At 43.6% G+C, this 144,179-nt stretch overlaps 2 protein-coding genes across 5 annotated transcripts; one reads left to right on the top strand and one right to left on the bottom strand.

The window, feature by feature from the left end:
• Positions 1-37,162: 37,162 nt before the first annotated feature.
• On the top strand, positions 37,163-65,178 carry EMC10 (ER membrane protein complex subunit 10). 2 transcript variants are annotated; one of them, XM_073602162.1, is made up of 8 exons: positions 37,163-37,367; positions 40,531-40,597; positions 42,257-42,369; positions 43,052-43,150; positions 45,592-45,773; positions 45,866-45,959; positions 49,257-49,347; positions 64,744-65,178. In XM_073602162.1, the coding sequence occupies exons 1-7, from the start codon at positions 37,215-37,217 to the stop codon at positions 49,344-49,346; spliced, it is 798 nt and encodes a 265-aa protein (XP_073458263.1). In that variant the 5' UTR covers positions 37,163-37,214; the 3' UTR covers position 49,347; positions 64,744-65,178. The 2 variants fall into 2 exon arrangements, with proteins under 2 accessions (XP_073458263.1, XP_073458262.1); XM_073602161.1 differs by lacking the exon at positions 49,257-49,347 and having other exon boundaries at positions 37,164-37,367.
• A 9,930-nt stretch (positions 65,179-75,108) lies between these two features.
• On the bottom strand, positions 75,109-106,486 carry LOC141110673 (ETS-related transcription factor Elf-5-like). 3 transcript variants are annotated; one of them, XM_073602158.1, is made up of 7 exons: positions 106,339-106,486; positions 105,989-106,125; positions 101,936-102,109; positions 97,778-97,897; positions 84,771-84,851; positions 82,406-82,598; positions 75,109-77,168 (listed from the first exon to the last, which is right to left on the bottom strand). In XM_073602158.1, exons 2-7 carry the CDS (start codon positions 106,074-106,076, stop codon positions 77,081-77,083), a joined length of 744 nt encoding a protein of 247 aa, XP_073458259.1. In that variant the 5' UTR covers positions 106,077-106,125; positions 106,339-106,486; the 3' UTR covers positions 75,109-77,080. The 3 variants fall into 3 exon arrangements, with proteins under 3 accessions (XP_073458259.1, XP_073458260.1, XP_073458261.1); XM_073602159.1 differs by having other exon boundaries at positions 97,811-97,897; XM_073602160.1 differs by having other exon boundaries at positions 84,771-84,845; positions 97,811-97,897.
• Between the last annotated feature and the right edge of the window lie 37,693 nt (positions 106,487-144,179).

Genomic DNA, 144,179 nt, shown 5'->3' with positions numbered 1-144,179 from the left:
TATATATTTTTTGGGGATATTTATTATAGCAAAAAGTATAAAAATATAGCTTTTTTTTCAAAATTGTCGCTCTCTTTTTGTTTATAGCGCAAAAAATAAAAATGCAGAGGTGATCAAATACCACCAAAAGAAAGCTCTATTTGTGGGAAAAAAAGGACGTCAATTTTGTTTTGATGCAATGTCGCACGACCGCGCAATTGTCAGTTAAAGCGACGCAGTGCCGAATCGCAAAAAGTGCTCTCATCAGGAAGGGGGTAAAATCTTCCGGGGCTGAAGTGGTTAAACTCCCTGACTGCAAGGCATTATGGGAAAACAATATTAATTGTACAGAATGCACAGATGTAGCATTTCTTTGATAGTGTTGACAGTTCGGTATTTTAGTCATTACATTCAGATACTTTCTAATTATATTAACAAATAAGCCGTGCCTTTTGTCTTGGGGGAATCCCTAACCTCATTTAATAGATTTTATAACTTTGCAAACAATGTGTGAAAATCCTGTGGCAGGTATGTACAGTATATGTGCGAAATTTTTAGGAAAAAGCAGAAATCCTTCACTATTTAAAGCTGGTGGCACACGTTATAATCTGACTGTAGCATATCTTTACAATCCCCTTTAGGTTAAGATGTAGTATGAGCACCTACCTAAACAACCCCTTCAATTTATATCCGAACGGGTAGATCCTTCTCAGACGATCAAATTGTACAACCTCTGTACAATGGTTTTAGGTTTAACTATGTAAAAAAAGGAGAAACCTAAACAATCCATTGCACAAAATAGTTGTAGATATAGATTATGCCGTTTTGTCCTTCAACCTTGGGTTAAAGGAAAGAAAATAACTCAACTCCTCCATCAACACGGTCGGTGTTGATGGAGGAATCCCTCCTACTGCGCTATTGTATTCTGACAGCGGGATGTTTTCCCACCATCAGAATACAGTGATCACTGCTAGTGGCTATAGCCACCGGCAGTGATCACACAAAAAAAAACCAACAGGCAAGTTGTACTAAAGCTGATCGATAGATCAACTTCAGAACAACCAGCCTGCCTCTATGAATCAAATTTTCGATCCATCTTCTATCGTAATATCAGATTGTATAGAGTTTGGCCAGCTTAAAGGAGATTTTACAATGGTGTTCATGGCCAGATTTGTCTTTATATATTGGTTGCCCCAGCTTTGGCTTTCTTGCATTTTGTGCACATGTGGAAAATATATTCGAAACAAATAGTGGACCATATTCATATTATAGGTGTAGATGCATCTGGCACCCACTCCTATCTCCATCTAAAGCTGGCCGAACACATAACCAGGGATTTTTTTCTCAGACAATAGGTGCAGGAACTACCCCTTTCGGAGTCACCCTTTGTATCCACACCCTACCCACCTCATGCACAATTCCTTGGTTCCACCCCGCTACCTACCTCGCATTACCGCCCCTTTTAGAGAATACAGAACCAAGTAACAATTATGGTAATTTGTATGGAATTTGTTAACGATAACAAGAAAAGCAGTAAAATAGATCACATGCAGCCAGCAACAATAGATCCCCCAGCAACAATAGCACAACAAAAGATCCCCAGCAGCAATAACAGATCTCCCCATAACCAGCATCAATAGATGCTCCAGCAGCCAGCAAGAATAGACCTCCCAGCAACAATGGACCACCCGCAACAAAATGCCCCCACTCCCAGCAACAATAGACCCCCAGCAGCAACAACAGATCTCTCTGCAGCCAAAATCAATAGATCCCACCCTCAACAGTAGATCCCACCCCCAGCAACAATAGAGCCCCCACCAGCAACAATAGACCTCCCCAACAACAATAGAACCTCCACCAGCAACAATAGGCCTCCCCAACAACAATAGAACCCCCCCCCCCCCCGGCAAAAATAGACCCTCTTTAGCAACAACAGATCCCCTATCAGTGGCGGCCTGTCCATTAGGGGCGCCCAGTCACCGCCCCCTCTCTCCACTCCACCCCCCTATATGGTAATAGATAGATTCATGCATAGCATTAATCTATCCACGGCTGCCGCGGCCACCCCCTTTTCATGCATCTGTCCCCTTTCAGGCACAGGGTGCTTGAATTACAGCAGCCGGGTTGTTTTTTTAAGCACTTCAAAATCAAGTGGGCTTGGGACGCAGAGGATGTGCTCCGATCCCACTCAGGTGTGTTACAACAGAGAATAAATATTCGCTGTTGAAACACGGATCCTCATTCCGGCCAATCAGAAGTGGGTGTGAGACCCGTTTTCCGATTGGCTGAAAAGAAAAGACTCCTGAATGGCCGCAGAGGAGAAGGGAGGAAACAGAAGCCGCCGTGATGACCCGGAGAACGGGAGGCCGCCGAGGAGGGGAAAGCCGCCGGTGATGCGGAAAGTGCTACCGACCAACCGGGGGGGGGGGGGGAAGGGATAGTGTTTGCCATCCCCCCAAAAAAATGTTGCTCTGCCCCCCACTGTCCCCTTTCAACTAGCATCTATACACCCTGCACCCCTTGCCATTACATACCTTTACATTCAGCCCCGAAGGTGCCGGAACTGCGTTCCCCCGCATTCCCACTGAAAAAAAGCCCTGCACATAAGAAATTTAACAGATTCCTGACTGGTTGAAAGTGATTTTTACTCATCTGTTTTGGCTGTTGAGTCATTTTATGATGTATAGAGACTGGATGGAGAAAAGCTGCCTATGTTATCAATGAGATAGCAATCTGCTGATGAGAAAATGAAAAGAATAGATTTTTTCCACAAAGTAACTGTGTAATGTCTCATTGTCATGCACCCCACGTATGTATTGTCTCGGCTCACGATACATGGTACAACTCAGATTAGGAAGTCAACAAACCCTGTTCATGGTGAACGGTTTTAAAAGTTTATTTAGAATATAAAAAGTACAATGAAAGAGTAAAGATGAGAAAGTAGAGAGCAGGGCCGATCCTAGGGTCACAGACGCCTGGGTGCAGAAATTTTTCTGGCGCTACCACATGGGTGTGGTCATTTTACTAACTCTTTCCCTTTACAAATGTTTTTATGACAATGACTCAAACACAGAGATGCTCTCCTAAGGCGTCTTTGTTACCCTGGGATCCTCCCACAATCTCTTAATAATAAACAAAATACAGGAAGAGAAGCAGAGTACTCTAATGGACCTGGAGGGGGGGTCTCTCTAATGGACACAGAGAGGGCCTCTGTTAGAGATTCTGTTAGAAAGAGCCCCCAGACATACTGCAGACATACTACAGTATCTGGTCAGAGACTGCGGACATGATACAAGAGATGGTCAGAGAATGCAGACATGATACAAGAGTTCAATGCATCAATGCAGCCTACCAGTGCCAACCAAATGCAGCCTACCAGTGCCCACCAAATGCAGAATACCAGTGCCCCTGGCTCTCACAGAGCGGCTGCAATCTCCTGCTGTCATGGAGCTTGGATTTGAATCACCTGGGCGGCCGCTGTAACAAATTCCCACCTCCTAGGCCCCTATGATGCACGTCCCACTGATTCAATTTCACTGCATTGGATCAGTGTTCTGTCTATTAGAGGAGACTAATCTAGGAGGCGGGACTTTGTCACAGCGCCGCCGGTATTTCAGACGAAAGCTCTGTGCGGCGTGTGTGACATACACAAGGAGAGGAGCAGGGCCATCTTTAATATTGATTGGACCCTGGGCAAACATTTTCTTGGGCCCGCCTACCCCCATGCAATTTCGCTCTCCACTCCAACATTCACAAAAAAACAAAAACACTTTTACTTATCTAACAACATTTAATAATATAAACATAAAGAACTGGTCCAGACTCCCTAATTGGTCCAGGCTCACTGATTGGTTGCTAGAGGTTACTGCACATCATTAACCACTTATGGACCGCCCGCCGTTGTTATACATTGCTACTTTGAAGAGGAGTATCGTTGTTATGGCGGCAGCTAGCTGCCATAACCCCGGTATCCTCTTCTTCAGTGGGCGGATAAAAGTGGTCTCTGCAGCGGATTCGCCGCAAGATCAATTTTATTGGCAACGGGAGAGGGTCTTCCTCCCGCTGTGCTCTGGTGCCCTCCACCGCTTTCCGGAGCCGTCGGCAGTGGCAGAGGCGATCGGGTTCTTCTCCCTATTAGGTATGGAGACGAGTGAGGGAAAGATGGCCCCCACCCGTCTCCATACCGTCAAAACGTCACTTCCACCCATAGCTCTTAAAGGGACATTTTTTTTTTTCAAATGACATCTAATTTTTTTTTTTTTTTACATTTTAGTGTAAATATGAGCTCTGAGGTCTTTTTGGCCCCAGATCTCATATTTAAGAGGCCCTGCCATGCTTTTTTTCTATTACAAGGGATGTTTACATTACAGGTTACAGCACATCATTACAGCTCACTGATTGGTTGCTGAAGGTTACAGCACATCATCTCCTCACTGTCTACACACCATAGTCTGGGGAGGCGAGAGGACCCACCAATAGATAGATAGATGTCAGACATCGTATGTGATTAGCATTGGCACTGCAGTGGCGATCACATGCAATGTCTGTTCAGTGCAATTTCAGCCATACAATTGTATGGCTGAACTCGCATTGGATTTGCATAAAAAAAAGTGCAGGGACTTTTTTTTCCGCAATTGTTCTCACCCATGCGATCCGATTCCTGTCCAAATCCACAATTCGCACTGCGATCTGTGAACCGATCTGGGGGTGTCATTAACATTGTATTGACACCCGCAGCAGTTCACAGAGGGCAGTGTGAACTGCCTGCGGGAGAGATGCAATGCGGGAACCGGCCCTGGTTCCCGCATCTCTACAGTGTGAACCCAAGCTTAATTAATATGGGTTGGAATGAATGGCAACTTGAACATAAATAAGCACACAGCAGGTAAATTATGACATAATCTGCTATTTAACTTTGGCAAATATTAGGTTTTTTACCACTAACTAGAATATAAAGGTGAATTAGCAAAACAACAATAAACAATATTAATAAACAGTAAATGCAGTATAGATGAGGAAAATACTACAATAGGTTAGAGTGCATTCTAAGGCCCCTTTCACACTGGGGCGGTTTGCAGGTGTTATTGTGCTAAAAATACCGCCTGCAAACCGCCCCAAAACAGCCTCCGCTGTTTGTTCAGTGTGAAAGCCCGAGGGCTTTCACACTGAAGCGGTGCGCTGGCAGGAGAAGAAAAAATCTCCTGTCACCCGCATCTTTGGAGCGGTGAAGGAGCGGTGTATTAACCGCTCCTGCCCATTGAAATCAATGGGATAGCGCGGCTATACCGCGGCAATACCGCGGCTACAGCCACGCTATACAAGTGGATTTAACCCTTATTCGACCGCCAGCGGGGGGTTAAAACCGCACTGCTAGCGGTCGAATACCGCGGTAAAACAGCGCTAAAAATAGCGCTGTTTTACCGCCGACGCCCCCTACCGCCCCAGTGTGAAAGGGGCCTAAAGGAGAGGTAACGAATAGCTGCCACAAGGCCCTCTCACCAGACCCAATGACGCAGCAGCAGTGACTCCTCTGATCAGGTGTCTGCCCTCTCTGGCTTGCCCATGGCGACTCTAGTAAGCAGCACAGACAGGGGCGTAACTAGAAATAGCAGGGCCCCATAGCAAAATGTTGTATGGGGCCCCCCTGCAAACAGCACCCCCCCCCCCCCCCACAGCTGCCCTAGTGTCAATGCAGCGTGACCTGTGCCCAATACAGCGTGACCTGTGCCCAATACAGCCTGGTCTGCCTGTGCCCCATACAGCCCCACCTATGCAGAGGAAGAGGCAAGCCACCCGGATCAGCAGAGAGCGGGATTGCCCGCTGTAATAGCTTTCATTTGAATTTCCTGTCTTCCCGGGGCTCATCGTCACATAGCCCCACCTCTTGGCCCGACGCCTTTGATGACGTCACATGTCCCGCATTGGATCGGCGTTCTGTCTATCAAAGGCACCGGGCCAAAAGGTGGAGCTATGTGACGTGAGCCCCGGGAACACTGGAAGTTCTAATGAAAGCTCTTACATCGGGCAATTCAGCTCTCTGCTGATACGGACAGCTCGCCTCTTCCTTTCCTCTCTCTTCCCCTGGCTGGGAGACTGTGGCGGCGGTGCTCTTATCCTCACTGGGCCCCACTCAGCTGCGGGCCCCATAGCGCCCGCATGGGTTGCTATGGTGGTAGTTACGCCCCTGAGCACAGAAGGTCTGTACCCTGACAGCAGCTTGGTCCCGCCGCACTCACATCACGCTCTGTACTTGATAGTCCTACAGACACAGCAGTGGGCTTTCACTGGCACAAGCTCCCTTTCTTCCTCGGATGGCATACCTCAGCATGGTCCTCTCACACACTTGGCCAGTGTATCACTCAACTTGAGGAGAAAATATTGCCTGGGAAAACCTGGTTCTCTCCTACTCACTGCCGCAAAGCTGAGTGGGGGCTGTCGTCCATGTCCCATTGACTTCAATGCACTGTCCACCCTCTGAGACTACATGTACCCCTCCCAGTCCACAGCTATCCTCTGTATCCCTCCCCAATCCACAGCTCTCCTCTATGCCCCCCATCCACAGCTCTCCTCTGTACCCCCCATCCACAGCTCTCCTCTGTACCCCCCATCCACAGCTCTCCTCTGAACCCCCCATCCACAGCTCTCCTCTGAACCCCCCATCCACAGCTCTCCTCTGTACCCCCCATCCACAGCTCTCCTCTGTACCCCCCATCCACAGCTCTCCTCTGTACCCCCCATCCACAGCTCTCCTCTGTGCCCCCCATCCACAGCTCTCCTCTGTACCCCCCAGCCACAGCTCTCCTCTATGCCCCCCATCCACAGCTCTCCTCTGTACCCCCCCATCCACAGCTCTCCTCTGTACCCCCCCATCCACAGCTCTCCTCTATGCCTCCCATCCACAGCTCTCCTCTGTACCCCCCCATCCACAGCTCTTCTCTGTACCCCCCATCCACAGCTCTCCTCTGTGCCCCCCATCCACAGCTCTCCTCTGTACCCCCCAGCCACAGCTCTCCTCTATGCCCCCCATCCACAGCTCTCCTCTGTACCCCCCCATCCACAGCTCTCCTCTGTACCCCCCCATCCACAGCTCTCCTCTATGCCTCCCATCCACAGCTCTCCTCTGTACCCCCCCCATCCACAGCTCTTCTCTGTACCCCCCATCCACAGCTCTCCTCTATGCCCCCCATTCACAGCTCTCCTCTGTACCCCCCCCCCATCCACAGCTCACCTCTGTACCCCCCCCCATCCACAGCTCACCTCTGTACCCCCCATCCACAGCTCTCCTCTGTACCCCCCTCCACAGCTCTCCTCTGTACCCCCCATCCACAGCTCTCCTCTGTACCCCCCCTCCACAGCTCTCCTCCGTATCCCTCCCCCATCCACAGCTCTCCTCTGTACCCCCCCCCCACAGCTCTCCTCTGTATCCCCATCAATACACAGCTCTCCTCTGTACCCCCCTCCCCGCCATCCGCAGCTCTCCTCTGTACCCCCCCTCCACAGCTCTCCTCCGTATCCCTCCCCCCTCCACAGCTCTCCTCTGTACCCCCCCCCACAGCTCTCCTCTGTATCCCCATCAATACACAGCTCTCCTCTGTACCCCCTCCCCCCCATCCGCAGCTCTCCTCTGTACCCCCCATTCACAGCTCTCCTCTGTACCCCCCATTCACAGCTCTCCTCTGTACCCCCCATTCACAGCTCTCCTCTGTACCCCCCATTCACAGCTCTCCTCTGTACCCCCCATCCACAGCTCTCCTCTGTATCCCCATCAATACACAGCTTTCCTCTGTACCCCCCAATCCACAGCTCTCCTCTATGCCCCCCATCCACAGCTCTCCTCTGTATCCCCCCCAATCCACAGGTCTCCTCTGTAAAAGATTTGCTTTGTAAACAATACCCAATCAAATGCAAGGAAAATACAAACAAAAAAAAAATGCATTTTTGCTTGCACATGATTGGATGGTGGAAAAAGGCAGAGCTTCACTGCATTCACTAAACTAAAAGTGCACAGTCTATTTGTCTTTAATAAATCCTCCCCTAAATGTCTCTTTTACAGACTGCACAAGACTTTCCAAGGACACTGTTCTAATAACATCTTTCTACAAACAAAATACAGCAAGTCTTATTTTAAAAATAACCTAACATTAGAATATAAGCACCTAATATTATTATTTAGTCATTAGTAAAGCATATAATTGTTATTCTTTGTTAGGCTGCAGAGGAAAATATTGATGTTAGACATGTACGGTTCGTTTCGTTCCGAATTAATATTCGGACAGATTTTTTGTTATTTGGAGATTCGGATATATCCGAATACCCGAATTACAATATAAACTAATTTTACCGAATGGTCCGAATAACGTAACAAAATTCGTCTGAAATTCGGACTGAAATTCGAATCTAATTTTACATTGAACTCCAGTCAAATTGTCACTACACATATTGCTGAAATCAAAGACTGTGTGTGTTATTAGAGTACCATTTCGAAATAATGCTGTTTTTATTAAGCCAAAGGTGATTTAAAGTGGAGTTCCACCCGTTTTTTCATTTATTAAAGGGGTTGTAAAGGTATTTTTTTTTTTTTAAAAACAACAAACATGTTATACTTACCTCCACTGTGCAGCTCATTTTACACAGAGTGGCCCCGCACCTGGTCTTCTGGGGTCCCTCGGCGGCTGTCTCAGCTCCTCCCCGCAAGGACTAAACACCTTCATGCGAGCTCCCTCACATGGTGTTTAGTTCTTGCGGGCGCGCTCCCATGATACAGCCGGCGGCTATAGCCGCCAACTGTATCACTCAGCCCCGCCCCCCGGCTTGCCGCGTCATTGGATGTGATTGACAGCAGCGCGAGCCAATGACTGCGCTGCTTTCAATCCATCCACTCTAGCCAATCAACGGCCAGGCTGAGCGGCGAAGAGGATGTCGGGAGCGAGTGCGGGACTTTCAAGGGGTCAGGTAAGTAAAACGGGGGGGGGCTGGGGGGCCGGCATTGTCGGATGTTTTTTCACCTTAATGCATAGGATGCATTAAGGTGAAAAAACGTGAACCTTTACAACCCCTTTAAAAGTCAGCAGCTACAAAAAGCGTAGCTGCTGACTTTTAATAAACAGGCACTTACCTGTCCCACGGTCCAGCGATGCGGCCGCCCAGAGCCTCGCTCTTCTCCCCCTCCTCTCCTTGGCACCGTCATAGCAACTGTGGGCACCCGGCCGTGACGGCTTACGGCTTCACAGCCAGGCGCGCACTGCACATGTGCAAGTCTCACTGCACTCTGCTTTTGGCCAGCTAATCTTCTGGGACCTGTGCTTTTTCTTTTGTTTGTTCACTTTGCTGCAGTCGAATAGAAAACAATATAACATTTTCGCTACGTCCGATTTGAAAATTTATCGGTGTGATCATTTTGAATCGAAAAAAAACAACCAAATTTAACTAAATGAAATAACTAGATTAATGAATCAAAACAAATTTTTTCGTCATGCACATGTCTAATTGATGCTGACCACAGAAGCCCTATTGGCTACATACCTTTAACATGGACTAGATTTTATAAAGCAACTATAGAGTCGATACATTAAACAAATTACATCCATTTTGGGAAATAATAATAACTTGATAAGAAATTAAGATATTTTGGTCAATTACTCTCTTCTATATTAGTAAGTCATAGTATTTTCCAGGCTTTTTGTTCTTCCAAGGAAACTTTTAGGTTCCATCAAAGCAAAATGGGTTGATAAAATAATTAATTAGTAAAGCAAGTATTGATATACACTTATATTTGATTAGTAAGCACAGTATAGCTGCGTCATTGTTTGCATGGAATATTCAATAAATGGACTTCAATCACATCGGTGTGCAGCCAATTTCTTCCACTTATATTTACTATTTTTATCCAGTTTTGCTATTTTTATAGCCTTAGCTAGTTCTGGCTTATATTCTGTATTATACCATATTGCTGTTGCTGATTATATAATTTTATTAACTTCTGTCATGTTCTTTTTGAATTTTTTAAAATAGTATTTTAACTACTTCAGCCCCAGAAGATTTTACCCTCTTAATGACCAGAGCATTTTTTGCAATGCAACACTGCATCGCTTTAACCGACAATTGCGCGTGCGATGTTGTACCCAAACAAAATTGACGTCCTTTTTCTCCCACAAATAGAGCTTTCTTTTGGTGGTATTTGATCACCTCTGCAGTTTTTATTTTTTGCGCTATAAACAAGAAAAGAGCAACAATTTTGAAAAAAAAGCAATATTTTTTACTTTTTGCTATAATAAATATCCCCCAAAAATATATAAAAAAACAAATTTCTTTCTCAGTTTAGGCCGATATGTATTCTTCTACATATTTTTGGTTAAAAAAAAAGATCGCAATAAGTGTATATTGATTGGTTTGCCCAAAAGTTATAGCGTCTACAAAATAGGGGATAGATTTATGGCATTTGTATTCATTTTTTTTGATTAGCAATGGCGGTGATCTGTGATTTTTATCGGTACTGCGACACTGCGGCGGACAGATCGGACACTTTTGACACTATTTTGGGACCATTGACATTTATACAGCAATCAGAGCTAAAAATAGCCACGGATTACTGTGTAAATGTCACTGGCAGGGAAGGGGTTAAACACTAGGGGGCAATCAAGGGGTTAAACACTAGGGGGCAATCAAGGGGTTAACTGTGTCCCCTCAGCGTGTTCTAACTGTGGTGGGGGGGGGCTACCTAGGACATGACAGAGATCACTGTTCCCGATGACAGGGAGCAATAGCTCCCTGTCATGTCACTATGCAGAACAGGGAAATTCCTATGTAAACAAGGCATTTCCCTGGTCTGCATAGTGACATGACAGGGATCTGCCTCTCCTCGTCGCGATCACGGGCCACCGGTGGACATCGAGTCCGCGGGACCCACGGGCACGCTCCAATGGCGGGCGGCAGGCCCGCCACTGAAGTGTGCCCGTGGGTCCCGCGGGCTCGATGTCCACCGGTGGCCCGTGATCGCGACGAGGAGAGGCAGAACGGGATTACGAAGGGACGTACAGGTACGCCCTTTTGTGCACCCGTGCCATTCTGCCGATGTACATCAGCGTGTAGCGGTCAGGAAGCGATTAAAGTGGTAGTAAACCGCATTCCTATTAAAACCCGCCACACTAAGCAGGAGTGCACACCATGGTCAGTTCTCTAGCTGTGCTGGGAACTCAGCCTGCTCTCCCTCAATGATCATACTTGTCCTGACACGCCTCCCCTTCCACAGCTATTCACTGGGAAGCTCAATGTGCTGTTGCTTCTCCCCCCCCCAGCTCTTATGCAGCCGAGAACAGAGGCAATGTGATCACTTATAAAAAGTGAAAAAGGGTATTTATAATGTTTTTTTTTATAGTCATACAAAAATGTTTTGCCTTTCATTTCTATTTTAAACAGAATGAGTTGTTTTACAAGACGATCGTTTACAATCACTTTAACAAGTTAATCTGTAAAGCTTGTGTACATTAATCCTAAATAGGCAAAGGAGTGTGCAATAATCCATACTGAGCGATCAGAATTCATCTCTCAATAAAGCGAATGTAATTGGTTGCTATGGGTTATGGTAGTTTGCACATCATCGTCGCTCTTCGCAATGTCTGATTTAATAAAGCCGATTGTGTTTTCTCTCGCTTCTCTGCCATGACACAAAAGCTTTTTAAGGCAAAGCTGTTCTGTCATCCCATATATGTGCCATCACCCCATTCCACTAATGCAAAGCACATGCACTGTCACTCTGTATGGCTTTTACCTTGATTGGCCAGTGACACAGACCATGTATAAGTAATGTCGGAAATAATTTATTACCACTCCCTCCGCTTATTCATATTAATAAGAAGCATTAACATCAGCTGACTATTAAGTGACTCTGTTCTTCTCTTTATTACAGATCTGTGACAAGCCACGGCATTGTGTGAGCGAAGCGCTGTCCCTGTCCGGCCTTCCTGTCTCCCAACCCTTGTACCAGAGTGAATGTGAGAGCCCTGGTACAAAGGATGGCTGAAAGGATGGAATGGAGGATCCCGCATCTATCTCTACAACTGAAGCTGATCTTGTATAATTGTATGATGATAATGTGTGGATACTATAGAGAACACTGAGCTCCAAAACTGGAACACTCAAAGTGGTTGTAAACCAACAATAAAAAAAATTAAAAACCTGCAAGACAAAGGCATAATGAGCTAGTATGTATAGCATACTAGCTCATTATGAAATACTCACCTTAGATCGAAGCTCCCATATCGGTCCCCATACACGCTCCGGCCGGCAACATCGCTCTCGGAGGTACTTTTGGGTATCGCGGGCTCCGGCGCTGTGATTGGCAGGAGCTGCGATGACGTCATGCGGGTGGGAGCCGCCGGTAGCGGCACACTAGCTGAGGCAACGGCACGAACGTGCCATTGCTTCAGTGCACATGTGCTGATGACGTTGGCACATGCTGATACAGAGGATATCTCCTAAACCGTCAAGGTTTAGGAGATATCCGGGATAGCTACAGGTAAGCCTTATTATAGGCTTACCTGTAGTAGTCTGTAAGGGTTTACAATCACTTTAATGCATGGAGGTTTGCTTTCCTTCCACAGTCTAAGCCAGGAGTCTCCAATCTTTTCAATATATACGTTATATTACACATTTTTGCAGGCTGAAAACAATCTCCATTAGAGCCCCCCTTTACATCAGGATCTCCACCAGAGTCCCCACTACATCAGTGTCTTTATCAGTGTCCTCACTACAACAGGGTCCCTGTCATAGTCAAAAGTAAACCAAAGAATTATCCTGTCCAACAGTATGCATTAAAAACAGGAGTTTAGTCTGCATACATTTGCAAATACATGCATAAGCTGCAGAGCCCTGTCAAAGCACCCCATTATTATCTACAGTTCTAAGGCTGCATTCATACATATGCAGCTGTGGTTTCAGTGTTGCAGTCCGGTGCATTTCTGTTCACCGATTCAGGTGCAAATTTTTACCTGAAATCGCACGTGAACCTGACCCGAAACTGCACCGTGGCCACCCCGCAGATGTGTGAACTGGCTACATTAAAAGCTATTCACATGTTATGTGAATTGGATGCGGTTAAAAACGCATCCAATTCGCATATACGTGAACCAAGCCTTACTCTAAATTTTGAGAGCCTCCACAGTGGAAGAGCACATGCACTATAATGGATAGGTAAAGGGCAGGTGAGCCTGGAGAGAGCCCACCCCTTCTTAAAGGCACAGGGGCGCATTGGACACCTGGCATATTGCACAATGTCAACGAATGTGTCCAATGCTTCCCCTCACCAGTATTCCGACTAGGGTTGCCACCTCATCCCTTTAAACGCAAACACATATTAATTACACAGGTTCTGTGGCTGATTAAGTTGGTAATTAAAGTCACTTGGTGCCTTATCTGCATCTAATCATCCTCAGAACCTGTGTAATTTATATGTGTTTGGATTTAAAGGGATGAGGTGGCAACCCTAATTCCGACAATACAAACAAATGGCCATTGCCCTCACCTATAACTGGCCTTTGCAGCAAGGAGCACGTGGCAGGGCAACGCATGCAAAATAAAACCAAAGAAATTCCTAGATCAACTCACCGACCAGCCTGCAACCCACCAAATTATCCTGTCTAACAGTATGTGTTAAAAACAGTGGTTTAGTCCCAATCATAATCCCCTCTTACATTGGGATTCCCCCTTCCATCAGAGTCTCCCTTCCATCAAGGTCCCTATTACATCAGGGTCCCCATCAGAGTCTCCCTTCTATCAGGGTCCCTATTACATCAGGGTCCCCATCAGAGTCTCCCTTCCATCACGGTCCCCATCGAAATCCTCCCTTATATCAAAGTCCCCCTCTTACATCAGGTTTCCCCAATGGAGTCCCCCTTACATCAGGATCTATATCAAAGTCCCCCTTGCATCAGAGATCCATTTACAACAGGTTTCCCATCATATTCCCCCCTTACATCAAAGTCCCCTCTTACATCAGAGTCTCTCCTTAGATCAGGGTCCCCATCAAAGTCCCCCCCCCCCTTACATCACTGTCCCCATCAGAGTGCTCCATACATCAGGATCCCCACTGGATTTCCCTTTACATCAGGGTCCACATTGGTGTCCCCTTTATATCAGGGTTCCTATCAGAATCTCCCTTACATAAATGTTTTCTTACATGAGGGGTGTTGAAGCAGCGACCATAGGCAGCCTTCGCTGACCTGAATCGTTTACTGACATATAATCACACACATAGGTTGGACTTGTTGGACTTGTGTCTTTTTTCAACCTCACCTACTATGTAACTATGTAACTATGTTAATCTGTGCACACTGAGGATACGTCTAGCTGCAGGCCAGATAAAATTTTGTAGCGGGCTGTTTCGGGACAGGGATTGATGTTAATTATTTTGCATAATCTGTAAAGTACAGAGATTCATTTTGCACTGTATAAAATATAAATAATAAAAAATAAATATTAAAATCCAATGTGTGTAAGAGATATTTGTGTCTCTAATATCTAACGTGATAAGCAAGGGGGAAAGACACTTAAGTTCAACATCATGCTATGTGTTCTTATTCATGTTTTTAGCATTTATACTAATACTTTATGTAGTTTATTATATTGCATGCATGAAAAGGGGTACTGGCTCAAAGTAAATCCTGTATTGAAGAAAGATGAAGTTGTGCAGACAATGAAGCATGAGATGGAGATTGCATGGCACATTAATCGTGCATTTCTGTGCACTTATATTGTGTGTTTCTTGCACAACTTAGTAGTACAGAAGCATTTTTTCACCTATAGATACATAGAAAAGTGATGACAGAAAAAAAGACCACATGGTCCATCATGTGTGCTCTTTGTTTTTTTTTTGTTTTTTTTTTTATATATGGGGTTTTTTTTGGGAGGCGGGGCTGTTTTTCTTTTTGTTCTTTTTGTCTAGATCTGTATAAATCTATTTGTTCCAAGAATGTTTGAATCCACCTATTGTTGACAGACTCACCACTACTGCTGGAAGTCTATTCCAAGCATCAACTACCCTTTTGGTAAAATAAAACTTTCTAAAGCCTCGTACACACGATGTGATTGTTGGCCACGCATGCTTGGAATCAATGATCACCAAACACAAAATTAGCAGAAGGGGCCCAAAGGGTGGCACTCAAGAGCTGAAATTCCTCGTAGTACGTCACTACGTTTGCGTTTGTTGGCCGACAATTGTGTACCGTTTGCATGCAAGACAAGATCCTGGCAAACGCCCTTTTGACAAAAATCAGAAGCTCGGCCAACAATCGTACAGTGTGTACGAGGCTTAAGATTAGTTCTGAACTTTCCACCTGCTAGTTTGAGGTCATGTCTGTGTGTTCTTGACCTTGGCTTCATATTAAAAATACTGAACCTCGATCATCATGATAGAGTGCCTGAAAAACAGGCAAAAACTCAATTTTTTCAAGTCTATGGGGCATGATTTTTGTGCTTTAATCAAATATTGCCCAATATTCTGTGTTTTATTATCCCATACCTAGTAACCTCTCTCTGACTAATTGTAGAGGAACCTCCTCCATTCAACCATTTATCCCATATTTTTATAAATTTACCTAGGTTGCCTCTATTTTGGTATAACATATGTTCTTTTTGTACAACTTTGGTTACTGCATTAACTCACAGAGAGTAAGTTTGGGGGGGGGGGCTGGGTCTTGGATGTCTATCTTAGCACAATAAGTTTTCGTGCTATAAACAATAGGCGAATAATCGCTGTGCAAACCCGCAATGGAAAAAACTCTCTTTAGGTCAAAGATGTTATATGATACGGGTATAAAAGAATAATTGGAAAATTGAGGGAATGTTTTTATATAGTGAGTTACTATTTTTGATTTTGTCTCTTCTTTTGAGTATATATATATATATATATATATATATATATATATATATATATATATATATATATATATATATATATATTGTTTCTCACTCAAAGATGATTGAACATGGCTGCTCTGAGCTGCTTAGCATTCACAGTTGAGCAGTTGAATATACCACACACCTGCATTTGCTTTCAAAGTCTGTTGTAACTTTTAACTCTAGTCAATGTATTTTAAAAGATCTGTATAAGATTTGTAAAATGTTGTCTTTCATGAATACATATTGTATACATTACATTGCTGATCTCAATGTGATCGAACAAAATTATTAAGGTTTAGTAGAGCAAGCTCGCCACCTGCAGGATAAATGTGAAAAGAACACAGAAAGAAAAATCCTTTCTAACAACAATATTTACATTACACTATATAATAAGTGCTATAATATAACAATAGCAATGCTGTAGTAACATTTAAGTTTAACTAAAAGAATGTTTTTTGTTTTTTTTTTCAGTTTTGGATGGAGTGGAGAAGGGATTAAAACACCTGCCAACCATAGTGTTAAAATATATCTAAGGGAAAACTTAAAGTGGTTGTAAAGGCAGGTTTTTTTCTTTTATCTTAATGCATTATGCATTAAGATAAAAAACCTGAGTGCAGCAGCCCCCCTAATACTTACCTGAGCCCCATCTCTATCCAGCGATGTCCACGAGTGCCTTGGCCGTCCGGGACTCCCCCTTCTGATTGGCTGACACACAGCAGTGGCACCATTGGCTCCCAGTGCTGTCAATCAAAGTCAGTTAATCAGGAGAGAGAGGGGTGTGGCCAAACCCCGGCTCTGTGTCTAAATGGACACACAGAGCTGTGGCTCGACTCGGCTCGGGTGCCCCTGTAGCAAGTTGCTTGCTGTGGGTGCCCTCAGCAGGAGGGAGGGGCCAAGAGCACCAAAAAGGGACTTGAGAGGAGGAGGATCTGGGCGCTCTGTGCAAAACCACTGCACAGAGCAGGTAAGTATAACATGTTGTTTAGTTTGATTTAAAAATAACAAAGACTTTAGTATCACTTTTACTTATTTTTTCAAATGGAGTGGAGAGGGATTAGAACCCCTGTTAGGAATTTTTTTTGCCTGTGTCCGCGTTAGGGAGATTCGCCTTCTCTATTTGTCCTTTTTACCCGTATCATCAAAAGTGAAAGTAAAAGAAAATCCCAAATTTTGGGTTGACACCAGAACAGAAATAGAGACAAAATCTTGTAATGGGGACACTAGTTATAGTGACTACCAGGAATATCCTCACTTTGGAGAGATCTCCTCACTTCCTGGTGCGGTTATAGAACAGGAAGTGAAGGGAAATCTCCCCAGTGGGACACAAATGGCAAAATCAACCTAACAGGGATTATGACCCTCCCATCCTCTAAGGTTATATTCACACTTACCACTTGGCATTTAGCGTGACAGATGTGGCAAAATGTGCACTTAAAATGCAAGAAGCTTGAAGCTCAAAAAAGGTGCCTGAGCTACTTTGTTGCATTTGTTGTACATAGGGAAATCCATTGAAATGGGTGGGCTGCTTTATACATATAGTGCGACGTGTGAATACGGTCTAACCAAAAAGAGAGAAAGAAAGTTTTACTCTTAGTTTTAATTTAAAGGTTCTTTTACACTTGTGTTGTCTGAGTGACAAGGGGGGCAGCTGACATACTGCCACCTCCTGAATGCTTTTTTTTTTTTTTTTCTTTTTTTAGAGCCAGATTGTCTTTTTTCCATTGGGAACACTGCAACGCAGCCACAAGCCTAGTTACAGAACGGCCTTATTCACTTGAATCAACATCAAAGGACATGATGAAACAAACAAATATTTCTTCAAACCAGAGAAAGCTGGGAATATGCTATAAAATTTGTTTACCAGAGAGGTGCCCTTGTCATCGCCATTCAGCAAAACGCCCCTAGGCTGGACATCCACTGAATAGCAAGCAATTCCCACCCTAGACACATCTGGTCAGCAAGGTTTCCCCACCCCAGACATTGCTGGTCAGCAAGGCATATGCTACCCCTGATATTGCTGACCAGAGAGGCTCCCCTGCCCTTGTCACTGTTGGTCAGTAAGGCACACACACCCCTGACGTTGCTGGTCAATGAGTTGCTTCCAACCTGGTCATTGCTGAAGAGTGGGGCACCGCTACACCAGAAATCTGCTGGTGATGATGCTCTCCCTTCCTGGGCATCAGTGGTCAGTGAAGCAATCCCCAACCCCCATATCAGTGGTCAGTGAAGCAATCCCCAACCCCCATATCAGTGGTCAGTGAAGCAGTCCCCAACCCCCACATCAGTGGTCAGTGAAGCAGTCCCCAACCCCCACATCAGTGGTCAGTGAAGCAACCCACACCCCTTATATTGGTGGTCAGTGAGGTGTTCCTCACCCCTGACATTGGTGGTCAGTAAGGCACCCCTCACTTCTTACATTGCTGGTCTTAGAGGCATCTCTACATCATATACCCCTACACCTTACACCATTGATACCATATATTTTGTAACAAAGATATCTCATTTTAAGCTAATAGTAGTTATGGTGCCGTAAAAGTCCATTTTTCTTTTTTGGTAATATTTTGTTACATCATTGGTCAGCGAGGAGCACCGAACACTTACATCAGTGGTCTGTGAGGTGTCTTGCAACACTAATGCCGCGTACAGACAATCGGAATTTCCGACAACAGATGTTCGATGTGAACGTGTTGTCAGAAATTCCGACCGAGTGTATGCTCCATCGGACATTTGCTGTCGGAATTTCCGACAACTGTTTGAGAGCAGGTTCTCAAATTTTTTAGAAATTCCGAGCGTGTGTTCACAATTCCGACGCACAAAAGTCCACGCATAGTGGTAAAATATATAAATACAGCACTCACAAACAAAAACCAATAATAAGTGATAACAAAAAGCATAAAGTCCATACAAAACTATGAAGGTGCTTCACAAATAGTGTGTAAAAATGCAGGGAAAGCTTCACATCTGGTGTGCGGAAACTGCAGAGAAAATGTTGCAGAAAAAATGTCAGGTGTACCAAGACACCCCCACATGTGTCCCCACTCACCAAATCACAATGACACCCAGCTTTTCAGTCTGGGAGTCAGTAAAGGCTTGTAACGATATCCAAAGAATGCTGCAGGATGGCAGGTTCACTGATGAGATGATAAATGATCCTTCAACGTTAATACTCAGCCATACGAAAAACAGGTACCCAAAAGGGAAGAAAAAGGGAGGACCAATAGTGAAGTATGCTAAGATTGAAAATGTATTGCGCATAAAAGGTTATACTTACAAAAGTAAGTTAAAATTAGGCATTGAAACAATCAGAGAATGCAGCAAACACCATTAACAGCGTTCCCCACGAGACCGGAAATTACGTCAGAACCGGAACCCCACCACTTATATCAGTGGTATATAAGAGAGGCATTCCCATATCCCTTACATCTGTGGTTATCGAGGCAACACCCCAACACACACACTTTACACTGCTGGTCAGTAATGCTCTCATCTCCTGATGTCGCTAATTAGTGGAGTTCCCCGCATTCTATTTTGGTGGTCAGCTACTTGGTTAGTAGGTCAAATAAAGACGATGGTAATTCACTTGCTTACTGTGATGAGCTTCACTTTTAGGAAAGGGATGTTTTGGAGCAGTGAAGGGGTGACAACACAGGCAAAGAGTGAGGAATTTATGTGGGGTGTTAGGACTTCCCTTCTGCTGAAGCCATCACATCCTCAGCCTATTCTACAAGCTAGGTGATGGAGAACAGGCTGGGAAGGTGATGACTACAATTAGAGGAAGCTCTTACCCACTAATGTCAATATACAGTACCTAGAAGAATATTTGTGGATTTTGGATAGAGTACGGAATGCTTAGAACCTCTGTCAGGATATTTTTTTTGCTGTCTTTGGAGAGACATAACAGGAAGTGAGTGAACAATGGTCACCAGTACAAATAGAGAGCGGATCAGTCCAGGAGAACGTGCATAGTTAGCAATAAAGACTTCTCTACTCTCTATCCCAAACTAAAGAAAAACTTTTTGATTATGATGGATATCTTATCTCAACAGTTGTTAAAGGATAAGCTCACCTCTCTGAACATGTTACATGTTATACCCTGGGTGTAACATGTAACATGTGCAGCATCTGCCTGCTCTTCCCCCAACCCCCCCCCCCCCATGTGTCCCGTACCTGCCGTCACAATTTAAAAAGAAGGCCGCCATGTGGGGCTCTGCCCACACAGCCGTATCATTCATTCGCAGATCACTGTGATTCAATGAACAACAAGTATCGTCAGCCTTTGCGGCTGTTGGCTTGTAGTTCTCAATGAACTACCAGGGCTCTGACACTCTAGGTACAGTAGTTCATTGAGCTTCCAGTCATTGTATAACTGCCTGCTCGTATCGGAGGTACGGACAGACCGCTTCACAGACAGTCTGAAGGAGCATGACATTCTGCTGATCGTGGGTGCAACTCTTTACAAACAGGGATGAACCGAACACCCCCTGGTTCAGTTCGCACCAGAACATGCGAACAGACAAAAAAATTGTGCGAACATGCGAAGACCGCTAAAGCCTATGGGACACAAACCTGAGAAATTAGAAGTGCTCATTTTAAAGGCTTATATGCAAGTTATTGCCATAAAAAGTGTTTGGGGACCCGGGTACTGCCCCAGGGGACATGTATCAATGCAAATAAAAAGTTTTTAAAACTACCGTTCTTTCAGGAGCAGTGATTTTAATAATGCTTAAAGTGAAACAATAAAAATTAAATATTCCTTTAAATATCATGCCTGGGGGTGGGGGGGGGTCCCCTTAATCTGCCTGTAAAGTAGAGCATTTTCCCCATGTTTATAACAGTACCGCAGAAAAATTACATTTCTAAAGGAAAAAATGTCATTTAAAATTGCTTGCGGCTCAAATGTATTTCCTGGATACTGGCAATATACCGTACATAAAAAATCATTGAAAAAAATGGCGTGGGTTTCCCCCCAGTCTATTACCAGGCCCTTCGGGTCTGGTATGGATATTAAGGGGAATTTCATGCCAAAATGTAAAAAAATAAATGACGTGTGGGTCCCCCACAAAATTAATTCCAGAAACTTATACAAGCATGCAACCTGTCTGCAGGAAAAGGGATGTGATGAGAGAGCGCACCCCCCCTGAACCATACCAGGCCACATGCCCTCAATATGGGGAGGGTCATTTGGGGTCCCCCCCAAAGCACTTTGTCCCCATGTTGATGGGGACAAGGGCCTCATCCCCACAACCCTTGCCTGGTGGTTGTGGGGGTCTGTGGGCGGAGGGCTTATCGGAATCTGGAAGCTCCCTTTAACAAGGGGGGCCCCAGATCCCGCCCCCCCATGTGAATCAAAAAAGTGTCAAAAAAATAAAAATGACAGCAGACAGTTTTTGACAATTCCTTTATTTAAAAAAAAATGGAAATCCATCGTCAATCACGGGGCCGATGGGAGAAAAAAGGAAAAACTCCGGACTTAGTCCCCCTGAGCCATGATTTGGCCAATTATGGCTCTCTCAGCAGAGCGCACTGTGATTGGCCACAGCATGCAGGTCAGGTGCATGCTTTGGCCAATCATCAGACGCCAATGCACTGCGATTACGCAGTGCATTATGGGGCGTTCCGCGGCACTTGAATTTTCCACGAACGCCCCATATGTTCGGCCCGTTTTAGAAAAAACTAACACCTGATGTTCGAGTCAAACTTACGTTCGACTCGAACCTTGGGCTCATCCCTGTTTAAAAGCAACTAAAAAATATTAAATAATTAAATGCATATTTTTTTACCTGCAAAAAAATGTGCATTTATTGTGTAGCGCCACCCTCATGAGGGCTGCTGATAGAATCTGTACCCCACTGGTTGCCCCGACTCTGCAAGACTTCTGACACCCAGGGTTCAGTCATTTTTACAGACTGTCACCAATAACAAGAAACTTACACAATACCAGTGAAACAGTTCAAGTTTGTTTACTGTAGTAAAAGGGACACACGAAAGTGCATAACATAACACTGTAGATCATAAAGGTATTCTATCTGAACAACATAACACTATTTATGATTTGCTTTTTGGTAATTTAGAACCTTTCAGTAGTAAAGAGAAATACAAAATAGACAGTATGACCCAAATTCAGTTATGAACAGGTTGGGAGAAGGGTAGGAAACTGACACTCTACCTCCAATCAGTGCCCACCATTACCAGCAATCAGTGCCCACCAGTGGCAGCAATCAGTGCCCACCATTGCCAGCAATCAGTGCCCACCAGTGGCAGCAATCAGTGCCCACCAGTGGCAGCAATCAGTGCCCCCAATCAGTGCCCATTTGCGATGCCAGTCAGTGCTGGCTATCAGTGCCACCTATCAGTGCTGCCCATCAAAGCTAGCTGCTGCCATAACAATGATATTCCTCTTCAAAGAAGCGACGTAAAACTGCGGTGGGCGGTCCATAAGTAGTTAAGCAAATAAGGAGAGGATAAAAAGGGTTTGAATATTACTCCTTTAAATCCAGCAAATCTTCAGCTAGCTTTGAAGTATTAAGAATAGGGTGATTCTTGATGGTATGGTAGAACAAATTTAGTGGATCTGTGGTTTATCCTTGTTTTACTTCAAACTCTTCCTATGTGGCTGAATATTATTGTATCCAATAAGATTACAGATGGTATAAACATGAACAGGGCACAGTTGTCTGCATACAGTGTTCAGTGAAGAGAATGAACTGGCTTCAGTAGTACCACAAGTACCAGGAAGTTGGGCTGAGTAAGTGATGTCTATATGCAGTGTCTTAAAGAATGAAATGGGCAAATGCCCGTTCACCACCGGTGTCACAGAGATTGCTGGTAATGGTGCAGATGATAAGTATGACTCCTTCAGGAACTCCCTCTGGATCCTGGCTCTGAAAATGGTGTCTGACCTCTGTCACACCCCGCTGCGGTCTACCCGGATCTGAAGTGCAGGTGTCACTGGAAGACCTGGAACAGCCTCTGGTTCGCTGTAGATGGGAAGCGATGCTGTCCGCAGGGGTCCCTCTGGATGCTACTGTGAAGCTACCTTCTGTATAGGCCACGATTCAGCAGCAGCTCTCACTGACACAGAGCCCCTGCTAGCAGATCCAAGCTGGAGTCCCAAGACAGTGATCTAGGCCACATCCACCCTTTTTATATCCTTTCCCAGAATTCTGTTCTCCTCTCCTCAGCAATCTGGTAGTTGTAGTTCAGATCAGTCCTGCTGGAATTGAAACCCCAGTTCTTGAGCTATACATCCCACGATGTTTTGCTCTGCTCTAAGTTTTGTCTCAAAGGAAATGACTCATGGAGTCCAAGCCTACACTAGCTACAATTGTTTTTTTTGTAAAGGTGAACTTATATTTAACCCCTTCACTGCCAGGTCTGTACATTTACAGACCTGACAGCAGGGGGGTTTTACAGCCACCGGGATTGTGTGTATATCTAACAAGCAAACTCTTGCCTGTCACATGGAAGCATTCAGGTGACTGAGCTGCCACCTAATTGCTTCCACAACCCTCTGGTAACGGCACCCCTGCTATGTTTCCTGGGCTCCCCTTGCCTATCTGTGGGCCCGGTACTGACATAGAGGGTGCCGCCGGATAGTGAGGAGGGAGCAGAGTGGAAATATGTCTGCTCTTCTCCCCTTAATGCTGACCCGGAAAGCAACATGTTTGATGTCACTTCTGGGTCTGCCCAGGCCCGGATTTACTCCCTTTGCCACCCCAAGGCCGGGCCCTTCAATGTCGCCCCCCCCCCCCCCCCCCCACACCACCAGAAAGAGCCCCCAGACATAATACGGTTAAAGACTGCAGACATGATACAAGAGATGGTCAGAGACTGCAATCATAGTACAGGAGATGGTCAGAGACTGCAGACATGATACAGGAGATGGTCAGAGACTGCAGTTCCTATGGACATTAGTAGATAATGGCCGATCGGCCCTCTCACCTGACCCAGCGATACAGCAATGCTTCCCCTGATCAGGAGTCAGCTCACTCTGAATTGCCCGTGGCGACTCCGTTGGGTAGCACCCAGATCTGTATTCCTGCAATGACTCCATTCCTTTCTCCACCAGGGATGGCGCCAGGCTGTGTGGCTTTCCCTCTGGTGGCGCAGGGCAGCGGGGTTCTCTCTCTGATGGTGTTCCCTCAGCACTGCCCTCTCCCTCTGGAGCCCTGGGTGTACTTTCCTGGGTGTAGACCCCCCCAGGACAAACTACCCCCTTCCATTAGTACAGACCCCCCCAGGACAAACCCCCCACCTTTAGTACAGACCCCCCCAGGACAAACCCCCCCTCCCTTCATTAGTACAGACCCCCCAGGACAAACCCCCCTCCCTTAGTACAGACCCCCCAGGACAAACCCACCCCCCTCCCTTAGTACAGACCCCCCCAGGACAAACCCACCTCCCTTCATTACTACAGACCCCCCCAGGACAAACCCACCTCCCTTCATTAGTACAGACCCCCCAGGACAAACGCCCCTCTATTAGTACAACCCCCCCCCAGGACAACCCCCCTCCATTAGCACAAACCCCCCCAGGTCTACCCCCCTCCATTAGTACAAACCCCCCCAGGAAAACCCCCTCTCCATTAGTACAACCCCCCCCAGGTCAACCCCCTCCATTAGCACAGAACCCCCAAGGACAAACCGCCCCCCCTTCATTAGTACAGACCCCCCAGGACAAAACCGCCCCCCCTTCATTAGTACAGACCCCCCAGGACAAAACCCCCCCTTCATTAGTACAAACCCCCCAGGGCAAACCCCCCCCTTCATTAGTACAAACCCCCCAGGACAAAACCCCCCCTTCATTAGTACAAACCCCCCAGGACAAACCCCCCCCTTCATTAGTACAAACCCCCCAGGACAAACCCCCCCTTCACTAGTACAGACATCCCAGGACAACCCCCCCTCCATTAGTACAAACCCCCCCAGGTCTACCCCCCTCCATTAGTACAAACCCCCCCAGGACAAACCCCTTCAATTAGTACAAACCCCCCCAGGAAAACCCCCTCTCCATTAGTACAACCCCCCCCAGGTCAACCCCCACCCCCTCCATTAGCACAGACCCCCCAAGGACAAACCGCCCCCCCTTCATTAGTACAAACTCCCCAGGACAAACACCCCCTTCACTAGTACAGACATCCCAGGACAACCCCCCCTCCATTAGTACAGACCCCCACCAGGACAAACCCCCCCCTTCACTAGTACAGACATCCCAGGACAACCCCCCCTCCATTAGTACATACCCCCCAGGACAAACCCCCCTTCACTAGTACAGACATCCCAGGACAACCCCCCCCTCCATTAGTACAACCCCCCCAGGACAAACCCCCCCTTCACTAGTACAGACATCCAGGACAACCCCCCCCTCCATTAGTACAACCCCTCAGGACAAACCCCCCCTTCACTAGTACAGACATCCCAGGACAACCCCCCCTCCATTAGTACAACCCCCCCAGGACAAACCCCCCCTTCACTAGTACAGACATCCCAGGACAACCCCCCCTCCATTAGTACAACTCCCCCAGGACAAACCCCCCCTTCACTAGTACAGACATCCCAGGACAACCCCCCCTCCATTAGTACAACTCCCCCAGGACAAACCCCCCCTTCACTAGTACAGACATCCCAGGACAACCCCCCCCCTCCATTAGTACAACAATAGATAGAACAGATGGAGACAGGCACAGGCTTGGGCGGGACTCGGGAGTGAGAGACAGAGGAGAACACGCCCCCCCCCGCCGCACAGAGACCAGCCACTCCGATCTTCGGCGGCTGCTCTCCTTCTCTGACAGGAGGAGGGAGGGGGGACGGGCTTGAGCAGCGAAAAAGACAGCGGTGGCGGCGGTGACCTGCGGAGGGAGCCGCCTCAGTCTGGACACAGAGAGGAGGAGGAGGGAGAGGAGCACTCTAGCGCTTCAGCGCCCCCACCTCTCTGGCGCCCGGGTGCACTGCATGCTGATGTTAGTGTGGGGGGCGGCGCCGCCCCTGTACCACTGCCGCCCCGAGGCCTGGCCTCGGTGGCCTTGTGGGAAATCCGGCCCTGGGTCTGCCTCTCAGTGTTCCTGGCCAGCATACCCGGAGAAGTGGTGCATGCGAGCACACCTGGCCCATGTTGCCTTTGAGATATCGAACCATTCACCAAACTTTTTAGACACACCTCGTATTTCAGACTTTTTGGTCATCATCAGCACAGCGTGGCGCCGTTCCACCCACTGTCCTAAAACACGGAACCATCTCCTATTTTTGGGATATGCGATAGTTTGAGGCATGGCAGCAATAATATGAGCAAGAAACTTAAAAATGTGAAGGTGACGTCAAAAAGTTGTCCTAGGTCTAAGACCGCACTCTTATTGAGCCACTGCGCTGAACTAATGAGCAGGAACCAGTGTGATTCCTTATCATGTGATCACCATAGTTTTAAGGAAAAAAAAAAGGCAAAACCAGCTGCAGGAAGGAGAGGATTCATTCTACAGAAATACTTCTGGGGTGGAAGCCCTGAGGCTCACACCAAGTGAAGTATGTCTTCCAATGATAAACTTTGTGGGAAGAAAACTGATGCAGCATCCTGCAAAATAGGTTGCTAGGTTGATTAGGTAAATTTAGTTGTTTTGGCTCCTCTGTAAAAAGTGGAGCAGTGTGTTGACTGCTCTGGTCTGCTCTGAGTTTCACTGGCTGTAGGTTTGACTGCTTCCCCCTGCCTTCTGGAAAGTAGGATGAACGGATAGCTGAATAAAGCAAATCAGCAGCTGAATATTTATGTTGTTGCAGCCAATTCCTGGGGGGAGGGTGTCCAGAAGGTGACTGGGAGTGAGCATAAATAGTGTGAAGCCTGGAGTTGTCTTGGTCTGGTCAAGGAGAAGGAGTACCCAGCCTGGAGGGCTTCTGCCTTCCTAGGCAGGCCTAGCAATATTATTAGGATGAGCAGGAGCTCATCAAGGTCCCAGTTGTGATCTGGGGGCCTATTTGCTGAGAGACTTTGCGGGATTTTACCTAGGATTCAGTCTGAGAGTCCACTAAAGAAACACATGGATGCCTCACCAAGAGTCAGGCAGACATCTTAGGACTTGTGAGTACAGACTTAATTGCGGGATCTGGGTGATGGGTGCTGCTATTAACCCCTGGTGTACTAATACTAAGGCTTGGAACATTGCTTATGGTGTTCCAGTGCTGTCCATTCCCTGAGCTGTTGTGAAAGGGATCACTCTGAGAAGTAGCTGTAGGATAAATGGCATCCTCTTATTGCTATTCAAAGTTCTGGAGTATCCCACCACTCCCTGTTCCCTACCCAAGTAATCCAGCAATAAACTTTAAAGGGCAAGTTCACCTTTGGAAACATGTTACATGTTCCACCCATTTTTAAAGTGGAATATGTAACATGTTCCCAATGCTGCAGCCGCTGCCCTCTCTCTCTGTGAAAGAAGTTTCCTGTACTAGCTGTCACTTTTTAAAATCAGTGCGGCTGTGTGGGACTCCGCCCACACGACTGTGTCATTCATTCAGTAAACTGCGTGTGAATGAAATACAAGCCCGGCATCCTTTGCGGCTGTCGGCTTGTAGTTCTCAATGAACTAGCATGGTGCTATGGAGCGTTGTGGTAGTTCATTGATTCTTCCTGTCAGTGTATCTGCCTGCCCGTATGGGATGTATGGCACACAGATATACTGACAGATCTAAACGAGACCTGCATGGCACCATCGATCTTCTAATCAGTGGTGCAATGCTTTACAGGTTTCAAAATAAATAAATGCACAAAATTTCCACTCGTCTGCTCGCATTTGGCGAGTGGACCAGCTCCTATGTTAGACAGCACACTGGTCCAATGCCGGGAAATTGAAGTAGTGTGACGTCTATCATAGGAGCCGGTCTAGGGGGTTGGACTTTGACAGCAGAGATCCCCTCTCTGTGTGATATAGCTGGATCCCCTCTTCCTCTCCTCTTCCTTCCCCACAGTTTCCTGGCCAATCGCTGGGAGGAGAATTGGCTCCCATGAGGCTACATTGATGGGCACTGATGGGCACTGGTAGACTGCACTGATGGGAACTGGTAGGCTACATTGATGGAAACTGATGGGTACTGATAAGCTGCATTGATGGGCACTGAGAGGCTGCATTGATGGGCACTAATATGCTGCACTGATGAGACTGCACTGATGGGCACTAATATGCTGCACTGATAAGCTGCATTGATGGGCACTGATAAATTTGTTGTTGTTAATATTTATTTTTGTAACTTAATTGTAAACTTAGCAGTGTAATTTCATGAGATAATTTATGAGGGTAACATTTGGGGCAGGGCAGGGGTTGGGTGGGGCAACTGGTGGTGAGTAACACTTAAGGCCTAGCTAGTAGTTCAGGACTTGAAATTTTGAGCTCTGCATTCATTATTTTTTTAAAAAAGGTGAATTTTTTCTTTAAAGAAAAGGCAACCCTTAAACTGTTCTTTTAACCAGGTGAGTGGATGTTGCGGTGTGCCTGGCTGCTGCTGCATGCTTTTGAGAAAACACCCTGGGACAAATCAGCGGCTCCTGCAGGGGTAGCATTAAGCTCCTTAACGTTTAACATTGTAGCAATCACAGACTCCTGTCCTTTAGAACTTGGGCTTCAACACTCAGTCCAAGGGATCCTGATGATCCTGATGATCAAGCTGTGTCCATGAATAATCTGCCAGGACAGGATCAAATCTACCTCTTTTGTAGTAGTGAAACCTCTGGTTCCTCCCTGATGATTGATGTATGCTATTGCTGTGGCATTGTTAAGTTGAATTTGGATTGGATGACCCTCAAATAGAATGGTACAAATGCTGCAGAGACAGACCGTTTGCCAGAGGTTCCAGGATTTTGATCAGAAAATGAGATTCTGACAACAACCAAATCCCCTGTACCCGACAGGCTGTGGTCCATTGTGAGAATCCTCCAAAAAGACCTAAGAGCCAGATTTCCGAGTCAGCAAGCCAGGGACATCCTGGTGCTCAGTGACAAATGAATCGGTCTGTCTAGAGATGTGACCAACTTGTCCTACGGCAACAGAATGTTGTGTTGCAGCAGTCTGGAGTAAAACTGGGCAAGTTAAACTGTCTTGATTGAGGCTACCTTGTTGAAGCCGAGCTGACAGGAGGGTTTTCCCTTACACCTCTTCTCCTGTTTTTCCCAAAGGGCACGGAGTGTCACGGGTGATACCAGAGGGAACCGAAGGGCTACAATCCTCGGTAATGGCGACACCCGAGCTGGCAGTTGAGACGGACACTGGAATGTCCTAGGGTGGGAGATGGGGTGCTGGTACCACTTGTTCCGGCCTCGCAGCTGCTGTAGAAAGCTCAGAGTGAACGGTGGCACTGACACTTCCACTACGGTCCCTGTAGGATCACCAGATGAGATGGGTTCCGATGGGGAAGAATCCGCCCAGGCAGAGACAGGCCTACCAGAGTCAGCAGCAGCGGTGTTGGATGTGGTTCCCTCTACAGTGGCGTACCCGCGGGCCCAATCCGCCTTAATCACCTGTGATGGTAGTAGCGGTCTGGCAGACGCCAGTAGTAGTTCTCCACAGTGGTAGCACCAACTCTAAGGGCGCAGGAATACAGCAAAGCTGGCACATCGTCGGCAAACAATCCCCATGGCTGCGGAGCTTTGAGAGATGTACAATGCTATCTCCCCTCTAGGCACCATCTGAATACCCGTATCAGTAAACATCTCTCTGGAGGCAAAGAAACTGGCAACCTCCCGTGGATCATATTCTGCCGATATAGGGTGAGAGGTCTCAAACCTAGGAGCTCTCGGATATGCCATGTTTCCCTTGCAGCCACGAGGTTTGAGCATGTGGACCCAAGATGGTGACACAAGCAACCATGAGTTCTCCTCTGAAGAGCGAGGGCTCCCCCCCTCCTAACGGATTGGTGCAGATACTTTCTGGAAACTTCAGTGCCCGCCTCTTTTACCTTGCGGCACGCAAAAACTTTAATGGAAGCCATTTTAACCCTTGCAGCACTGGCGTAAAGTGTCAAAAGACCAGGCTGATACTCTCCCATGAGCAATGAGACATGCTGGTTCTTCCCCACATTGTTGGAATGACCAATAACACAGTCTATACAAAGTAAAGATGTTACTTGCCACTTTCCCACGGAGCCAGACGAAATCCTGATGTAGCTGTATCCGGTTGCTATGGGCGACTGCTATAGGAATACTGCCTTTGCCCCACGTTGGGCGCCAAATGTAGCATAGTCCCGGGCCCCTTTAGGCCTAATGGTGACCTCCAGAGTTAGGGAGAGCTGACATCCTTCAGTGTAGAATGGGTTACAAGGCATGGTGGGTGTAATGCAAGATGAACAGGTGGGCGCCAGACACTTTTTGAATGCAAAGAGATGTATTGTCTCTTAAACAGAACTGTGGGAGAGAGGGTTAGGGTCAGGATACTCTTAGGTAGAGGCAAAGATAATTGGCAGACTCTGAGACTTCTATAGGTAGACAGCTATACAGGTGAAGGCCTCCAGCCGGACACCACTTCTGTATAGGTAGGACCGCTGTCTCCTATTGCAACCATCTTGTAGAAGTTACTAACGGCAATTGTATTCAAATATTTACAACACAAAATGTTATCAGCTTATCCCACAATCACTCACTGTGGGTCTACACTCAGCGAGCTCCCAGTCTTTCACTAGACTTCGGATCCACTAGCCACTGGATCCTCTGAGCTCTTCCACTTTTAGCATTCAGTATCTTCCTCAAGCGTCACCCCGCTTTCCTACTGGGTCCCTGGCTTGGCATTCACAGATACTCCTCAAGCGTCATCTCTGCTGCCTCAACTGGGTCCCTGATTTAGCACTTACTGAAGTTTTCCCACTTCTTCACCGTCTCCGGCTGGCGACAAGTCTGTTCTGGTACTGGCCTCAGCTTACTCACAGCGGTCTCCGGGAACAAGGTGGATCTGCGACAGCTTCCCCTCTACCTCTGACCATGACTGGTTCCCCAGCCGGCGGAACCATTACTTCTGGTTGGACTACAAGCCTTCAGTCCCAACCCTACGCTGCTTTTCCTGCTTCTGAATAGGCCCTCAGACAGCCTAGCAGCCAGATGTCCCCGGCATAGGCCTTAGGTTTCTGGCCTAGCAGCCCAGGGCAAAACAACAGAGACAGCTGTCCAGATGGCACAGAACCCCGATCACCTGACTCCACCCAAATAAATAGGCTCTCCCAGCAGGCTAAGGAACCCAATATAATCCCTGCCCATTGGCTGGGACACCCCATTCATTCCTAATCTGTCCTTACTATGCTCTTGTCTAATCTAATGTCACCAGCTACAATGCCACCTAGTGACAGAAGAGAGAAGTGAAGCAATTCCAGAATTAGGAGGAAACCAATTGAGCTCCTAACAATTGGCCAAGGCAACTATCGCCTGGCAACTAAATTTGATAGCAGTCCTGACTAAAATTCAGGGTGCTACATGTATATAGTGCAGGAGTGTGTAATGTATGTTGGATGGGGGGGTTGGAAGGGTTGTGCTGGGGGGGGGGGATTTGTGCTGGGAGGGTGATCTGGGTGAGGAGGTTGTGCTAGAAGGGGGAATTTGGTTGAGTTGTGCTAGGAGGGGAGCGCGCAAAAAAGCGCATGCGCTCAGATGCACCTCCTGGTGCGAATGAGCCCTCAGACTGGTGTGCCCCAAGATTGTTTGTGATTCTAAAGGGTGACTTGGCTAAAAAACACTGGTTTAGATATACACTGAAATAGATATACACTAATATAGATACTGGTATAGGTACTAGGGATGGTGGTGTATTTTGGCGGTAATGTAAGATGGTTGCCCAACCTCCCAAGTGCTTTGAAGGGACAAAACTAATTTATCCTGCTCAGTTTGGGTGGGCTTTAGGGAACAGATGCTACATTTGGGCAGCACAGAGGTTTAGTGGTTAGCACTTCTGCCTTGCAGCGTTGGGATCCTTGGTTCAAATCCTGACCAGGACACTACCTGCATGGAATTTGTTCTTGTGCTTTTGTGGGTTTCCTCCGAGTGCTCTGGTTTCCTCCCACAATCCTAAGACATGCTGGTAGGTTATTTGGCTCAATTTAGTGTGCCCAAGATGGCTGCCTTACCTCTGAAGGGCTTTGAGTAGACATAACTGATTTACTCTGCTAAGTGGGGGTGGGCCTTAGAGAACAGGTGCTACATATGGGCAGCACAGAGACTTAAAGTGATTTTTCACTCTAGGAACAAAACACTGTAGCTGCTGACTTTAAAAACAATAAAGAACACGTACCTGTTCAAGGATCCAGCGCCATCCTCACCCAAGCCAGTTCTTCACTGATCTTTGGTCCCCGGTGCTGGGCAGTCGGCCGTGACTCTTTACAACTTTACTGCACATGCAAGAGCCGTGCTGCGCTCTGTGGATGGTCACAGCTTCCAGAAAGCTGCAGGGAGGGGGGAGGAGAACTTCCGGTGGAACCGTCGCGGTGATCCGACCAGAAGTGGGAGCAGGTACTTGTCAAAACCAGGTGCCCGCTTCCCTGCCAAAAAAAAACCCCAAAAACTGTATAAAAGGTAGAAGAGGAGGCGGAAAAGCGGAACTTTTGGATAAAGTTCCACTTTAAGTGGCTGTTATTTAAAAAAATAAATAAAAAATAACAAACATGTTATACTTGCCTGCTCTCTATAATAGTTTTGCATAGAGCAGCCCTAATGCTCCCCTTCTTGGGTTGCCTGCCGGCGCTCCTGGCTCCTCCCCCTTGCCGAGTGCACCGCATAGCAAGCCGATTGCTATGCGGTTCATTCAAGTACAGAGCACGGCTCGGCCCAGCCCCCTGCTGTCTGCTCACTGGCTGTGAGCAGACAGCAGAAAGGGATGGTCGGCACTCAGGATGACATCCAAAATAGTATTCCTTTATTAAATACATGTACAGGGCTGTAAAACAGCCTACGTGTTTCGGACGTTAGTCCTTAGTCATGGCTAAGGACTAACGTCCGAAACGCGTAAGCAGTCCATCTCCTGTATCATGTCTGCAATCTCTGACCATCTTCTGTATTATGTCTGCAGTCTCCATAATACAGGAGATGGTCAGAGACTGCAGACATGATACAGGAGATGGTCAGAGACTGCAGACATAATACAGGAGATGGTCAGAGATTGCAGACTTGATACAGGAGATGGTCAGAGACTGAGGACATGATACAAGAGATGGTCAGAGACTGCAGACATAATATAGGTACTGTGAATGGTGTGGTGATCGATTCCCCCCAATCTCTGTAGAGGGGGAGATGTTGCAGATCAGTGTACAGCACTAGGACCCAGGGGAGAATGTCCTCTCTCCCCCTCTAGAATACATCTATTCTGTGTGATACCTGTCCCCTCCCCCCTCCTCTGAGTACAGGCCAGACCCGGACTACTCTGTCCCCCCCCCAGATGCTCACTCACATCAGCAGCAATGTCCCGATGCACACAGGTCCCCTCATATTACCGGACAGTCAGCTCAGCAGTGTCCCAGTCCTCACAGCAAGTCCCCTCCCTCCCCTTCTAAGTCAGTAAGAAGGCAGGAAGTACATCACATGAGGGGGAGGTGGAGCAGCTATGAAGGAGGAAGTTATATCTTCCTCCTCTGAATGGAGTCCTGCAAGCACCTTATTGGTTGCTAAGATACTAGCAACCAATCGTTTTGACAGGCGGGACTAGGGAAACAACAGGGGGAAGCCAGTATACTTACTGCGCATGCGCTATGCATTGGAAGTGACGTTCCGTCACAACACCGCGGCGGCCATCTTGCTACACCCTGCACTGGTCCTCAGTAAACCTGCAGTCAGAAGGCGGCAGCAGACATCTTTTTACACCTACCCAAGTCTTGTATTTCACACTTATGTTTACCAGTAAACGGAGCTTACATCATGAAATGCAGTATTTGGAAATCCGTGACACTGTTTTGATGATGAATTTTAAAAGCAGCGGCAAGCCTGCTGATCTCACAGGTTTGCTAATCTGATAGAACACAGCTGCTTTTAAAATTCAACATCAAAACAGTTTGACAGATTACAAAATACTGTCACTATATAAACTCAGTTTACTGATAAAAATAAGTGTGAAAAGCAGAAGACTTGGGTTAGTGTAAAAAGATGTCCCCTGCCGCCACCAAGATGGCCGTCACGGTATAGTGAATGATGGAATGTCACTTCCGTTACCTAATCTGACGGGTCACAGATTCTGTTCCATCAGATTAGGTGACCTGTCAGATTTGGTAATGGATGTTACCAACAAAAATTGCATACTGCGCATGCGCAATGCGTTCCAGCATGGCCGCTATGCGTTCCAATAGGTTTCTTATTCTGACAAAACACGAAGGCGGCAGCAGACATCTTGTTACACCCACACAAGTCGATATGCCGCTTAGTAACCCCATAGCCCCCAACTGTCCCTGATTTGGAGCAATGTCCCTCATTCCTCCTCATTTGTCACTCATTTTGGTCTGATCTATATAGTTGTATATAAAATGCACTTTTTAGCTTTCAGAAAGTGTTTCCAGTCCTAAACTTTTCATCCAGTTTCGAAATTGCTGCATTTGTAAATTCCAAAAGCGAATATAAAGGAATAGTAGTGGTAAAAAAAAAGCAGTTGTGGGTTTAACTAATCATTTTTTGGTATAATTCTCCTCTAAGGGGGAGTGGTAGGGGGTGTGTCCTATGACTACATATTTTTGCTATTAGGTGTCCCTCATTCCCATCTCAAAAAGTTGGGAGGTATGTAACCCAACACCCCCTGGGGTTGCTGTGACATAGCAATCCCAGGAGGCACCTGGGGCCCAGCCTAGGCCAGAAACCCAGAAAGAAGTAAAATGGTAAAAATAAGGAAAATGTAAGCATTTTTGTAAGAGGGAGTAGAGTTGCCATCTTCTCTTCAAGCAAATCCGAACACTTTAGCGGCACACAGTAATTTTTTTTTTTTTAGTATACACTATAAGATTGTAACAGACCTGGGACACCTTTGGGCACTCCCAAAGAGAATAGTAATGGGGCGCACATGGTGCCCCTCACCCTCCTGTCAGGCTGGGTTCACACATGTCATAGTTGCCAAGATTGCAAAAAAAATATGTGGGACACTTTTTTGGCTGTAGGCGTTGCCGTACAATAATTAGGGGGCAGGGCATTCGTTTGTAGGCACGGCTTAGTAAAAAAATCAGAAGTGCGGCGCGCTGAGCAGGCCGTGGCGAAAAATGGGTGTGGCTTATGTGGACAAGTGGGCGTGGCTTACATGGGCGTGGCTCAAGAGGGTGTGGTTAGAGTCTGGGATGAATGAGGGATTGAGAGGGAAAGGGGAGAGGAGAATGACGGGACAGCAGCCCCAGATCCTACACAATAGAAATATGTGTATTCTAGAAAGTTTAACAATCAGCATATAAAGATACTCCAAACGCCTGGTGTTAGCTCTTCAATCATCCCAGCACCATGGTTGTTATGGTGTCAGGATGACTGAAGCGCATTATTTCTATTATTCATTCAACTCACCATAATGCTGAATCAGTGGGATCCCTGAGCGTGTCACTAGCCACGTCGCCTGCCACCAGCAGAGTCTGTCCTTGCATCAGGTGCCCCGGGCAGAGTCTGTCCTTGCATCAGGTGCCACCAGCAGAGTCTGTCCTTGCATCAGGTGCCCCCGGCAGAGTCTGTCCTTGCATCAGGTGCCCCCGGCAGAGTCTGTCTTTGAATCAGGTGCCCCCGGCAGAGTCTGTATAGACCCCCTCAGTGCAGACCCCCTCCATCAGTGCAGATCCCCTCCATCAGTGCAGACCCCCCCTCAGTGCAGACCCCCTCTATTAGTGCAGCCCCCCCCCCTCTATTAGTGCAGACCCCCCTCAATTAGTGCAGCACCCTCTATTAGTGCAGCCCCCCCTCAGTGCAGGAGCGGCCGGCCGGTGTTCTGCCGAGAAAGTTCCCCTCGGCAAGTAAGGACCCCCTGTACTGCGCAGGCGCAGCGCTTGCGCAGTACGGGGCTAGGGGAACTTTTCGGCTAGACACTGCGACAGTGGCGCCATGTCTTCTGCTTCAGTGGAGAGGGGAGGGGCCGTGCAGCTAAAGAAGCCACTTCATTGGCTGCACGGATCGAGCCCCCTTCCTCTCTCCACTGACTTACTCAACACTAGGGGGAAGATAGAGCGGCGGCGCTGGCTGCCATTTTGCTGGAGCCAGCTGCTCCAAAAAGAAAAAAAACAACATTCCCGATTTTCCTTAGGGAAAATCCCGATTCGGGACAGCCTCCAATCAGGACGAGGGTCCCTAAATCGGGATTGTCCCGGGAAAATCTGGACTGTTGGCAACTATGACATGTGCTGTGCGAGTTGAAGTTCAGGTTTCCCTACGAAGAGAAAACTCAGTTGTTCAGTGTTTCATGTCAGTTTTTGATCAGTATCAGCTCAGGATTGCTTTAGTTTTTTTTCCTTTTCACAAGGGAACACATCTGTGAATCAGATGCGTGCCCATAGAAGATAATGGGCCTGAATTTGCACCTGAGCTGGACCGCACTGCCTAGAAAACGCACACGTTTTTTGTGCAATGCGGATTGCGAATGCACCGCAGATATGTGAACCAGCCCCATTAAAATGAATGTATTTTGAAACGTCCTGCGAATTGGATGCGGTGTAAGCCGCATCTAATTGGCATAGGTGTGAACGGAGCCTCAGGCCTTGTTCTGGGCCATATTCCTGTCTGAATAATGTGTCCGGGTTTCAGGTGGACTGAAACCCGGACACATGATTCAAAACCTGGACTGTCCAGGTGAATCCCGGACAGGTGGCAACCCTAGGGAGGAGATTGAATAAGAAATTGTTATTTGTTTGAGTTTACTTCTGTTTAAAACTGCTGCAGGTATGTGCAGAGGCCCCTGGGTGTCTGTATTTATCACTATATATACCAAATGACATTAGCAGGTATGGAGTCTCTTTAAAGCATGTTCAGCTTTGATATTTCTGTATTGTTTTGCTTTCTTGCCTTTTAATAATATTATTTCTATCGAAAAAAAATCAGTTCCAGACAGGAGTAGTTGAAGGTCGATTATAGATGCAGCAACAGCAGCTAACCAGCCCAGCTATTTTCTTTCTGATTGGTCAGTCGCACCGAGGCTTGACTCGCAAGGTTCTCCCTTCCTTTACTATGCCATTCACATGGCATTCTGTACTTTGCTCCTTGACTTCCTAACCTATGCCAGCAATTAACACGAATTTTCAGTTTGCAAAGGTGTTAATTAAGTTGATGAAAGATTTCGACACAGGAATAGTAGCGAGGAAAAAAAAATAATGAAAATCTCGACCCTCCCACTGTTGGTTTGGTACAGTCCACCGGGCGACTGATGCGCATGCGCTGTGTAATTTCCGTCTTGGACCGTCATGGCGTCCTGTATGGTGGGATGCAGTAACCTTAATACATGGTCTTTATCTGGAAGGACAATGGCCCGGTTGTTGGGGCACGGTGTGCTTCTTTCTCTCGTTGTCTCCTTATTACTCCCGGCTGGTACTCGGGCTAATGTGTGCAGAGTAAAGGTAAGGGGCTGTCAATGACTGGATAGCTCTATACTGTCCCCGGGAGGTATATAGCGGTGTCTGGGCTCTATACTGTCCCCGGGAGGTATATAGCGGTGTCTGGGCTCTATACTGGACCCTGGAGGTATATAGCGGTGTCTGGGCTCTATACTGTCCCCGGGAGGTATATAGCGGTGTCTGGGCTCTATACTGGACCCGGTAGGTATATAGCGGTGTCTGGGCTCTATACTGGACCCGGTAGGTATATAGCGGTGTCTGGGCTCTATACTGGACCCGGTAGGTATATAACGGTGTCTGGGCTTTATACTGGACCCGGGAGGTATATAGCGGTGTCTGGGCTCTATACTGTCCCCGGGAGGTATATAGCGGTGTCTGGGCTCTATACTGTCCCCGGGAGGTATATAGCAGTGTCTGGGCTCTATACTGGACCCGGTAGGTATATAGCGGTGTCTGGGCTTTATACTGGACCCGGTAGGTATATAGCGGTGTCTGGGCTTTATACTGGACCCGGTAGGTATATAGCGGTGTCTGGGCTTTATACTGGACCCGGGAGGTATATAGCGGTGTCTGGGCTCTATACTGTCCCCGGGAGGTATATAGCGGTGTCTGGGCTCTATACTGGACCCGGGAGGTATATAGCGGTGTCTGGGCTTTATACTGGACCCGGGAGGTATATAGCGGTGTCTGGGCTTTATACTGGACCCGGGAGGTATATAGCGGTGTCTGGGCTCTATACTGGACCCGGGAGGTATATAGCGGTGTCTGGGCTCTATACTGGACCCGGGAGGTATATAGCGGTGTCTGGGCTCTATACTGGACCCGGGAGGTATATAGCGGTGTCTGGGCTCTATACTGGACCCGGGAGGTATATAGCGGTGTCTGGGCTCTATACTGGACCCGGGAGGCATATAGCGGTGTCTGGGCTCTATACTGGACCCGGGAGGTATATAGCGGTGTCTGGGCTCTATACTGGACCCGGGAGGTATATAGCGGTGTCTGGGCTCTATACTGGACCCGGGAGGTATATAGCGGTGTCTGGGCTCTATACTGGACCCGGGAGGTATATAGCGGTGTCTGGGCTCTATACTGGACCCGGGAGGTATATAGCGGTGTCTGGGCTCTATACTGGACCCGGGAGGTATATAGCGGTGTCTGGGCTCTATACTGGACCCGGGAGGTATATAGCGGTGTCTGGGCTCTATACTGGACCCGGGAGGTATATAGCGGTGTCTGGGCTCTATACTGGACCCGCGAGGTATATAGCGGTGTCTGGGCTCTATACTGGACCCGCGAGGTATATAGCGGTGTCTGGGCTCTATACTGGACCCGCGAGGTATATAGCGGTGTCTGGGCTCTATACTGGACCCGCGAGGTATATAGCGGTGTCTGGGCTCTATACTGGACCCGGGAGGTATATAGCGGTGTCTGGGCTCTATACTGGACCCGGGAGGTATATAGCGGTGTCTGGGCTCTATACTGGACCCGGGAGGTATATAGCGGTGTCTGGGCTCTATACTGGACCCGGGAGGTATATAAATTGTATTGCCTCCAGTTCAATTTACAGGAACTGACAGGGACACTGCATTTCTTGCAGGATCAACAGATAGTTTTCTGCTTTTGCTTTTATATGCAATAGAAAACGGATGCAGACAGTTAATAAAGTGGATCTTCAGTCCGCCTTTGCCGTGCGTTCTGGTCCTGGCAAAGCTTGTTAGTGCATTTTAGGGATTGACCGATTATCGGTGCGGCCGACATTCACTCTTTTATGGTATCGGTCACAAAACTGATCGATATTGCTTCAAGGGGTTTTACCGGGGTGATGCATGCAGCCGCATGCATCACCCCAGTACTGTTCTTTACAGCGGACGGTCAGCTTTCTTGTAATCAAAACCAATGCGGCTGCTCGGCTGTTATTCCAAGCAGTGGGGGGGGGATGTTCCCCCTCCTTCCGCCGCTCGCCCGGGCTCTTCCGTCCCTCCGGGAGGCCTGAGCAACCCGCCGGCACGTCCGCCAGCTGGCCAAAGACCCAAACAAAGCCGATGCTTCCTTCGGGTCTTGGATCTAGTAACCCGGAAGCGATGTCATGACATCCCTTCCCGGATTACTGGCATCTTAAAGGCGCCAGTTTAAAAAAAAATAAAGTATTCATAAACGCAGATCTTGATGTTTTGAATACTTTTAGATGCAGAGTACCTGTCACTGCCTATTACTGTCACAAGAGATGTTTACATTCCTTGTGACAGCAATAAAAAGGGAAAAGGACAGTGTAAAAATGTTTGGGTTTTTTTTTTTGTTTTTTTTTTTTAAATGTGCAGCTTAGCGGCACATAATATCGGCCTGAGAGGTGGCCCAAATATCGGTGTCGTATCGGCACCGAAAAAACGATATTGGTCGATCCCTAGTACATTTGCGTACGCACTGCAGAAATGCGCACGTGCAAGGACAGGGAAAGTTTCCAGTATCCCTGTTAGTGGTCTTTGTGCAGCAGAACCCACAAATGTGCAGGTGCCAGTTACCCCAAGGGCATCAGTGGATGTGCTGCAGAGCTGTATTGGGATCCAAGCCCAGAGGTACATTTGTACTTGCACCAGGGGCACATCTGTACCCTCACCAGGGGCAGTGACAAACTCTGGCCTAGCCGAGTGCTCAAAGTGATTATAAAGGAACTTCTTTTTTGTTAATAAACATGTAACACTTACGTGCTGTGTGCAGTGGTTTTGCACAGAGCAGCCCCGATCCTCCTCTTCTAGGGTCCCCCACCGGCACTCTGTGCCATCATCCACATACAGAAATAGAAGGAATAATGTAAATTAAAGAGAAGCTCCAGTCACCCCACCCCCACAAAAAAATTAAGTCAGCAGCTACAAGCATGGTATGCTGTTCCTTCAGAGCACCTGGGCCTGTGGCTTTACAAGTAAATATCTTTTATACGGCGCACGTTTAGGAGATATTTACTGTACCTATAGGTAAGCCTTATTATAGGCTTAGCTATAGGTAAAAATCGTCCATGGAAGTTTACGCTCACTTCAAAAGGTTATGATGACTTTGACCATTATTGAAACCTAAAGTCTACATTCCAAAAATCCTGAATGCTCCTTCAATATCGGGGGTGTCAGTAGTTATGTGTTTTGTTGGGACTGATATCCAGTTTCATTCTTTCCAGATTGGAGAAGGAAGAGAATCTGAAAATTGTGGAACAAACATCGAATTGGAACATTCATTTGAACTTGGTAAGCAGGTGATCACGACTGTCTGGAATACTCTCTCAGCACTGATATCTCCAGATTGGGACTGGACATACCGCTGGAGCCAAGTTGCCCCCTGTGTGGTTGTTGATGGATAACATGTTCCTTATAGAAGAACGCTATTAAACAATGGCTGCATTTACAGTGGATGCAGAACATCACTGCTATGTGATTTCCAAAAAATAGTAACCTTTCTATGACAGAAGATTTAGGGGTGTGTGATGATGGAGCACTGGACCCCAGGGGGATGCACTTTGTTGACCCTGATTAGGGCCCATGCCCAAGACTACAAGAGGGCTGTACAGCATCAAGAGCCTTCGTAAAAACTTTCCCCGACCCCCAACTGTCGTGTAAAACCACCTACAGACAGCAATCAGAAGATGCTGCTTTACACGGTTATGCACTGGGGGTTGTGTAATGGATTTATAAAGAGTAGCAAAAAGATTAAAATACATTAAATTATTTTTGTGGCGGAAAAGCTGATCCGTGCTTCCTTGATAAACAAAAATTTGGCATTTGGTCATGTAGTCTGTACAGGAGGGGAGAATTGGAGATTATATTTGCTGTTAACAACATGACCAAATGTTTAAAGGAGAAGTATGGAAATCCAAATAACAAACATCTATACTCGCCTCCATGTAGCAGTATTGGTCTGATGTTGCAGTTGGCTCTAAGCCCAAAAACTGAACAATCACATGACCACTATTTGCTCAGTTCTCAGTTTTCCTAGAGCAGAGAGCAGTGACTGTTAGTCACCACTGGCTCAGAGGCTGAGCCAGCTGTCAATCGGGCATCCGGGTGGATCCCGACAATATGGTCAGGATCCTTCCAGAGGCTTTAGCCAGCTGTGAGCTGATTCTGGGTCACAACAGTGCAAAAGTAAGTGCACTCCTGTGACCCAGAAGAGAAGCTTTAGCCATACTTGCTTTTTTTTTTTTTTTTTTTTTTTTTTTTTTTTTTTTTTTTTTTTTTTTATGGTTTCAGTGACTAAAGCAACACTGGAGGGAACTGGAGTTGATTTTATATCCATTAAGTATTTTAGCCCTTTTATAACACTTGCCAGCACAAATATTATTATATGCTGCATACTGTCTATTGTATTACACTTGAGTATAGGTATTTAAGAGTTTGTCAGTTAAGACTATTGAAAGCCACTGATGGGTATGAAGTGCCGACACCAACAGGTACCTGCAGCAACTTTCAGTACCCTCTGCTTGTTCGAAATGCTGGGCCATTCTGGTTGGGCAAAGCTTCAACACTTCATCATAGTGCTTAACTTGTCCATACCCACTCACCTTTCAATCATTCCTGCTGGCTAGTGAGGCAGCCCATCATAATGCTGGGTCAGTAGCAAATGTGAAAAGGCATGGCATAGTTGCAAGTTCTGACTCGGAAATGTCAGCGTTTTGCCCAATTAAAACAGCCTGCCATTTGGGCAAAGCAGAGGGTACTAAAACCTCGTACAGGGACCCCTGGGTGCTCACATTTGTCACTTCAAGAAAACAAAATAACCAGTATGGAATCTTTTTGAAGCATATTCAGCTTTGATATTACCATATTGTCTTTTTGTGTTTTAATTACTCTTCTTATATGTGAGAGATCTGAAGAATAAAATTAATAACCCGGGTCTTTGTTTTGACATAGATGACAGTATCCACTTCAAAAAGAGAGGGTCACTGATCTTGAGCCCTTCCATAGACCAGAGTGTTTCTATTTTACAGAAGCAGCTGACTGAGGATGAGAGGAACAGATTAAGGGTAGGTGTTTACAATACAATGGGATGTATGTTTCAAAGTGCCTTTTAAAAAATGTTTGCGATAGTAACCAGTGTATTTCATTTTCATAAACTGCAAGAACTGAATAAGACTTATACTGTGGAAGCTGCACCCAAAAAGAGCCAGCACTAGTCCCTAGTATTGCTTATACATTCCCTGCAGCTTATCCTTTCCCCATTACTAACTTAAAATACATTGTTCTGCACTGTGTGGAACTGGCCATCTTGGTAGAGGATCAGGGCTTTGCTTCCTCATATCAGTGCTGCTCCCTGATGAAGTATGAAGAACATGATCAAGAAGCAGCAGCAGGAGGATTGTAGAAAGCACAGAGCAACAGAATAAAGCCGAGCAGGGATATACTGGCATTGTAGGGCCCTCGGGTACAGTTTCCTCTCTAGCTAAGAAAACAACAAGCAGCACAGTAGTTACCTCATCAAATCTCCTGAGACTAGCAGGCAGGAGGCAGCAGTACCTTAGATCTCACACTGCAGATGTACAGCTATTAGACTACAAAACAGCAGTGTCTAGGCACAGTCATATTTTAGGATACGTGCCACTATTTAGCTTTTAGCACACCTCAGAATAGAATAGTTTATTAAAATCCAGCAGGTCAGGTTTTTTGTGCTCACACACATGTAAGTAAACATTATACATCTATTCCCAGGATATTGCAAACCTGAATGGACTCTATAGGATACGGATCCCTTATAAGCTGGGACTTTCTGAAGAATCCACAGAATATGTTACATCATTTGTCCGGGCAGTAAGTTCTTGTTTTTGTATCTATGTCGAGTTTCAAAGAAATCTGTACTGAAGGATTAGATTCACTGATTTCAACAGTTTGGGGCAAGAATGTGAAACAAGTATGCAGATCATGGGTTTGGACTTTCTCATGTGCAGGCTTGTTCCAGTTCAGTGACATGAAAACAGAGACAGTTAGACCGATAATAATCTCAGATGGAAGTCAATTAAAGCCTCTGTATTTGATTTATAGGTTTTCTTTCAGTAGGCTTGGACAACCTTTGGATCAGTGATTCTTAAATTTATCTGCTCACCACTCTGAGTGCAAACCTCCTGGTCAAATACTTTACTTCTTTTCCGATCCAGTGATTTTCACTCTGCCGCCATGCACAGGCTTTTTAGCAAAAAAAAAAATCAGCCCCAGGTTGTCGTCTTAGTGCACATGAGTGCTCCAGACCCATACATTGTTATGAAAAAGCCATACTCCACTGGAGGTTGCCCTAAGCACGGCTTACTTATAGAAATTAATAGGGCTGTGATGCCCGTGTTGGATTCTCTTCTTTGTGTATATGAACATTTTAGCTAAAAAGGCTGTGCCGTGCGGGGAAGTACAGTAGATATCAGTGGAATGAGGAAAAAAAAACATTATTGACCAAGTGGCTTGTGCTCAGGGACATGGGGAGAATTGGGTGACAATTTTTCTTGGGTTTTCAAAACCTAACAAAATGAGTACCCATTTCGCCCATGCAGGGGCTAAGAAAAGAAACCTCCCACAGTGGAAAACATAGCAAGGTGCCCAAAAAAGCCACAATAATTTAAAGTACAAACAGATGAATAGGAAGACCAAGTAGGATAATAAAGATTTATTGATGCCAGTGAGTAGGCTTCTTGTCCTTAGTGCAACCCAAATCGAAGGAAAAATAAAAAAACGGGGTTAGTGACTCCAAGAGTAAGAGAGAGAAAGTAAAGAGGGGGAGGGAAGGGGAAAAGAGGGGTGGGGGTAACATGGACTAGGGACCGCCCCATGCTTCAGTCATGGGTGACCAATGCTAGCCAGATGTAACGAGGGAAAAGAGTACTCAATCCAAGGTTCCCAAATTTTGAGGCATTTGGAATGGTAGTCCTTCAAAATGATAGACATCTGTTTTGTTAATCATTAGGGTCATCATATGGTCTTTCTCTCCCTGGAACGAAACCGTCTGTTTTTTTCCAGGCCTGGGCAATGGTTCTTTTTGCCAACAGAAATAAGTATGATGCCAATTTCTGTTGGTGGGCTTATAGGCCCAGAATATGAGCGTGTAGTAAGGCTAATTTAGCATCCTTTCAGATTGTCAAATAGAACAAAGTGCACAGCGCTGGGATCAAAAGCCTATTGGTTGTGGACATGCCCACCAGATATGTCGGATATCCCTGAGATGGCAACAACTCTTAAAACAACGGTCAGTGTAACTGGGGTTGGCATGGGTGATCCAGGCAGGTACCCAGTACCTCCACAGGAGAACTTTTATAAGTGGCTTCAAGAGCGGCGGTATTAAAGGAATGCTTTGCTACAGAAGACCAGGTCATGCTCCTGCCTGCCGGGTCAGTGGTAATCCTCAAGTCTCACTCCCACTGAGCCATGTCATGCACTTTATTTTCAAATTGGTTTCTTTTAGGTATCCACAAATAACAAAATCAAAGAATGTTTTAAGCACCCAGAATTGTGAAATTGAGATATAAAAGGCTTAAGCAAAATGTGAACCATGTGTTATTTTTTTCTTTGTTTTTTTTCTTTGTTTTTTTTCTTTTTCTGTTAAAGCGTAGTTCCACCCTAAAGTGGAACTTCCGCTCATCGGATTCCTCCCCCCTCCGGTGCCACAATTGGCACCTTTTCAGGGGGGAGGGGGGGTACAGATACCTGTATAATACAAAAATATAACACCGTTCCCACAACACAACGGGGACCAGTGTAGACACGCAGCGGGGAACCGGGCAGTGAAGCCGCAACGCTTCACTTCCTGATTCCCTGACCGAGGATGGCGGTGGGGGCATCCGAGAGACAAGCGATCGTTCGGCTTCAGCTGCCGACATCGCTGGACCCTGGGACAAGTAAGTGTCCATTTATTAAAAGTCAGCAGCTGCAGTATTTGTAGCTGCTGGCTTTTAATATTTTTTGTTTAAGGTGGAGCTCCTCTTTAACTTGAATTTACACTTTGAAGTGGCCCTGTGTTTTAGCCATGCCAGTCAAAACTGTTTACATTTTAATGCCATTCCCTGCAACAGCTTACACTCGCCAAAGAAAATACCCGTCTTGTACTTTTACACAGGCCTCTATACCCTTGTACTCTGTGGAGTGGTGAGAGGAGAAGGGAAGACAGGTATACGCTGCTGTAGAAACTTGCTTTTGGCCTGCATATGCAAAGCACAAGGTCACTTTACCAGCATGTCATGGTGTTTTTTTTTTTTTTTTTCATTTCATTGCAGTGCTCCATGGTTGAATCTCATCTCTCAGATCAAATCACTGTTCACACAGATATTTCTGGGAATATTGTAGGCGTTTCCATAGTCACCTTTCCAGGGTCCTGCAATGGTGCAGAAGTGGAGGATGTGGATCTGGAGCAGTTTAATACCACTGTCTATATCCATCAGCCTGTTCCAGCAGCAGTGTGAGTTCCCATCTCAAATTGGTCTGTTGTGTTTTATTTTTCTGTAACTTTATTTGCTCTGTTAGATAACTTTTATTTATTTATTTTTTCAGACCTGAAACTGCAGCTTTCATAGAGCGCATGGAGATGGAACAAGCCCAGAAAGCAAAAAATCCACAAGAACAGAAATCTTTTTTTGCTAAATATGTAAGTGTTTTTGTTCTTCATAAATATACATCATGTACAGTACTAGACCACGATGCCTGGAAAAGGGCAGGTATGATGCAAAAAGCCCTGAGATCCACAGCAACCAATTACAGTTTATCTGTTATTCTTTTGGCTATAGCAAACCAAAATCTAATTGACTGATTTGCACAATTTGCACTCTTTTTATACAAACTAAAATATGCTTGTTTGATTGGTCTGCATTTGATTTCATGGGATAAGCACATAAGGGCTCACAAAACTATGATCCGGAGAAAGTGAGTGCTTTGCTCATGTTGTATATGGTTTCACATTTGAGCTGTTAATTCCCCAGTGAGTGAGTAAAACAAAAAAAAAACTGATCAGTAATTGCATATCATCAGAAATTACAGTTCAAGTCTTTTTTTCAGACACAAAAATTGTATAAAGACTGTAGGGAATGAATAGTGGAGGTGTTGTCCTTGGCTGCCATTTGAAAGAATGTTTTCAGGCGACAAGTAAAACTATCGCTGAGCTGGTAATTTTTTCAGCTAACATTGCAGTTGCACTAAAGACTGAAATATCACTTTTTTTTTTTTTCTCAAATTACTCAGAACCCCCAAACTTTCTATGTTTTTTAGCAGAGAACCTAGGGAATAAAATGGGGGTCGTTGTAACTTTTTATGTCGTATGGTATTTGTGCAGCGATTTTTCAAACGCGTTTTTTTTGTTTTGTTTTTTTTTTTTTTTTTAAACGTTACATGAATTAAACAAAAAAAAAAAACGAAACTGTAAAGCTAGCCCAATTTTTCTGTATAATGTGAAAGAGATTATGTTACGCCTAGTAAATAGATACCTAACGTGTCACCATTTAAAATTGCGCACTCGTGGAATGGCGCCTAACTTCGGTACTTAAAAATCTCCATAGGCGATGCTTTAAAAAATTTTTATTGGTTACCTGTTTAGAGTTACAGAGGAGGTCTTGGGCTAGAATTGTTACTCCCACATAACGTTTGGCAATACCTCACATGTGTGGTTTGAACGCCATTTACATATGTGGGCGTGAAGTACGTATGTGTTTGCTTCTGCGAGCACACGGCGCTTTAAAAAACGTTTTCTTTTTATTATTTTATTAGAATTTTTTTTTTTTTTTTTTGGATCACTTTTATTCCTATTTCAAGGAATGTAAACATCCCTTGTAATAGGAATAGTGTGTGACAGGTCCTCTTTATTGAGAGATGGGGGTCTGTAAGACGACGTCATGTCATAACGTGGATTCCGGGGAGGGGGCGTTCCCCGCCGCCACCTGTGTAAGAACGATCAAGCGGCTGAACTGCCGCTTTGTTTGTTTTTATGGTGCAGGGAATCGCCAGCCAAAAAAGATGATCGCTGGATGATATCTGTAGCTGCAGGCTTAATTCAGATATCCCCACTCAAAGTCCAGGACGTCATATCACGTACCTTGGGCGGGGCATGTTTTTTTTATTTTTTTTTAAACATAACAAACATGTTATACTTCCTGTGTGCAGTTAGTTTTGCACAGAGCAGCCTGGATCCTCCTCTTCTCGGGTCCTTCTTTGCTGCTCCTGGCCTTTCCCTTCTGTCGAGGGCTCCCACAGCAAGGAGCTTGCTATGGAGGCACCTGAGCAGAGTCACAGCTCCAGGTGTCCATTCACACATGGAGCCCCAACCCGACCCCGCCCCTTCTCTCCCCTGACTGGTCAACTGACTTTGACAGCCACGGGAGCCAATGGCGCCGCTGCTGTGTTTAAGCCAATTGGGAGGAGAGTCATGGACATCGCTGGAGAGAGATAAGGTTTAGGTAAGTAATTAGGGGGTTGCTGGGGAGGCTGCTACACACAGAAGGTTTTTTGTCTTAATGCATAGAATGCATCAAGATATAAAAACCTTCTGCCTTTACAACTCCTTTTAAAAAGCTCCTGACATTTGAAATTGGTAGATCTGCTTTTTCATGCATGTAGCCCCTTTAAACTTTCTGACACATTTCTGCATATAAGAGATTAGAGGCCTATAGTGGGTGGGTGCATTTAGGAATACCTATCTTTCATTACAGCAAAATGCATTTCCAGATCAGCAGATTACCAACAAAAGGTAGTGTGGAGCACTACAGCAATGCTTGAATGTAAATATGAAGTATAGAGCATGTAGGCTGTACTAGTGCTGGACTCTTTATAAAGACTTCTAGTTGCCTGGCTGTCATTAACTTCACTTTGAAACACTGACCTGGAACATGCATGAAGATTATACGCATACTTGTTCCAGGTTTGTAGAGGTCAGCAGGCTGCCTAAATGCTCTCTCAGAACAGATTCCCATTCCTTTTAATTTTTTCCTGGAGTTTTACATTTAAAGCAGAGCAAAGGTCTGCAAATATCCACTAAGCCCCCCCCCCCCCCCCTTCAATATCTGACATCTCCCTCGGCTCCTTGGATTTTTACAGGTGCTGTGTCTCCATCCATCTTGATTGTCTGGCACTCCTGCACATGCACACAGGCGTTTTATTCCTGAACCAATGGGTGTTGAGAATGTACACTGATCTATAAACGTGCAGCTCAGTGTACATAACCTTTTCTGTAATAAAAAGCCTGCCTGCATGCAATTTGTGTCTTTTTACAGCTTAGTTCTGCTCTAAGATCGTTTTTCAACCTACGCTAGAAAAATGGCAGTTGGAGCTTGTTTACACCACAATCCTCGCATTCAGTATACAGTGCTCCATAAGCGTTGACATACGTTTTGTAATGTTTGCGGTTTTTGGTGCGTGTTTTCCATATTTGTTTTTTTTTTTGCAATCACATGTATTTGCAGTACATTTATTTGCGCTCCAGTGCGAAAAAAGGACCATACTTTAAACGCACATGAAGCACTGCAATTGTGTAAACTAGTCTTGTTGAAATACATGAATTGTTCTTGCATATGCGTTCTTACTGTGTTTTAAAAACCTGTTTGACAGCATATAGTATAAACAAGCCCTGAGAATCTTTTGGCAACTACGGATAAATCAGACACTCCTCTTCCCCTGTTTTTATACATCATTTCCAATGGTTATGCACATATGGTTGGCAGTCTCTTACTGGCACACATTTCTTGTGTAATAAGCCATTCAGTTCCACAGCACAAAGCTAAGTATTCCCTGAGCTATCTGTATTGTATTAAGCCCTTTGATGCAATACAACATTTATATCCTTGTGCCAGCCAATTGCTCTCTTTAGATGCTTTAGTGTACAAGATCTATGCTTTAGCCTCCATATGTCATGTGTCTCGGGTTATTAGTGATGTCTGTTTTTATCTCTTCATCCTCACAGTGGCATATAATTCTAGGAGGGGCAATGTTGCTAATGTTAACCAATTCAGTGAAACCTCCGGGAGCCGGCACAGCAGGCCTAAGGAATTGAAGTAATTTACTTGACATAAACTCTACTTCTTCTCTAACGCTACTCTCTCTACTTGCACTTTATTTTCTCTGAGCTCTGAGACTAAACAAATACAAATGATGACTAAACATTAACAAGGGCCAACATTAAGTAATTAAGCATATGTCTCCAGCTTCTGTGGGCAGGACAGTTTATGTGCTTTTCCTCAGATGTATGATGTCATAGCAGGGAGCCTTTTTTGCACTTGCTGCATCAACACTGGGACAAAAAGATAGGTCATGCTGGGAAATTGTAGGGATTTTGTAGCATCATGAGTTCAGCACTTTTTTTTTAGGTTGATTTCTTCCCAGGCTTTGGCCTATGATTGATAGGGCTGACAACCTTGAACAAAAACTGAAGCCGACTGTCATTGTTCTGGGTCCTTCAGCATAAGGCAGAATTTGATATTTAAGGTAACATGTGGTTGCTGCCTTGTTAAGGTTCATAGGCCATACATCGTCAAGGAAGAAGCGTATTTCTGCATCCGTGAGTCACGGACCGAGTACAGCTGTGGCCAGCAGCCTGTTCAAATCAGTGACAGGCTGACGGATGCCACGGGTGTACTTCTGTAACTGTTAATCCAATTTGTTTACACTCAAACAGCAATGCAATATTGGTCCTTAAGGCAGACTGTTTGCAACAAGGGCAGGCTATCTGCCCCTATAAGTATGTAATCACTTGCCTTCCTACGACTACGGCTTCTGTCATGTAAAGGTTACTGGTCACCGCTGTATGAAAGCACCTGTGACACTCTGGGTGCAGAAATACTTGCTTTCTTAGGCCCTTTTCACACGTGGCAGATCTGATGGACGGACTCCGCTAGCTCAGCGGGGTATTGCTCCGTTGACCCCCACTGAGCAGGCGGGTGACAGGACCATCTCTGCTCACTGTGCAGGGATGGACCTGTCAGAGCCCCGCTGTTCTCTATGGGGAGATCGAATGAAAATGGACAGCCTGTCTGTTTGTTTTCATCTGATCCGCTGGATTGATGGCGATCATATCGCCATCCATCTGTTTTGAGCAGATCTTGTCGGTTCGGATGGCAGCCGGGTGTCAGCGGACACTTCTCCAATGAATGATGTCCACCTGCCCATAGAAGTCAATGGGTGGCCTGCTCAGATCTGCCTGAAAAACGGACTGGCAGATCCGAGCGCACCCATCGTGTGAAAGGGGCCTTAATGGTGTGCAGCCCTCTGCGGCCATGGGCATGAGCCCTTAAAGTGATACTAGACACATACTTTATTTGTATTGTCCCTTCTATTTCTGTATGTGGATGATGGTACTGTAATTATTAAAAAAATAAAATAAAATAATTAAGTACCTTTATACAGCTGTCACAAGACCCAGCTCTTTCTAAGTCTGTCTGCAGAGTAACATAAAGCAGGAGGAGCTTCTAGTCCTCTGCTGCTGGCCACATGTTCAACATAAAAAGATAAAAAAAACAGCCCTACTTTACAGGGTAAAAATGAAAATTCAGTACCAAACTGTTTTAAATTGTCATACAAATATAGATTTGAAATTAAATCTTTATTTTTTTTGGAAGTAACATTGTTTGGGTGGATTTCTGCCAGTCACAGGCTGTCATGCCCCTTCTGGCCTGTGTCTTAGAATAAAAGGGAGGTTAAGCCTCCATCAATCTAAATGTAATATCCCACCCCCATTGTGTTAGGCAGGTTAGTGGACAAGTAGGAGGGAGGGGGTGGGCTGTCATTTAAAACTGTGTATAAGCCCACATGTGTAACTCTATAGTCGCATGGGCTGCTCAGATGTGAGGAAATGCTCAGCATAGAAATTTACTGACAACTGAGCATGTGCAGAGTTGCCACCACTGCTCTGCAAAATCCCTAGCTAAATTGGGGACATGAACAGAAGTAGAGAACAGCAGGATCAACCAAGTTTTTTGCAGAATATGGAAAATGAATCTCATAGTGACTGAGTTAATATGAACAGTATATAATACAGCATTTATATATATTTTTTATTTATTTTTTTTTATTTTTTTTTTTTTTTATGATGTGGATTTAGTAATACTTTAAGCAAACCACATGGGAGAAATACGGAGCCTACTTTTGCTGACCTCTATATCTTAGAGTACTGGTTGCCTTGCTGTCCTACTGATCAAATGGCTTTTATTCTTTCCAAGTCATTGACCTGGAACTAGCATGCAGATCAGCGTTCCTGTTGAAATTACTACAGGTTTGTTGCTGGTCAGTAACTCAGAAAGCTTTATGAGCCAGGCAACTAGCATGCACACACAATGACGTTTAACCACTTCAGCCCTGGAAGATTTGGCTGCTGAATGACCAGGCCATTTTTTGTGATTCGGCACTGCGTCGCTTTAACTGACAATTGCGTGGTCGTGCGGCGCTGCACCCAAAAAAAAAAATAGAGCTTTCTTTTGGTGGTATCTGATCATCTCTGCGCAAAACACAATATTCTGTACTTTTTGCTATAATAAATATCCCCTTTTGCTTTTAAAGAGAAATAAAAAATTTCTCAGTTTAGGCCTGTATTCTTCTACATATTTTTGGTAATAAAAATCGCAATAAACGTAAATTGATTGGTTTGCGCAAAAGTTATAGTGTCTACAAAATAGAGGGTAGATTTATAGCATTTTTATTATTCCTTTTTCTTTTTTTTACTAGTATTGGCGGCTATCTGTGATTTTTGTATCGGGACTGCGACATTATGGCGGACACATCAGACACTTTTGACACATTTTTGGGACCATTGGCATTTATACAGCGATCAGTGCTATAAAAATGCACTGATTACTTTAAAAATGTCACTGGCAGGGAAGGGGTTAACACTAGGGCGCGATCAAGGGGGTTAATTGTGTTTCTAACTGTGGGAGGAGGGGACTGACCTAGAGGGCTGAAAACGGACATCAAACAGTGAATGGAGATAAACCGGACTCCTGCTGTGAGCTGCTGCGATCTCTAGTGTGAACCCAGCCTTAAAGTACAACTGGAATCATGAAGTTCTGCCACAGAAAAAAAATAATTGGAGATAGAGGCTTATTATAAGCACATCCTTTTTATAGTTTGCCTCTTCATGCACTGTTCTATATTTCCATACCCCGGCAAAATTCCCTCTTTTCTGGGAGCTGATCACTACATGAACATCACTGATTTCCTGGCCATGCATAATCTGTTTGCAGATTATATTGCCTCCAATCTCAGAGAGCCTTAGGGAGCTTAGGAGTGCAAGAGTTATGGGACTGTTAATGAAAGTGAAGTGAATTGAATAGCATTGTGAACACCATATAGAAGCATCTTCCTTTCGAGAATGGGAGCTGCAGGGTGGATGAACAATACATAGGGAGCTCCAACTGTGCAGCACAAAGAGAGCACGGGCGCACAGATACCCTGACAGGTCTGCAGGAGACCTGCATGGCACCAGCGATCTGCTGATCACTGGCGCAAGGCTTTAGAAGCTCCAGAAACAAAAAATAATTAATGCACATTTTTTCTTACCTGCAAAAAAATGTGCATTTATTATTATTTTTTTTTTTTTTTTTGTTTAAAAGGTGAACTTATCCTTTTAAGTATCAAATACATAAGCATTTTGGAAAGGCCAGTACAGCTGTTTTACACTGTCACAGTTGGAAACGTGTTGAGATGACAGTGAAGAGGATGCAGCTAAGGTATGTACTGAAGTCATATGATTTAAAGCAGTGGTCATCAACCCTGTCCTCAGGGCCCACTAACAGGCCAGGTTTTATGTATTACCTTGGGGAAATGCAGACTAGAATACTGCAATCACTGAGCAGCAAATTATATCACCTGTGATGTATTTCAGTTATCTTGCATTTCGGCCTGTAAGCGTTTTTGACGCGTTTTTGTTTTTTTGTTTTTTTTTTTGACTGTATACAGTCTGAAAAAAATAAATAAATAAAACGCCTCACAAACACTGTAAAAACGCTGCAAAAATGCTGTACTTGCGTTTTTGATGCTGGTCCATTGAATTCTATTACATGCAAAACACTGCATTTTGCAAGAAAAAAGTCCCTGACCCTTTCCAAAAACACAGAGGTACAAAAATGCATTGATGTGAACATGTTCCATAGGAACCCATGTTAAAAAATTCCCGTGCATTTCTGCAAAATGCATCAAAAAACGCACTAGTGTGAATGGAGCCTTAGTGGGTCCTGAGGACAGGGTTGAGTATGCATATCAAACAAATGATATGATCGTGTGACCAGCACACTGGTCTTTCCAGTGAATGGCTGTGTGTAAAGGGCAGGGGGGGGGGTAGCAGAAGTCTGATCATTGAAGGAGGACAGGCCGAGTTCCCAGAACAGCTGGAAAACTGACCATGCTGTGCTTTCAATGCCTAGTGTGGTTAATTTTTAATAGGGAAGTAGATGGATTGGCAGGAACACGCACCAGGAAATTCACATAAAGGAAGCAATACAAAGAGAGCAGGCAACTTTTTCATACAAGTACATGGTATAGCAGGCACATGTCAGGAATATCAAATGTTGTGTTGACGTATTCTTCAAGAACATGGCTCCCCGTTAAGACACTGCAGTTCAAGCTGTTTGGGTTTTAGTTTCAGGTGTGCTGTAAATTTAGCTTGCCATTAGATGGCGATGTAAAGCTGCTAATCAGTAGTACACAAGCAGCACAGCCTGTCATGTTGATCTTTTGTGATTTATTTAATGTCGTAAATTCCAGCTCTTGTAGCACTGTGGAAAAATCAAAGTTCAGTTTCTTTAGTAACAGATTGAAAGAGGAACATAGGAAGAACAAGAAGGATCACCAGGAGCTTTACAGTAAAAAAAATAAAATAAAAATGATTCAGGCTAGATTTACACACATTAAAGCGCTGTACTTAAAGTTCATATAAAACGACATGTTTAGCGAAGACTTATCCAGTCCACAGAGTAGGATAGATGGTTTTTGCCTGCAAAAAGGAACAGAGGATGAGGTCAGCAGAGGCAACAGTGTTGTCACTCTGTTTTAAATAAGTGGAAAAATATTGGATATTCTGGTTGGATCAGTAGATAATGAAACGATCTTACAGGAGACTCAAAAAAAGACTGCTGTGTTAATGCTAGTGAGAGATGGCATCATACATGTCATTATTTATTTAAGCCTTTACTCAAACTTTTAATTTCGTTTTTTTTTTTTTTTTTTTGTTTTTTTTTAGGCCCCTTTTACACTTAAACTTTTTGTAGTTTGTAACTCAAACGCCCAACAAGCCAAATCCAATGCTTTACTATTGCTTTTTGAGCGTTCAGGCACCTGTAGCGCAAGGCCTGACACTCAGAAAGGTAAATAAGCTACTCTTGAAGCAGACTGGAGTGTTTTTGGACCCTTTTGGGGGAGATTTACTAAAACTGGTGCAGCTGTGCATAGAAACCAATCAGCTTCCAGGTTTTATGGTCAAAGCCTAATTGAACAAGCTGAAGTTGGAAGCTGTTTTAGTAAATCTCCCCCATTGACTTCAATGTGAGCATGCAAGAACACTATTTTTGCAGGCACTCCCAAAATTAATCTGTTGATCAAAATGCGTAATTATTTCCCAAAGTAGCTTCTGTATGGCATTTCATGCTTAAAAAAAACAAAACCCTCAATCGCCTACCGACATTACGCTTAAAAATTAATGGGGGCTAAAAGTCCACTAAGGGAAACGTCACTCTTGGGTAAGAGTAGAACTCTTGGCGGCTACAGTTAGTGCCGGTTCACACTATGCGGTGCGGGAGCCACATACGAATTTTGAACAGGAATCGCACCGCATTCCCGTTCAAATCACATGTGATTCTATAGCAGTGCAATATGAGCCATTATTCTGTATGGCTCAAATTGCACTGAATCTGCACCAAAATCGTGCAGGACCCTTTTTGTTTGGCTGCACCAGAATCGGATTGCTTGGGTGTTCACACCCATGCGATCCAATTCTGCAAATCGCATTGCATTTTGCAAAGCGATTTTGGGGCGGTGTTAACTTAACATACACACCCGCAGCGATTCGCGTGAACAGGGTGTGATTTGGATGAGGGGCAGCATCTACGCCTAATTTGCTGCGAATTTGCAGCGCACAAGTGTGAACCGGCACTCGCTGTGTGATCAATTTATAATGGGAGGAGGTTCTGGCATCTGTAGAAATATTTATTTTATAGCCAATTTTCAATTAACCCTTAGTTGGCCCAGCCCATGGCTTTATATTTTGACAAAGATCTGTCAAAGTTGTGTGATGGTAACTGATAGGTGTCTAATCTACACCCAATTCTGCTAAAGTCAGAGATGTCTTGGACAAAGACATTGCCTCATTTACAAAACCTCTCTAAGTTTATTACTAAACTGCACCTTTTCAGATGGCTAATAAAGGAGCTGTCACTAATTAATTATTTTGGAAGAATTCCAGAAACCTTGTGTATTTTACTCCACGGGAAACAATCCACTCTGCTTGTATCTGCTACAAATAAACATTTGTCAATTTATTTTATGTGCCAGTAGACAGAGGGACTGAGAATATACACATAAATAGATGAGATATGACACATTGATTGTATATGGTGAAGGATAAGTGCTTCATAAAACAAAGCGTATTTATCATTTTTTTGCTCCCTGATCTGACTTAACTCTCCCCCCTCTGTTTCTGTTCCTACCTGATGCCTAAAATGCGTTTTTGGTTTTTTTATGTTTATTAAAAGTCAGCAGCTACAAAAAGTATAGCTGCTGACTCTTAATAAATACGCACACTCACCTGTCCCAGGATCCAACGATGTCACCCGAAGCATCACTTCTTTCCGTCACTTCAATTGTGGGCACTGTGCCTCTTGAATGGTCATGTGGTCTTCTGGTACCTGTGACTGGTCCCAGAAGACTGCATGGAGGGAGTTGGGAGAGAACTCCTGCTCGCCTCGCCTTGGCAATCCAAGCACAAGTGAAAGCGGGTACCTGTCATAACCTGCCCATTCCTACTCGCCTGCATTACACACCAAACTGAGCATGTGCAGAGTGCCCCCATAGCTCAGTAGTATCAAGAGATGGATTGGGGACTGTGGAAGGGGGAGGATCAGAGAAGACAGGATCAAACAGCCTTTTTACACAATGCTCAACTGCACATACAGATTTTAATAAAATAGGTGCACTTTAAAACAAAGTGCATTTTCCTTTTTTGCCACTTCCCCTAAACTAACCCACCCTCCCTCTCCAGAGATGCACACTTAAAGTAAGTTTTTCACCCTGTTTGAAAAAAATTAATAAAAATCAGCAGCTGCAAATCCTGTAGTTGCTGACTTTTAATAAAAGGACACTTTCCTGTCCAGGGATCCAGCGCTGTCCTCGACCGGGCTAGATTTTTGTAAGTCTTCAGGTCCTTAGTGACGGTATGTTTACTGTGGGAAGCTGGCTGTGAAGCCTTGTAGGCTTCACAACTGGCTTCCGACTGCGCATGCGCAATCCGTGCTCCACTTTGTGAATGGTCCTGTAGCCTTCTGGGAGCTCCGACGTGTCCCAGAAGGTTGCAGGCTGGGGGAGGGATGAACTTCTGGTGGAATTGCCTAGGCCAATGATGGCAAACCTTGGCACCCCAGACATACATACATTTCCCATGATGCTCAACTACACTGCAGAGTGCATGAGCATTATGGGAAATGTAGTTCCAAAACATCTGGGGTGCCAAGGTTCGCCATCACTGGCCTAGGCGATCCGACCAGAAGTTGGGAGTGGGTACCTATCAAAACAAGCTACTCCCCTCCCCAAATTTAGAACAGGGATATGCAATTAGTGGACCTCCAGCTGTTGCAGAACTACAAGTCCCACGAGGCATAGCAAGACTGACAACCACAAGCATGACACCCAGAGGCATGATGGGACTTGTAGTTTTGCAACAGCTGGAGGTCCGGTAATTGCATATCCCTGCTCTGGGGGGGGGGGGGGCATAAAGCAGACGGTGAAGTTCCACGTTAAATTGATATAAAAGTCATGGTTTATTTACGTCTTGCGGTGCAAGTCTTCACTGCCCTGTCCCAGCCTGTAAATTAGTGGCCCATATACTTTTATAAGGATGTCCCCAAAGAGTTCTAGAGATGGTCCAATAGTAGTCTCTGGGTCTGTAATGCACAGGCGCGGCCAGGACGTTGAAGACTTTCAGCACTGGGTGTAAACTAACATTGGATCCATGGCCATTGGTTTGAGGATATTATGCATCAGAAGAGGGGAGGGTGGGTGTTTTAGGTTAGATCAGGTGAAGCGGGCAAAAAGGATAAGTGCACTTTATTTCAAACTGCAATTATCATTTAAAGCTAAAGTCACTAAAAAAAAAAACGGGTACAGTCATCGGGGTGGGATAGAGACAGAAACTAATAACCAAAAATATATATTTATTTTTTTCATTTTAGATACATTGAGGAAGGGTTTACAATGTATGACAGTTTTTATTTCTGGCTTTTGTGATGTTTCCGTTCACTTCTGTCTCTGACATTTGTACAAGGAATGGAGGGCATGGTCTTCATCCAGAAAGGAAAGCGCAGATGTTAATAAAACATTGCCAGAAATGTTAACCCTTTCCTCACTTAAAATTACATCCATATTTTGTGTTTGTGTCCCCCTGTCTGAAAAAGAGAAAATCAATAATTCTACTATCCTAGCATGGATGGAGGGATCTTCATTGACTGCATCTGATAGGATGTAGTCACTGTTTGGCCAGTAGTTTTCCACCTGGCACAGGTTTAGTATTATTAATAATATATATTATAATTTTTTTTTTTTTTTTAAACCTTTTGTCGATTTAGGTAATGTTAACAGGGCCAACCACAGCTTGAATTTCAGTTAATTCAGCAGGAATCAGTTGATGAAAGATGTATATACAGCATATAGGATCCTGACAAGAGTAAGATCCTACCATGTGACTTAACATGAATAAGTGAGCAAAGTGACAAATATGAAAAATTCCAATGGTAAAACGATCAGCATATATTACAAGTGCATGTGAAAAACAGGAAAAGATCTGAAAAAAAGTCCAAACGGGGATATTCTATCTGTAGGTAGATATAAAGCACCCATCCAAGAGAAACGTGAAGAAAAAAACGCCAGTAGATGATCCACCGTGAAGTGAGTATATATATTCTGCTTACCGGACGGCGATGACTGCTATTACGGCAGTCTCGCCCAGCGTAGGGATTAGGGTCTCCCAAAACCGAGGGTGCAATACAGGACCAGCAGCTTTACCAGTCAGTCTAAATGATGGGTTCCCTTATCTTTACAATGTTGGCCTTTTAGTCCCTTTGCAGTTTGATTGTGGTACCACAATCAAACTGCAAAGGGACTAAACAATGTGGTACCACAATCAAACTGCAAAGGGACTAAAAGGCCAACATTGTAAAGATAAGGGAACCCATCATTTAGACTGACTGTTAAAGCTGCTGGTCCTGTATTGCACCCTCGGTTTTGGGAGACCCTAATCCCTACGCTGGGCGAGACTGCCGTAATAGCAGTCATCGCCGTCCGGTAAGCAGAATATATATACTCACTTCACGGTGGATCATCTACTGGCGTTTTTTCTTCACGTTTCTATTGGATGGGTGCTTTATATCTACCTACGGATAGAATATCCCTTTTTGGACTTTTTTTCAGATCTTTTCCTTTTTTCCACATGCACTTGTAATATATGCTGATCGTTTTACCATTGGAATTTTTCATATTTGTCACTTTGCTCACTTATTCATGTTTAGTCACATGGTAGGATCTTACTCTTGTCAGGATCCTATATGCTGTATATACATTTAGCGCTGCACTTTTCTGTTTATTATATGCTTTGGAGTCAGATACTGGCCTTTTAGAGTGCTGGCAGCTTTTGATTTCCTTTTGTCATTTTTTGGTTTTTGAGCGCAGCTTTTACCCTTCTGGGTTTTTTTATATATAGTTGATGAAAGATGTCAGTGGCTGGCAGGGAACTTCTTCACCCCATGTCACTGGAGTGGAGGGGTGTATAGTTCTGCTTTAAGATGCTGGGCTGTAAATAACACATTCAGGGTTGCAATTGCTGCCCTCTAAAAGCAGAGCTCCACCCAAAAGGGGAAAGCTCCGCTTGTTTGCACCCTCCACTGCCACATTTGGCACTTATTTGGGGGGTGGGGGGGAGCTGGTACCTGGCTTTGACAGGTACCCACTCTAACTTCTGGCTTAGATTGCCACGGGGTTCCAAGAGCAAGTTCGGCCCCTCCTCCTTTCCCACGCAGCCTTCTGGGACACGCATGTCCCAGAAGACTGGAGGACCATTCACAAGGCGCAGTAGGAAACTTTCTGTGAAGCTGGAAGGCTTCGCTGACCGTTTCCCTTACAATGTTGGCGTCTGCACCAGAAGCCGATTTAAAGAATCAGCTCAGGTGCCGACATCACTGGATCCCTGGACAGGTAAGTGTCCTTATATTAAAAGTCAGCAGCTACAGTAATTGTTGCTGCTAACTTTTAATTTTTTTTTTTGGGGAGGTTGGAGCTCCTCTTTAAATACGTTTAGTTCTGCCCCCTAAACTGACCCTTTTGGCTTCAGTGCTTTATGATGCACTGACCAAGAAGTGATCAGAAAAAAGTCCTCATTTGTATACTTGCTACAGGTCAGCAACTCAAAATTTTCAAGCCAGAGGGTCAAGCATATCAACCAGGCAACTCGGGAGAGATCAGGAATGGCGACCTTTTTATTTAATACATTCATTTTTATTAAATATTTTAGGATCCAGCCAAATCAAAAAAATCCAAATGTTATCCAGCTTGTTTTGAGAGAGTTTTGGGTTAAGAGTTACAAAGTCATTACCAGAATCTCAGATCTCAGAGGTTTCTACCTTTCTACGGTTTAATGATCCGGTTTCTTGCTTTATAAGACCAGAGAGACTCAATCTCAATGCTTCGACATGCCTGTTTCTTTAGCTCCAAGTTGAGTCTGCATAGGTGTGGGCATGTACTTGGCTTCAGACCATAATGTGCCTAGTTTTCTCTTTCTTGCTTCTCTTTCACATTTTGGTGATGGGCTCTTTCCACCTTTTTTCATCCTTTTCTTTGCACTGTGGTAGTTGAGTAGAAAATAACCAGTGATGGTCTTGTTGATTCACATTCAGAGAGGGCACAGATTTGGCCTTCAGAGTATCTGAAGTTTTACCCTAGTGGAAAGACCATGTTAATAGTGTCATTAAAAAAAAAAAAAAAAGGTTTTCTGTGTTAAGGATGTTTCATGTAAACCTGTCTTCCAAATTCTGTTGTGTTTTTTTGTTTCTTTTTTTTTTGTTTTTTTTCTTGAAAACATTGCAAGTTGGTGCATTCTTTTTCTCCTCTTTGGTGGTAAGCTGTCTCTGTATTACCAAACTACAATATTAAAACAGACTTGAGACAAATTGGAAACAATAGGTCAAAAATGGTTTAGTTCTTAAAATGTAGGCTGGGAGGGTTGTTCATGAACTAATCTCTTCAACCCAAAACACAGAGAATTTTTGGAGCATGCCTGCCCTACCATTAAGTGGAAGAAAAGTATAACTATATCTCCTCTTTATTTATTACAGGCACTTATGTAGCACCAGACTACTAAAGGTGCAGTGCTAATTAATAGATGAAAAAGGCACAATCTCATTAATTCCCGGGGGGGGGTGTAATGTGTGGAAACACCAAGAAAAAATTCACTCATTGCCTTCATAAAGACCCCAAAAGGTGGTGAATGTTGTCAAAACAAGCTGGAAAGTGTCCACCATCACCACATAGCCGCTTGCTAGATAGCCATGACCACTACAAAGAGAAGTCAAAAGTGCAGTAAACATCAATATTCGGGGCCAAATCACAGTTAGAATGGATATTCCACTCCAGTTCACTTCCTCGAATGGCCTAATCAAATCGCCACCAGAAAAGTAAATGGATCTGCAAAGACAGATCACAAAGGAAGCAAAAACCTCTTATAGTGTAGTATGTTCTAATACCAATTCTAATTATTAAAAGTAATGCACTTGCATATATGAGAAGAAAAACAACATGTCGATATCCTGTAAATCCTATGTTTCCAACCAACAAAATGGCCACCGTCTGTTCTGGTATGTGATGTCCATCCAACGCATTTTGTCATAAGACATCAGGAACTTGTATAGCGCTGACCATTTATGCAGCGCTTTTTATATGTATATATTTTACATTTACATTAGTCCCTGCCCTCAGGGAGCTTACAATCTAAGGTCCCTAACTCACATTCATATACTAGGGCCAATTTAGACAGGAACCAATTAACCCACCAGCATGTCTTTGGAGTGTGGGAGGAAACCAGAGTACCACACAGGCACAGAGAAAGCATGCAAACTCCAGGCAGGTAGTGCTGTGGTTGGGTTTCCAACTACCCTAGTGCTAACCACTTACCCACTGTAGCCTTAAAAATGTTTATATATATATAAAATCTGTAATATAAGGAGAAAGAGAGTGTACCGCTTCCCTAATGTGATATTGTTTATTTCATTAAAATCATTGAGTAAAAACAAAAAGTTGCACTCACAAGTGGAGATAGATGATCACAATTACACCTATATGCCTGCCTGCCTCTCCCAGCCTGTAGGGGTGACTGAGCTCCAGGACCCGATGAGTGGTGATGGATGTTTGTATGATTCTTGCTGCAGCATCAGTCACAGCCGTGATGGGGAGTAGTGACAGGTGAATCGTCCCCTCGGACGGGTGGTTGCTATGACAACATGTTTTGGAGGCGCCTCCGAAACGTTGTCGTAGCAACCGCCTGTCCGAGGATGCACAGCTCCTCGTGCTGTCCACTGGGATGCTGCAGCAAGGATCATACAAACATCCATCACTGCTCTTTGGATCCTGGAGCTCAGTCACCCCTGCAGGCCGGGAGAACAGGCATACATGTTGGTGTAATCGCGATTATCTATCTCCGCTTGTGAGTGCAACTTTTTGTTTTAACTGAATAAACGATATTACACTAGGGCAGCTGTGCGCTCTCTTTCTCCATATATGTGTACCAGCTCTTCTGGGAAGGCTGTCCACAAGGTTTAGGAGTGTCTATGGGAATGCGCTTCTGACGTCCAGAAGTGCATTTGTGAGGTCAGGCACTGATGTTGAACAAACAAGCCTGGCTCGCCTTCTCCACTCTAATTCATCCCAAAGGTTTTATCTGGATGAGGTCAGGACTCTGTGCAGGCCAGCCAAGTTCCTCCACTCCAAACTCGCTCATCCACATAATATATTGGCAAAAGTATCGGGCTACCCCTCCAAATTATTTGGCGGAGCAGGGATTATGGTGTGGGGTTGTTTTTCAGGGTTTGTTCCAGTGCAGGAACTCTTAAGGCGTCAGCATGCCAAGACATTTTGGACAATTTCATGCTCGGAACTTTGTGGGAACAGTTTGGGGATGGTCCGTTCCTGTTTCAAATTGACTGCACAAAGCAAGGTCCATAAAAACATGGATGAGCGAGTTTGTGCATGCCAGTCAAGTTCCTCCACCCCAGAGTCCTGACCTCAGCCCGATAGAACACCTTTGGGGTGAATTGGAGCAGAGAGTGCAAGCCAGACCTTCTTGTCTACATCATTGCCTGACTTCACAAATGTGCATTTGGAAGAATGGTCAAACATTCCCATAGACACAATCCTAAACCTTGGACAGCCTTCCCAGAAGAGTTGAAGCTGTTATAGCTGCAAAGGGTGGGACAACTAAATATTGTACCCTACAGACTAAGACTGTGATGCCATTAAAGTTCGTGTGCGTGTAAAGGCAGGCATCCCATCTATATATATATATATTATTACAGTATCTCACAAAAGTGAGTACACCCCTCACATTTTTGTTGATATTTTATTATATCTTTTCATGTGACAACACTGAAGAAATGACACTTTGCTACAATGTAAAGTAGTGAGTGTACAGATTGTATAACAGTGTAAATTTGCTGTCTCCTCAAAATAACTCAACACGAGTATTCCAACATAACGACCCCAAACACACCTCCAAGATGACCACAGCTAGATGACCTAGCTGAGGGTAAAGGTAATGGACTGGCCAAGCATGTCTCCAGACCTAAATCCTTTTGAGCATCTGTGGGGCATCCTCAAACAGAAGGACGACTCCAGTGGCAATCTGTGAAGCTCTTGTGTACTCCATGCCCAAGAGGGTTAGGGCAGTGCTGGAAAGTAATGGTGGCCAAACAAAATATTGACACTTTGGGCCCAGTTTGGACATTTTCACTTAGGGGTGTACTCACTTTTGTTGCCAGCGGTTTAGACATTAATGGCTGTGTGTTGAGTTATTTTGAGGGGACAGCAAATTTACACTGTTATACAAGGTGTACACTCACTACTTTTACATTGTAGCAAAGTGTCATTTCTTCAGTGTTGTCACATGAAAAGATATAATGACATATTTACAAAATTGTGAGGGGTGTACTCACTTTTGTGAGATACTGTGTGTGTATATTTGTATACGTGAAATATTAAACTTTTTTTTTTTTTTTTAAACTTCAGCCTTAAAGACAATTGCTCTAATGTTTTAAAGCAGGCTCACCTGCTATGCAGCAGTGATTTTGGATTATAAGAGGGATTTTTTTTTTCTTTACCAACAGTGCCCCAAAGATATGGAAAATATGGCAAAGTGTGGTAGATGAATCCTATTGGAGCTTTTTTAACCGTAAAGATTGTGCAGAGGATGCATGCTGCATCGTCCTGGACTTTCGGAGTTGCAAAAAGATAATCAAGTCATTGGGGAACATTTATTAACACAATTGTCTCAAATCGGCATTTCCAGTGCACATTTTTCATGCAGATTTGTCGGCATTAATCTCTGGGTCTGTTTTTTGACCAAAGTGACAGTTTTTTGCGTTATTTTTTAGCCAAATAGCGACTGTCAATTTTTATCTGTTGTCGCAACTGCGATCACTTTTATATAATGGCGACATTCAACCTCAGAGCTGTCACAGAACTTAGATGTGCCAAGAAGCACATTGTAAGCACAGATATGTTAATTTTCATACTAATGTATGAAGCAATATGTGTAAATAAATAAATTTTCCCTAAATTTGTGTTTTTAAATTAAAAGAAGCTGCAAATTAACAACCACAAGCAATAGTTTTCATAAATGTTCCCCCTTGAGTTGAAAACTGGTGAAATACTGATCTACTTCCTGCTTTAATTTTTATTTCCTACTTGAAACCTAGGACCTCGCTTATAAATGTTCTAATCCAATGAATCTTTGTTGCCCCTAGCAACCTATCAAATTCTTACTTTTAATCAGAACTTGCTGGAAGAGACCTTTTGCTAGAGGCAACATTTTTTATTCTGTTACAAAGAATAGACCTTTTGAATAATGAAGCCCATCGCCTAACAATTTTATTACCCCTTTGTATCTTCTTCCTTTGGAAGTCTGTCATATCCACTAACGTGTTGTGGTCTTGTATTTTCAGTGGATGTACATAATTCCTGTTGTTCTATTTTTGATGATGTCTGGAGCGTCGGATGCTGGCAACCAAGGTGGAAACGGAGGAGGAGGCGGCAACGGTGGTGGAAGATGATTGGTTGTACCGGAATCCAAATCCTCCCTCTCAGACTGAACACAGGAGGGTAAAACCTGCCACACAGCACTGGTTATTTCCTGCAATGCTGCAAATACATGTGGACTGAATGATCCTGCTTCTATTTCAGGATATCCATCTATTTTGGTTCGTTTTTTGTTTTATGCCCTTTCTTTTTTTTTTTTTTTTTTTTTTTTTCTATATTCCCCTGTGAACAATTTAGATCAAATGGCAAACATGCCATAGAACCAATTTTATTTTAATTTATTATGTTGTAAAGGTGTAAGAACATTATAAAATGAAAAATTGTGATTGTTGGATAAACAAGTGTCTGTTTTCTGATTTTCTTTAAAGCAACCCTGTCATTATAGTAGAAGACATACCACTATAAGAGAAGACACCTGTAAAAGAACAGTATATATTTTCTTGCCACCGGTCTGCTAAATGTTGCTGACAGAAGGTCCCTTGAAGTCTGCTAGGAACACCACAATTTGGCAGCATTGATCTCTTTGGTCCCCTGAAGCTTTAGCCGGTTCCTTCTGCTGACCTCCACATCAGCAATGTTTCCAGTACTGACATGGAGGTGAGCCAGAAGAACCAAAGAGAGCTGCAGGAAACCATGGACATCAACACTCCTGGAAGTGTTGATTTCTCAGCAGACTTTGGGGGACAGTTTCTTAAGATCTGGGTGTCATTCAGTAATACAAGCAGCAGGAAAGAGAAGTATGAATACCATCCTTTAACAAGTATGTCTTTAGTATAGCTATGATGTCACTTTTTTTTTTTTTTTAAGTTTTCGATAAAGTTAAAGCAGCTCCATTCACACCTGTACGACTCCACAGTCGAGCGACTTTGGAACTTTGGACTACTACTTGGTCACTCCTTTACATGGGTGTGACTTGAATGCGACTTTGGCTTTAACCAATGATAATGGATAACTATTATAACTGTTATACTGTCGCATGTAAAACATTCAGATGCCACTTTTGAGGGTTAACATTGAAGTTTAGGGCCTTCAAGTCATTATGAAAGTTGAACCAAAGTAGCTCATGAACAAAGGATCAGTATAGCCAAATGAATGCTGCCCTAGGTGAGTGACCGACTCTCGCACGTTGTGGACTGGAACCCAGGGTGCTGTACAGCTCAGTTGTGAGATTCAGTATCATGCACAAATCCAGAATCTTGCTGCACTCCTTGGTATCTTTATTGAACCATTAAAATGACATCACAGGTATGACGGGAACATTAAAAGGTGACAGGTTTCGCCATTTAATGTTTCCTGTAATACCTGTGATGTCATTTTAATGCTTCAATAAAGATACCAAGGAGTGCAGCAAGATTCCAGATTTGTGCATGTTACTAGCACATGAACACATCGGAAGTTGCATATGAACAGTACTCATTGGAAAACATGGGGTGCGACTTGTCATGCGAATTTGATGTCCAAAAGCGCATGACAAGTCGCACAAGTGTGAATGGAACCTAAACTCAAAACCAAAAATGTATTATATTGCAGATTGCCAATCATTAGATGTGGTGGCTGCATTCGTTTTCTTCTTAGGTTTTTTTCTGCTTTGTTTTCACCTGGTGATCTGGCCAATAACACACCACCTATATTAGAATGCCCCCACTCTGGATGTATGAGCACTGGGAGAAACAGCATTGTCAGTCTGCTGGAGGGATGTGTTAGATGTACTAGCAGATTTAGATACACTAACAAATTGAAGCCAAACTCCAGCTAAAACCTTATAAGCAGGTACAGCAAACCGTTTTTTTTTTTTTTTTTTGGGATAAAGGGTTTACATAAAAGCTGATCATTGTAGGCATCCCTGCCAGCGTTAAAAGGTTTGTCTGATCTCTGTAACTTAAGCCTAAAAAAAAAAAAAAAAAAAAAAAAAAATCAATGTAGCCACCTCATTCAAGAAATGGTAAGCTGCAATATATATATATATATATATATATATATATATATATATATATATATATATATATATATATATATATATATATATATATATATATATATATATATATATTATTATTATTATTATTATTATTATTTTTTTTTTTTTAAGAGTTCAAAAAGAAAGTGGGTGGAAGGGACTTTTTAGGCACCATATATTAAACGGCATATAGATAAACAAAGCTTTATTATAAAATTAAAAACTGACAATAGAAAAAAAATGTGTATTCACAGGCCATATAGAGTTAAATAGAATATATCACTGGAAGACCACCATGTTGTGCCTCTATGTTGTAACACCTACAACCACACGTTACTGTCATACAAAGCAAACCACTTGCCCACAGACATTACAAATATAATGCCGAAGTGCACTTTTTTTTTTTCCTTCCGGGTTTCTTCTTTTTTGGCATCTCCCTCTTCTTTTTTTTTTTTTTTTTTTTTTTTTTTTTTTCTAAATTTGTGTTACCATTTTTACAGCACCTCTGGGATCTCTGTGGGTCCTGGTTTGCTTCCCCCCCCCCTTCCCTTCAGCTGCTATGGAGATGCACAGAGTGGTACTCGCAGGCTATTTTCTAACATATAACAAAAAAAGGGGTTGGGATACTGTAATTGTAATTATAGCTCACTCCCAGTGTCCAAACACCTTAATAGGATGTACTGCCTTCTAACTAAACATATGTATTTTTCAGCATACAGTGAGGGAATAAAGTATTTGATCCCCTGCTGATTTTGTGTGTGTTTGACCACTGACAAAGAAATCAGTCTATCATTTTAATGATAGGTTTATTTTAACAGTGAGAGACAGAACACATTTCAAAAAAGTTATAATATGATTTTCATTTTAATGAATGAAAAAAGTATTTGATCCCCTATCAATCACCAAAATTTCTGTCTCCTGGGTGTCTTCTATACAGGTAACAAACTGAGATTAGGAGCACTCTTTTAAAAGGAATGCTCCTAATCTCAACTTGTTACCTGTTTAAAAGACACCTGTCCACAGAAGCAGTTAATCAGATTCCAATCTCTCCACCATGGCCAAGACCAAAGAGCTGTCAAAGGATGCCAGGGACAAGATTTTTGGCCTACACAAGGCTGGAATGGGCTTCAAGAACATCACCAAAAAGCTTGGTGAGAGGGAGACAACAGTTGGTGCGATTTATTCGCAAATGGAAGAAACACAAAATAACTGTCAATATCCCTCGGTCTGGGGCTCTATAAGGATCTCGCCTCGTGGAGTTTCAATGATCGTGAGGAATCAGCCCAGAGCTAAATGGGAGAATCTTGTCAATGATCTCAAGGCTGCTGGGACCATAGTCACCAAGAAAACAGTTGGTAACATGCTACGCCGTGAAGGTCTAAAATCCTGCAGCGCCCTCAAGGTCCCCCTGCTCAAGAAAGCACATGTACAGGGCCGTCTGAAGTTTGCTAATGAACATCTGAATGATTCAGAGGAGAACTGGGTGAAAGTGTTGTGGTCAGATGAGACCAAAATCGAGCTCTTTGGCATCAACTCAGCTCGCCCTATTTGGAGGAGGAATGCTGCCTATTAGGGTTGCACCGATACTAGTATCAGTATCAGTGCTGATACCGAGTATTTGCACAAGTATCGGTACTCATGCAAATGCATCGATACCTGAAACCGATACTTTCAGGCTCTGTTCTTTGAGCTGTCAGTGGGGATGAACAAATGTTTCTCTGTTTAACTCCTTATTAACCCTTAATTTACTCTAATCAACCTTAATTAACTCTGTATTCTCCTCCATTTAATTATTTTCCTGCTTTTTTTTGTTCACGTCTATTTTATAAACAATTAAAACTTTTTTTTTTTTTGTTTTCTTTGTTTAGTGAATATTTTCACACATATATATTAACATATATTTACACATTTGATATTAAAAAAGCGCAAAATTAAAAAACAAAATCAATTTATTTCATTTGTAAATGTTTTTTGATGCTTTGTACCATTGCTGACAGCTGAAGTGTAAACAAAACAGTTGCGGTAGGTATCGGTAATTGGTATCGGTGAGTGCTAAAAAAAAAAATAAAAGTATCGGTACTCGTAAAAAAAATTGGTATCGGTGCATCCCTACTGCCTATGACCCCAAGAACACCATCCACAACGTCAAACATGGAGGTGGAAACATTATGATTTTGGTGTGTTTTTCTGCTAAGGGGACAGGACATCTTCACCGCATCAAAGAGACGATGAACGGGGCCAAATCTTGGGTGAGAACCTCCTTCCCTCAGCTAGGGCATTTAAAATAGGTCGTGGATGGGTATTCCAGCATGACAATGACCCAAAACACACGGCCAAGACAACAAAGGAGTGGCTGCAAAGAAGCACATTAAGGCCATGGAGTGGCCTAGCCTGTCTCCAGACCTTAATCCAATAAAAAAATATGTGGAGGAGGGAGCTGAAGGTTCCATTTACAAAATGTTCTCCTCGAAATCCCCACAAAATCCCTCCTGAGATGTGTGCAAACCTGGTGGCCAACTACAGCAAACTTCTGACCACTGTGATTGCCAACAAGGATTCTGCCACCAAGTCATGTTTTGCCTAGAGGTCAAATACTTATTTCACTCATTAAAATGCGTTTTTCTGGATATTTTTGTTGTTATTCTGTCTCTCACTGTTAAAATAAACCTACCATTAAAATTACAGACTGATCATTTCTTTGTCAGTGGGCAAACGTACAAAATCAGCAGGGGATCAAATACTTTTTCCCCTCACTGTATAATATGTATCATCTATCCACTTCTCTGTAAGTGGTATTCCAGCTACAGCCACATTGTAGGCTTGATGTATACAATTTTGTTATATTTTATACATGATGTATAAGTCTTAACAGCGCTCATGCAGAAAGTGTAACATAGTAAAGTGCAAAGTGCTATAAAGCAAGTATTCAATGGTAAGTAGTAATACAATAAAAATATATATGTAAAGTGCCAAGCGCTTCCAACGGCAACTCAAGTAACAGACTTCAAAGGAAATGTTCAGAGACCACACCCAATGAAGAGCAAGAAATCCCCTCTTGTAACCCCACTCACCAGAACCTGTAGACCCTTAGCTTTGCAGTCCAGGGGTCAAAAAACGCTTAGTGGAGTCACGATGGTAGAACCAAGGTCAAGGAGCTGACATTTTTGTTTGGTGATAATTCTGTGGATCTACTGTTTGTGTTAAAGCGGTATTGAACCCAAACCCAAAAATTTAATATATTGCAGCTAACCAATCATTAGATGTGGTGGCTGCATTCGTTCTTTGACTTTTTTCCCCCTCTGTTTTCACCTGGTGATCTGGCCAGTAACACGACTCCTGTATTGGTAAGGCACCACTCTGGAGGAATGAGAACAGGAGGCATAGCAGAAAGCAGCATTGTCTGTCTGTGGGGGAGGGTAGTGTTAAAGGTTTTAGCAAATTTAGATACACTAACAAATTGAAGCCAAACTCCAGCTCACACCTTTTATAAGCCGTTGCAACAAACCATTTTTTTTCCTTTTGGGATAAAGTTTTGCATGAATAAATAAAATCTGATTATTTTAATATCACCTGTGCCAGTGTTTTTGTGGTTTGTCTCGTCCATGTGAACTGGTACATTCTGCTGGAGAGCTTGTGAAAAACAACTGGCTGGATCACCAGATGAAAATAGAACAATGAATGGCTAAAAAAGAAAAAACAACACAGCCATCACATCTAGGAATTGGTAAACTGCAATAGAATAAATGTTATCTTTCAGGTTTAATACTGCTTTAAAGCGGAACTTCAGTTATTTTTCATCTTTCCATCTGTTAAATCTTCTGTCCTTGTTGTTTTAACTTTGGATAGTAAAGCATTCTTCTTCTGCCAGTAAATTCCTTATAGAGCCCATTTCCTATTTTTTGTCTGGTCAAAAGCCTAGGCTTATGACATAATTCACAGTTCTCTCTCTCACTCCCCTGAGAGTTTGCCAGGAAGGGAGCGAGGATGGGTCATAAGAGGGCCAATGAGAGCTGCAGAGCTGGAGGTGTGCCTCTCAGTGTCTGTGTAAATCCAGGAAGTGAACACGCAGCAGCTTCAGCTGCCCACAGTTAAAATGTTTGCAGCCAGACTCAGTGGAGGGAGATTTCTGCAGCATATTTGGCAGGTACAGAATCACAGTATATATAAAATAATATGCAAAGTGGTTGGAGGGAAGCGTCAGAATGGCAAATATGTTTTTATTACAAATTATGTGAGCAGAGTTTTTTTTTTTGTTTGCCATGTGTGATTCTACTCCCCCTCTGTCCTGGTGACAGCATTGTCCAGTAGGAGAAAAAGTGATTGGATGTTTAGTAGTAGTGCCTACTTCTCAATCCAAATGTTTTATTGCCCATTTAAACCAATGCATTTTTAAAATGTGCATTAACTAACATACATTGGCCCATTTTTGAAATGCTGCTAGTTCACATTTTTACGATATGTTGATGTGTATATTTTTTTTTCACATGAATTCATGCACTTTATAGGGCCTTTTGATAAAAATGGCAGGGCATGAAAATTAGGGACTTAAAAACAGATGAAGTCTTCCATAGGTGTTGAATAAGAAGGTGTTGAATGGGTTTCTTCTCGTTTGAAGACAGTCAGAGCTGAACACTGAGTGATGTGACTATCTGGCAGTTCTCGGCATAACAGTGAACAGGTTTTGTATGAATAACTCCCGGACTGAATGGCTTGTTCAGTAACTTGTCAAGCCTTTTCAGAGCCTTCAGTGACCTTTGATGCTCCCATACTTAGAACCCAAACTAAAATACCACTGCTGTGTGCTGTGAACATTACATCTTGGTGTATGAAGGCCATAGGTCCTAGCAGGTATTTCTCATCTTTGTTAGTGCCCATCTTTGAAGTAGCGATCTATTGATGAATTTATTATTATTACATGTAAGTGTATTTTTACACCACGTTTTGAAGTAGAACTAAACTTTCACCAAAAATATACGCTGTATTTTAGAGAAATGCAATGGTTAGTGATAACATACACATGGTCATAGCAGCACAGGCTACTGTGAATGGTAAAGCTTACACAGGGTTGGAGACGGGACCATAATGCTGGTGTCAATTATAGGTGCTATCCGTTTTGGAAGTTAGAACCAACAAACGGGACTATAAGAGCACCAATGAGAAATCCTCCCCCAAGATCTCTGTAGAAACTTTTGATTATTTTCCTGTGACCCCTGCTGAGTTTAGTGGGCCCTCCTAAAGACCTTCACATCACTACAGGCCTCAGTAATTAGGAGTTGACATAGGAGGTAAGTATTTACCTAATGTACAGGTATGTCTGTAATTTAAACTTTAATTTTTGCAGTGGAGTCATTTCCCTGCAAGAAGTTAAATGTAAGAAAACATCCCTGCCATCTTTTTAGCAGCTCATGCTTACTGCCCCAAATTAACTGCAGGAAAGGGCAAAAAGACAAATCCATGGGGATTCTCAGGATACCCCTTTTCATACAATAAAAGCATTAAGTGGGCTACTCCTGCCCTTTCACTAATTATTTCTGTAGCATATCACTTGCATTAAGGTAAAAAAAAGTTTAGGTTAAAGTATCACTCCCTCACCCCCCTTATACTTACCTGAGCCCTCACTCAATCCAGCACAGTGCCTGTGTGCAGCGGCTCTCTTCTTCTCCTAGCTCTTACAGGCTTGGCTGAGAGCAGCAGGAGCCATTGATTCCTGCTGCTGTCAGTCAAATCCTGTGATGAGGAAGCAGTGGGTGGAGTCGAACAGAGCTGTCTATGTCAATAGTCACAGGCAGCCGGGCTTGGGATCGAACACACAGGTGTGCCACCAAAGGAAGCGGCTTCCTTTGATGGCACACCAAAAAGAGGAGGAGCCAGGAGCGTCGGCGGGGGACCCCAGAGGAGGAGGATTGGGGCTTCTCTGTGCAATTATATTTAAACCTCTTTGTTATTTAAAAAAAAATCAGACTTTACAATCACTTTAAGCTACAATTTGTTGTTTAGAGAATTTTTGGATTTAAAAATTATTTCAGAACTAGACCTTCTCTAGATAAAACAGTAGAAGTAACATAAAAGCGTTTGGGTAAAAAAAAAAAACTTTTATTTTTAGAAGCTAAATGTTATACACGTTTATTGTTTTACTCTACCGTAGCCTTTCTCAACCATTTTTCCCCAGCGGAACACATAAAATAATTTTTAGTCTCAAGGAATCACTGATTTATTGGGAATCAGTGTGAAACATGCCTTCTACACTGGTGGTTAGTGGGAAGAATGCCACCCTTAGGCTCGGTTCACACCTAAACCGGCCGCTGATCGCACAGCAACGCTGTCCGTCCCTGTTCTGTTTCGGGGATGAATCAGGGCAGAATTTTTGCCTGAATTCGGACCTAAAACGGAGACAAAGACACACAGCGTTTCTGTGCAGTGCGTTCCGCAGCCGCCCCAGAAACATGTGAACCGGCTCCATAGAGAGCCAGTCATATTCTCCTGCTATGCGAATTGGATGCGGGGAAATTTGCATAGGTGTGAACCCAGCCACAGCTGGCTAAAAAGATCATTGGAGTCATGCTAATGGCTCTGCCAAGTGACGTTGCCCCTAGAACTATGAGGACACCATCAGATGAGGCGTCTATTGGCCACAGCTGGAGGGACACTGAACAACCTCTGGAGGAATCCTAGTTGAGAATGGCTGCTCTACAGCTTGCCTCCAAAGTGTAGGAAGGGAGAGCAGTCCTTGTTTATAATAACTAGTTAACTAACCAATTTTATTCTTTCTTAATGGAAACCTGTACTGAGGAAAAAAATGCCCCTGCTGACCTCCTCCTGAAAATACTTGGCTTCTTCCAGCTCTAATATGCTTTGAGTTCTTAATCTGGAAAATTTGTGCAGATTAGGAAGTCAGAACTCCTAATCTGCATACTTGTTCCAAGTCGTTGACTTAGTACTTTTAATTAATCTTTTTTTTTCTTGTGACAACTAAGGGAGTTGGTAAGGTTAGAAGGTGAGGTCAGCAATGGACAGCTCCACACTTCCTTTCCCTTAAAGCAGAAGTAAACGAACGAAAAAAATAAAATAAATAAGCACCAGGACTTTTTAGCCATATTCCTATAAATATGGCAGACTTGCCTACAAAGGCGACCCCCTTCATTCCACTTCATTGCCAGTACTTCCATCTTCCTGGTTCAGAGTCTTCAGTCACTTGATTAGCTGGACCCAGATGACCCAACTCCTGCACATGTGCATTGGAGTTCGGCCTGGCTCAGAATCATGCTGGGGCTGTACACTGAGCTGCACATACTGTATGTGTTGGGGGTTGATGGTTTCTCTGACTTTGCCGCCTCCTCTCATGCGATTTATAAAGTGTATTTGTGAGTACCCTTTGTTACTTTGCATTTTTTTACTGCTCAACTGAATACAGGGGGTCCCCTAGTTACAAACATCTGACTTACAAACGACTCCTACTTACAAACGAAGGGAGACAACAGGAAGTGAGAGGAAATCTACCCCTAGGAAGGGAAATTCACTCCTGTAAGAGTTATTATGAGAAAAAGGTACCTCTACTGATGCTTTATCACCAAGGCTTGTTTCCACAACAACCCAAAATTTTCAAAATCCAATTGTCATTGGGACAGAAAGTGAGGTGAAATCTTCTGAACAGGGGCACACACAGCAAAACAAATGTTACAGGGGTAATAACCCTTCCCTATGCTATCCAAAAAGCTTAAAAATAGTTTTTTTGGCTGGAGCTACACTTAAAAAATGTACCTGTTCTGACTTACAGATTCAACTTAAGAACAAACCTACAGTCCCTAACTTGTTTGTAACCCGGGGACCCCCTGTATGCATGAAATTTTACTCCTAATGTACTTGATGATGTTATATTTGCTTTATTATAGATTATAATATAACCCTCACGCTCCCGAAGGAGCATGTAAATATATGAAACATGTTAAGCATGTTGCTGAGCTGAAATTCATCATCCCTCCATCTGCTACTATCAGATGTTTGGACACTAAGATATCATAGTAGTCTCTTATCTACTTTCACTGTGTATTGGGGGATCCCGGCTCATAGGATGGTTATGGTGCCACTAGCTCAGCAAAATTAGGGTGTTTTAGGGAACTGTTAAATTCATGTTAAGTGATTTTTAGATATTTTGTAAATTTTCAATACATTTTTTTATATTTATGTAAAGGTGTCCCCGCCCTCCAGAGGCCTGAAGGTGAACTCCAGAGTCAGAGGCAGCTAAAATTCCTCCTCAGGGTGCAGGTCACTGGGCAAGGTGGGTGTAATGCAAGTTAGAAACATGGGCACCAGTCACTTTTTAAATGCAACAAAATAGATTTTATTGTCTGTTAACCAGAACTGGGGGAGAGACAGTTTAGGGCCAAGACACCCTTAGGCAGATGCAAAATCAATTGGCAGACTCCGCAGACCAAAAATAGTATTAGGCAGACAGCTATATGGGCAAGGGCCTTTAAGCTGGATGCAGCACACTGTATTTGTAGAACTGCTGTCTCGTATAGCAACTGAACTTTAAACAGTCAATATAGATCTTCACACGTAACTCACAGTTTCCCTTTGTAAATCTTCTCTCACATCTCACAGCGTCCTACTGTAGAACTTCACACTGAGCTCCCAATCTCTCACTAGACCTCCAAGATCCCAGCTTCCACTGGATCCCTGAGCTCTTCCACAGCTAACCCACTGTATACTCCTCAAGAGCTTCACCCACACTACCCGCTGGATCCCTGACTTGACTCTGCTGAAGCTTTCCCAACTTCTTCACCGTCCCCGACTAGTGAAAAAGGCTGCTCTGGTACTTCTTCAGACTTTATGCAATGGCCTCTGATAACACGAGTGGTTGTCCCTTGGTGGCAACTGTTTCCCCTTTACCTCTGACCTTGATCCTCACTTCCCTGTGGTAACAAGAGTGGTCGTCCCTTATGACAAATGCTTCTCCTTCACCTCTGGCAACATTCGGTTCCCCGTCCGGCTGAACCTCTGCAACTTGGTTAGACTCCCGAACTGAAGCCCAAACCCCGCGCTGCTTCTCACAGTCCTGGATAGGCCTCAGACAGCTTAGCAGGCAAGTGCTCCCGGATAGGCCTCGGGCTTCTGGCCTAGCAACCGGGATCAATACAACACACGTTCACCCAGACAGTCATCCAGGTGGCACAGAACCCCAATCACCTGACTCCTCCCGAATAAATAGGCTCTCCCAGCAGGCCATGGGGCCAAAGAGACTTCTACCAATTGGCTGGGACAACCTATCCACTCCTAACCCGGATTCACTATGCCCTTGTCATTCTAATGCCACAGGCGGCAATGCCACCTAGTGACAGAAGAGAGAGGTGCACCAAATTCAGGTTTAGGGCAAAAGTCAGTGGATCACCCTAACAATTAGCCAGGCTAGTTACCACCTAGCAAACTAAATTACTGAGTAGCCCTGTTTAGGACCAGGGTGCTACATTTACTCAACTAGTGTGGTGCCATTAAAATCCCATATTTGTTTGAATTTTTTTTCACATACTGTATGTGGCCCAGTGTACACAACAAAAAATGCCAACAGACAGAGAAACATTTAGGGCTAGTTCACATCATAGAAAAGCAGTCTGGATGCGTTTCAGATGCTTTTCTGCCTCCACGTTTTTGATGCATTCCAGTGTGTTTTTGATGCAGTCCAGTGCATTTTTTCCCCGTATTTTTTTTTCTTGACCTTAAACAATGGCATGTGTGTTCCTGTGCATTTTTGATGTGTTTTATAGCGTTCCAGTACAGTCCAGTGCAGGAAAAATGCAGCATGTTCTACTTTTTATTTCTGGAACTGGAACTGCAAGCACTGGTGTGAACTATGCCATTGTGAACCATATAACCTACTTTCCATGTGTTTTTGATGCTGGACTGTACTGCATGTGGTGTGAACTGGCCCTTAAGACAATTCTTTTGTCATAAAAAGCCTGCCAGCACTTTACTACCGCTTTAGTGCTCTGAGAATGACGGGGGCAGTGGCAGTTGCTACAAGGAGTCCTTCATTCAGGCACTTTACGGTTGTAACTGTACAACTAGAAATGTTCCGTATGGTATGTGGTCCACAGTTCTTTTAGTAGTGAAATGTTAGATCTGGAAATTCTGTGGAATGTATGCTGATTATTCATATAAAATGATAAAAAAAATATGAAAAAATAATTGTGTTATATACAAGTCTTTGTGTGGTTAGCCTCTAGCTCCAGTCCACTTTCCTGTCCATAATACTTTTTCATCTTGCCACACTTGTTTGTATTTATAGCTAATTATTCTTTCCATCCATGAGCTTTCTTCCCAAATTTGTAAGTCAGTCTGCCGTCTACTCGTTCCAGAATTCCAGATTTGTAGTAATGCCTGAAAGTCAAGTAAAAACTTATATACATGAAAATAAAATATATATACAATTTTATTAATGAACATACAGTGCCTTGAAAAAGTATTCACACCCCTTGAGATTTTCCACATTTTGTCATGTAACCAAAAACGTAAATGTATTTTATTGGGATTTTACATAATTGTGAAGTGGAAGGAAAATAATAAATGGTTTTCAAATTTTTTTACAAATAAATATGTGAAAAGTATGGTGTGCATTTGTATTCAGCCCCCCTGGGTCAATACTTTGTAGAATCTAGTGGGTGACATTTTTGCCCATTCTTCTGTTCAGATTGGATGGAAGGGCGTCTGTAAATAGCAATTTTCAAGTCTTGCCACAGATTCTTAATTTGGATTTAGGTCTGAACTTTGGGCCATTCTAACATATGAATATGCATTGATCTTAATCATTCCATTGTAGCTCTGGCTGTATGTTTAGGTTCGTTGTCCTGCTGGAAGGTGAAACCCCGCCCCAATCTTTTGCAGGCTCTAACAGGTTTTCTTCTAAGACTGCCCTGTATTTGGCTCCATCCATCTCCCTGTCAACTCTGACCTGCTTCCCTGTCCCTGCTGAAAAAATACATCCCCACAACATGTTGCTGCCACCACCATGTTTCACGGTTGAGATGGTGTGTTCAGGGTGATGTGCAGTGTTAGTTTTCCGCCACACATAATATTTTGCTTTTAAGCCAAAAAGTAAAATTTTGGTCTCATCTGACCAGAGCACCTTCTTCCAGATGTTTGCTGTGTCCCCCACATGGCTTCTCACAAACTGCAAATGGGACTTCTTATGGCTTTCTTTCAACAAAGGCTTTTTTCTTGCCACTCTTCCATAAAGGCCAGATTTGTGGAGCTCACGACTAATAGTTGTCCTGTGGACAGATTCTCCCACCTCAGCTGTGGGTCTCTGCAGCGCCTCCAGAGTTACCATGGGCCTCTTGGCTGCTTCTCTGATTAATGCTCTTCTTGCCCGGCCTGTCAGTTTAGGTGGACGGCCATGTCTTGGTAGGTTTGCAGTTGTGCCATACTCTTTCCATTTCCGGATGATGGATTGAACAGTGCTCCGTGAGATGTTCAAAGCTTGGGATATTTTTCTTATAACCTAACCCTGGTTTAAACTTCTCCACAACTTTATTTTTGACCTGTCTGGTGTGTACCTTGGCCTTCATGATGCTGTTTGTTCACTAAGGTTCTCTAACAAACCTCTGAGGGCTTTACAGAATAGCTGTATTTATACTGAGATTAAATTACACACAGGTGGACTCTATTTACTAATTAGGGGAATTCTGAAGGCAATTGGTTCCACTAGATTTTAGATAGGCACCTTTCACACTGGGGCGGTGCAGCGCCAGCGGTAAAATAGCGATATATTTAGCGCCGCTTTACCGTCATTATAGCAGTGGTATTCAGTTGCTAGCGGGGTGGTTTTACCACCTGCTAGCGGCCGAGAAAGGGTTAAAACCACAGCAAAGCGCTGCTGCAGCGGCCGTATAGCCGCGCTGCCCAATTGAATTGAATGGGCAGGAGCGGTGAAGGAGCAGTGTATACACCGCTCCTAAGATGCTGCTAGCAGGACTTTTTTTACCGTCCTGCCAGCGCACCGCTCCAGTGTGAAAGCCCTCGGGAGACACATTGGAGACACAGTAGTGACTCTTTCAGGGTGCTTTGCAGGCGCTATTTTGAGTGCTGTAGCGCCTGCAAAGCACCCCAGTGTGAAAGGGGTCTTAGGAGTATCAGAGTAAAGGGGGCTGAATACAAATGTACTCCACACTTTTCAGATATTTATTTGTAAAAAAATTTGAAAGCCATTTATCATTTTCCTTCTGCTTCTCAAATATGTGCCACTTTGTGTTGGTCTATCACATAAAATCCCAATAACATACATTTACGTTTTTGGTTGTAACATGACAAAATGTGGAAAATTTCAAGGGGTATGAATACTTTTTTTAAGGCACTGTACATGAAAAAAGAACACTAGGGGTTAGTTAAAAAGATGTTGCCTACTTAGCGGCTCCACTTGATTGAATCTTAAAGTGGTTCTATAGGCAGAAGTTTTTTTTTGTACTTCAATGCATTCTATGCATTAGGGTAAAAAAAACCTTCTGAGTGCAGCTCCCCCATTGGAATGCAGCACCCCCATTGCCATAAATGCAGCACCCATATTGCCATAAATGCAACACCCCCGTTGCCATGAATGCAGCACCCCCATTGTCATGAATGCAGCATCCCCCATTGTCATGAATGCAGCATCCCCCATTGCCATGAATGCAGCACCCATATTGCCATGAATGCAGCACCCCCATTACCCTGAATGCAGCACCCCCATTACCCTGAATGCAGCACCCCCGTTGCCATGAATGCAGCACCCCCATTGCCATGAATGCAGCACCCCCATTGCCATGAATGCAGCACCCCCACTGACATGAATGTAGACTCACCATTGCCATCAGTGCAGCCTGATTCATGCCCATCTGCAGCCTTGGAGGAGACAGGGAGGGGGCGGGACGAGCGCCAACAAATTACATACAGGAGAAACTCCTGTTTTCTCGGCGGCCTCTTTAATACAAAGTCCTGCCTCCTATGATGGACAGAACAGCCGTCCAATGGCAGCGCAGGACTTCCTTTTACAGAGGCCGCCGTGTGAACAAGAAATTCTCACTGTATGTATGGCACTCGTCCCGTCCCCTCCAAGGCAGCCAGCATATATATCTTTTGTGGCCCCCGGCGCTCGGGGATTCATTGGGGGCCACAAAAGATATACATTTTCAAATTACCAGGCGGGCCGTTTGAAAACCGGAATGCAGGTCGAAATTGTCCTGCATTACGGTCTTTGGACATGCCTGGACTAAAGCAATTCAATAAGGGATAAGTTATTCACTTGTGTGTACAGTTAGGTCCATATATATTTGGACACAGGCACAATTTTCATACTTTTGGCTCTGTATGCCACCAGAATAAAATTAAAATGAAACAATCCGGCTGCTTCTGTCTTCTGTCACATCATCAATAAACACCAATGACCCAGTGCCACTGGAAGCCATGCATGTCCATGCCATCACACTGCAAGCTCCTGGCACTGGGTCATTGGTGTTTATTGATGATGTGACAGAATACAGAAGCTGCTGGATGAATTCTGCAGCGTTTAGAGATATACTGTCAGCCCAGATTCAGCCAAATGCAGCAAAGTTGTTTGGACGGCGCTTCACAGTACAGATGGACAATGATCCAAAACACACTGCAAAAGCAACCCAGGGGCTTTTGAAGGAAAAGAAGTGGAATATTCTGCAATGGCTGAGTCAATCACCTGATCTCAACCCAATTGAGCATGCATTTCACTTGCTGAAAGCAAAACTAAAGGCAGAAAGACCAACAGACAAAGAACAACTGAATAATGCTGCAGTTAGAGCCTGGCAAAGCTTCAGAAAAGAGGAAACCCAGTCTTTGGTAATGTCCATGGGTTCCAGACTTCAGGCAGCCACTGCCAGTAAAGGATTCTCAACACAATATAAAAAAATTAACATTTTACATATGATTATATTAATTACCAATTACATTTGAGCCCCTGAAAATGTGGGGGGGGGGAGGCTGTGTAAAAAAATGTAATACTACATTTTCCCATCGCACATGTTCCTGGATAAAGCTCTATAAGATTCGGGTGCTGCGGCAACAACCAGCTGGAGACTGGTTCAGAAAATCACAGGGAAGATAGTTGCCAGCACACCATGGATCGACAAGGTATTGTCCAAACTGATTTTTTATTGCATGATCACATCACAGAGTAGTGCAACGTTTCGGAGCCACACAGGGCCCCTTTGTCAGGCATGTGATCATGCAATAAAAAAATCTGCTACGCTACCTTGTCGATCCATGGTGTGCTGGCAAATATCTTCATTGTGTATAAAAATGGTTGCAGTTCCTAAAATTTGTACTTGATATTTATGTTCAACCCCTTGAATTAAAGCTGAAAGTCTGCACTTCAAATTCATTTGGATTGTTTCGTTTTAATTTTGTTCTGGTGGCCTACAGAGCCAGAAGTATGAAAATTGTGCCTGTGTCCGAATATATATGGACCTAGCTGTACACGTCACCTTTGAAAGGATAATTTCTCCTTCTTAGAAAAAGTAATGAATTGACATATTTTTGCAGAAAAAAAACGTGCATTTATTATTTTTTTTCTGCAGGAACCTGGAAAGCATTGCATCCATAATCAATGAATCACAGGTGCAATGTCAAGCTTCTGCCAACAAGCCCTGCTTTCAGCTCATACCACCATACGGCTTGACTATTTTAAAGCTGCAGAGCTTGTGAATGAACTGCACAGGCGCTCATCAGTGCCCTCATAGTTTATTCAGCATTACAAGCTGCCTGCATCAGTGGCTGATGGAACTTGTAGTTCATTCATTCACAGCAAACTGTGAATGAATTACACCCACACAGCCGTGCTGTTTTTGAATTGGGGGGAGAAGATCCCCTCCCGCTGTCACACTGAGGGGGGAGCAGGGGGAGATGCGGCAGGAGCTGGAACATGTTACATGTTCCAAAAGGTGAATTTATCCTTTAAGGTTTAGTTCACCTTTTCTGCCTTTTTAATGCAATCCCCTCTTTCCCCATGCATTCCGGGATCTCTAAAACACATTACATACCACTGCTAAACCGGTAAAAAAAAAAAAAAAAATATATATATATATATATATATATATATATATATATATATATATATATATATATATAGTGGAAAAGGAGCACCATTTTTACCAGCTAAACAGCTGTATGTAATTTGCTGGGGATCCTGGAAGGCATAGGGGTATTTATGGGAAAAGTTCAGGAAAGGTGGACTAACCCTTTAACTACTGAGGTCTGTAAACATGATTTTTTTCAGTAGGCTATAAAGAAATAGATGAACACATCTAAAATGGAGCTTAGAGCTCCACCTACTGGCAAAAAATTGTAAATATTCATACACAATATTTCATATTTAACTTTTTTAAAATATATTTTTTTTAGTCGTCACTACAATAAATAGATAAAATATATAGATAGAGTAGCAATAGAAAAAATTAAGTTAAACTTTCACATGTTTATTTGTTGGTGTCTATAGGCAGTAGATGACAGCTGCCCATGCATGCACAATCTAAATGTCGAATGCTATCTCTCTGGCTGGAACAGAAGTACTTTGCGCTAATAATGTTATACAGTTCTTTTAACCCTTATATGTATACCTTAGTGCCCGGCTTAACTTCTCATAATTCATACATTTGTTGTCCTTCTGCTCCCCCCATAACTGGGCAAACATGTCAGACCTAACGACACGGAACGTTCCTTCCTTGCGGTTCTCCCATCTTACAGCTTCTTGATTCTTCTGCGGACTCAGCAAAAGGTCACGTACGAACTCCCAGAGGTGCACGCTTTGGTCTGAAATGGAAAAGAGAGAATTCTTGATATCGCTTGTTCCGAGATTAGTGCAGGAGCTTCTGCTCACTTGACACAATATGATGGATATGCATGGGAGACTTCCAAATAAATTCAGACTCCAGGGGTGCCTAACCAGAAATGGTTCTGCATTATATTACCACTGTGTACTTTCAAAGTTTTCCTGGTATAAATATCAGACACTGGGGTTGATTCACACAGCTTAATGATCAATAAAGTGCGCACCGACCCCACTATGTCTGTTAGTTTATTCAGTATCAAAAAAATTATAAGTAGCCAACAAGTGAAAAGCCATTGCTGGGCTTTCTTATTAGAAAGTCCAGTATGCTCTGCAAACAAGTTGTCTGCAGCAGGAACCTGTCCCCAGTTTCTCCTGTAAAAGCATAGTAGTGCTATGCTGTAGTAGTGACATGGAGCCAGGTAAGTGTTTAGTGACAGAGGGGGTAGATCAGCTAGTGGGACATTTTTTAACCTTAATGCAGAGAATGCATTGTGGTATTTTTTTTTTTTCAGTGCAATGTTGTGGTGTGAACTGACAACTTTGGAGACAAGGCATTTTGCCTTGTTTATGCATTTGGGCTGCCCTGGATGACCACGTCTTGTGTGAACAGGTCCTTAATGAGCATACCTTACACAAGATGAAGGACTTTGGCAGACCTACCACAAACCAAAATCTGGATATAGTCCCAATCATGCTGTAACCACATCACATTACTCAGCGCCAATAAATATATATATATATATATATATATATAGAGAGAGAGAGAGAGCGAGAGAGAGAGAGAGAAGGGGTCATGAACTGAAAGACAGTTTCTTTAACAGCCTTGCAAACTTTGTCTTGGCATGAATATAAAGCCTTGCCCACTTTTCCCATTCCTTTAAGTGTAAATCCACCTGATGGGTATATTGGCCCAGTGCCTCTATAAAGACAGGCCCTAGCTGTACTCTGCTTGTAAATTCTTGATGTTTCTGGCAGACACCACTCTGCTAACTCTAGTGCTCAGATGCTTATGTTTCTCCAATATGCCTTCAATAAGGGGACAATTGGGTCACGCGTCTCACACTCAACTTTGTTCCCCTAAATTAGAACTAAAGGCAAAACTTTTTATCTTGGGTAGAGTAATAACACCCATCAGTTTTAGTTTTTTTGCCATCTGTGTCCCATTGGGAAGATTTCCTTCAACTTCCAAACTGGGAAGTGAGAAGAAATCCCTCCAAATTGTGGGAGTCCCTGGCTGTCCCCTGGGTCACCAGAACCAATGTCCCCATTGGATAACTTCCCCCTTTTCTTGGGACAGCCCAAATTTGGCATTTACTTTCACTTTTGTTGATAGCGGTCACAGCCCACCTTGTGAGCCCACATTAACGATCGGGATGGATTCCTGCCTAGTCAGGATCCTGCCCAAACACTGATCATTCATAGACACCTGTAAAGAGGACTTGTCAATATTTTATAGTCTTAAGTAAAAAAAAAAAAGGAATAGAAAAAGAAGCACAGCCTTTAAATTTGCTAATAAACTACAGGCATGTATAGTGAACAAACTGTATACAACATACCCAATTCCAAGCACTAGGCACAATTAAAGCAAACCCACCATGAGAAAAATACAAGGGCTTCCAAGGTTGACCTTTTTTTGTAATTGTTATTGCCTGTCATGTTGATCTCCTGGTTTTGATACATTGAATCATTGACCCGGAACAAGAAAGCAGCAATTGAAGCTAAAGTGAATCCAATGGATAAATACAAATAAATATCACCAGGCAGCTAGCATTTTTAGAGGGAGGTCAGTGATGGCAGCCCACATCATTCTCCTATGATAAATCAAAAAAGATCAGGTTTGGGTTTAATATCCCTTTCCCTTTAAAATCCATTCTACTCTACTTCAAATTCTACATGTAATACAAATAGGAAAACCCGGCGTCTCTTATAGATCGCACTGGGAAATTTTAACATTTTTGTTCCCATCATTCTGCATACATTTATACCCTGTAGGACCAATACTAAGCCCAACACATTGACATTTGAGGTCAACATGGGAAAATATATTGCAAGTTTATTTAATGAGATAAAAATCTGCCATAGTGACCCAACCAGAATTCATTTCTCTGCGACACAGCTTCTATACACTCGACAAGCCCAGAGGTCCCACTCACTCGTTCTGCTTCCTTTCCTTCCTTTGCGGTTGTTCGCTTTCCGAGTCACTTGAGATGGTTTCAGTTCTGAAATACCTGTTTCTTATTAACACAGAACAAAGGTTACAAATTTAATAGACAATGCAGCTCTGTTGTGTCATCCTGTAACAACATTAGCTATTATTGATCAAAGAGAAACACATGTTTGCACCGTATAAGGCTCCTCATGCACACTTAAGCTGAAATATGTTTTACAGGCGTTTGACTTTTTTTTTCATGCCTCTAAGCGCCACTCTATATTAGCCTATGTGTCCATGCACACATAGGCTTTTAGTGGCAGAAAAAAAATCATCACTTGTGCATTCACAAGAGAAGTGTTATGGCTGAAAGAACACCAAATCGCACCTAAGCGATAGGCGAGTTTTTTCATTTCAATGGCCAGAGTAAATTAATATTCTGGATAATTAAATCTTCGCCCAAGAGCTTCATGTGCCTAAACGTGTTTGCTAAAAACACAGGCATGTTTTTAAAGCTGCTTTTCTCCTGCCAGGAGAAAAGCATTTACAAAAGCCCCAGTGTGCATGAGTCCTAAGTGAGTGTGATCAGTTTCAATTTTCAGTTTAAAAGAATATATAAAGATTGTTCATGTATTTGAAGCCTTGATTCTGTGTCTAGTTGGTAGCCTTATTTCTTAGCACTACCCAGTGACAGTGCTTCACTGCTCCATAGAATGACTATGGATGAGATCTAACTAACATGAAGACAATAGATTCTCTAAGACTGTCCATAGATTATGTCATGTACCTTAGGTGTGAGCCTGATGTGCAGAGGGAGACCTCTCGTGCAACCCCGGCTTGGAGACCACATGAGTTGAGACAGTGGTGGTAAGAGCACAGTGGGGTAAGAGTGCCTGCAGGGTTCTCTTTAGGTGCCAGATAAGAAGCCGGAACAACTAGTGCAGGAGTGCTGCGGATACAGGGCAGCGGGTGCAGGTCAGTAGGTGCAGGTATGCTGCGGATGCAGAGTAGCAGGTGCAGGTCAGCAGATGCAGGTATGCTGCGGATGCAGGACAGCAGGCTGGAGCAGGGTCAGACAAGTTAGGTCATACACAGAAGAGCAATCAGCATAAACAACAGGCAGAGAGTAGTCAGAGACCAGGCTAGGTTTTGGCAACAGGTGATCGGGCCGGCAGACAGGAGGAAGCAGGGTCAAACAAGCCAAAGGTCAGGACTGGAGATAGAAGCGTGGTCAGGAAGACACTGGAACAGGATACAAGCACAGAGTCAGGTTTCAGGGAACAGCTGCAGATCAAACCGCAAGGACCTAGGGCCCCTGAAGCGTCTTTTATAGGCCACTAGGCCCCAAAGTGCGTCTAACACGCGCACATTCATGCGCGATGTCCGTATTTGCGCATGCGCGTTGGCACAAGTCTTCTAAGGTGGGCAGCACGTCCATGACATTGCCCCCCACCCCTTAAGGGCAACTTCCAGGTGCTCAGGAGAGCTCTCTTTTGAGGATGGCTGCGAAAGAAGGCCTGGATTAACTCTTGGGCATGGACGTTCTGCTTGGGTTCCCAGGAGTTCTCTTCTGGACCATACCCCTTCCACTTGATCAGGTATTGAAGCTGGTTTCCTCTTCTTCTACAATCCAAGATAGCCTCCACCTCAAACTCCTCATCCCCATTAACAATTACTGGTTCAGGTGGTCCCGATCCCCTGTTTGGGAAGGGATCCGGCACTACAGGCTTTAGTAGTGACACGTGAAATACTGGGTGGATTTTCAGTGATTCGGATAAGGAAAGTTCATATGAAACTTCATTTAATTTCCTCTTCACCAATGAATTTGGGTGTCAGTTTCCTTGCGGGGCAAGTCATCCTAAGGTTGGCGGTAGAAAGCCATACTTGATCACCCTATTGAAGGCACAATTCCCCTTTCCTCTTCCTGTCATCCCTTTATTAGTTGCCTGTGCCTTGATCATGGCTTCCTGTAATAATTTGTGGTTATGGTTCAGGAAAGGCTATTTTAAAGGCTATGAGCTTCTTTTTCTATTTTTTTTTTTTTTTTTTTTTTTTATACTTAAGACTATAGAACATTGACAGGTTCTCTTTACAGGTGTCTATGAATCACTCTGTAGATATTGTTAGGCTGAGGAACTGAATACTCTGCCGCTCAAATTCACATTTCTCTGGCTTGGCATATAGCCCATGCTGACGGAGCCGACAAACATGTTCCCGTTACTGCTCAAGAGATGTGGAAAAAATCAAAATGTCATCTAGATAGACAGTTACATAGATATCTGAAAATGTAATTGACTAGATGTTGGACGGTGGCAGGGGCATTACATAGGCCAAAGGGCATTACCAGATATTCATAATGGCCAAACTTGGTACGGAAAGTTGTTTTCCATTCATCCCCTGCGCGGCTACTGATCAAGCTGTAAGCCCCCCGCAGGTCTAGCTTGGTAAATACAGAAGAAGTCCTTAGTCTCCGAAAAAGTTCAGGCACCAGGGGCAGAGAATACCGGTTCTTGACCGTGATTTTATTTAATTCTCGGTAGTCCACACAGAGCCAAAGAGAGTGGTCCTTCTTTTCCACAAGAAAAGATTCCTGCCCCTGCTGGAGAAGTGGAAGGTCGGATGAACGCCCTCTTTAGGCTTTCATCTACATACTCCTTTAGCACCTCTAGTTCCCGTTCAGATAGGGTTGCCACATCATCCCTTTAATCCAGGACACATATTAATTACACAGGTTCTGAGACTGATTTAAAGCAGATAGAACACCAAGTGAGTTTAATTACCACCTTAATCAGCCACAGAACCTGTGTAATTAATGTGTCCTGGATTAAAGGGATGATGTGGCAACCCTACGTTCAGATAAAGGGAAGATTCATCCGAAGGGGATCTCAGCCCCTGGAAGTAGCTGGATTGGCCAATCATATGAAAAATGGGAGTTTCAGCTCCCCATTTGCTAAAGACATCTAAGAATACATGGTATGGCTCAGGCACTGTTGCACGTATCTCTGAATCAGATTCCAGGCATAATAGAGGGCCAGAGGTGCTGGAACATGAAGGCAGGCAGTGATGCTGGCAGTAAAATGACTGGAACTTAATATCCCCGGACCCCCAATCAATCTGCGGATTGTGGGCTTGTAACCAGGGTAGGCCCAGGATGACTGGAAACAAAGGGGACGCAATAGCATCCAAGCTTAACAGTTCCTTATGATCACTTGAGGTAGTTACAAGCAGAGGAGGGGTTTCCTGGGTTACTACTCCGGGTTTGATACAAGACCCATCTGCCAAAAAGATAGAAAGTCCTTGAGTCTTTGGCTGGAGTGAGATGTGTTGTTGAGCTGCAAAGGTTCAGATCAATGAAACAACTACATGCCCCAAAGTCAATTATTGCAGTGACTGGTATTGTTCTCCCTGGAAGTTGGAACATGATGGGTAAGGCCAGATGAGTGTCTTTAGCGGAAGGAGATGGGTAGTTGGAAGGAGAAATAGATAGGGCCTTATGCAGCTTTGCAGAACATGAGCAAACATAGTGGCCGGCTTCCCCACAATACAGGCATGAATTATTCTGTCGCTGAAAGTCGTTCTTCAGCTGACAGAAAATGTCTCATCAATCCTAGCTGCATCGGTTCGGAGGTATCAGACATCTGGTTAACCACTTGCCGACCGCCGCACGACTATATACGTCGGCAGAATGGCACGGGCAGGCAAAAGGACTTACATGTACGTCCTTGCCTGCCCGCGGGTGGGGGGTCCGATCGGACCCCCCCCCGGTGCCTGCGGCGGTCGGCAAATCTCCCCCGGCGATCGGAGGTGAGGGGGAGGCCATCCATTCGTGGCCCCCCCCTCGCGATCGCTCCCAGCCAATGGGATCATTTCCCTGCCTCTGTATTGTACACAGAGGCAGAGGAAATGATGTCATCTCTCCTCGGCTCGGTATTTTCCGTTCCGGGCCGAGGAGAGAAGACATCAATGTGAGTGCACAACACACACACACACAGTAGAACATGCCAGGCACACAAAACACCCCGATCCCCCCCCCGATCGCCCCCCGATCCCCCCCCAATCACCCCCCCCCCCCCTGTCACAAACTGACACCAGCAGGTTTTTTTTTTTTTTTTTTTTTTTTTTTCTGATTACTGTATTGGTGTCAGTTTGTGACAGTTAGTGTCAGGGCAGTGAGTGTTAGGCCCCCTGTAGGTCTAGGGTACCCCCCTAACCCCCCCTAATAAAGTTTTAACCCCTTGATCACCCCCCGTCACCAGTGTCGCTAAGCGATCATTTTTCTGATCGCTGTATTAGTGTCGCTGGTGATGCTAGTTAGTGAGGTAAATATTTAGGTTCGCCGTCAGCGTTTTATAGCGACAGGGACCCCCATATACTACCTAATAAATGTTTTAACCCCTTGATTGCCCCCTAGTTAACCCTTTCACCACTGATCACTGTATAACCGTTACGGGTGACGCTGGTTAGTTTGTTTATTTTTTATAGTGTCAGGGCACCCGCCGTTTATTACCGAATAAAGATTTAGCCCCCTGATCGCCCGGCGGTGATATGCGTCGCCCCAGGCAGCGTCAGATTAGCGCCAGTACTGCTAACACCCACGCACGCAGCATACGCCTCCCTTAGTGGTATAGTATCTGTACGGATCAATATCTGATCCGATCAGATCTATACTAGCGTCCCCAGCAGTTTAGGGTTCCCAAAAACACAGTGTTAGCGGGATCAGCCCAGATACCTGCTAGCACCTGCGTTTTGCCCCTCCGCCCGGCTCGGCCCAGCCCACCCAAGTGCAGTATCGATCGATCACGGTCACTTACAAAACACTAAACGCATAACTGCAGCGTTCGCAGAGTCAGGCCTGATCCCTGCGATCGCTAACAGTTTTTTTGGTAGCGTTTTGGTGAAATGGCAAGCACCAGCCCCAGGCAGCGTCAGGTTAGTGCCAGTAGCGCTAACACCCACGCACCGTACACCTCCCTTAGTGGTATAGTATCTGAACGCATCAATATCTGATCCGATCAGATCTATACTAGCGTCCCCAGCAGTTTAGGATTCCCAAAAACGCAGTGTTAGCGGGATCAGCCCAGATACCTGCTAGCACCTGCGTTTTGCCCCTCCGCCTGGCCCAGCCCAGCCCACCCAAGTGCAGTATCGATCGATCACTGTCACTTAAAAAAACACTAAACGCATAACTGCAGCGTTCGCAGAGTCAGGCCTGATCCCTGCGATCGCTAACAGTTTTTTTGGTAGCGTTTTGGTGAACTGGCAAGCACCAGCCCCAGGCAGCGTCAGGTTAGTGCCAGTAGCGCTAACACCCACGCACGCACCGTACACCTCCCTTAGTGGTATAGTATCTGAACTGATCAATATCTGATCCGATCAGATCTATACTGGCATCCCCAGCAGTTTAGGGTTCCCAAAAACGCAGTGTTAGTGGGATCAGCCCAGATACCTGCTAGCACCTGCGTTTTGTCCCTCCGCCCAGCCCACCCAAGTGCAGTATCGATCGATCACTGTCACTTACAAAACACTAAACGCATAACTGCAGCGTTCGCAGAGTCAGGCCTGATCCCTGCGATCGTTAACAGTTTTTTTGGTAGCGTTTTGGTGAACTGGCAAGCGCCAGCGGCCTAGTACACCCCGGTCGTAGTCAAACCAGCACTGCAGTAACACTTGGTGACGTGGCGAGTCCCATAAGTGCAGTTCAAGCTGGTGAGGTGGCAAGCACAAATAGTGTCCCGCTGCCACCAAGAAGACAAACACAGGCCCGTCGTGCCCATAGTGCCCTTCCTGCTGCATTCGCCAATCCTAATTGGGAACCCACCACTTCTGCAGCGCCCATACTTCCCCCATTCACATCCCCAACCAAATGCAGTCGGCTGCATGAGAGGCATTTTTATGTCCTCCCGAGTACCCCTACCCAGCGAACCCCCCAAAAAAGATGTTGTGTCTGCAGTAAGCGCGGATATAGGCGTGACACCCGCTATTATTGTCCCTCCTGTCCTGACAATCCTGGTCTTTGCATTGGTGAATGTTTTGAACGCTACCATTCACTAGCTGAGTATTAGCGTAGGGTACAGCATTGCACAGACTAGGACACACTTTCACAGGGTCTCCCAAGATGCCATCGCATTTTGAGAGACCCGAACCTGGAACCGGTTACAGTTACAAAAGGTACAGTTACAAAAAAAGTGTAAAAAAAAAAAACACAAACAAAAATATAAAATAAAAAATAATAGTTGTCGTTTTATTGTTCTCTCTCTATTCTCTCTCTCTCTATTCTCTCTATTGTTCTGCTCTTTTTTACTGTATTCTATTCTGCAATGTTTTATTGTTATTATGTTTTATCATGTTTGCTTTTCAGGTATGCAGTTTTTTATACTTTACCGTTTACTGTGCTTTATTGTTAGCCATATTTTTGTCTTCAGGTACAGCATTCACGACTTTGAGTGGTTATACCAGAATGATGCTTGCAGGTTTAGGTATCATCTTGGTATCATTCTTTTCAGCCAGCGGTCGGCTTTCATGTAAAAGCAATCCTAGCGGCTAATTAGCCTCTAGACTGCTTTTACAAGCAGAGAGAATGCCCCCCCCCCCCCCATCGTCTTCCGTGTTTTTCTCTGGCTCTCCTGTCTCAACAGGGAACCTGAGAATGCAGCCGGTGATTCAGCCAGCTGACCATAGAGCTGATCAGAGACGAGAGTGGCTCCAAACATCTCTATGGCCTAAGAAACCGGAAGCTACGAGCATTTTATGACTTAGATTTCGCCGGATGTAAATAGCGCCATTGGGAAATTGGGGAAGCATTTTATCACACCGATCTTGGTGTGGTCAGATGCTTTGAGGGCAGAGGAGAAATCTAGGGTCTAATAGACCCCAATTTTTTCAAAAAAGAGTACCTGTCACTACCTATTGCTATCATAGGGGATATTTACATTCCCTGAGATAACAGTAAAAATGATTAAAAAAAAAAAAAAATGAAAGGAACAGTTTTAAAATAAGATAAAAAAGCAAAAAAATAATAAAAAAAAAAAAAAAAAAAAAAAAAAAGCACCCCTGTCCCCCCTGCTCTCGCGCTAAGGCGAACGCAAGCGTCGGTCTGGCGTCAAATGTAAACAGCAATTGCACCATGCATGTGAGGTATCACCGCGACGGTCAGATCGAGGGCAGTAATTTTAGCAGTAGACCTCCTCTGTAAATCTAAAGTGGTAACCTGTAAAGGCTTTTAAAGGCTTTTAAAAATGTATTTATTTTGTTGCCACTGCACGTTTGTGCGCAATTGTAAAGCATGTCATGTTTGGTATCCATGTACTCGGCCTAAGATCATCTTTTTTATTTCATCAAACATTTGGGCAATATAGTGTGTTTTAGTGCATTAAAATGTAAAAAAGTGTGTTTTTTCCCCAAAAAATGCGTTTGAAAAATCGCTGCGCAAATACTGTGTGAAAAAAAAAAATTAAACACCCACCATTTTAATCTGTAGGGCATTTGCTTTAAAAAAATATATAATGTGTGGGGGTTCAAAGTAATTTTCTTGCAAAAAAAAATAATTTTTTCATGTAATCAAAAAGTGTCAGAAAGGGCTTTGTCTTCAAGTGGTTAGAAGAGTGGGTGATGTGTGACATAAGCTTCTAAATGTTGTGCATAAAATGCCAGGACAGTTCAAACCCCCCCCCAAATGACCCCATTTTGGAAAGTAGACACCCCAAGCTATTTGCTGAGAGGCATGTCGAGTCCATGGAATATTTTATATTGTGACACAAGTTGCGGGAAAGAGACAAATTTTTTTTTTTTTTTTTTTTTTTTGCACAAAGTTGTCACTAAATGATATATTGCTCAAACATGCCATGGGAATATGTGAAATTACACCCCAAAATACATTCTGTTGCTTCTCCTGAGTACGGGGATACCACATGTGTGAGACTTTTTGGGAGCCTAGCCGCGTATGGGACCCCGAAAACCAAGCACCGCCTTCAGGCTTTCTAAGGGCGTAAATTTTTGATTTCACTCTTCACTGCCTATCACAGTCTCGGAGGCCATGGAATGCCCAGGTGGCACAAACCCCCCCCAAATGACCCCATTTTGGAAAGTAGACACCCCAAGCTATTTGATGAGAGGTATAGTGAGTATTTTGCAGACCTCACTTTTTGTCACAAAGTTTTGAAAATTAAAAAAAGAAAAAAAAAATTTTTTTTTTTGTCTTTCTTCATTTTCAAAAACAAATGAGAGCTGCAAAATACTCACCATGCCTCTCAGCAAATAGCTTGGGGTGTCTACTTTCCAAAATGGGGTCATTTGGGGGGGGTTTGTGCCACCTGGGCATTCCATGACCTCCGAAACTGTGATAGGCAGTGAAGAGTGAAATCAAAAATGTACACCCTTAGAAATCCTGAAGGCGGTGATTGGTTTTCGGGGTCCCGTACGCGGCTAGGCTCCTAAAAAGTCCCACACATGTGGTATCCCCATACTCAGGAGAAGCAGCAGAATGTATTTTGGGGTGCAATTCCACATATGCCCATGACCTGTGTGAGCAATATATCATTTAGTGACAACTTTGTGCAAAAAAAAAAAAAAAAAAAAAATAAATTGTCACATTCCCGCAACTTGTGTCAAAATATAAAATATTCCATGGACTCAACATGCCTCTCAGCAAATAGCTTGGGGTGTCTACTTTCCAAAATGGGGTCATTTGGGGGGGGTTTGTGCCATCTGGGCATTTTATGGCCTTCAAAACTGTGATAGGTAGTGAGGAGTAAAATCAAAAATGTACGCCCTTAGAAATCCTGAAGGCAGTGATTGGTTTTCGGGGCCCCGTATGCGGCTAGGCTCCCAAAAAGTCCCACACATGTGGTATCCCCATACTCAGGAGAAGCAGCTAAATGTATTTTGGGGTGCAATTCCACATATGCCCATGGCCTGTGTGAGCAATATATCATTTAGTGACAACTTTTTGTAATTTTTTTTTTTTTTTTTTTTTTTTGTCATTATTCAATCACTTGGGACAAAAAAAATGAATATTCAATGGGCTCAACATGCCTCTCAGCAATTTCCTTGGGGTGTCTACTTTCCAAAATGGGGTCATTTGTGGGGGTTTTGTACTGCCCTGCCATTTTAGCACCTCAAGAAACGACATAGGCAGTCATAAATTAAAGGCTGTGTAAATTCCAGAAAATGTACCCTAGATTGTAGGCGCTATAACTTTTGCGCAAACCAATAAATATACACTTATTGACATTTTTTTTACCAAAGACATGTGGCCAAATACATTTTGGCCTAAATGTATGACTAAAATTGAGTTTATTGGATTTTTTTTAGAACAAAAAGTAGAAAATATCATTTTTTTTCAAAATTTTCGGTCTTTTTCCGTGTATAGCGCAAAAAATAAAAACGGCAGAGGTGATCAAATACCATCAAAAGAAAGCTCTATTTGTGGGAAGAAAAGGACGCAAATTTCGTTTGGTTACAGCATTGCATGACCGCGCAATTAGCAGTTAAAGCGACGCAGTGCCAATTTGTAAAAAGTGCTCTGGTCAGGAAGGGGGTAAATCCTTCCGGGGCTGAAGTGGTTAACAGGTATGGGATTAGCTGGAACTGGACTGGCAGCGGCAGGGTACACAGGAGCTGGTACCCAGGGTAACATCCAAGCTGGACGGGGCTGTTGGGTAGCCTTTCTGTTCTGCGTTCCCGGAGTCGTCGGTCTATCTGGATAGACAAGGTGACTAAAGTTTCTAGGGTATTGGGAACACTGTCCCGGGCTAATGCGTCCTTTAACCCTTCAGATAGACCAAGGCGGAACTGGTGCCGCAGGGCTGCATCCTTCCACTGAGTATCCACGCTCCAGCGTCTGAAGTCAGTCACATAGTCCTCGACCGCTCTGCAGCCTTGCTGGAGCACGTGGATGGCAGCCTCTGCTGTGGAAGTCCATTGGGGGTCATCGTATTGAAGAAAGATGACAAAGAGTCCAGAACTACATGGCGTACTTCAAGCAGATGGTGGGCCCAGGTCTGAGGTTCACCCTGCAGCAGAGAGATGATGAACCCTACTTTGGTTGTCTCTAATGAAAAAGTCTGAGAATGTAATGAGAAGTATAGTTCAAATGCGTTGCAAAACGCCCAAAATTTGCTTCGATCCCCAGAAAACCTCTCTGGAATGGGGGCCCTTGGTTCAGGAGGTAGCATCATCACAGTGATTGCGGTAGTAGTTGCGACTGGTGCCCCGCCAGTGAAAGAGGTTGAGACCAAAGAAGGGTTCGCAGCGGTGGCCAGGGTTTGCATTTGTTCTTCCGATGGGACATAGTTGTCATGAAGAGATTTTACAGCTTGGGTGAGGGCTGCGAGGTGCTGGCAGATGTCATCTATAGGCAAGGTCCCTTTTGCAGGCTCAGACATGGCGGTTTGATACTGTCACGTACCTTAGGTGTGAGCCTGATGTGAAGAGAGAGACCTCTCGTACAACCCCGGATCGGAGACCACTGGAGTTGGTACAGTGGTGGTAAGAGCAAGGTGGGGTAAGAGCGCCTGCAGTGTTCTCTTTAGGTGCCAGATGAGAAGCCGGAACAGCTGGTGCAGGAGTGCTGCGGATGCAGAGCAGCAGGTGCAGGTCAGCAGGCTGGAGCAGAGTCAGACAAGCCAGGTCATACACAGAAGAGCAATCAGCATAAACAGCAGGCAGTGAGTAGTCAGAGTCCAGGCTGGGTTTTGGCAACAGGCGATCAGGCCGGCAGGATTCTCTCTCCTGATTGGCTGATACACAGCAGCGGGAGTCAGTCACAGCCAGTGAGGAGGGAGCAGGTGGTTGGACTGAGCCACGTGTCCCATAGACACAAAGAAGCGGCTCGGGAGCGAACACGCACAAGTGCCCCCAGAGCAAGCAGCTTGCTCTAGGGGCACTCAGCAAGGGGAGAGGCCAGGAGTGCCAGTGGGGGACCCCACAAGAGGAGGATTAGGGCTGCTCTGTGCATAAAAAACAGTGGATTTAGTTTTGCTTTAAGTCACTCCAATTACTCATTCAGTTTTGTCTTTGCAGTCACAGCAGACACACTGAAGGAGGGGGAGCTGCAATCCCACCAACTGCATTGGCCATGTTTTATGTCATAAAGTGATCATTGTTGTTCAACCTGTAGAGATAATAGTTGGCAATGCGGAAAGCTTTTTAAAATAAATTCTTTATTGGTTACATAAACACTGATACAAAATCCAAAAGTGCTAACGCGTTTCAGCTTACAAAGACTTCCCCATAGCATGTATGTAAAGTAAAGAAGACTGTGTAAGCTGAAACATGTTTGCACTTTTGGATTATGTATCAGTGTTTATGTCAACAAAAAGAATTTACATCAAGAAACTTTCTGAGTTGCTGACTATCATTATTATGGATCTATGCTGTGGAAAGTGAAAACCCTAGCCAGAGCACCAATCTTATGTCTCCATACTCCTAACACAGTAGCTGAGCTTGGGTAAGATTTGTTTTATTTGTTCTTAACTGTTTGGAGTTTTCAAGACTTTCTGTTCACACATAGTGCTCCTCACCTACCTCCACAATCTTGAAGAGACCCACTCTGAGGACACACCAGAAGTTGAGCCACCACAGACCTACACACCTCTTTGGTACACTTGGGAAAACTAGGGCTAAGGCTTCATACACACAACCACAAGAGGGCAGAACAGTGTATATTTGGGCATCATTTTCTACCTAAGAGTCACCAACAACCTATCAAAATACAGTTCATACTGCGATCTGTGAACTGATCTGGGGGTGTCATTAACTTTGTATTGACACCCGCAGCGCTTTGCATAGTGTGAACTGCCTGCGGGAGAGATGCGATGCAGGAACCAACACTGGAATCCTGCTGTTTTCCGCATCGCAAGAGTGTGAACCCAGGCTTAATCTGGAAAGACTATAACCTAATACCATTCTATTTTGCCCGCATTTACACAGAACAAATATACATGAAGTTTAACCTCTTGCCGACCAGCTTTACTGGGCAGAACGGCACAGCTGAGCGAAGCAACGTTACCTTACGTCACTTCACTTTTTGGTCACTAGGGGCATGCACGTGCGATGACCGCCGGGCTCCCGCGATCAATCGTGACAGATCCCGGTTCTCTCAGGGGAGTAGAGACAGTTTGTGTGTTCATACTAAGTATGAACACCGATCTCTCTCTACTCCTAGACAGTCCCATCCCCCCTACAGTTAGAACACAGTGAGGGAACACAGTTAACCCCTTGATCGCACCCTAATGTTAACCTCTTCCCTGCCAGTGACATTTATACAGTAATCAGTGTATTTTTATAGCACTGATCGCTGTATAATTGTCACTGGTCCCAAAAATAAATCAAAAGCGTCTGATGTGTCCGCCATATCGCAGTCCCGATAAAAATCGCAGATCGCTGCCATTACTAGTAAAAAAAAAAAAATAAAAAAAAATTAAAATGCCATAAATCTATCCCCTATTTTGTAGACGCTACAACTTTTGTGCAAATCAATTGATATACGCTTATTGCGATTTTTTTTGCCAAAAATATGTAGAAGAATACATATCGGCCTAAACTGAGGAAAACATTTGTTTTTTTGATAAAAAGTGTGGGATATTTATTATAGCAAAAAGTAAAAGATACTGTGGTTTTTTTTTTTAATTGTCGCTCTTCTTTTGTTTATAGTGCAAAAAAAAAAAAAACAGCAGAGGTGATCAAATACCACCAAAAGAAAGCTCTATTTGTGGGAAAAAAGGACGTCAATTTTTTGTTTGGCGCAATTGTCAGTTAAAGCGACGCAGTGGCAAAAAATGGCCTGGTCATCTTCTGGGGCTGAAGTGGTTAACAGGATGAATAGCGCTGCAATTTTTTTCTCATATAAATATTATTATGTTCCTTCTGCAAAAAAAAAAAAAAGTTTGCATGCAGTTTTTTTTTTTTTGCTGGCAAAGTTCCACTTTAAATGCCTATGTATGCAAGGGTTAAACAAGAGAATAAAATGCAGATAAAAGCCAGTGTGTATAAATTAGTAATATCCAAACATACTCTCATGGTAAGGCAAAGCCTTATTCTGCTCACCACAGACTACAGTCTCAGGCTCCGCATCCTCTTGTAAAACCTGTTGGTCCAAATTCTTTCTGCGTGTTGTCACCGTGTCTAACATGTCTGCGAGGAGGGGAAACATTAACGGTAAACAGCAAGAGGAGTGCAGACATACAGTATATTGTTCCTATAGACGGAGACTGTGGTTGATACTGTACTGAAACCCTTTGCATATTTTCCCAGAGCAAGGGGAATTTTGTTAACCTCTTTATGACCAAGGCTGCGCTACTTTCTGCTCTGGACCTTGCAGCACAAAAAGTTATTTTTTATTTAAAAAGAAGCTAATAATATTCCAAGAAAAGCTGCCTAACAATCTAGAGTAATGCAGTATATTTGTTGATATTAACTACTTGCCGACCAACCACCGTCATTATACGTCGACAGGTTGGGCACGATCCTGCGAGCCATCGTAGCTATATGGAGGCAGCTTTAAAGTGGTGTTCCACCCAAAAAAAAAAGAATGCATGAATGTGCCTAAAAAAAATAAATAAAAAAAAAATTTGGAATTTTTTTTTTTAACTCACCTTTAAATGGCTGTTGCTAGGGGGTCCCTCGTAGTCTGCCTCTTTCAGTGCCTGGGCTGGTGACATCACTTCCCCTCGGCGCAGGAAGGGCTCAGCTCTGCTCCCTCCCTCTTGTCAATCATCTGGGACACATTACAGGTCCCAGATGACTGAGCAGCCAATCACGGTGTGCGGCGCCACTCGCGCATGCACAGTGGGTACCCAGCTGTGCAGCCACAGCCCGGCGCCCACATTTGCAATGCCAGTGCCACCGAACGGAGGGGGAGAGGAGCGGGGCTTCTATCCCCCACATCGCTGGACTGTGGGACAGGTAAGTGTCTGATTATTAAAAGTCAGCAGCTGCAGTATTTGTAGCTGCTGACTTTTAATTTTTTTTTAAAAATGGGAACTCCTCTTTAAGAGCTTTAGAGGGCGCGTGACCCCGGAGCCGCGTGCCCTATGGCGTCCTGCGAACGCTCCTCAGAGAGCCAGAACGGGGATCTGTCAATGCAAATAGACAAATCCCCATTCTGCCAGGGGAGTAGAGCGAGATGTGCTGTTCCTAGTAATCAGGAACAGTGATCTCTCTCTACTCCCAGTCAGTCCACTCCCCCCACAGTTATAAACACTTAACCCCTTGATCGCCCCCTAGTGTTAACCCCTTCACTGCCAGTGACATTTATACAGTAATCAGTGGCTATTTTTAGCTCTAATCACTATATATATGTCAATGGTCCCAAAAAAGTGTTAAAAGTGTCCGATCTGTCCACCGCAATATCGCAGTCCCACTAAAAACTGCTGATCACCGCCATTACCTGCATAGCATTCTTGTTTGACCCTCCCCTGCCTGTCTCCATCAATGGTGGGGTCAGATTAGCCGAGTGATGGAGAAACATTGGAATACTAGTCAGTACCAGTTTGCAAAAGTGTATTTGCTTTCGAAGAAAAGGGTGTCCTACTTGGACTTGTGGATGCTACTGCATTATGGAAAAAACTATTAGAATAGTTATATGTAAATATTCCAAATACCGCTAAGAAGTCCCAATGGTGGGTATCAACCCCAAATTATGTATAGAACACAATCCACTAGGGAAATGGGGAATGGTGAGGAGCTTTGTGATAACAGGGTTTTGTGATAACCAAAAGATACAAAGGTAAGTATTAACACAAAAACAGTGTAAAAACAGATATTTATTAGAAAAGCTAAAATATCCCCTTTACAATTGAGTCAGGGAATTGACTGAACAATCCAAGGTGCATAACATGAAGAAAATACAAGATAACATAAAAACAATATCATCCACTTTGAATGAGTGTGATTATTGGTGCGTTTTCCTAGCCCCCCCGATGTGTTTCAACCAAAGTGGTCTTCCTCAGGGGTTTGCCCTTGGGTGGCACATCAAAGAATTTTATCAGCTCATAACGTGTATCAAACACAGCAGGGTAGATGATGCCGGAGGTCACCCAGGATGGAAGAGGGGTATCAGCCCGTGTGTCCCAGGCACAAGGGATACCAGCCAGAATGTATAAATGGTTTGCCTTGTTAAACAGGTGTATCGATAAAGTATGTCAGCAAAGGGGTAGTAGCTGTGGACCACATGTGGGGTAGTGAAAGTACTGAGCAGATGCTGGATGGAGATGCAGTGTTGATAGTGGAGATCCCCTGGGTTTGTTGTTATACTTTGTGTTGATGTTTCGTTTGACAACGTTTTTTTGACCCATAGGTCCACTATGTACTTTTACAACTACCCCACATGTGGTCCACAGCTACTACACCTTTGGTGACATACTTTATAGATACACCTGTTTAACAAGGCAAACCATTTATACATTCTGACTGGTATGCCTTGTGCCTGAGACACACGGGCTGATACCCCTCTTCCTTTTCTTGTGCTGTCTTCTGCCCCTCTTCCATCCTGGGTGACCTCTGGCATCATCTACCCTGCTGTGTCTGATACACTTCATGAGTTTATAAAAATTCTTGATGTGCTACCCAAGGGCAAACCCCTGAAAAAGACCACTTTGGTCGAAACATGTCTGGGCCCCTTGGAAAACGCACCATTTATCACACCCATTCTAAGTGGATAATATTGTTTTTATGTTATCTTGTATTTTCTGTGCACCTGTTATGCACCTTGGATTATTCAGTCAATTCCCCGACTCAATTGTAGAGGGGATATTTTAGCTTTTCTAATAAATATCTGTTTTTACGCAATTTTTGTATTAATACTTACCTCTGTATCTTTTGGGTAGCACAAAACCCTGGTGCTCCTCACCATTCCCCATTTCCCTAGTTGATTGTGTTCTATTAGAATAGTTTTTACATTATAGAATGGGGTGTTTCAAGACCGTCCATAATTTTTAAAGGGTGCCTTGACTGAAAAAAGGTTGAGAAACACTGACTTAGAGCACCGCTACGCCGATGGTTCTACTACGGTGACCTGCTTAACCCGGTTGCCGGCTTCCGTAGTGCTCATCCAAGCCCACTATGTAAGGTTTAATATAGAGACGCAGCACTCCTGAAAGCCCATGTACTATGTAAAGACAGAAAGCAACCTCAGGCTAGGCTCCTCCCGGGCCACCCATGCTGACGTGTTTTGCCCCAGCCACGGGGCTTAGTCATAGAGGTGGTTCCTGTTTTAACATAGGCTGTCAGGAGTGTGGTGCCTCTACATTAAACACATAAAAATGGGAAAGGGAAAGTATTGTGTTGTTACCTCATGAGTAAAGCACAGGTTTACTTTACGGCAGTGGTTCTCAACCCTTCTAGTGTCGTGACCCTTTGATAAAATTTCCCAAGTTGCGGGGACCCCTAACAGTAAAATTATTCTCGTAGCATGGGTTGTCAGCACCTAAGGCAAGACAAGTAATTTGCACCCCTAACCCATGGACATTTAGCGCTCACTGAGTCCCTTCCACTCGTATAGTTTTAAAACCCCTTATGGTACATTTTAGGATGTACCACTCTTTCTCTTTGTTCTCCTTTCTTTCCCTTTTATCTCTCTCTATCCTAATTTCTTGTTTTTTTTCCCATCCCTCTCTCTAGCCGTCTTTCTTGTTCTTTCTCTTGTTCTTTCCTTCCCCCTTTCTTTTGTTCTTCCCCCTTTTTTCCTCTCCCTTCCATGTATTCTCTATTTTTATTCCTTCTCTTACTCCTTGGAGGGCGGGGGGTTTAAAACCCGGACACATGATTCCAAACCTGAACAGTCTGGGTGAATCCTAGACAGGTGGCAACCCTAGCTGTGAACTGGATGGGTGGCTGCGAAGAGGCTGAGTGGGCGGCTGCGGGCTTCAAGAACAGCCCAGCTGGACGGCCACAGGCTCCAGGAACAGCCCTGCTGGGCGGCTGTAAAAAGGCTTCAAGAGCGGTGCGGGCTTCAGGAACAGCCCAGGATTCGGTGACCCCTGGCAAATCATCATTCGACTCAGGAGGGGGTCCTGACCCCCAGGTTGAGAACCACTGCTTTAAGGGAAATCCTGACACCCATTACACCAAATAAGAACTGTGATTGCGTTTTTATCTTACTGGCACTTATAAAGCTTACTGTATCTCAATGTCAAGCAAGCTAGTAAATGCATTTGTCATCTGCACACTCGCCTGTGAACTGAGGTTTTGTCCCATCAATGATTGTGTTGTCAGTCACACTCCAGATCTCTGAATCCCTCGGGGAACATTCGGGAGAAGTAAGGAAAGCCAAAAATGGTAAATTTGCGTCACTTGCTTCATAGCTGTACTCTGACTGCTCCCAGGAGTTTGGATTAAGGTAATATTCTAAAAGAGGGAAAAAGTTGGATTATTATGGGAAGCAGGGTGAGTGTTTGTCACGGCTGCCAAGCAGCTCTAGAATTCTGGATTAAAAGACACAGTATATTCAATATTAGCAGGGTTGTGTTTGGAATGGGAGTATCAGCCCTGAATTTTTTGTCAAACATATTTTCAGTACCAAAAATTGTGCAAAGTAATTTTTCTCATCTGTACATATTTGACATTCATAAGAAATATGAATATGAAATATGGATACTTCATATATAGGCACATGGTAATTATATCTCGGTACAGTAAGTCCCCTACTTACGACCATATTCTGTTCCGGGAGCTTGTTCGTAAGTCCAACTTGTTTGCGCTTCCTACAAAGATCAGCGCTTGCAGACAATGGCCCATCATTGATGTCAGTGGGAGGAATAGTGCCCCATCATTGATGTCAGTGGGAGGAATAGTGCCCCATCATTGATGTCAGAGGGAGGAATAGTGCCCCTTCATTAGTGTCAGTGGGAGGAATAATGCCCCATCAGTGGTATCAGTGGAAGCTATAGTTCCACATTGTTGGTGTCAGTGGAAGGAATTATGCCCCTCTCTTGGTGTCAGTGGAATTGTTGGTATCAGTGGAAGGAATAGTGTCCCATTATTGATGTCAGTAGGAGAAGTAGCACCCCATCTTTGCTGTCAGTGGGAGGAATAGTGCCCCATCATTGGTATCAGTGGAAGGAATAGTATCCCGTCACTGGTGTCAGTAGGAAGAATAGTGCCCCATTGTTTATGTTAGTGGAAGGAATAGTGCCCCATTATGGATGTTGGTTGGAGGAATAGTGCCCTATCATTGGTGTAAGTGGAAGGAATAGTACCCTATCATTGGTGTCAGTGGAAGGAATAGTGCCCCATCATTGGTATCAGTGGAAGGAATAGTGCCCCATCATTGGTATCAGTGGAAGGAATAGTGCCCCATTGTTGGGGTCAATGGAAGGAATATTGTCGCATTATTGTTGTCAATGAGAGGAATAGTGCTCCAAGGGCCAGGTAAAGGCAAGCATCCACAGCTTGGAGACCACTCTTTACTACACCCTGTGCAGAGGTTATCAAGCTTGCGGGTCAACAATCTAAGAGCCAGCAGACTGAGTGTGGATGTGCCTCGTGGTTGGTATCCGTTGAAGGAATAGCACCATGTCGTTGGTGTCAGTGGGAGGGTTTATACCCCCATCTTGGTGTCAGTGGGAGGGTTTATATCCCCATCTTGGTGTCAGTGGAAGAAATGGTGCCCCATTGTTGGTGTCAGTGGAAGGAATAATGCATTGTATTCATTTGAGGAATAGTGCCCCAAAGGTCAGTTAAAGGCAAGCAAATGGCCACATTAGGCCCACGAGCCACAGTTTTTAGACCACTGACCTAACCTATTCTAAAACTTAGGATTACTTTTAACACCAACCAATCATCACCTAAATGTAATTTAACCTTTATACCTGAAATTTCTCCCTACTTGAACTATAATGCTTAACCTCAATGTAACTCCTAATGCCACGTACACACGACCGGTCTTTCCGTCGGACCGAAGTCTGACGGTCTTTCCGACGGAGTTCCACTGAAACGGACGAGCCTACACGTGATCACACCAAAGTTCGTTCATTTAAAACGTGATGACATACGACGGGACTAGAAAAAGGAAGTTAAATAGCCAGTAGCCAATAGCTGCCCTTGCGTCGTTCTTGGTCCGTCGGATTAGCATACAGACGAGTGATTTTCCCGATAGGAACTAAGTCCGTCGGAAAGATTTGAAACATGTTCTATTTCTAGGTCCATCAGATTTTATGAAAGAAGAGGTCCGATGAAGCCCACACACGATCGGATCGCCCGACGGAATCGTTCCGTCTGATCTTTTCTGCCGGAAGGTTCGCTCGTGTGTACGCGGCATAACTCTTAACACTAACCTAACCTCTACGATGTTCTCTGTAGAATCTTGTGGCAACAGAAATGAGAAAAATAAATACTGTTTCCCTGCAATAATGCTGTTTCCCTGCAACAATGCTGGCAATAATGCTGATTTTAACCAGTTCAGATCATGTCATATCCCTGCACACCTAAAGATAGAAGTCTAATTCGGAAATACCATCTGAACTTGGTAAAAAACCTTATCCATCACCCCTACCAGTCAGCACTACATTGGTCCCACTACATCCTATCCCACTGTATAAACATGATTAATCAGGTAACCAAGACATCTAGGTTTATGCCTAAAGCCACCCTCAAAAAACATCCAAATCATGTCCACACAACCAGACATCTTCTAAAGTCTTAAGTCTGCTATACAATGTCAAGCATGGGTCTTTATGGCAGTCTAAAGATTAAGGCTTGCTATGCTTATGCATAAATAAACAGAGGGTCTTGGTTATGATGGGCACCTTTATTTTTTAACTCTTATGAAGTGTAAAATGACACTGGAGTAATATGTGGGTAAACTGGCAAAAACTACAGGACCCTAACTACAGAAACATGAGGGTGTACACTCAAATTCTAGAGGGAAAGGTGGACTTTCCAGTAATTTTTTTAAAAAGAGGCAAAAAAGCCTAAACATTACCCTATAAGGTTCTTCTATTCTGGAGAGTTTGTTCTCTCCTCTTCATAGTATGCTGTAAGTTCAGACTTTTCAATGGTGTCAGTACCTGACAATTAGCACTATGATGGCCTAACCCTTCTCTGCACCCAATATCACTGGATTCTGGTCAGTAGAACTGTACTTATTACTCCCAAGGTTTGATTTAGACATTCTGCCCCCCTACACCCATTGACTTATGCCTGCCCTAGTCCTACCCCAGTTAACAACCTAGCCTTAGTACCAGACTAACAGGATCAGATGTCAATGTAACAAGACACAGCAAGACTGGGAATGCACATAGTTAGCCCACTGTGTCTCAGTACATCTGGAACAGGTGACTAGAAGAGTAGAGCATGCCATCGTCTTATTCTGGTAGCATCTAGTTGTCAGACACAGGGTGGGTAAACTGAACAAATTTCCAGAAACAAAAGTGCAAAAACTTCAGGAATAATTAAACTGAGGACCCAGGTGGATTACAATGGCAGAAAAGAGGGCCATCTGCCAATCAAACCTTCTCAATTTACAATGTATTACTGATGGTCAGAAGTCCATAATACGCCCTTTCTACATATTCCTAGTATGACTACCAATTCAGGCACTGCTGGGCTTACTTATTGGAAAGTCTAGTATCCTCTGCAAAGTACAATAAAAATATCCTGTATTATATGGGAATGTGGTACTTGAACCCGGCAACATGATATCTGTGCCACCCCATGCAGTCCTGCCAATCTAGACTATGACTTGTGTTGACAAAATATGAACCTTGATCACTTTCCAGTTGGATTACAATGGCAGAAAAGATGTCAGTCTTCCAGTCAAACCAGTCCAGTCAAATGAAGTTCAGAAGTCAATGACATGCCTTTTCTATATATTCCCAGAAAGACTACCACCCAGGCATTGCTGGGCTTTCTTATTAGAAAGCCTAGGATCCTCTGCAAAGTACAAAGGAAATATCCTGTATTTTTTGGGGGGATGTGTTATTGGTAGCCAGCAACCCTTAAAAGTCTTGCTGCCCTAGGCCATGGCCTGTGTTGACTATGCAAAATAACCGTCTTTATCATCTCCCACCCCTAGCCCATTCAATCTAAATGCATTCTCTGTACATTCCTTAGAAAACAGTGTTACTAGCCCTAGTGGGTTCTTCAAAGTAATGGCAAAATCTTCCCAAAGGTAAAATAGACAGCAATTAAAACCCTAAAGGACCTCTAAACCTTCTCCGTTCTAAAATGGATAAAAAAGTTTTGGGCAGAGTTACACTTTAAACATCATTACCTGCTCAGCCTCACCTGTTAACGATGGCTGGTTGGTGCCGCTGCCCAGTTCAGCTGTCAGATTGCTCAGGATGGGGAATGGTACAGCAGCAGTATGGTACATCTTGCCAGATCTTCAGCAGACTCCCTCTAAATGCAGTCAAGTGCAAGCTCTGCAGGTCAGACAGGGTGGAACCAAGTGATTAAGGTGTTGATGTTCATGGACAGTGTGCTAGGTTACTGAATGATAGGAAAGCAGGACAGGGGAAAAGGCATTTACCAGAAATAGTTGTAGAACAAGAATAAGCAGTTTCTCGTACATCGGGAACAATAAGATGGAGAATTATACTGGTAATGTAGGTGAATTGTCTCTAACTGATCCTTACCATTCACAATGCATGTCTTCCAAGAAGCCACATCATTTAATAGGCTTATAATCGGGTTTTCTCCTGCTCATTGTTTTTCGGGTAGCTTTGCTTTCCCAGAGTTTCAGTTGAATGTATCAGCATGGCTGGCTGCCAGATCTCAACCTGTTATTAACTGCAGGGCACTCCCTGCAAGTTTATCTTGGAAAACAAAGAGTTACTGTAAACTGACGGGCAGGCAGGCCTCCTAATGATACCACAGCAGAAAAAATAATGACAGAAATAAGTATTATTGGAAGGGCTTAGGTCAGTATGATGATCTACAATCAGAAGGGGTCAAATTTTAAATGGACATTTCATTGTTCAGGTCATCCTTGGGTCAGTGCTATAGGGGTATTGATTATGGTCATGGTGCCATCTAGTGGATGTTTTTTTATATTACATTAAAAAGTTTGTCGACATTTATGTCTTCAAGGCATGTTGGAAAAAGTGGATCATTATTCGCCTTTAACTTTTTAACTCCCAGAGCATTTTCTGCTGTTTTTCCACACGTGCTTAAAAAAAAAATCAATCCAGGCCTGAAGACTACATAAAACCCCCCCAAAAGATAAGACCCCAGAAAATAAAATGGTGGTAGTTACAGTTTTTTATGTTGCCCTATATTAGCGCAATGATTTATCACGCACATAATTTCAGTGAAAAATACACTAAAGTTAATATTAGGGCACACAAACACAATATATTACGCAATTTTGGGGTAAAATATAAAATATGAGGTTGTGCCATGTAATTAGATGTCCAACATGTTAAGCCTTAAAATTGCATACGCCAATGAAACGACGACAAACTTCAGTACCCTAAATTTTCCATAGTTGATGCTTTAAGAGCTTTTTACAGGTCATCGGTTTAGAGTTAATCATTAATAAATCAACATTTTCCTATGTAGGCCCCCCCCTCCCCGCTGCATGTGTTAATGTGCATGTATGTGGCTCAGAGTATTTTTGGGGGCTAGTTTAAGTGATTTGTGTAACTTTATTATTTTAAACTTTTTTATCACATAGGGGTCCAAAAGTCCTCTGTCCCATACTATTTGGTTTCGACAGGCTCACTGTAATAAGACATCATGGGTCATTTTGGCCCCTGACGTCTCACCTGCCCTCCATGGAAGCTAATTTGTTTCTTCTGTGTGCAATTGGGAAAATCCGGACAGCCGCACTCCAGGAGATTATAATCCAAACTTCTTTATTGTAAAATCAGGAACATGTCATACAGTACATCGTAGACAGAGTGTACAGGCAATCAGCTTACGCGTTTCTTCGCCGCCACTGTGGCTGGGGAAAAGTGACAGTTGAACCCAGAATTGATCACTCCTCGGCTCTTACTAGGTAGGGGAGATCAGCGAACAGACGTTTGCTGGTCTCCCTCCCCTCTACCCAGTGGCACCATGCCGATCCTAGGTCTGCAGCCTGATCACTTCCACTTGACAGCTGACAGTTGGCTTGTCCGACTTACATTCATTTTCTAATGCTAATGCTGTAGAATCCGAAAAAGTGTGTGCAATCCTACTGCTGCCATTCACATATTCCAGTTGCTTTATTTATATTTCTCTTGTATTGACACGGCCTTGTCTTTCATTGTGCATAGTCATAACTATCTCATTTTGCAGAGTTATTTAAAGATTCTTTCAAACCAAAATTTCATAAGCGGTAGTTGTGTATGAGGAAGCAAGTGCTCTTTCATCTTTACCTGTCAGGAGATTCCTCCTTTTGCAGATTATAAATCCATAGATTTCTCATCAGAAAAAACAAACCAGTTGTTCGTAGATTCATAGTCATCTGGGAAGGCTGATGAGACAGTCACTGTCAGGCCTCTGGAGAACAGTCTCTCTGTTTAATAATGTTCGACAAATTAAATATTTAGAGTCTGTTTAATCTCCTATTCTGTTAACTGTTCAAATGCTTTAAACCAATAAAATTGGAACTTCACTCTACCAATCAACATTGATTATTTTTAAACTTCATGCTGTTGGTATTAGTAAATATACTTTCCTATCTATCAGACTTACTTTTTTTTTTTTTTTCATTTCTTCAGTTACTTCCTGGTTTCCTGCCTGCAAAAAATGATGGCATACATCCCGAGTCTTCAGGAGGTAAGGAAAGGAGGAGGGGTTTCTCAGCTAAGCACACTCTCCCGCATGCTTGAGCTAAGAGCAGACATTGAAGGATGGAGTAATTTGCTTTTAATAATAAAAATTACTTAAATAGTGTTATTGGTTTGAGGGGCTCAGATGCAGCGAAGATCTGCTTTAAGATCACCTTGTTTCCTATCTTGTTGGGACAGAGGGATTGCGCTTAATTTTGAGAGGTGTATATTTACACTCTGACCTAGGTCCCTATTTAAATGATACTCCATAATGAGTTATTCCTCAATGGGGTGTCTAGGTGATGAGTTGGCTGCTCTTGTAAATTGAGGAACTGTAAAAGTGGCCACAGGTTGTGGAACATATCAGTTCAGTATCCCACTCAAATATCAGTTCCACAGTGTGAGGCCACTGTTCCAGTTCCTCAGTTCATGAGAGCAGCCAACTCATCACCATTTGCCCCATGGGATACCACCAGTACATTTCTGTAAAATACATTATTTAGTATCCAAGTATATCTACCTAGGGTTTCAGAGCCATCACTCTACTACAGTACTTCAAATATTGCAATTGCTGTCCTGTTTTGATGGATGACTTGCTGCAAGTAGATAGCAGTGTGGGGTACCTTCCAAACGAGAGACTTGACAGTGCAACTAGGCTACATGAGACAGATTTTTGCAGGGGTACCAATGGATACCTAGAAATATGGTGAAAAACCTAGACACTGGTGACATACATACCTGTTAGTGGAGCTCAAGATAACGATGGTGGCCTCTTGCACAAATCTCATCCAAGCACCCCTAGTGGTGGAGAAAGGAACTTTTAAGGCAGCAGAAGGGCGCAGGTGCCAGAAAGTTGGGTCCGCAAACTTGATCTTGGAGATACTGAAGTCGGATGAGCAGAAGCGAGAGGTCAGGGTCACAAGTCAAGTTTGTTAACAGCCAGGCAAATAGAATCACGATCAGAATCCAGGACAAAGGCAGGCAGGGGTCAGCAAAGTACTGGCAGCGAGCTACAAAATCAGCATGCAGAATCCTATGAAAAAATCTAGGCCAGGTAACAGGAATCAGTAACAGACATAAGCAGACAAGGGGAATCCAAAGAATAGTCAGACCGAGCCGAGTCAGTAACAGGATCATTCAGACTTACAGGAGCACAAGGATAAAGCTGTTAAGCTGAGGATCATCCAGCAATAATAATATTAAGTAAGCCTCAGGTTTAGATAGGGCACAGGGTGCCCAGGACCTGGGGGTGCGCCTGTGCATCCACATGTGCACCATGGCGTGTGCATGCTCACAAGTATGAGCATGCACCTGAAAATGAGCACAGCTGGCTTGAGGTCCCTGACAACCCTGTACACATAGGTGTGTGCAGCCTATTGCATTAGGGTGTGCACCCCAAAGCTAAAGCATACATGGGTGGGTGTGTGTGTATATACAGTACATATAGTATCTCACAAAAGTGAGTACACCCCTCATATTTTTGTAAATATTTTATTATATCTTTTCATGTGACAACACTGAAGAAATTACACTCTGCTACAATGTAAAGTAGTGAGTGTACAGGTTGTATAACAGTGTCACGTACCTGACGGTAGAGCCTGATATGCAGGGAACGGCCTCTCTTGCTCCTCTGATTCTGGCCCCCTGATAGAGTAGACAGGAGGAGCAGAAGTGCAGAGTCGCACAAGTGTCAAACAGTTCGTCTTCACTGTAATGTAGAACAGCGGCAGGTGGCACGGTGCTGGAGCAGGATTCTCCAATGAGCGGAAGATGCAGGTCAGGCAAGCCAGGTCAAACACTGGCGGGAACGTCAGGAGCAGAAGCGGAGGCAGGAGCGTAGTCTGGATGCAGGCAGGGTCGGCAACGGGCTCGCAGCGTGGTAGTAGGAGCAGGCAGATGCGGAGTCAGAACAAGCCGGGTCAGATGCAGGCAGCAGGTAGCAGAGTCAGAGGCAAGCCGGGTTGGTAAACAGGTGCAGGTATCACGGGTAAAGCAGGCAGGAACACATGGGAACGCTGTAGAACGGACAGCACTGGATGCAAGCACAGACCAAGTTTACATAGCCTCTTGGTAATGTGCACACAGGTGCACCGAAGGTGTTCTGGCAGAGGCTGAGGTCACAGGTCGACTTTTCCGTCGGCCATCTTGAGTACTGGCTGGTCTTCCCTGACAGGCTGAGGTCACAGGTCGACTTCTCCTTCGGCCATCTTGAGTACTGGCTAGTCTTCCCTGACAAACAGTGCAACTTGGCTGTCCCCTCAAAATAACTCAACACACAGCCATTAATGTCTAAACCGCTGGCAACAAAAGTGAGTACACCCCTAAGTGAAAATGTCTAAATTGGACTCAATTAGCCATTTTCCCTCCCCGATGTCATGTGACTCGTTACTGTTACAAGGTCTCAGGTGTAAATGGAGAGCAGGTGTGTTAAATGTGGTGTTATTGCTCTCACTCTCTCATACTGGTCACTGGTCAAGTTCAACATGGCACCTCATGGCAAAGAACTCTCTGTTCTATTTCACATGCAAATAAGCCAAAAAACTTGTTAAAAACAAGGCAAATCTCGATTAGCAAAGTACAGTAGCCCACAGTGATCTTAGCTGCTCATTGACCCACAAGGACATTTGGATATTAATGCACAATCTGAAATCCCATAGAGCACCAGCGAGCAAGTCCATGAACAGTAGAGTTCTGCTCAACTGAACATTACTATTCATGTAAAAGGAGAGGAGATTATCTCAACAATATTGATTGGGCCAGGTTTTGAATTTGCTCAATTAATTTTCTCCCATGCAGTTGGTGGCTAGCAAGTGTCTTCTCATGGATAAAAAATTGTTATCTGATGTGGACAATACTGGCCGATAATGGTAACAAGTATAATCTTGTGCCTGTTAGCACAGTAAGGGAGTCATAGATGAGCAGATACACTATATTGTCAAAAGTATCATGCTATGATTAAGCAACAAGAATGGCCTAAAACGCGTTAAGCCCCATACCCACTATCAGATTTTCTGCTGATTTTTTCCTTCAGATTTACCAAAACCATATAATATGAGGTCAAACCTTAGGAGTTTCAATGTGTATGCAACCCGGCAGGCCCTTGCACTACATGGTTTTGGTAAATCTGAAGGAAAAACTCAGCAGAAAATCTGATAGTGTGTATGGGGCTTTAGTTGTATGCTATACCCTTCGTGTGTACATTGTGGATTGTCATCGTGAATTTTCTGTATCAATAAAGGTGATTTATGGAAGTGCGGCCAGCCAGACCTTCTTCACATTTGTGAGTACTATTCTTGTTGATCTTAACCGCTTGCCGACCATAGTTATACGGTCTGTGTTATATCTGTGTTAACAGTTATACTCCAGCAGGGCACTTCCAGGTAGGCAGCGCGCTGGCTCTGCTGTGATTAAACACAGCAGATGCGATCAGTGGGTGCCAGCCAATGGATGACCAACGGCACCTGCTGATCGTCTGGAAGACTCACAGGACAGAACTCTGCCTTTGTAAACAAGGCAGAGTTCTGTCCTTTCAGCAGGGAGAAAATAGATTTTCTTTCTCTGCAAAGCAGGGGATAAAATCCATTGTTTCCCTTAGTAATAGCAGCAAAAATAGTAAACACAAACATTAATTAGACACTCATTTAACCCTTTGATCGCCCTAGCTGTTTAACCCCTTCCCATCCACTGTCATTAGTACAGTGACAGTGCGTATTTTTAACAAGGATCGCTGTATTAGTGTCACTGGTTCCCACAAAGTGTCAAAAGTGTCAGTGATCACCGCCATTAGTAGTAAAAAAAAAATGTTAAAAAAAGAAATTCCAGCATATCCCATAATTTGTATAACCTTTCGCAAAGCAATCAATATACGCTTATTGGGATTTTTTACCAAAAATACATAGCAGAATACATATTGGCATAAATGTAGGAAAATTTGATGTAAAAAAATGTTTGCAAAAACTTAAAAATACTGTTCTTTTTTTTTTGATTGTCAGTCTTTTTTTGTTACATAGTAGGTGAGGTTGAAAAAAGACATCAAGTCCAACCTATGTGTGTGATTATATGTCAGTATTACATTGTATATCACTGTATCCCTTGTTAATAACGCAAAACATATAAAACACAGTGGTGGTATTTGACCACCACTGTGTTTTATATGTTTTGCGTTATTAACAAGGGATACAGTGATATACAATGTAATGCTCCCGCTTCCTCCCGCTGTTCTGTGTCAAGTGCCCTGTCCATGATTCCATGAAGCGTGTGCTCCAGCAGGAAGACTAGAGGCTAGATGCATTCTTGATCAGTAGCCACTGGTGTGGCGAAAAGAAGCCAAGCTCCCCTGACTCTGTCCTGGTGCCATACATGCACAGGTACTCATTGATGGTCCTCTGCTGTGTGTGCAGCTGCTGGGGCATTGCCAACGTTGAGTTCCACCTGGTGGGCATGTCACAAATGAGGCAGTTGGTGGGCAGGTTACATTCCCTTTGAATATCAGCCAGCCGAGCACTGGCATTGTATGACCAGCGGAAATTACCACAGACTTTTCTGGCCTGCCTCAGGAGAGTGTGCCAAACATGGAACATGGGTCAAGTGTCCCTGTCAGAGGGCAGAGAGAAGGTTGGTGCCATTGTCACATACAACCTTTCCTGGCTGAAGCTGGCGTGGCGTCAACCACCTCTGAGCCTGCCCCTGCAGAGCTGACAGAATCTCTGCCCCAGTGTGGCTCCTGTCCCCTAGGCAGACCAACTCTAGCACCGCATGGCATCTCTTAGCCTGACTGCTTGCATAGCCCCTTGAACGCTTACGGAGCACTGCTGGTTCAGAGGACAAATCTGCAGAAGAGGTCATAGAGCAGTGGTTCTCAACACCTGTCCTCAGGACCCACTAACAGGCCAGGTTGGCAAGATAACTGAAATACATCACAGGTGATATAATTTGCTGCTCAGTGATTGCAGTATTCTATTCTACATCTCCCCAAGGCAATACTTAAAATCTGGCCTGTTAGTGGGTCCTGAGGACAGGAGTTGAGAACCACTGCCATAGAGGAAGAAGAAGAGGAGGGGTGGAGGAGAGAACTGTGGCAGAATCCACACCACCATTTTGGAGGTGTCCTGCATCCTTACCAGCTGCCAGCAGAGTTATCCAATGCACCGTGTAGGAAAGGTAATGTCCCTGCCCATGCCTACTGGACCATGAGTCAGCGTTAAAATGAACCTTACTGCTGACCACCCTGTCCAACGAGGCCAAAACATTGCCTTCCACATGCCGGTAGAGAGCCAGAATGGCCTTCCGTGAAAAGAAATGGCGTTTTGGAACCTGCTACTGAGGTACAGCACATTTCACAAATTCACGAAAGGGGGCAGAGTCTACCAGCTGAAAAGGCAGCTGTTGCAGTGCTAGCATTTAGACGCTGAGCATGTGGATGGCTGAGACCAAATTTCTTTTTACGGTTCAGCAACTGGGGTAGGGAAATTTGCCTGCTAAAATCAATTGGTGGTGTACTGCTAGCAGATTGGCTGCAATTACTTGGGACACCTATTGCTATACCTTCATTCCTCTCAGTGCAGGTTTTTCTGAGGACTGGAGGTATAGTAGGGTTGGTGATCCCAGAAGCGGAGCAAGGAGAAGTCCGCCTTTTTCTATGATGTGGGTCTATCAAGTGCTATTGACAATGGACTGCATGGCAGGTCATCATATGTCTGGTCAAGCATGTGGTGCCCAAGCGGCTGCTGTTCTGGCCACACTTGATTCACATCAGACATACATTGCAAACAGCAACGGTGCAATCTGCTGCACACATGTCGAAAAAGGCCCACACCAAGGAACTTTTAAAAGTCAGCAGGAGTCAGCAGCGCCCTGCACCTGCGGAGCTCTGCAGTGTAATGCAATAGGGTGGCTGCCCTTAAGCTGCCCCCTAGAGGACATCCTGCCTCGTTCGAGTTGTGCCTCCTCCTCCTCACTTTCCTCCTCTGTTCTCTAAGGCACCCAAGCACAGTCAGTGACCTCATCATCCCCTCCCTCCTTGTCACTGGAGCAAACTTGGCAGTATGCTGCAGCTGGGGGAACATGACTGCCAGTTTCTTGTCCTTCTGTGGCACCCCCTCTCTCTCTTCCTCAACCTGTGAACCAACATCAGAGCCTTCAAATCGCTGCGCATCCTCCTACAGCATATAACCGACACCGTGGTCGAATAATTCTGGGGACTCCTCCGTGCATGATGGTGGGGCTACGGAAGGAGTGACTGTGGACAAGGAGCCAGTGGAATAGGCTGCTTTGGCAGCTGCGTTGGAAGGCAAACTAATCTGAGCATGGGTGACAGAGGATGAGGAGGATGAGGACGGCTTCGTTATCCGCTCCACCAACTCTTCTGCATGCTGTGGCTCAAAAACACAGCCAGCAGCAGCAAAAAAGGACAAATACTTATTACTTGTCAATTACTTAAGTAGACCATATTTCTGATCCTTAAATGTATTCCTATATCTTATCTGCTCACACCAATGTACCCTGAGCTGTGAATATAGCAGTTATTATCAAATGTTAATAGACCCAAATGTTATTGCAAGGGTTCCTTCATATTGTAAAGGGTGAGTTACATAGTGAATAGCAGGATAATTAATATTGTTTATTGTAGAAGCAGGTTGTGCTCAACCAGCCAGTTAGGGCTTCCATTTTAATATATTTCCTGAAAAGCGACAGTGCTAACATGACATGTCATCTATGACTATAGAGAAGATGTGTGGCTTGACTAAGAGTAGAGCTAGTGTTAGATGAATATTAAAGTGTTACTAAACCGAGGAACCTGCATTTACTATATCTTGATGCCCACAGTACACAGATTATTGAAATGCAATAGTTTAAGTAAATATAAACTACTAAATACCTTTTCTCATCAGCAGTATATAGCAGTCTTCTATCAGTGTCTGGTTAGAGCTTGTAGAAGGAGTTTTTATTCTACCCTGACCTGTCCTATGAGGCTGCAGGACCCCTGACCCTCTGTCTGGACAGTGCTGATTGGCCCTCTGCTGATTACATTTCCCCCCCCCCCCAAGAAAAAAAAATCTCTCTAGCAACACACACCGAACTGAGCGTGTGCAGCTTGTCCCCAAGCTCTGTTGTATCAGGAGACGGTTTGGGGACAGTGGAAGAAGGGGAGGTTCAGAGAAGACAGGATCAAACAGCCTTTTTACTCAATGCAGAGGATTAACCCCTTTCACAGAGGTTCCACAGAGAGTATACCAAGAATGCTTTACTGCATATACAAACTGATTTTACTGTTGTGGGTTTAATAACACTTTAAACCCCTTTGTAGATTAATTATTACAACAAAGAGAAGATTGTGGGGTTAAAAAATTATAATTTAGATAAGCACAAACTTTCTCTCAAACATTTACCACACATTTTCTGTTTTCCTCAATGTTACTTGGATGTTTGATTTTTTTTTGTGTTCTGCAACAAAATGATATATTAAAACATTTTAACGCAATGATATGTCTATATAGCAGTTTAAACAATTATTCTGCTTTTGAGAGAACATTTGGGAGGTAAAACTTGTTTTATTTACCGCTGGAGTAAAATGTTTTCTTGTTAACATCTATCATTTTGTATCGATCGGCCATCGCAGACACCTTGTCATTTGTTCCCTTCAATGGTATGAAGGCCCTTGTAGAAATAATATAGAACTGTCATGCTGGGCATGAAGGCTTGTCCTCTCTATCTCTTACTACTACTAATACTAAGTAAATTTCCACTGTATGGAAAATCTTTCGCAATTACAATGGGATACAATTTGAAGAAATATGTCCTAAACAAGGGCAAATGAAACTGAACTCATGATAAAAAATGTAGTAGTAGAGGTCATAGAAAAACAAATATAAAAATGGTCAATAGATCATCAGATATAGCAAGGTGAGGGTAGGGGTAAACATCTGAAACCACGGAACCACCACCAGCACTTTTAATTTATATATTTGTATTTTGTTTTAAATGATTATTTATTTATTTATACATGGTGTCCCAAAGCGTTGTTAGGTCTGGGGATCTAGGAGGCCATTCAAGTGAATCTTTCCTTCCAATTCACCTGTTTTGGAAAGTTTGGTTTAAAAAAATTCTCACAGCAAGGTGGGGTGAGGCTCCGTCTTGCTGGAACCACATTTTATGTCCTTCCAATGTCATCTGAGACACAAGAAAACATTGTAGTATACGGAGGTTCACTTTGACTGTTACATGATTACTATCAAAAAATATGGCCCATTTAATCTGTCACCAAATATCAGTTTGAAAATGCTCTTTGGTCATCCAGTTTGTTTATTTTTTCAGACCAGTAAGGTGCATGGTCCTGGCTGACCTTACCATTCAAATAAAATGAGGCTTCATCACTGCAAAACACCAATACTTCCCACTGTTCTATGAACCTCTCCCAATATTTTATGCACCTGTCTGTACCTTCACCATGCATTTCCTGGAACAGCTGCATTTTTTAGGAATGAAAGCGATGACTTCTAATGCCGCGTACACACGATCGGAATTTCGGCCCGCAAAAGACTGATGAGATTTTTTCGGCGGAAAATGCGACCGTGTGTATGCTCTTTCCAGCCAGCAAACAATTAAGAGCATGTTCTTAATTTTTCGGTTGGAAAACGTTCCTATCCGAAAATGCGATCGTCTGTGGCCTGTCTGTGGCAATTCCGACACGCATGCTTGGAAACAATTCGACGCATGCTCGGAAGCATTGAACTTCGTTTTCTCGGCTTGTCGTAGTGTTGTAGGTCACCGCGTTCTTGACAGTCATAAGCTCAGGCGAACTTTTGCGTGACCGTGTGTATGCAAGGCAAACTTGAGTGGAATCCCATCAGAGAAGCCGTCATATCTTTTTCAGACGAGAAGTCCGGCATTATAGTTCAATGTCTATGGATCTATATAAATATATGGAAGGATGCGGGTCCATCATTTTCACTGCTCTGTATTGCTTCTCCTGTTAATATTTAGAAACTTTTTTTATCTGAACTGTTCTTACATACATAGTTAGTAAGGTTGAATAAAGACACCAGTCCATCCAGTTCAACCTAAGTGAGTGTGGGTGTGTATCTACAATCATCCCTATTTATTTAAGGTACCCATATAGCACTGCCAATTCACGCAGCACTCCACACATACATCATACACCCACACTGGTCCCTACAACAAGGAGCCCACAATCCAAAGTCCCCAACTTGCATTCATATACTAGGGCCAATTTTTGAACAGAAGCCAATAAACCTACCAGCATGTTTTTGGAGTGTGGGAGGAAACCGGAGTACCCGGAGGAAACCCACGCAAGCACAGGGAGAACATGCAAACTCCAGGCAGGTAGTGTCGTGGTTGGGATTTGAACCAGCGACCCTTTTTACTGCTAGGCGAGAGTGCTAACCACTACACCACTGTGCTGTTCTTCTCATCTTCCTTTAGCCCCTCAGCTCCCTCATGTACTGTCTTACCTGCCTCTAGTGCCCACCTATATTGCTCCTATAATCTGCCCCAAATCTGTACTGGCCCTCTAATCTTCCTAAATGCCCACCTCTACTGTCCATGTGTCTGACTCCAGCACTCACCTGTTCTAACCCCTCTTCTGCCTCCAGTCCCTGTACTGTGCCTCTTGCCTGCCTTCAGTATCCACCTGTACCACTCCTCATCTGCCTCTAATGCCCACCAGTACTACTCCTCTTGCCTGCCTCCAGTGCCCAGCTGTACTGATCTTTTTGTCTGCCTTCAGAACCCCGCTGTACTGCTCCTCTCATCTGCCGCCAGAACCCCCAGTAGTGCTCCTCTCATCTGCCTTCCACCATATTGCCACCAGTTCCCAACTGTACTACCCCACTTGTGTGTCTCCAGCATTCCTGATATGCTCCTGTTTTCTGCCTCAGGTGTCTTGTACTGTCTCTAATTTCTTCTCTGCTCCTAGCATCTGCCTCCCCTACCCTCCTGTACTGCTGTTATTGTCGGTCTCCAGTATCCCTCTGTAGTGCTTCTTTTGTCAGCACACCCATGCCTGCAACATCTCTCATACAGCTCTCTTGTCCTGTTTCAGTACCTCTTTGATTGCTTCTTCCTTAGCCACTGGATCCCCTGAGCTCTTCCACTCAGTATCTTCCTCAAGCGTCACCCCAGCTTCCCTGCTGGGTCCCTGGCTTGGCACTCACAGATACTCTTCAAGCGTCACCCCTGCTGACCCTCTAGGTCCCTGGCTTGGCACCCACTGATGCTCCGCAAGCGTCACCTCTGCTGTCCCGATGGGTCCCTGGCTTGGCACACGCTGAAGTTTTACCACTTCTTCACTGTCCCCGACTGGTGAGAAGACTACTCTGGTACTGGCTTCAGCTTACTCACAGTGGTCTCTGGTAACAAGGTGGATGGTCCCTTAGTGGCAACAGCTACCCCTTCTAACTCCGGCCACAGCTGGTTCCCCCTCCGGTTGAACCGCTACTTCTGGTTGGACTACAAGCCAGCAATCCCAGCCCTACGCTGCTCTCTCGCTCCTGGAAAGGCCCCCAGGCAGCCTAGCAGCCAAATGTCCCCGGGATAGGCCTCAGGCTTCCGGCCTAGCAGCCCGGGGCAGCACATCACACGTCCACCCAGACAGCCGTCCAGGTGGCACAGAACCCCCCGATCACCTGACTCCACTCAAATAAATTGGCTCTCCCAGCAGGCCAAGGGACAACAGAAAATCCCTGCCCATTGGCTGAGACACCTCATCCATTCATGTCTGAGCTTGCAAAGCCCCTGTCTTATCTAATGTCACTAGCATAGTGCCACCCAGTAACAGAAGAGAAAGGGTGCAACAAATCCAGATTTAGAGAGGAAATCAATTGACCTCCTAACAATTGGCCAAGGCAAACCCTTTAAAGGACCGGCGGGAGTTGGCGCCAAGGGGTTAAACAACAAAAGTGCATCAAAAACTGATCAGTGTCAAAGGGCCCTAAGTGTATGGAAACCCAAAATCAATTATTGAGTATATCTGACATCATATCTCATTGTATAAAGTTTATAAAAAAACTATTTGAATTTTACAAAGTTTCTTACCTGGTGGCCCAGCCAGTAGCAGCAGCACTTCCTGTTGCAGGATGACAACCTTAAGCCACAATTTACATCACCGTTGTCACCCTGCCATGTAAGCTACTTCAGTGGGCTGTTGGGTTGTATACATGATAGACAGCCCAATGGGCAAATGGCAGAGTGCACACAGCAGACTGACAACGCTGCTGCTAATTGCAAAGCAGGGACTTTGCATTGTAAATCCCCTTCAGGAAGTGCTGCTACTGGCAGGATCTCCAGTAAAAATCTCTGCAAAAGATTCACACAAAAGGATTTGCTTATAACCACTTCCCACCCGACCCATAGCAGATGACGGGCGGTGGTTCAGTTATCCTGACTGGGCGTCATATGACGTCCAGCAGGATAACATGCCGCCTGACACACCGCTCCACCGATCTTGGTAAAGAGCCTCCGGCGGAGGCTCTTTAATGCGTGATCAGCCGTGTCCAATCACGGCTGATCACAATGTCAATAGGAAGAGCCGTTGATCGGCTTTTCCTCACTCGCGTCTGACAGACGAGAGTAGAAGAGAGCCGATCGGTGGCTCTCCTGACAGGGGGGGTCTGCGCTGCCCCCCCTCAGATGACCACACTGGACCACCAGGGATCGCCACTAGGACCACCAGGGAGGGGGCAACATGTGGATGGCCAGGTATGTACCCCATGGCCATCCACATGTGCCCAATGTGCCCAGTCAGTGCCCAATCTGTGCCAATCAGTGCCCACAAATGGGAACTGATTGGCACCATTATATTGCAGTGATGCCCAGCAATGCCACCCTTAGGGGCATCAGTGCCACTAATCAGTGTCATCAGTGCCACCCATCAGTGTCCATCGGTGCCACCTGTCAGTGCCCATCCGTGCCCATCAGTGCCCACCTATCAGTGTCCATCCGTGCCACCTATCAGTGCCACCCATAAGTACCCATCAATGCCACCTACGAGTGCCCATCAGTGCCGCCTATGAGTGCCCATCGGTGCCACCTATGAGTGCCCATCAGTGCCACATACCAGTGCCACCTATCAGTGCCCATCAGTGCCACCTATCAGTTCCCATCATCAGTGCCCGTCAGTGCCACCTCATTGGTGCCACCTCATCGGTGCCCATCAGTGCTGCCGTATCAGTGCCCGTCATTGAAGAAGAAAACGTACTTATTTACAAAAATTTTTAACAGAAACAAAGAAAAACGTTTTTTTTCAAAATTTTAGGTCTTTTTTTATTTGTTGCGCAAAAAATAAAAACCACAGAGGTGATCAAATACCACCAAAAGAAAGCTCTATTTGTGGGAACAAAATGATAAAAAATTTGTTTGGGTACAGTGTTGCATGACCGCGCAATTGTCATTCAAATTGCGACAGCGCTGAAAGCTGAAAATTGGCCTGGGCGGGAAGGTGTCTAAGTGCCTGGTATTTAAGTGGTTAAAGTGGCCTAAACCCATCAATTTAATGGATTCCCAACAGTTACATTCAAAACATTTCAATAATGCTAACTGACACAGTTGCTTGTGCTCTCAACCGAACTGTCAAGCCATCAATTGGCTCGTACCATAACTGATCACATGTGCAGCATTATGGCAGCTGCAGATCAAACAGAGGCTAAGATGGCAGCTCCCCTGGCTGTAAAGGAGAGAAGGGTTTAGTTCCACTTTAAGAAAACTGTATACAGAGACTTGATGCCAGACATAATAAATATAGATTTGGGGATTACATACACATTAAAGGAATTCGGATCACCATCAGGCCGCCACTGCTAACCTCTCCTCCTGGAAAACCGAGCTGCCTGGCTGTCATGCTGATCCTCTGGCTCTGAGCCTTTCTCTTGCATTGACCCATAACAAATACACAGATTAGGAGGAGATCTGCTTCTTTGGCTCCATGCTTGTTCTGGGTCACAGCCAGGTAATCAGCATTTTCAGAAGCCACCACCATGCTTCACTGTAGGGATGGTATTGGCCAGGTGATAAGCAGTGCCTGGTTTCCTCCAGACGGGAAGCTTGCCATTCAGGCCAAAGAGTTCAATCTTTGCTTCATCAGACCAGAGAATTTTTTTTCTCAAGGTCCTTCAGGTGCCTTTTGGCAAACTCCAGTCATGTGCCTTTTACTGAGGAGTGGCTTACGTCTGGCCTGATTGGTGGAGATGGTTGTTCTTCTGGAAGGTTATTCTCTCTCCACAGAGAAATGCTGGAGCTCTGTCAGAGTGACCATCGGGTTCTTGGTCACCTCTGTGACTAAGGCCCTTCTCCCCCGATCGCTCAGCTTTGTCGGGCAGCCTGCTCTAGAAAGAGTCCTGGTGGTTCCAAACTTCTTCCATTTACTGGTTGATGGAGGCCACTGTGCTCATTGGGGCTTTTAATGCTGCGGAAATTTTTCTGTACCCTTCCCCAGATCTGTGCCTCAAAACAATCCTGTCTCGGAGGTCTACAGACAATTCCTTGAACTTCATGGCTTGGTTTGTGCTCTGACATGCATTGTTAACTGTGGGACCTTATATAGACAGGTGTGTGCCTTTCCAAATCATGTACAATCAACCGAATTTACCACAGGTGGACTCCAATCAAGTTGTATAAACATCTCAAGAATGATCAGTGGGAACAGGATGCACCTGAGCTCAAAGGTAAGTGTCATGGTAAAGGCTGTGAATACTTATGTACATGGGATTTTTTTGTTTTTTATTGTTAATAAATTTGCAAAGATTTCAAACAAACTTCTTTCATGTTGTCATTATAGGGTATTGTTTGTAGAATTTTGAGGAAATTAATCCATTTAATCCATTTTGGAATAAAGCTGTAACATAACGAAATGTGGAAAAAGTGAAGCGATGCGAAAACTTTCCGGATGCCCTGTATTTTACAAAGTTACTTACCTGGAGGCCCTGCCAGTAGCAGCAGCACTTCCTGTTGCAGGATGAAAACCCTAAGCCACAATTTACAACAGCGTTGTCACCCTGCCATGCAAGCTACTTCAGTTGGCTGTTGGGTTGTATACATGATAGAGCTGGGCGATTTGCTCAAAAAAAAATAAAAAATTGCGATTTTTAAAAAAAAAACTTGATTCACGATTCAAATCGAGTTTTTTCTTTTGGACACCATGCCGGTCCTGTGGAGCTGCGGGCAGGAGTTTTTAGGCAAGGCAGCAGCTTCGGCCTAGTCCACGGCATCCGACCTCATGGACTAGGCCAAAGCCGAGGCCTCACCTAAAAACTCCTGCCCGCAGCTCCTCAGGACCGCCACGGTGTCAGCGCTAGTCCTGGGGAGCTGTAGGCAGGAGTTTTTAGGCAAAGGCCATGGCTTCGGCCTAAAAACTCCTGCCCGCAGCTCCTCAGGACCGGCGCGGTGAAAAAAAAAAAAAAATCTAAAACAATTGATCTGCTTAAATTTTGAATTGATTTGACCTCTCAACTTGATTTAATATTTAAATCGATTTTTTCCCCAGCCCTAGTTATATAGGGAGTGAATATACCACTGTCAACACCTGAAGGTGGCCCATAACGCATTAAGTAATTACTTAGGCTCTGTGTCCCATGAGTTGACACAGCTGCACACCCCAAAATTTACAAAAAAGTGGAAGAGTTTCCCCAGGGGGGTTTTTAGCAGCAAAGTATTTCTAAAACCATAATTAGTAAAAAAAATGTTTTATTTATTTCAGACATAAAATTAATTTCATTTATACAATCAATATTGAATATAAGTTCTGGTTGGCGATACAGACAACAACAAAAACCATCACACATGGCTAACAGTACACCAAGGAGATCCTAATTATACAGTTATATTGCAATATTGCTATCCACATGAATACCCCATGAATACCCCAATGCATTTCGACCCTTTTCAGTTCTGGTCTTCTTCAGGGGGATTTTTATTCTAAACAGATATATCAAAAAAATTATATTAAAGATTTTCTACAGTATACGAAACATATTTGAACATTTCATATTATTTAAAAAAAAATACATATCCATACATATGGTGAAATATCTACCATTCTGGGGATGGAAAAGTGGAGATGTGTCGCTCAGCCAGGGTTATTAAAAGCGGTTGCATTCGGTGGTCCAACAATGTTCGCACACTCCCTCCGCCCCCTCCAGGCGGGTCCATAGTCCACGGGGCTTGCAAGGAGCCAGGCTCTTGGACCCAGTAGGGAGGGTGTGGGGCGAGGCACCTGTAATTCGCTATTTGTAAAAATGAATGTACAATCAGCAGGTATTGGGTAAGTATTCAGTGCTGCCTTGTAATGCCAAACTGGCTGGTATTCAAATCAAGTATTGGAAATATATCAACTAATGTTCATTTGTTCGTATTGAGTTTTTTCATTTATTTGATTTATCATAATATATAATGAATTGAAGTGAGTAAATTATGTATTGTTACCTAATAAAGCAGATTACATGGGTGAGGGTGCAAAGTGGTGAGGTGATGAATATCAAAGTGCATAAGTGATGGGGTCTGATGTGAAAAAAGACATGGGCAAAATGGTGTATTCAAAAAACTGAGTGCCAAAGAATGTGCAAAAAGAGGAAAAAAGTGTTAAATCCTTATTATCTTTGCTAGTGAGGGAAATCCCATATATAGTGAATGAAAGTGTAATATAAAGTACCTGATAAGTAGGGATATATCACAATGTAAATAAGTATTAAAAATACTGGGAATAAAAACCATATATATGAAGTATCAGTATGTTAGTAACATAGTAAAAGCCCTAAATAATGAAAAATATGTAGATAAATAAGATGTTCAATATAATATAGACTGCTACCAGTCTGGCATGTCCAGCAGTTGCGTTTACTTGTTACTCCAAACCTTCCTGCATGTTGTTGGCAGCATTCCAGAGATCACCTGATGATCCTCTGGGAGCTGCACCTTTATGTAGTGTTTAAATTAGATACCTATTGATCGCAGGTGCTCATCTCCTCCCCACATCTCCCCCCCCCCACCTGGTGATCCTACAGCAATGGTCGCGGTATAATTGGGGAATACTTACCCAACACCTGCTGATTGTACATTAATTTTTACAAATATCGAATTACAGGTGTCTCGCCCCACACCCTCCCCACTGGGTCCAAGAGCGTGCCTCCTTGCAATCCCCGTGAACTATGGACCTGCCTGGAGGGGGCGGAGGGAGTGTGCGGACATTGTGGGACCACCGAATGCAACCGCTTTTAATAACCCGGGCTGAGTGGCACATCTCCACTTTTCCATCCCCAGAATGGTAAATATTTCACCATATGTATGGAGATGTATTTTTTATTTTTAAATATTATGAAATGTCCAAATATGTTTTGTATACTGTAGAAAATCTTTAATAGAATTTTTTGATATATCTCTTTAGAATAAAAATCCCCCTGAAGAAGACCAGAACTGAAAAGGGTTGAAATGTATTGGGGTATTCATGGGGCATTCATGTGGATAGCAATATTACTGTATAATTAGGATCTCTTGGTGTACTGTTAGCCACGAGCGATGGTTTTTGTTGTTGTCTGTATCGCCAAACAGAATTTATATTCAATAATGATTGTATAAATGAAATTAATTTTATGTCTGAAATAAATAAAAAAAATTTTTACTAATTATGGTTTTAGAAATACTTTACTGCTAAAAAAAACCCCTGGGGAAACTCTTCCACTTTTTTGGTAACCATCTTGTTACTTCCTCATTAACATATTCCTCTCTAGAACAAGGAAGTTTTACAGTTAATTGCTCCCCATAGACTCGCCACATCCCCAGAAAGTCCTTATTTGCTCTTATTTATGGTTTTCCATGTTTTTTTTTTTCGGTTTCATTCATTTTATTGAGTTTTAAAGGTATAAGAAAAGTTAACATTGCTCAAGTTATATAGCAATGTGGATACATTTTTGCTATCATTACAGTGTGAAGAATGTGACAAATTAAAATGTAGTTAACATTTTTGGGAATTGTAGGTGTTACTATGGTCATTATTCATGGAGGAAGTGGACAGGCAATAGATCTAAAGAACAAAATGTTACAATGTTTATAGTTATTGCCGATCTTGAGATAAACTTGGCAGGCTGCCTGGATTTTTTATTTTGTCAGCTGTCAGAAGTGAGTAGAGAACTCTGCACTTGCTACCTGTAAAAAATTTTTTTTTTAATATATCACGGGACACAAAGTTAGGCTAATATTCATTACCTACACCATCTCTAGGTGAATGAACACTGGTAGACAAAGTCTTAGACAGGAAGTGATCCCCTATATAACCCCTCCCATACAGGAAGTACTTCAGTTTTGTAGCAAGCACTGAATCCTCAAAAAAGAGGCAAAGGACCTCTGTGTCCCGTGATGTATTCAAAGAAAAGGATTTTACAGGTAATTATGACAAAAAAATCCTATTTTCTTTATCATGTCACATTGGGACACAGAGTTAGGATAATATTCATTACCTACTGAGACGTCCCAGAGCAATAGCCTTGAGGGGAGGGAGACACCCTGCCAAACAATAATAGCCATCAGACTTTAAACGGCAGCCTGTAGTACACTGCGACCAAAAGCCAAATCTGTATCACATGGTAAAAAACTGCGCTTAGGATAAGTCTATAGGGCCAGAAGCCACAGGTTGCTGCCCCCCTTACACAGAGTACCCAGCGAAGTGCTCTGTCAATCGTGTTTGCAAAAAAAGTAGTATATGGGTATGTTTGGCGCTACCTAAAAACTTGAATAGTCTAGCCGGGATAGCCTTATGGGGTATTAAAACTGTACCACTGTTATGTACCTATATGGTATTCGACATCAAGGAATACATCGCCCATACAATGAAAGTGGTAAAGATGAGGTAAGTTGTATAGGTGTATTGACAATGGTCTAGAAACATTAAAGTAAATCTAACCAGGTGTCACACAATGAGAGGTTGTGATACAGTTTCTAATAGTGGAGCCAGAGGCTGTACCACAATATGTGCACTAGTCAAAAACGTGTACCATATGCTACAAGCCACCTCTATAGATACTTATTGCATATATAAACATTTGGATAACCGCACAATGATGTGCATCACGGGGTAGATGTTATTCACAAATCACTACACATACAGTGCACCTAGGCACTGGGTGTATATGGACTACTGGGAGCCACTGGATGCCTCAGTATTACTGGTATTAATATGCTATTTTCCGGGTATAAACTTGCACTGTATAGGTTATGCTTAAATGTATCGTATATTACTCTAGGTGTAATACATGAGCACCTCTTATAACATTGGGATTTAACGGACTGACTCACATGCTGTTCCCATCCGAGGACCAGCAGGGGGAGCTCGTCTAAGTGTATACACTGTGAAGGAATTTTTCTCTGTCGTAATGGAGAGCGCCTCCATGATCCTTATTATTGTCATAATAGGAATGCAAACTTGCCACTTAGATCTTTTAATGTGGCCGATTGGAAACCACTCTAGATCACACAAAATGAGTAATAGCCCTGTAACAGTTACACATACAAGTCTCAGCTCATATCCCGAGGGGCGTGCTTAGCATGGACGCTCTCTCCTTATAAATTCCTATAGAGGCAGGAGTGTGGTACCGTTGCTGAGGACGTCATGTGACGAAGCGCGCACGACGGCACCACGCTCAGGGCACACGAGAGAGTGGAACGCTGTTCAGCGTCTGGTGGTTTTATACCCCCACCTCGTTCTATGCTCTATAGGAGGGACTTTTAAATCTTATCTACCTGTCAGGAACTATTGGTATCCTATCCCAGTTATCCACTGGGTAGGAATAGATTCGTTTTTGGAACTTTTATTTTTTTATTTATTTAGTTTGTTTTTTATTTTATTTGTTCATATATATTTTTTAAATAAAAAGATTTTACTTTATTACGCCATGGAAGCTCTTTTCATTATGTCTTGATACGTGAGGGATTGCAACACCTCCACCGATTGGGACGCACAGGAGACATCCATCATAGAAAACAGCATGCACAGTGTTCCATCTACACTCCACTGTAGGCGCAATACCCCCGTATGGAGTTTGGGGAGCTGGTTACATTGAAGGCACCTACCGCAGTAAGCAGCAAGCAGAGAATCCCATTCCAATATACTACAGGCGCACTACCCCTGCAGGGGTTCCGAGCAATACAAGTCTTCCAGACCAGAAATGTGATAAGGGGGGGCTTACCGGATCTAACGAATATCTATTAGACTGAATGATTTTTGGGCCGAAAATTTGATAAGGGGGGGCTAACCCGTCCATATTTACCACCTAATATCTCTATTTTGATGTGGAATATCTCTGAAACGATGTGAGATCTAACGTTAAAACCACTTGATCTTACCGGATCTAACAAATTGCTTCCAAAATAGCTAACTTTTTGGTCAATTTTTTGATAAGGGGGGGCTGATGACGGGTTAGCCCCCCCCAGCAAATAACTGTTAATATCGTTTCTTCTGTGTGAGATCTAATGCAAACAACGGTTGATCTAACCTGATCTAACAAAGATTTAACAAACTGCATAAGATTTTTTCAAAAATTTTGATATGGGGGGGCTAACCCGGCAGAGGTAATATCTCTATTTTGATGTGGAATATCTCTGAAATGATGTGAGATCTAACGTTAAAACCACTTGATCTTACCGGATCTAACGAATATCTATTAGCCTGAATGATTTATGGCCCGAAAATTTGATAAGGGGGGGCTAACCCGTCCATATGTACCACCTAATATCTCTATTTTGATGTGGAATATCTCTGAAATGATGTGAGATCTAACGTTAAAAACACTTGATCTTACTGGATCTAACGAATATCTATTAGCCTGAATGATTTTTGGCCCGAAAATTTGATAAGGGGGGGCTAACCCGTCAATATGTATCACCTAATATCTCTATTTTGATGTGGAATATCTCTGAAATGATGTGAGATCTAACGTTAAAACCACTTGATCTTACCGGATCTAACGAATATCTATTAGCCTGAATGATTTTTGGGCCGAAAATTTGATAAGGGGGGGCTAACCCGTCCATATGTACCACCTAATATCTCTATTTTGATGTGGAATATCTCTGAAACGATGTGATATCTAACGTTAGAACCACTTGATCTTACCGGATCTAACGAATATCTATTAGCCTGAATGATTTTTGGGCCGAAAATTTGATAAGGGGGGCTAACCCGTCCATATGTACCACTTAATATCTCTATTTTGATGTGGAATATCTCTGAAACGATGTGAGATCTAACGTTAAAAACACTTGATCTTACCGGATCTAACGAATATCTATTAGCCTGAATGATTTTTGGCCCGAAAATTTGATAAGGGGGGGCTAACCCGTCCATATGTATCACCAATATCTCTGGTTTGATGTGGAATATCTCCGAAATGATGTGAGATCTAACGTTAAAAACACTTGATCTTACCGGATCTAACGAATATCTATTAGCCTGAATGATTTTTGGCCCGAAAATTTGATAAGGGGGGGCTAACCCGTCCATATGTACCACCTAATATCTCTATTTTGATGTGGAATATCTCTGAAATGATGTGAGATCTAACGTTAAAACCACTTGATCTTACCGGATCTAAAAATTGCTTCCAAAATAGCTAACTTTTTGGTCAATTTTTTTATAAGGGGGGCTGATGACGGGTTAGCCCCCCCAGCAAATAACTGTTAATATCGTTTCTTCTGTGTGAGATCTAACGCAAACAACGGTTGATCTAACCTGATCTAACAAAGATCTAACAAACTGCATAAGATTTTTTCAAAAATTTTGATATGGGGGGCTAACCCGGCAGAGGTAATATCTCTATTTTGATGTGGAATATCTCTGAAATGATGTGAGATCTAACGTTAAAACCACTTGATCTTACCGGATCTAACGAATATCTATTAGCCTGAATGATTTTTGGGCCGAAAATTTGATAAGGGGGGGCTAACCCGTCCATATGTACCACCTAATATCTCTATTTTGATGTGGAATATCTCTGAAATGATGTGAGATCTAACGTTAAAACAACTTGATCTTACCGGATCTAACGAATATCTATTAGCCTGAATGATTTTTGGCCCGAAAATTTGATAAGGGGGGGCTAACCCGTCCATATGTACCACCTAATATCTCTATTTTGATGTGGAATATCTCTGAAACGATGTGAGATCTAACGTTAAAAACACTTGATCTTACCGGATCTAACGAATATCTATTAGCCTGAATGATTTTTGGGCCGAAAATTTGATAAGGGGGGGGCTAACCCGTCCATATGTACCACCTAATATCTCTATTTTGATGTGGAATATCTCTGAAATGATGTGAGATCTAACGTTAAAACCACTTGATCTTACCGGATCTAACGAATATCTATTAGCCTGAATGATTTTTGGGCCGAAAATTTGATAAGGGGGGGCCAGCCCCCCCTCATTAAACACTTAATAAGTCTCTAATTATGTGAGATCTAACGTTAAAAACACTTGATCAAACCGGATCTAACAAATTGCTTCCAAAATAGCTGTTTGGTCAATTTTTTGATAAGGGGGGGCTGATGACGGGTTAGCCCCCCCAGCAAATAACTGTTAATATCGCTTCTTCTGTGTGAGATCTAACGCAAACAACGGTTGATCTAACCTGATCTAACAAAGATCTAACAAACTGCATAAGATTTTTTCAAAAATTTTGATATGGGGGGGCTAACCCGGCAGAGGTCCCAGAACTCTGTGAGGGGACCAGACCACTGGTCGATCGACTGGTCTCTATCGGGTGACGGGTTCCCAAGAATTGGCAGCAAAGACCCATACTGGTTCAAGGTGAGAACAATTCACAATTGTTTAAATTTGGTTAGAGGATAAGAATATTTATATTTAATATGCTTGCATTGTAAGAAAGTGTATAAATTAGATCTGTATCTTGTAATACTTTGAACATAAACCTGTATGTTATCAGCTGTTAATAAACCTGCATTGCTGAAGTTCTGCCTGGTTCGATACTTTACTATTTTACTTCATAAGCAAGTGGTTAATTGGCTGTCCATCAGTGGCGCAACACCCGCACACAGGAGTCACTTTGTCCTGGCAGTGATGGCATGCTTAGATTGGACATGAGCAGCACCATCAGTGGATATAGATGAAAGAAGTAGTGCTGGGGGGTCCTGGAGGCGGATTTGAGAAGCAGAACAGAAGTGGGAAATAGGAAGTGAATGAGAGGAGTAGGAAGGGAAGGTGAATGAGAGGGGCAGTAAAGGGTGGGAAGGGGAGGAAGATGAGAGGGGTATTGAAGAGTGGGAAGGAACCCTTCAACTGTTGAAGTGCATGTAAATGTGCACGTCATGATGCCATCAAAAACTTTTGGGGTTTTTAATTTTTTTTTTTTTTTTTTAATGTGTAGCACCCTGATGTTTAGGCAGGGTTGCTATCAAATTTAGTTGCCAAGTGATGGTTCTGGCTCTGCTGGTTGTGGTTGGCGGGTAATGGGAGGGAGGTCTGAGGCCTAATCAGTGAGGAAAGGAAAGGGAAGCCTGGCTGTAAGGAAGGTGACATATAGTGAGGAGATGGAGCACCATGTCTGAGAGATGAGGTGAGGGGACACTTCTACTGGGAGCCATTATTTCTGGACCAGTCTGTGAGGGAGGAGAGGAGGAACCCGGCTGATATGTGGACAATATTATGGTGACCAGAATGTGGTGTTTGCCGGGCCGCTATCTTGGCAGTAAGTGCGTTCTTTGTAGTATATTATTCTAGGCTGATATTTAGCAGATTTAATTCAAATACTAATTATAACCTACAAAGCTCTGTTCCTCTCCTCCGTTAATTTCCTTTCTAATTTCCACATATCCAAGTGATAGGCCTCATGTACACGGGCAGACAAAAAGCCACTTTCAGGCGCTATTCACCCCTAGCATCTCCAGAATGCACATTTTTGCTTGCGCCGTTCTTGCGTCACAAGCAGAGGGCAGGTTATTTACCTCTATGGGATGTCTTACGTGTGATAAACAGGCCAAAGAAGCTCCTACCCCTTTTAGGGTGTTGAGCTTAGTGCGTTTTTTTTACTGCATGCGTTTGAGGGCACTGAACCCTGGATGCACATTTTTCACACTATCAGCCTTAGGGCTCATGTTTACCAGTGTATGAAAAAACACTCCAAATATGCTGCCAGTTCTCAGAAAATGCTGTGTTTTTATGCATGTTTACGCACATATGTACATGTGTTTGCATGCATATTATATTTAGATGCAGAAGAGCGTAAACTCAGTCTATTGGCTAGAAATAATTTATTCTAGCCATTAGAATAAATGTACATGCATAGGTGTGTCAATTAGACTGAAAACTCCTCTGAAAGCAGATTTGGGGCTTTTTTTTTTTTTTTTTTACACCTCTGAATGCCGCTCTAAAATACACGTGTATTTTGCACTTTTTTGCATTTTGTACTTTTGCCTCTGAAGCAGCTCCATGTTATCATTTGCATATGCACATTGTGTCGCGAACAGGCATATTTTAGATCAGCGTTCTGGGGTGTAAAATATATAAAGTTTCCTGTTTTTTGTTTTTTTGTAATGTGATCCAATGCTTTTTTTTCCCCCTCTTGTCTTTTTTTTCCTTTTTGTTTTTTTATTGCTGTAATAGATTTTTGATGGGTTCTGGTGTGTTCCAATGTATTTTGTAACCTCTGTCATGTTTTATGCTATCCAGGGCACCATTTGAGAATTGCCCTCACTTCCTGTCCTGCTAATAATGTTTCACCAGACAGGAAGTGAGGGCAACTCTCCAGTATAGAAAGACTAGAACCCCTGTCAAAATTTTATTTCTAGTATAATAATCAGTAGAAATGATTATGCTTAGAGGACCCAAACATTCTGTGATCAGATCCATAATGCATACAGATCTGAATGCAGCTGTATGTCATGCCACAGGCCCATGCACAAAGCTGGGCGCAGCATCATAATCTGAAGCTGTGCTGAAAAAAATTATATACACACTATATTGCCAAAAGTATTGGGACACCTGCCTTTACATGCACATGAATTTTAATAGGATCCCAGTCATAGTCCGTAGGGTTCAATATTAAGTTGGCCCACCCTTTGCAGCTATAACAGCTTCAACTCTTCTGGGAAGGCTGTCCACAAGGTATAGGAGTGTGTCTATGGGAATGTTTGACCATTCTTCCAGAAGCGCATTTGTGAGGTCAGGCACTGATGTTGGACGAGAAGGCCTGGCTCACAGTCTCTGCTCTAATTTATCCCAAAGGTGTTCTATCGGGTTGAGGTCAGGACTCTGTGCAGGCCAGTCAAGTTCCCCCACCCCAAATGGGCATGAGCCCATGTAATCAATATTTTGGGCCATTTATTTATCTAGATGCCATGATGTCAGTCCTTGAGATATTCAATCAAAGAACCTATGCTCCTTATTTAGGTGTTACCTCTAGGGCCCGAATTTCAAATTTGGCTTTAGTCATTTACTTGGCATATCCTACTACAGTATACAAACTTGTACATGTCTTGTAATTGTTCATTCTCCAGATAAATAATATAAATATATATATATATATATATATATATATATATATATATATATATATATATATATATATATATATTACAGGGCTTTTTTTCTCTGAGAATAGGTGCAGGAACTCCCCCCATCTGAGTCACCCCTTGTCTCTGCCCCCACCCACCTCTGATCACCGTCCCTTGATTCCACCCCCTACCCACCTACCAGTACTGCCCCTTTTAGAGAATACAGAACCAAGTATCATTTTGTGGTGCTAAATCATTTGTATGGAACATGGTAATGATAAAAAGAAAAGCAGTAAAATAAATCCCCTGCAGCCAGCAACAATAGAATCCTAGCAATAGATCCCCACACAACAATAGATTCCTCCAGCAACAATGGACTCCACACCAACAACAATAGATTCCCTGCAGCAACAGTGAACCACCCACAACAAAATATCCACCCAGTAACAAAATATCCACCCAAGCAACATTAGAACCCCCCCCCCCCACAGCAGCAACAACAGATCTCCCAGCAGCCAGCAACATAAGACCCCATCAGCAACAATAGACCCCCACACAAAATCAGATCCCCACCAGTGACAATAGATCCCCCAGCAGACAACATCAATTGACCCTCCAGCATACCCCACACCCCTTGCTATTACATACATTCAGTGCTGGAGGTGCCGCAACTGCGTTCCCCCGCATTCCCGCTGAAAAAAAGTCCTATATATATATATATATATATATATATATATATATATATATATATATATATATATATATACACATACACAGTATCTCACAAAAGTGAGTACACCCCTCACGTTTTTGTAAATATTTTATATTTTATTCTATCTTTTCATGTGACAACACTGAAGAAATGACACTTTTCTACAATGTAAAGTAGTGAGTGTACAGCTTGTATAACAGTGTAAATTTGCTGTCCCCTCAAAATAACTCAACACACAGCCATTAATGTCTAAACCGCTGGAAACAACGATTTTTTACTATTTTGTGGCAGTTTGACTTTGATAAAAAAATCAGGCAATATCAATTACCATTTACCAGCAAAAAAAAAAGCCTAATTTGTCGTAAAAAGAACAAGGTACGATTCACCTGAATACACGAAGTAGTTGTGATGATATATACAGTTTGACAAACACATGTCAAAGTTGCAAAACTCTGTTCAGGCGCTAAGATTTGTTTTACCCTCTTTTTTTTTTTTTTTTTTTTAAATTTGGCCAAAAAGCACTAAACTTATTATTTTTTTTAATTCGTTTTCAAAGGTTTAAGTACAAAACAGAGCCACTTGGGCATACCCTGACTTGTAGCACATACAAAAAACACTAAACCTTAATCTTCATGTTGTCCCAATGGATCATGTTTTCAGTAATAACAATATTTAGTGAACATAAGCCACTATCATTATCGTATTGTTTTGGATACAAATATTTTTTAGCACAATTAAGTGTTTGTTGGCATGTGTCCATGTCTTAGGTCAGGAGTCCCTAAACATTGTAAACACTGGGTCAGTTTACTGTCCTTCAGATTTTTTTTTGGGGAGGAGATTGTGGCCAGTGGGGGTAGAAAATGACCCAGTGTCAGCGAGAGTAAACCGTGCCTCAGGCTTGGTGGTCAGTGGAAGTAAAAAAAATTACACATCACCTGCGATCAGTAGGAGGAGGAAAGGTGCCCTATTATTGGCATCAGTGGGAGGAACAGTGCCCCATCGCTGGTGTTTGTGGGAAGAATAGTGCCCCACCGCTGGTGTTAGTGGGATAGAATAGTGCCCCCTTGTTGGTGCCAGTGGAAATAATATTGCCCCATTGCTGGTATTATTGGGAGGAATAGTGTCCCATCGGTGGTGTCGGTGGGAAGAATAGTGCCCCCTTGTTGGTGTCAGTGGTAATAATATTGTCCCATTGCTGGTATTAGTTGGATGATTAGTGTCCCATCTTTGGTGTCAGTGGCAGGAATTTGGTGGCTGTTGGTGTCACTGGGAGAAATGGTGCCCCAAAGGCCTGTTAAAGGCTAACAAAGGGCAGATTGAAGACCACTGTCTTAGGTCATAAGACAATACATTTACTAGAGCTTTAATGGGATACCATACTAGACCGATTCTATGTAATATGAAACAGCATTTTACCAATCTAAAGGGCTGTCTGATGAAGATGAATAAATATTTATAAATTGGAGGATATGGTAGCATCATAGAGCACCAAGGACATTGGGAGATAATACTTTGGAAAATATAAGTAAAAGGTCTTGAAACCAATCAAAAGCAAATCCCCCTCCTTCCCATGTGCAGATTTCTTGCCCTGCCAGGGACAGTTGTGCTGTGTTGCGGAGCTGTGTAAATATAAGGACCCAATGGACAGAGAGACAAATCCTTTAGCAGGTAAAATGGCTCATATACAGTATGTGTATTTTATCTGTGCTTTTAAGTTTTTGTAATATATATATATATATATATATATATATATATATACTGTATATTCAAAAATTTTCTGGACTTATTTATATTTAATAGAGTTAAAAAAAGTGCGGAAACTTTTTGAAGAACATATATATATATATATATATATATATATATATATAACACATAATATATGTAATACAGAAGGGTTACAGCACAGTGACATAACCTATAGCTTTATCAAAATATAACACAGCAACATGGCTTCATATACTGTATACAACACATGAGATACTAAAGAGGTGTAGCCACTTTTTAATCCTTAGGCTCCATGCACACTTGACTTTAAAAAAAAAAAAAAAAAAGTTCTCTTGGCAGTAAAAAATGCTGATATCGAGCATTTTTTGTACAAAGTTTAGACAAGTTTAGGAGAGTTTTATGTTTTTTCTGCCAGTAATCTCCAATCAGAAACGTGAACCAGAAGTTTTTTTTTTCCTGTTTCTAAATGTTGAGCTCCAAATATGCCTCTGATCGTCCTAATGTACATGGACACATAGGATAACACTGAGTAGCTTCTACAGGCAGAACACAAAACTCCTGTAGAAGCAATGTTTTTTAAGCCAGTGTGCATGGAGCCTTACATTTAACTTTTGCTTAAAAAAAAGGGGGATTCTTCGTTCGCATGTATCGCAATACATGTTCCAGCCGGCCAACTACGTCAAAGTGATCCCTCTCTGGCCAGTCCCTACTCTAACTTGCACATTTGCCAACCTCTTGTATGCTTAAATAGTGTACTGTTGAGAGTGTGGACCTATAGTGGAAAAGTTCCTGTAAAGAATGGTCCAAATTGTTTTAAAGGGAACAAATTCCTTCCCAACCCCATAAGGCAATCAGAAAATTACCTGGATCATGCCAGGGAATTGGTGCAGGATCTCACACCTGTTAGATGATGGTGAACTTCTAATCTGATTGAGAGTTTTTTTTTTTTTTTTTTTGTGTGTGTGTGTGTGTAATATTAGATGATTGCAAACCTCTAACCTGATGGTGAGCATTACGATAGAAGCTGCCCACCTAAATGATCCAGAGGAAGGTGAAAAACCCTTCTAAAGCATGGTTTAATTTAATATAGAAGGGAAAAAATTCCTCTCGACCCCATAAGGCGATCAGATAACTCCCTAGATCAGGTCTTTGACACGTGTGGTTTGACCCAGCACGTGGGTGGGTGTGAGTTTTTGCATCTATTCTCTGACAAAAAAGATGATGGTAAAATTCTAATCTGATAGTGTTTTTAATCATTTTTTTTGTGTGTAATATTAGATGATTGCAAACTTCTAATCTGATGGAGAGTGTTTTTTTAATTTCTTTTTTTTTTTTTTCTTTTTTTTTTAAATGTTAGATGATGGTAAACTTCTAAACTGATAGAGAGTGTTTTTTTTTTTTTTTGTGTAATATTAGATGATTGCAAACCTCTAACCTGATGGTGAGCGTTACGATAGAAGCTGCCCACCTAAATGATCCAGAGGAAAACACTTCTAAAGCACGGTTTAATTTGCTATAAAAGGGAAAAATTTCCTTCCTGACCCCATAAGGCGATCGGTTAACTCCCTAGATCATGTCTTTGAATTGGTGCAGGAACTCACACCTGCCCCCCCGGACACGTGCGGTTTGACCCAGCACGTGGACGAGTGTGAATTTCTGCATCTATTCTCTGACAAAAAAGATGATGGTAAAATTCTAATCTGATAGTGTTTTTTAATCATTTTTTTTGTGTGTAATATTAGATGATTGCAAACTTCTAATCTGATGGAGAGTGTTTTTTTTTTTTTTTTGTGTGTAATATTAGATGATTGCAAACTTATAACCTGATGGTGAGCGTTACGATAGAAGCTGCCCACCTAAATGATCCAGAGGAAGGTGAAAAACCCTTCTAAAGCACGGTTAAATTTGCTATAAAAGGGAAAAAATTCCTTCCTGACCCCATAAGGCGATCAGATAACTCACTGGATCTTGTCAGAGAATTGGTGCAGGAACTTAAGCCTGTCCCCCCCGGACACGTGTGGTTTGACCCAGCACGTGGGCAGGCATGAGTTTGTGCATCTATTCCTTGACAAAAAAGATGATGGTAAACTTCTAATCTAATGGTGAATGTTGATGATAGAAGCTGCCCACCTAAATGATTTAGAGGAAGCCGAAAAACCCCTCTAAAGCATGGTATAAATTGATTTAAAAGGGAAAAAATTCCTTCCTGACCACATAAGATGATTGTATGACTCAATAAATCTTGTTGAGAAATTGGTGCAGGAACTCACACCTGCCTCCCCGGACACATGCGGTTTTATCCAGCACGTGGGTGGGTGTGAGTTTCTGCAGTTATTCTCTGAAAAAAAAAATTACAGTAAACTTCTAATTTGATGGTGAGCGTTATGATAGAAGCTGCCCACCTAAATGATCCAGAGGAAGGCGAAAAACCCTTCTAAAGCACGGATTAATTTGCTATAAAAGGGAAAAAATTCCTTCCTTCATAAGGTGATTGTATAACTCACTGGATCTTGTCGGAAAATTGGTGCAGGAACTTAAGCCTGCCACACAGTTTTTTTTTGTGTAATATTAGATGATTGCAAACTTCTAACCTGATGGTGAGCGTTAAGATAGAAGTTGCCCACCTAAATGATCCAGAGGAAGGCGAAAAACCCTTCTAAAGCATGGTTTAATTTGCTATAAAAGGGAAAAAATTCCTTCCTGACCCCATAAGGCGATCGGATAACTCCCTAGATCATGTCTTTGAATTGGTGCAGGAACTCACACCTGCCCCCCGGACACGTGTGGTTTGACCCAGCACGTGAGCAGGCATGAGTTTCTGCATCTATTCTCTGACTAAAAAGATGATGGTAAAATTCTAATCTGATAGTGTGTTTTAATTATTTTTTTTTGTGTGTAACATTAGATGAATGCAAACTTGTGTGTGGTTTGACCCAGCACGTGGGCAGGCATGAGTTTCTGCACCTATTCCCTGGTGTTCGCTGTCCACTTCCTGTGATCTCAAGTCGTCTCTGTGGTGATGTCGCTCCAGTGTTGGCGCTGACGCCATCGTCTTCATTTACTCACCGTTGTAAGTAAACTTACGGAAGAGCTGCTGGTGCTTCGGATGTAGCGCTGGCATGCAGGTTTCAACATACATCAAATCATCCATATCTATTCTTTCCAATGGTGGTAAGCTGGAAACCTGGAAAGAAAAAAAGACATTTATCAATGTTTCCTATATTAGAGAAATTTTGTACAATGCTTCAGTGAATTGCAACCCCTTAATATGTAGAGGATATCACCCAAGAGGAATCCCCAGAACCTTCACTGGTCAGAAGAAGCATTTTACTGGATTGACATACCCTTAAATCTAAACTGATGAATAAAAATGGAATATTTTTCAGCTTAGTAGTCTTGTGGTGTGGTGGCTGCATTCATTTTCTTTTTTTAGACTAACTACTCTATATACTCGAGTATAAGTCGACCCGAATATAAGCCAAGGCACCTAATTTTACCACACAAAAATGGGAAAACTTATTGACTCGAGTATAAGCCGAGGGTGAGAAATGCAGCAGCTACTGTAAGTGAAAAAGAGGGTCAACAATGCCCATTTGCATGCCTCCTCACTGTGCCCATCTGCCTGCCTCCTGTAACAAAGCCCCACCTCCGCCTCCTCCTCGCCTGTGATAGGCGGGACTCTGACTCACTGCTTGGAAGAACTGAATCAGTGTTCCATCACGGATGAGGGACAAGGAGGAGGCGTTACACTGGCCGCCGACTAGACTGACTTGCATGTCACCGCGCCGGGAGATCAGGCGCATGAGGCTGCAGATGGACACAGACTCGAGGTTAAGCTGAGGGGGGCATTTTCAGCACAAAAAAATGTGCTGAAAAACTTGGCTTGTACTCCAGTATATACGGTATTTTTTTTTTTGCAAGTACAGAAAATAGCTGTTGAGCTTGGCAAACTAAGTGTATTAAAAACAAGGGCATGCAGTGCATTTTACACTGTACTCATGTAAATGTTTATGCCAACGTTCACATGTGTACATGTACTCTTTTGCAACCGCCTGCATCCTAGTAATGAAGGACGCAAGGCGGCAGTAGCTGCTTGCGTCCTAGCAACCAACAAAAATAGGGTACTTTTGTGCTGTATGCATGTAAACTTTAGCACTGACATTACATGCATACAGTGTACAGATAAGAGTTTATGTAGAATCTTGCTGCCAGCCAGATCCCAGTGAAAATCAATATGCACTATGTGAATGGGGCCAAAAAGTCTAACTGCTTTTATTTCCCTCCCCCTCTAATGTGCTTAGATTATTATTTTAATACTTACTGATGACGAAACAAGGTCCTGCTGTGACATCCTTTCCTCTAACGTCTTCCAGCAGATCGTGTTGAAATAGGGATGTAGTCTTATATTTTTGACCATCTTGCGTCGGTCCTGTTGACGAATCTGAAGGAGCTGTAATAACAAGAGAAACATAAAATTATACAGTGATCGCACAATAACAATAGGTGGACAATATGATAGCTGCAAGTGTCAGCCTACCTAGTTTTTTTTTTTTAGTGTGCTACTATGTCCTTATAGGATCATATCCTAGTGTGTTACATTATTTGTGTATTATTAGACCATCAACGGTTGTTAAAGGATATGTTTACCTTTTAAAAAAAAAATAAAAGCACAATTTTATGGGTAAAAAAAAAATGACATTTATTTTTTGTATTAGGAGCCTGCAAAGCATTGCACCAGCAATCGGCAGATAGCGGGTGCAATCTCTGACTTCTGCAGACTGTCAGTGTAGCTGTCTCCATTGAACCTTGTACAGGCAGGCAACAACTGAATGACAGGAAGAATCAATGCCCTGGTAGTTTATTGAGAACTACACTTTTTAAATTGTAACAGCGGATGCGGGGATCCTTTAAGTGTATATATTGCTAATATAAAAAGTGCCAAACCTAAAGTCTAATGCCCTGTACACACGGTCGGATTTTCCGTTGGAAAATGTGTGATAGGACCTTGTTGTCGGAAACTCCGACCGTGTGTGGGCTCCATCACACATTTTCCATTGGAATTTCCAACACACAAAGTTTGAAAAGATCCATGGATTTTGTTGTCGGAATGTCCGATTAATGCCCCGTACACACGGTCGGACATTGGAGTCCAGATTCTGTGAATATTGGTGTAATTTCATAGCAAGGAAACCGAAAACAACCAATGCGTTTCCGGGCTTAGGGATCCCCCCTTTCTTCACTGGACTCAAATTATATGTAATTAGGAGGATTCAGAAATGGCACAGTCACCAGGGTTAATTATTTGCAGGATAAACAATGGAGTATATATACCCAGGTTTGATCTAACAGCAAAACGCTAATAATTAACCCTGGTTATTAACAGTTAACCACAATTATTTATATGCATCCTCTGAAATAAGAGTCTTGTTTTTGTTGAGATACTTTTTATGACATGTCTACTGCTAAAGGGACATGGGGACTGTTGCTTTCCTTATGACAACACTAAGGCTGATTAGGTGGCTTTAATAAATGCAGATCCTTCTGCTTAGGAGTTAGTTTGCTTTACTGCATTGATGTATGTAGGTAGGAACCTGCAAAATATTTTCTAACAATGCATAATTGCTTCCTTGGATAGAATTTTGTTCCTCAAGAAAATCTAAAGTTCTAAATATACTTACCCTTTTCAAGATATCACAGAGGTCGGGATCCATTTGGGAAGGATAATCAGGTGTGTTGTTCATCACCTTACATTTTATGACACGTATGTGATCCTCAGAGCCGTTAAGGAATGGGGGTTTGCCGAGCGCCATTTCATAAATTATTTCTCCCAGTGAGAAAAAATCCGCTGTTGTGTCGTATTTCTCGTAGGAAAGGACCTGTTATTGGGGAGAGAATAAAGATTAGAACATTCAGGATAGGCAGTTTCACCGTAACTCTTTTCTATAATGGAGATTTGTATAATACAACAGTAAACACATTACTTACTTCTGGAGCCATATATTGTAGAGTGCCTGCTGGGCTACTAATCTTAAAGAACGGTGAGAAACCCTTTACTGCTAAGCCGAAGTCCGCAATCCTTGCATGGCCAGCCTGGTCCAGAAGAATATTTTCTGGCTTCAGATCTCTGTAGAAATAAAGGAATGGAGAGTAAGCACCATTTGTCATATAATTAAAGAAAAGAGATGTTCAAATACAATATATATTCAGTTATGGGTTTGGTTCAGCTTCTTCTATCTTTTCCTGTAGTGAGATTTGTTTACCCGAGTTCCTAGCTCTGCTATAATCTTTATAAAAGCTCTTGCTTCCCTGCTGGAATTAGTTTTCCAGTTTGTTTTCTTTAGAGCCCATTCACACAGGGACGACTTGTCAGGCGACCTAGTCGCCTGACAAGTCGCCTCCCGTTCTGTGCTATGGAACCGATCTAAGGGGAGCGACGCAAGTCGCGCCGACTTAGAAAAAGGTTCCTGTACGACTTCGGGGGCGACTTGGGGCGACTTGCATAGACTTCTATACAGAAGTCGTTTTGCAAGTCGCCCGGGCAGTCGTGTGCAGGTCGCCTCGCTGAGGCGACCTGCAAGTCGTCTTGCCCCTGTGTGAATGGGGTCTCAGAAGAGTAGAAAAGCCTACTCTGCTGCAGCGAAAGACACATTTTTTTTTTGGAAGCAGTGGCCTCTTTACACAGGTCCTGATGTGTCAACAAGACCATATGGAAGGGGAAATAACTGAGGTTGTTCTGGATTCACAAAGAAATAACCGAAGCCGGCGCTGATTCCACCCATTATTTACCCATACCTACAAATAACAATTTTGGTGAAGTGACTCAAAGTCTTTACCTGTGTACGATCTTCTTGGAATGCAGATACTGTATGCCGCAAAGCATTTCCGCAGTGAGTAATCTGTAGGGAAAGAAACATATATAGATTAGCATCTGGTATCTTTAAGGACTAACGGAAGCTAAAGATAAAATGGGAAACTACTTTCTATAGGTATAGTAGGTATTTGTATGACACTTACCTTAATTTGTCCCCTTTGATTTGTCCTTCTTTTTTCATCAGAGTACGTAGGTCTCCTCCACTCATGAGCTCCATCACGTAAAAAAGGTAATCCTGTGTGAAAAGAAGGGATACAGGTTAGACTATAGATATCATTTGGTGGGGGGATTTATAGAGACACACCCCAGGAGACTGTGCAGTGTGGGTTCATATCTATAAAGTTGGGACAATTTACAATTGGCTTCCAGTGTTCTCAGAATTAGCTCTGCACCATCTAAAAAGGAAAACCAGACCAAGAAAATATATAAGCTGCCATCGCTAGACTGTCCTTATGGAAATGCTAGTTTTCTGGCTGTCAGGCTGATCCAGCAATTTCATTGTTTTCTGGTTAATTGTCCTTAAAGAGGAATGCAAATCAACAGTCCTGAGTCCCTCCCTCCCACAATTCAACAATCTGTACCTGAATGAGTAATATTCAGGAGGTGGGGGGGGGAGGGGGAAGCGATTTTTACACTTGTGAAATTAAAGCCAGCCATGTACAGCTGTGGTTGCAGGAAAGCAATTTGTATGATTCCCCCATCAACACAAACAGTGCTGACAGGGGAAAACCTCCTGCCGAGACATTGCCGCCATCCCCTCTGGGAGTAGACAGTGGTTAATACTAGCAGCTATTGCAGCTGCTAGCGATAAATGCAAGTAAAATCTAGCAGGCTGGTTGTACACAAGATGATCGATCGATTAACTTGGTATATTAAACCTGCCCATACAAGGTTTGAATCTTGGACGGTTGCTGCTGAACCGGCCAAGATTTGAACCATCTATGGCCTGCTTTAGACTTATAAAAAAGTCACCATTTGCATAAACCACTATTTTAGGAGGTCTGCATCAGTAATGGAGAGCAATAATGGTAGGTGATAAAAAAAGTGAAAGACAAGACTTACTTTTGTTTGGAAGGAGCAGTAGAGATGGGTTACGAAGGGACTCTTCTTGACTTTCTTTAGCACTTGAAGCTCTGTGTGAATAGCTTTATGGTCCTCCTTAATCAATTTTCTCTTCCTGACCATCTTTACTGCCACTAGTTGACCAGTGGCTTTATGAGACGCCAGAAGAACCTAAAGTAGATAAACAGGACATTGTTATTAGATCTCATGGTTGCTCTTGCTCTAGAAATGTGCATATCAGGAGAGTTTATTCCTTAGAACTTGTTCACCCTTACAAAGAAGTTTAATAAGGTGAATAATAAGCACTTCAATGCATTGTATGCATTATGGTCAGATTAACATGTGCTATGAACAAGCCTTTGGATAAATTGATGTTTTTGCTTACATTTCCATAGGCCCCTTTTCCAAGTATCTTGTGGAATGTGAAGTCATCGATGGACAGCGCATTTGACTTGTCCTTTATGGTCCTGATGAATTGGTCAAGTGGTGTTGACGATGTATTCGTGACAAGTTTGCCTCTGCAGTCGTTGGTAGAAGAACCTGCTGGAGATGGTTCACTCTCCCCACCAATGATGGCTGCCGATGGTGCTTGCTTGCTCTCTGGGGAGCTGATAATTGGCTCACTCTCATCACTTTTTAGAGCAACTGGAGCTTGCTCTCTGATGTTGTTGGCATCTTCGCATTGAATTGGCTCCCTTTTCAGGTCGCTGTTTGAAGCACTGCTGGCTGGGGCCAGTGGAATAAGCTCTTCGGTGCTTGGAAACTGTTGGCTTAGCTTGCGTGCGCTGGTGACTTGATCCTGTGGTTGTCCTTGACTTTCACTGCTGGCTGGGGCCAGTAGAAT

This window comes from Aquarana catesbeiana, linkage group LG10, assembly GCF_042186555.1.
Source record: "Aquarana catesbeiana isolate 2022-GZ linkage group LG10, ASM4218655v1, whole genome shotgun sequence".
NCBI lineage: Eukaryota > Metazoa > Chordata > Amphibia > Anura > Ranidae > Aquarana > Aquarana catesbeiana.
This window is presented reverse-complemented; position numbering and strand designations above follow the sequence as displayed.

Coding starts and splice junctions, on each gene's coding strand:
- EMC10 (XM_073602161.1), top strand. CDS start 37,215: ATGGCGTCCTGTATGGTGGGATGCAGTAACCTTAATACATGGTCTTTA. Junction 42,370..43,051: donor ATGAGAGGAACAGATTAAGG/GTAGGTGTTTAC, acceptor ATCTATTCCCAG/GATATTGCAAACCTGAATGG. Junction 45,960..64,743: donor AATCTTTTTTTGCTAAATAT/GTAAGTGTTTTT, acceptor TTGTATTTTCAG/TGGATGTACATAATTCCTGT.
- LOC141110673 (XM_073602158.1), bottom strand. CDS start 106,076: ATGTACCATACTGCTGCTGTACCATTCCCCATCCTGAGCAATCTGACA. Junction 97,898..101,935: donor GACAAAACCTCAGTTCACAG/GCGAGTGTGCAG, acceptor CCCTCCTCGCAG/ACATGTTAGACACGGTGACA. Junction 82,599..84,770: donor AAGGAAAGGAAGCAGAACGA/GTGAGTGGGACC, acceptor TTTCCATTTCAG/ACCAAAGCGTGCACCTCTGG.